This window comes from Entelurus aequoreus, linkage group LG12 (genome assembly GCF_033978785.1).
Source record: "Entelurus aequoreus isolate RoL-2023_Sb linkage group LG12, RoL_Eaeq_v1.1, whole genome shotgun sequence".
Taxonomy (NCBI): domain Eukaryota; kingdom Metazoa; phylum Chordata; class Actinopteri; order Syngnathiformes; family Syngnathidae; genus Entelurus; species Entelurus aequoreus.
Genome location: NC_084742.1, coordinates 14250700 through 14394878, shown reverse-complemented (window position 1 = coordinate 14394878; position 144179 = coordinate 14250700). Strand labels below are relative to the sequence as shown.

The following is a 144179-nucleotide window of genomic DNA, read 5'->3' as shown; positions in this document are numbered from 1 at the left end:
TGCCACTTTGTATTAGAAATGGCAACGGCGGAGGATGCATGTGCATGTACGAGCCAGTCTGCCCCACAACAAGAAGATAAAGAAAATGAAGGAACTTATGACTACAACGCCGGACTAGGCTGTCCTGGTAAAGCTATACCATGTATGGAGATATCCGCTGACGTCACCAATTGAAAAAATGCCAAAAATTCCAAACGGCTCGTTTGGAGGAAGTATGAAGGAAAGCAATGGGTTATACTTGTATAGCGCTTTTCTACCTACAAGGTACTTAAAAGCGCTTTGACCCTATTTCCACATTCACCCATTGACACACACATTTACATGCTGATGGCGGACGCTGCAAGGCCCTAACCATGACCCATCAAGAACAAGGGTGAAGTGTCTTGCTCATGGACACAACAGACGTGACTAAGATGGCGGGAGCCAGGGATCAAACCAACCAAGTCCCGACCGAGCACCGCTGTCGGGACTTATGCAGATCCTAAATACAGAAAAACAGATACCATGGGTAAGAAAATTTGTTTTGCGTAATAGGTCCCCTTTAAGTGAAGCAACTACTCAAGTACTAAGTAACTTCTGATTTTTTAGTAGTTATGTTTTAATGGTACTTGTACTGCAACTGTTTGTGTGCTTAACATGTACCACAAAAGATGCACATTTTACAGTCACTTATGATATTGTAACAGGGTTAATGTTAGCATGTGCACAGCTAAAACAATAAAACATGTACAACTCACTGGAACAAGTTTTCTCTAGTTGAAAGTGGAATTCTTGTAGGCTGAAATTGTCATGTCTGTGATCATGTTTTGTTTAGTTATGTTCTGCTTGGTTTTTGGACACTTTTTAGTTCCTGTTTTCACTCCCTTGCCTTGTCACCATGACGACCATTAGTTTCACCTGTCTCACGTTTTGCACTCGCGCACCTGTCACAAATCATGTCTGTATAATTTAAGCCCATCGTTGCCGGGAAGTCAGCCTGGCGACATTAACTCTGTTATCCCTGTTACTCCATTGATTACGTGTTCCATGCCATAGATTCCTGCTCTGCCAAGTAAGTTTTTGTTATTAATGCCACAGTTAGTGACTTTAGTTTCATGTTCATAGTTTCTGCCTTTGTGCTAGATTTGTTTTCATTAGTCAAGTTTGTTCTCCGCCTTTGTGCGCGCCTTTAGTTTTGTACCCCTTTTGTAGTTTAGAGTTAAAAAGTAAATGATGTCCTTACCTTCAGGCCTTGCCCGCTCCAACTTTCCTTTGCATTCCGGGAAAACAAACCCTCACAGTCCATGCTTTGACAGAAATGTAAACATTTCTACCGACACAGATGACAGCGCCTGATTAAATTGTATTTTTCCTAGTCATTAAGTAAACATTGATTGCTGCCTCTTCTGAGTGGCTTTGTTTGATTGGTAAAATGGAGTCCAAGGTCATAGTGCTTTATTTGGATTGGTGAAACAGAGTCATGTGACAATGCCTGCTTTAAGAAGTCTCTCAGACAAGTCTAAATAGGCTATTCGTATTTGCAAGCAGTAATCAATAAATTTAAATAAATGTAGCGATCATAATGAAACTCAATCCAACAAAGTAAAAGTAGTGTTACTTCTTCACAAAAAAACTCAAGTAAAAGTAAAAAGCGTGTTGCATTAAAACTACACAGAAATGTACAATGTATCCAAAAAAGTTACTTAAGTCAATGTAATGGAGTAAATGTAGCGCATTAATACCCACCTCTGATAAGAACATTAGAAAGAAAGTAAGAATAGCCTTGAAGGTAGAAGTTTTTGTGCATATTTATCAATAAATATGTTTTCATTTATCAAACAAAAACACATTTTAAATCAATAGCTGCAGTATTTGATATAAATATCGATATTGAACACGAGTGTATGCACTGTATCACAATGCACAAATGATATGCATATTCTGTCCCTAGAAAGCATGACACCTAATCTTATAGTTACTAGGCTGAAGATTTTGTTTTTGTGCTAGAAGTCCAACATAAATGAATGCAACAATTTTCAAATGCTCCCTTTTGGCTATCTTTGGCTCTACAATGCTGCATACGGTGAGTTCCTCACCCGGCACGTTTGTGTTATAAAAAAGGTTGCGCACACTAAGCGCCTGGTTCCAACGTGTTGCAGCCCTAATAATGTTTTAGGTCGAACGCCTTTGTTTTACAATGCCGGCGAGCCGTACGGGAGAGCTCATACGCTCATATTATTTCCTGCGCAGCTACAATCTCTGCCCATGGCGTCCCATGTGACCTTGCCTGGCGCAGCTGAGTAAGAGAATTAGACGAGGGGGTGAGGATTTACAGTCTTGAAAAAAAGCTACAGTTTTACACGAGTATTTAAAGAGCCAGGATGAAGCACCTGCGGGTAGAAGAGAGAGAAGGGGAGGTATTTCCCCACTCGGCCAACATGTTCATTAATCCACTAATTGGCCTTCATTAGCAGACGGCTCATTAGGGGTCCTCGAGAGTGTGAGGGCCAGCCCACCTGGTAGCGAGAAGCCTACTCGGATGAGCGGCGAAATGTTTTCCAAGTCAAACTAAGCAGTCCATTTTCTGTTTTGCCTTTCATCTTCTTTGCTCATTTTTGGTTTCCCACACCGTCCATAAAAATGATGTTCGCATGCACTAAAGGGACAAGCGGTAGAAAATGGATGGATGGATGGACAATGATGTCATACTCCCCACCCCTAAAAAATCCCTACCACCACAAATAGATTGCATTCTGGTTCTGATGGGAAACATTGAAATGCATTGATGTGGTCTTACATAGATAAAAGACCATGAAATAACAACAGAGGCAGGAAAGGCAAGATGAAGTCCTAAGGGTGAACATATGTTGACCTTTTTTCCAAAACCTCTTCTCCTCCCTTCGCTGTTTTTTCCTCGTCATTCCGTCTTCTAATAACAGCGAGGGGCTGACAAGGCGGCGGGGCCTGCTCTGTTAACGGGCTTATGTAAGCGTGCCCCGGCGGCTCAGAGGATGTGCTGACAGCATGCTTCCCCGCCGTCATTAGCACAGCATCACAGCTGGCCAACCCCAAAACGGGGGGAGGGGTAAAACGAGCGGAGACCAGATATCGTAGGAATGGAGCCCAACTTTCCCCACATGACTTACACTCATTTCATCTCGCTCACTTTCCTCGGAAGCTTTGCTGTGTTTGATCCGACCGCCGTTTCCGGCCTCAAAGGACAACCAAAAAAACTGAATTGCTTTCCTTCGTCTCCTACATCAGAGGCAGCAGAAAAAAACAAACTCAATTGACATGCAAATAGCAATCTCCCTGTGTACTGACTGAGTGCAGATTAGAAAAGCAGCAACCTTGCATCAGGGGGCCCAAACCAAAGTCGGGAAGACAAGCCTAATAAAGATGTAACGCTGTCCAGCGGACACGGCGCCGCAGAGGAAACAGTGGCTTCAAATGGGGCTGGAAGATATATCAATATATCGAGTTTGAAAGATGTATCTATATATTTTTAAACAAGATATGAATTAAGAAAATATAATATAGATATAATTTATTTCACCTTAAAAGTGTGTGTGTGACAATCATTGGTACTTTAATCTTTAATTAAATTAATTACCAAACGCTGCTTATTTGTTGTGTTCCTTGTTCTCCCCCGCTCCCCCTCCATGGGCTACTAAACCCCTCCCCTTCCGCCTTCCAAGACATGCTTGCACATATAAGAACATCTAAATGATTGGTTGGTTGTTTACTATGATGAGTCACGATTGGTTAGGGACAGGCCAATCAGAGGCAAGATAGGGTGGGTCATCAAACCAGGAAGGGAAATCACAAAGTGCCTGCCTGCAAATGTATTGTTTTATCTGAGTTTGATACATTTTGTATTATTTGCACAGCTATGCTATTTATTTTAGGTAGAAATAATAGTTTTCTATTCTATTTATGTTATGTAATTCTGTACTAGTTAAACAGTTTATTTTATGTGCTGTTAATCAGAGGTGTGGACTCGAGTCACATGACTTGGACTCGAGTCAGACTCGAGTCATGAATTTGATGACTTTAGACTTGACTTGACAAAATGTAAAAAGACTTGCAACTCGACTTAGACTTTAACATCATTGACTTGTGACTTCACTTGGACTTGAGCTTTTTGACTTGACATGACTTGACATGACTTGCTACTTTCCCCAAAACCCAAAGATTAAAAAGTTATTCGGGAGCGCTTCATATTTTTCATTGTGTACTTGTCTATCAGCGTTGCGTGTGTCAGCGTGTGTGCTGCGTGTCAAGCGTGTGTGCTCTCAGTACAATAGCCAATCAAATTTGATCTACGTTGTTTTCGTCCCACAGCATTCATCCAATCAAATTGCAGGAAAACCGATGAAGAAGAAATGTCCAAACCACACGCCAGTGAACAAAAAATGATACCTAAAATAATTTCGTTTGGGTATAAAAATTACGAGGTGGTCAACACAAAACGGTTTGCAGTATGCAACACATGCGGTTCGAAAATTACTGATGGACAGGCAACAACTTCCAACTTCGTCCGACATTTGAAGTTGCACAAAGAACGGTAAGTTTTGAATGTAAGCTAACGTTCATTGGCTAAGTAACGTGACTTTTATTTGCTGTGTAGTTAAATCAGTGAGGCTGTAAACTCACTGCTAACGTTATAACGTTATTGCAAACACGGGAATCTGTTGTAGTTCACTACCTTATTCATACTTTTTGTTCAGTGAATTTTTTAAGCAGGGTTACGTTAGTCAATATATCACACAAAGTAACGTAACGTTAGACGGCGGTCAGCAGCACCGCGTATTTTAGCCACCTAAAAAAAGTCAAAAATAGTAAAATAAAGGTCAGTTAAAATGTATACTATATTATGAATATGTGTACCGTTTTAGCTAGCTTTCCGACATACTGCTGGTTGTTTACCTCAGTGGTCCCCAACTACCGGGCCGCGTTTAAAAAAAAAAAAAATCAAATCAACATAAAAAAAAAACCCAAGATACACTTACAATTAGTGCACCAACCCAAAAAACCTCCCTCCCCCATTTACACTCATTGGCACAATCATTCACACTCATTCGCACAAAAGGGTTGTTTATTTCTGTTATTAATATTTCTGGTTCCTACATTTTACATCAATATAGATCAATACAGTCTGCAGGGATACAGTCCGTAAGCACACATGATTGTATTTTTTAATGACAAAAAAATAAAAATAAAATACAAATTTACATAATGTAAATAATTCAATGTATATACTCCAATTATTAACTTGTGTGATGACTGTATTATGCTGATAGTATATATTTGTACCATGAATTGATTAACGTGGACCCCGACTTAACCAGTTGAAAAACGTATTCGGGTGTTACCATTTAGTGGTCAATTGTACGGAATATGTACTGTACTGTGCAATCTACTAATAAAAGTTTCAATCAATCAATAGCTGCTGACCCCATCCACAGCACTGTAAAGCCTAAGTCGTGTGCTGGTAGCCTGTCTACTTCTCTCTATTGTGAGTGGGTTGCCCGCCATTTTCCGTGTAGTCCCTCATACAACCCCACTTCACAAATCCCGAACTATCCCTTCAACTCGAAATAAGTTTTAAAATACATGACTAGTGCAGTAACTGTAACCTAATGTTTACCACACACACACACTGTTAAGATTGATATTAATAATATGAGTAATAAAGAGTAGTTTCAGTACTTTTCATATGTGGCTATAAGGGATTTTCTGACATCTGTTTAATATGCTTACAGATTTCAAGAATACCTGATGAACAAAAGCATCACAAATGGACCACAACAGCCTTCAATCTCGCAGTTCCTGGACAATCGTGTCGGGCATTACAGTATGACTCATCCACAGCAGAAAGCTATCACCAATGCAATACTGTCTGACTTGATTATTGATTGCAACTTGCCCCTGTCTATTGTGGAAAACAAGAGTTTTCGCCACTTTCTGACAGTACTTGACAGCAAGTACACCCCAGTGTGTCGCAGAACACTGACATCAAAAACAGAGAACCTCACTGAAGAAAGACGATCAAAATTAAAAACTCAATTGAGCCACACTGACCATGTTTCAGTGACTGTCGACATTTGGTCTGACCGAAAGATGAGGGGATTCCTCGGTGTCACTGTGCACTGGATGGACAAAGAGGCAGAGAGGATACAGCTCAAGTCCAATCTCTTGGCTTGTGAGCGCTTCAAAGGCTCACATACAGCTGAACGAATCTGTGACAAATTTGAGGCAATATGTGATGAATACAACATTAAAGCTAAACTGGACTACATTATTAGTGACAATGCTGCTAACATGCGAAAAGCATTCACTGTGTGCTTCCCCAGTGAACAAGAGGATGACGATGATGGAGATCATCTGGATGACCCTGAGCTCTGGTGTGATTTAACCGTGGAAGATCAGCAAACGGTAGATGTTGCTATGGCAAAGAAAAAGCGCTTGCAGTGTTTTGCACACACTCTTCAGCTGGTGGTGGGAGATGGTTTGAAAGAAACAAAAGTGGTATCTCCTTCTCTTTCGAAGTTATCTAAACTCAGCTCACTGCTGCACACAAGCACAACATTCAAAGATGTGTTTGATGCTGAATTTGGGGAACAGAAAGGCATCCCTGCTGCAGTCAACACAAGATGGAACTCAACACTGAGGCAAGCGAAGGCTGTTCTCCAGTGCAATCATGTAAGGCTCTGTGCTGTTCTAGAAAAGGCTGGGCACAGGGAGTTGTCATTCACAGCACGGGAGTGGAATCTGTTGAAAGATTTGGTGGACATCTTGAAGCCATTTGGAGAAGCAACTGATTTGACACAGGGGGAGAAGGTCATCACAATCAGTGCTGTTGTTCCATCCATCTTGTCCCTCAACCACCACCTTGAGAAACTGAAGCCTCAGGTCTGTTTTCTGAGCGGCCTGGTCAGAAGTCTCCAGACATCCCTGAACAAAAGATTTCTTGGAATCTTCATCAATGTGAAAATGGCCAGGACACAAGATGGGATCACTGCTCCCTTTTCAGATCCAGTCTACCTCAAAGCAGCTGTCTTGGATCCAGCCTTTTCTCTGTTGTGGGTGGAGCCCCATGTGCTGGTCAGTCGTGACGTCAAGGCAGAGGTGGCACAACAGGTTAAAGGTAAATGTAACTGAGTCTAATGTAACTTTTTCCCTCATAATCTGATCTAACTGACTGCAGCAATAACTAAGTATTTCAGTCTAGCACACTGCATCACCAACACAAATGGTAATGATAAGGTCTCTTGTTTCTGCTATTGTTTTTACATGTTTACCAGAATTGATCCTGCAAGATGCTGCAGAGACTGAGCAACCTGCGCCTCTTGTTGATGAAAAAGAGCAAGGGGACCTTGGAGAAGGAGAAGGGCTGTTTGCTGCTTACCACAAGAGACAGAAGAAGGATGTTGGGACTACTCCAGCACTACAGCTAAGTCACTACCTTGACATAGCTGAAGGACAGAATGCCCTTTTGTTCTGGGCATTGAACATGAAGACTCTTCCTTCACTGTTCCGAGTGGCCATGAGAGTCTTGGCAGTGCCTGCCTCCAGTGCTCCAGTGGAGCGAGTTTTCAGCCATGGTGGCATCATACTACGCCCCCATCGTGCACAAATGACTGACAGACTCTTGGCCAATTTGGTCTTTTGCAAATGCAATGCAGCATATGGCCCTGACATATAAAAAGTACAACCTTTTTGTTATGTTATATGTCATGTTTTTTCAATGTTAACACTTTTGTACAAATAAGTACAGTTGCACTTTATTTTTAAAATGTGTTTATTCTGTAAAGGAATGAGTCAAATGTTTAAAATGACTGGTTAATAGTGCTATTATAAAGTGCAATGTCAGCACAATTTTCTTTCCTGCAATTTAAAATGCACTTGTTTTAATAAATAAATACAGCGTTTGAAAAGCATACACAATCTGTGTTAATATATTAGTCTGTGGTTAAAAGGACTTGAAAGGACTCGAAACTCAAAATGCAGGACTTGGGACTTGACTTGAGACTTTCCAGTCTTGACTTTGGACTTGACTCGGGACTTGCCTGTCTTGACTCGAGACTTGACTCGGACTTGAGGGCAAAGACTTGAGACTTACTTGTGACTTGCAAAACAATGACTTGGTCCCACCTCTGCTGTTAATACCCATCTTGACTAACTGGGTTAATAAAAGTGCCACTGACTGTTTACAGTACAGTTGTCATTCACTTCAATTTCACTGAATATCGCTCAAAAATGTATATCTTTATATGTATACTTTCACCGAAAAATATATTGAGATATATATCGAATATCGAGTTTAAGTAAAAATATATCGAGATATATATCGAATATCGAGTCCATATCGCCCAGCCCTAGCTTCAAATATTATTCAAGAGTTTGGGTTCAATTCATAAAGATTAGGCATTAGGACACCACATAGTGGACTGGACTAACTCGTACGCAAATGTTCACTTTTTGTACTTCAGGAGAAGAGTTCAACTATAGGGTGTCCGGTTTTTTCACATGACTTACTAACTTTGTCCTTTTCTCCTCGGTTGTGGTTTAGCACAAGCAGCTTGGCAGCAGCTGCGTGTTTGCATGCTGCAATTCCAGTGGTGGAAGAACTCGGTCTACCAAGCAAGCGCTCCCAGCTCAAGGTAAACAACCGCTAGGCGGGAGACTGGAGGCAGAGGATGGACACAATCCCCTTTCACTTCAAACTTTGATGCTGAGGAAAATTGGCAGAGTAACAGGAAGGAGCGAAGAAATTATGAAGGCAAAGAAAGAGACACTAGAGGTTCTGTGCAAACTCCTTAGAACTTATTTTCACGAGGACACACAAGACAAACTCTTGCTTCCCATTTTCTATTTACCATTGCTGCCATCTCTGTGTCTTCTATCTCTCTCCAGAGAGGGCACACTCAGGGACGAGTTGTGGTTATGCAACCCCTGTTTGCTTTGCAGTGTGAGTATGGAAAGCCTCATTCTGATAAGCCACGCCCATATTTGGCATCTCCAAAGTGACACAAATCTACCACCACGGACGGAGCAATGGATAAGAGTCCTCTTAAGACGAGCCAAAACTTGCCGTTCTCCTGCCACCCAAAGAACATCTCAGACGGCGACGAAGGGATGATGGAGAAATGACAGTGACTCCATGCGCACTAAACAATTTGAAAAGGAGCGCATTCCTGAGGCAGGGGGTGGAGCTTAAAGGTGGCAGAGAGAAGAGGCTGGCTGGCCCTGTGCTTAGAGGGGAACCCCACTTTTTTTTTGGTCTTGGCCTATAATTCACAACAATTTAAGAGACAAAAACACATGTCTTTTGAATGCATTCTAACTCTGTAAACAAAAGTCCACTTACAATAGAGCTAATGGGAGCCATGGTGTCATTGCGTCTATTTCAACCATAAAAGCCAAAAAATAACCATCCAAAAAGCGCCAGCAATACTCAATTTACATTTCGTGACTTGAATATTAACGAAGTTGTCACGGCCCTGGTGCATGTCAGAGCGCAGCTTCGAGAGCGCGCAAAACACGTGCCAGACCGGCGGCAACGAGCAGCTGCAATAAATCGCCGGCAATCAGCACACCTGGAGCTGATGATCAGACCTTCCTTCATAAGACTGCTCAAACTGCTATCCCGCCCTGGAACGTAACCTTCTGTTCGCGTACAGTAAGCCACGTCATGCTTGATGCAATCCTGCTCTCTCTCTGTGTTTCTCCCCCCATGTTTCATTGTGCGTTTTTCTGTGTCGTTCCCGCAGTATCCTCCGTGCCTTGGAAGTGAGCTGTGCGTCTCACTTTCCCTGGATCTCCCTCTGCACTCTGACTGCCTCCCTCGATCCTCGACTTCCTGCCGGCTCACGGACCTTCCGAGCTCTGCCTTTCTCCCCCTGATCTTCCGCCTCTCGCCCAACACTACGGTAACACTCAGCAGCTAATCTACACACTTAGTCTCACACATATACACACTTTTGGCTCAGTCACACTCCATACCCTAGTTTATTATATTTATTATTTGTTATATATATATAGAATATATATTCTATATATATATATACAAACCCCGTTTCCATATGAGTTGGGAAATTGTGTTAGATGTAAATACAAACGGAATACAATGATTTGCAAATCATTTTCAACCCATATTCAATTGAATGCACTACAAAGACAAGATATTTGATGTTCAAACTCATAAACTTTTTTTTTTTTTTTGCAAATAATAATTAACTTAGAATTTCATGGCTGCAACACGTGCCAAAGTAGTTGGAAAAGGGCATGTTCACCACTGTGTTACATGGCCTTTCCTTTTAACAACACTCAGTAAACGTTTGGGAACTTAGGAGACACATTTTTTAAGCTTCTCAGGTGGAATTCTTTCCCATTCTTGCTTGATGTACAGCTTAAGTTGTTCAACAGTCCGGGGGTCTTTGTTGTGGTATTTTAGGCTTCATAATGTGCCACACATTTTCAATGGGAGACAGGTCTGAACTACCGGCAGGCCAGTCTAGTACCCGCACTCTTTTACAATGAACCCACGTTGATGTAACACGTGGCTTGGCATTGTCTTGCTGAAATCAGCAGGGGCGTCCATGGTAACGTTGCTTGGATGGCAACATATGTTGCTCCAAAACCTGTATGTACCTTTCAGCATTAATGGCACCTTCACAGATGTGTAAGTTACCCATGTCTTAGGCACTAATACACCCCCATACCATCACAGATACTGGCTTTTCAACTTTGCGCCTATAACAACCCGGATGGTTCTTTTCCTATTTTCTCCGGAGGACACGACGTCCACAGTTTCCAAAAACAATTTGAAATGTGGACTCGTCAGACCACAGAACACTTTTCCACTTTGTATCGTATCAGTCCATCTTAGATGAGCTCAGCCCCAGCGAAGCCGACAGCGTTTCTGGGTGTTGTTGATAAACGGTTTTCGCCTTGCATAAGAGAGTTTTAACTTGCACTTACAGATGTAGCGACCAACTGTAGTTACTGTGGGTTTCTGAAGTGTTCCTGAGCCCATGTGGTGATATCCTTTACACATTGATGTCACTTGTTGATGCAGTACAGCCTGAGGGATCGAAGGTCACGGGCTTAGCTGCTTACTTGCAGTGATTTCTCCAGATTCTCTGAACCCTTTGATGATATTACGGACCGTAGATGGTGAAATCCCTAAATTCCTTGCAATAGCTGGCTGAGAAAGGTTTTTCTTAAACTGTTCAACAATTTGCTCACGCATTTGTTGACAAAGTGGTGACCCTCGCCCCATCCTTGTTTGTGAATGACTGAGCATTTCATGGAATCTACTTTTATACCCAATCATGGCACCCACCTGTTCCCAATTTGCCTGTTCACCTGTGGGATGTTCCAAATAAGTGTTTGATGAGCATTCCTCAACTTTATCAGTATTTATTGCCACCTTTCCCAACTTCTTTGTCACGTGTTGCTGGTATCAAATTCTAAAGTTAATGATTATTTGCACAAAAAAAAAATGTTTATCAGCTTGAACATCAAATATGTTGTCTTTGTAGCATATTCAACTGAATATGGGTTGAAAATGATTTGCAAATCATTGTATTCCGTTTATATTTACATCTAACACAATTTCCCAACTCATATGGAAACGGAGTTTGTATATATCTATATATATACACATACATATATATATATATACACATACATATATATATATATATATATATATATATATATATATATATATATATATATATATATATATATATATATATATATATATACACACACATATATATATATATATATATATATATATATATATATATATATATATATATATATATACACACATATATATACACACACACACACACACACACACACACACACACACACACACACATATATATATACATATATATATATATACACACACCATATTTTTATTATAAGTCGCTTCGGAGTATAAGTCGCACCGGCCGAAAATGCATAATAGAGAAGGAAAAAAACATATATAAGTTGCAATGGAGTATAAGTCGCATTTTTTGGGGAAATTTGTTTGATAAAACCCAACACCAAGAATAGACATTTGAAAGGCAATTTAAAATAAATAAAGAATAGTGAACAACAGGCTGAATAAGTGCACGTTATATGACGCATAAATAACCAACTGAGAACGTGCCTGGTATGTTAACGTAACATATTATGGTAAGAGTCATCCAAATAACTATAACATATAGAACATGCTATACGTTTACCAAACAATCTGTCACTCCTAATCGCTAAATCCGATGAAATCTTATACGTCTAGTCTCTTACATGAATGAGCTAAATAATATTATTTGATATTTTACGATAATGTGTTAATAATTTCACACATAAGTCGCTCCTGAGTAAAAGTCGCACCCCTGGCCAAAGCTGAAAAAAACTGACTTATAGTCCGAAAAATACGGTATATATATATATATATATATATATATATATATATATATATATATATATATATATATATATATATATATATATATATATATATATATTATATATATGTTGACACACTTTGACAGCAAATTTAGACCCGGATATGGTGAAAAAGACCCGAAAAGACGTTTCGTTCCACCCCACTTTTTTCTTCACAAAGATTATGAGTCATTCTTCATGTAAACAGGAATACATCAACATCCTAACAGTCGGAATCCTAGTGAGAGCAGACATTGTACAGTGAGTGATGTTTAATTATTATTGATTGCTCTCATTAAGTCTGCAGTGAGTAGAAATCAGTGATGTTGTCGAAGGAAAAGGCAAACGTTGTGATGTGTTTGTAGAATTAATGTGCGGCCGTATGCTTATGAGTAACTACATAAATATTACAAGTTATTGCGAATCTGCCTGTTACTACATTACATATATACTTACAGTGTGTATATAAAACGTTGATGGAAGTGTTTCGATGTTTTTTAAGTGCTTTATTGTTGTATTGTAAGCTGACGTTTGCTTGAATTTATTTACTAGTTAGAATGCATAAAAAAATGAAAAACGTGTGCTTGTCTTACATAAGGATTGTGAATGATAGGCAAAATCCACAAAAAAGTGCAGTTCGCCTTTAAATGTTGTTGGTCAAATGTCAGCAGTACACAACCAGTCTTCATTTACAGTGTCAGATTGTGTGTATTTAAAACCTTACCGTCATGACGTTGGATTCAACATGGCCGACGTCAGATACGCCATTAAAATGCAAGTTACGAAAGAAATACCATAACTTTATATACAAGTGTGACATTCACTATTTTCCTAAAATCCCCACTGTTATTTTTGAATCTTTTCCCAAACAACTTTCTTTTGATCGGCTAAAATAGTCTGTACATTTCTTCTTTTTTGATGCCTTAGTGTGCGGGAAGAAGTGATTTTAAAACATGGTTCTTGTGCTACATCTTCTCCCAAAACAGAAGTGTTACGAAGGACACTTTAAGTGCTTGCGTGCGAGTGTGCTTGTTTGTATGTTTGTTCACACACACTTATCTAAATCAATTTGGATTAAATTGGACCTCTTAACGCCATAAAGTAAGCTCAGTGGGACAGAATGGTGCTTGCGATGGAATTGTTTGAGCAGTTGGTCTGAGCTCAGCTGTGTCTGACAAGGATTTTCTGTAAAATGAGCAGCAAAAAGCAGCCACACTCAGCCAAGTCTTAAAACTGACAAACATTTATCTGTTGTCAACACCACTTCAAATTACACAACACAGTATGACACTTGTCCAAAATATGGCGAGAACAGTCACAAATCATAGAAGGATCTTCCTGGTAAACAGAGATGTTGCTATATCACTTCTTATATGCTGGGTATGTAACAATTAACAGTTTTAAAGATAAACAGCGGTAAAACTACTGACAGTGAGTATTACAGTTTAAAATTAAAATTAGCGTAAAACCATGAGTGATAAAAGCACTTTGATAAACTCACGAGCAGTGATTGGCAGTAACAAGCTACATGTAGCCAAGCTCCGTAGCTTAACTACATTTTCCAGTAGCTTGGCTACTTTTTTAACAAGTAGGTATTCCTGTAGCATGTAACAAGGTAACTTACATCAAAGCTACAAGCTACCAAGAGAGAAAATTTACTGCAAATTCAGTCTCCAAAAAATATGGACAAAATACAATGACCTGGATAAATGTGAACATCCATACATAAGGAGAAAATCCATGATGATTGGTTGATTTTCGTATAAGTCACAATTGGCTAAGGTTAGGGCCAAACATTACGGACTGGCCAATCAGAGGCAAGATAAGGCGGGTCATCGAAACCAGGAAGCAAAATCATAACAGACGCACTCATATCACATGACGACGAGGGACACTTCAAGCTGACGACTCAAAAAAAAATAAACATACTTGAAAGTGGCAAATGGATTCTCTCCCGCAGATTAAATTGTTCCTTTACTGATGAAGATGACGTGCAGGAAACCCAAAATAATGCATGTCTTTGGCCATATTTTGACAAATGTATGCGTTTAGAGAAAACAATGCCCAAATCTTTAATTTGTTGTTGTTTACTCTTTAAGACAAAACCATAACTGCTCTCTTCATCTCAGACGTCCAATACAAATTTAGGAACACACATTAAGGTGAAACTAGTTCAGGAAAAGTTTTACTGCACATAACCGTTACCAACTGTTCCCAAACAACACACAAGTCATAGTTTTTTTGTCAAGATACAGATAGATGCTGTTTTTGCTGTAGGTAGAGAAAATGAATAACACTATAGGAGTGGGCCAAAGAAAAGGCAAACTAAATACATACATAAAGTGGGTTGCGGTAGAGGTAGTTGAAGGGTGTTCCCAGCTAAATGACAGATAGTTAATAGTAATTGACCCTGATTGGTCATTTGTACACTCTCATTTACATTAACATTGATATTATACATGTGAGCCCATTGATAGAAATGCCGTTAAATGTAGCTTTGACGTAGCAAGCTACTTCTGCCGTGCAGCTTGTAGTGTAGCTTGCTACATTTCTTCGGGAATAGCGTCCCCTGTAGCTACATTTAATCGAGAGTAACTCGTATCTTAGCTTACTACATTTTCCAAGTAGCTTGCCCATCACTACTCACGGGCCAGTGATAGTGCCCATTAACTGGGGAACTTGTAAGCAAACAAACAAGCGTGCTAATGGATCGCTAGCTAGCTTGAATGCTAACATAACTGTAAGTGAAAATAACATCTTTCCCCATCACAAACATCATAGCATTAATGTATATGGAATCGACATCGAGGTTTTAATTAGTGCGATTACATAACCGCAAAAGGCTGAGGTTTTTTTTTTCTCCGCCGTCACCGACATTTGAGTGACAGACCTGTTTGCCAATCAGAATTGTTGAGCCTCGCATTTCTACTTTTGCTCACTTCAAACGGGAAGAAAGTGGTCTCACTCCGTGCATCGCTCTCAGCACCTGAGCACGTTTATTAAACAGTAGAATTAACTGAATACAGTAGGGGTGTAACGGTACGTGTATTTGTATTGAACTGTTTCGGTACGGGGGTTTCGGTTCGGGGGTGTACCGAACGAGTAAAGCTAAAGTCTTAACAAGCTGCTCCGCTCCGTTCTGCCTGTCTCTGTCAGTACACAACACCCAGCACTGTCCCACCCTCACAATCTTACACACAGAGCGGTAACAGCCAATCAGCAGTGCGTATTCAGAGCGGTAACAACCAATCAGCAGTGCGTTTTCAGAGCGCATGGAGTCAGAGCGCCAGCGTCATCATGAGCAGGTAGGTGTTTAGCAGGTAAGCATAATGCTGCGGACTCTCCCCAAATTTCAATAAACACCTCCCAGTCAACTGCTCGTAACATCACTATGAGCCCGTTGACGTTCTACAAACTTAAATGGCAGCTCAGCTCGCTCGCAGTCATGGCTTGAGGTGAAGGCTAATTAGCTTTTAGCGTAACGTTAGCTCATTTTGAGGTGTGTGTGTGTGTGTGTGTGTGTGTGTGTGTGTGGACTTGAAACTGTTTAATGTTGCACTTTTTATATGTAGAAGAAAAGTTTTGTCATTTTATTTAATCTGAGCAACAACTGGAGGCAGTTTAATGTTGATTAACGTGGGCAGAATTATTATAGTGTTCCCAATGTTAAAAGGATAAAGCCATTGTTTACAAATTTGGTAAATAAATAACCAAAAAATTTATATTTGGTTGTTTTCTTACTGTACCGAAAATGAACCGAACCGTGACCTCTAAACCGAGGTATGTACCGAACCGAAATTTTTGTGTACCGTTACACCCGTAGAATACAGTGATCCCTCTTTTAGTTTTTTTACAATCTTTGTCTCGGTGGGTGGAGAGCAACTCCGCGAGACCGTACACACAGGAAGAACAGACAGAAAGTTGTGTGACTCGCCAGTGAGAAAATTCCACAAAATAACAAAAATTAGGAGGACAAAAATATGATTACAGAGGCAATTGTCCCGTATTGGAAATATTTCAGCTTCAAATCGAATGGCAATGAGCCCATCAACAAAGACAAACAAGTGAAAATGCCGTGATCACATGATGGCAACAAAACAAAAAAGACAACGTCCGTCCTCAATTTTCAAAATTGGAAAAAAATGCACTTCAAGATGTTCAATATTTAAGTAAATATTTTGCTTACAGAAATTAAAGGCTAATTAAAGGGTAACTGCACTATTTTTGGTATGTTGCTTATCGTTCACAATCATTATGAAAGACACGACGATGGATAAAAAATGTTTTTAATGCATTCTAAATATTAAATAAATGTAAGTTAAAGTCCGCTTACAGCAGAGCCACTATTCCGCCTATAAAATCTGATAAATAACCATTCAAAAAGCGTCAACAATACTCCATTTACAGTTTGTGACTTGAATATTAACCAAGTATTAATGATATTGTTATAATAAGCGCTAACGCAGGCAATCTATTTATAGCGGTAACATAATCACTTCCGTTTGTCCCTATGTTTACATCATCGAGTGGTCTGCGATTCCTCGCTTCCTTGCTCCCTGTAAATTTATTGTAGATCATAAATCATGCATCTCACCTGGAAAGTAGATGGCTCATAATATAATACAACAAGTTGGGACACCTTTGACAGACATTTAGGACCTGGAAATGGTGAGAACGATACGAAATGCGCTTGTTCCCACCGGCCCCCCACCCCGAGATGTCTCACGAGAACTACGAGACATTTTTCATCTAAATGGGAACATATGATCATCCCAGCAGTCGGCATCCTAATGACAGTTGACCTTATACAGTAAGTGATGTTTTGTTATGTTTGTTGGCTCTCATAAAGTCTGCAGTGAGCAAAAATCAGTGATGATGAAAAAAAATAAAAATAAACAATGTGATGCGTTTTTTAAATTAATGTGCCGCGTATGCTAAAATGATCAAACGTAAATATTAAATGTTGTTATAAATGTGCCCGTTACTACATTACAAATATACTTACATCGTGTATGTAAAACCCTAATGGAGGTGTTTGGATGTTTTTTTAGGGGATCTATAGGCAGAATTAAACTGCTCCCATAGGTTCTATTGTCAGGGGACTTTTGATCAAATGTATTTAATATTTAGAATGCATTAAAAAAAGATAAAGTTATTGACCTTCCAATTGCAGTACAATGGTAAATAATTCTACAGTAATGAGAAATAAAAGTGCATACCCTTGTAAATGAATACTTGCATTAATAATATATAATATGATTACATTACGTTACAAACACTGTATAGATTTCTGTCAATTATTTGTTCTGTTTAAGAGCATGATGTAGAAAAAAGCTTTGAGTCTGTCTGCATAAAGCCAAATATTTTCCAAAGTAAATTATTGCATATTGTTCCACTGTGTGGCACCTCGAGACAAGAATATGTTGCTTGACAGTCTAAAAGTAACTTGTCTTCCTTCACTTGTTATTTTCACAGTTTTATGTATAAATTTTTTTAAAAAAAATCGCAAATAGAATCAATTCGATATTCAGAGGGGTCTACAACAGGAAGTGAAGTCGTGCGACGTCACAACATTTTGGTCACAATAATTACGATATGAAATGTACATCCCTACTACACGCTGAACTGTGCAGCATATCCTCTGATCTACACCAATAAAAAGGCAATTTCCAAGTTAGACAGCAAGAGCATTGATCCGGCGTTGTGAAATATCGGCGGTGTACCACAGTCGGCCGAGCCCAGTCGATCGAAGTTTGGCACAACACCAGACGCATCCTTAAGTGTGTTTGTGTTAGAGACGGGGAGTAGCTGCGATGTGTCCCTTTGATACAGCAAGGTAATAATCAGTCATTTTGGGATAAATATGCCGAATTAAAGAAGATTAAAACATGCAAGTCAAGGTTAAGGTCAGGCAAGTACAGTTGAAAATAAGTGTTGTGACAGCCTAAATAAGCTCCACGAGGTGAAAGTGGAGTGGACAGAAGACAAGGCAGAGAGCAGAGGGGCTGAGGGAAGACAACACGGTCAAGGTCAGGAGAGATGGAGTTGACACACTCGCATGTCAACTCAATTAAAATAAAGTACAGAAGACAGAAAAAGGACAGTGCAGACACAAAGGAGTCAATGAGGGAGAAAATGCTTGGTATTGATTCGACTGTTGGCACAAAAACCAGTAAGATGATCACTTCACTTACAGAGCAGCTTGGAGTGCCTAACAGGTCTCATATTCTATTATCTTTCACCTGTTTCAAATGATGATACTATTCTTAGTAGAGAGTTGAAGTATTATTTCTGAGCAAATTTAGTGTCTATGAGCAGGCACTAATTCAGCAACGCTTTGATGGAGCACAAGGACAACAAGAAAGTTCTTCAAGGGTAGGGGGGTCTTGAGCAGGAGTGTTCAACTAAAGTTTCAAAAGGTGACATGAAATAACACCCACTTTTACACTTCTTAAATACAATATAGTAATTTGGCCTGAGGCTAGCCGAATCAGTGGCCACAATACTAAACAGCTAGCGCTGATAGGTTTAGTCTTAACTAGTGGCCAAAACTACTGTAATGACATCTCTGCGCTGCTGACTTGTCTCTAGGGATGATGCTCGAAACCGGTTTTCCCGGTTGTTCGATAAGAAAAGAACCGAGTCCTCGGACTCGAATCCCTTTTTGAGAACCGGTACTAAGGCTGAAACGACGCGTCGACGTAGTCGACGTCATCGGTTACGTAAATACGTCGACGCCGTTTTTGTGCGTCGACGCGTCGCATATTTACGTCACACTACCGTCATGGCGGAGCGCAAAGCAGACTGTGCGAGCGAGGGGGAAAAAATCACGCCAAAAGTGATCAAAAGTGTGGGAGTATTTCAATACACGGCCTAATAATGTTGTTGTATGCACACTGTGTCGAGCGGAAATGGCCTATCATAGCAGCACAACGGCTATGAACGAACATTTGAAAAGAAAACCATCAACTAGTCAATCGTCCGCGCGAGTATACGTTGTCATCATTACACAAAAACATGAATGTGTCATTTGTATCTGCTAGGGGTGTAACGGTACGTGTTTTGTATTGAACCGTTTCGGTACGGAGCTTTCGGTTCGGTACGGGGGTGTACCGAACGAGTTTCTAAGCTAAAGCTAACTTTAGCAGCTAAAGTGTTAACAAGCTGCTTCGCTCCTTCTGCGGCTGCCTCTGTCTCAGCACGCAGCATTGTCCCACCCACACAACCATCTGATTGGTACACACAAAGCGTTATACAAAGCGTTATCAGCCAATCAGCAGTGCATATTCAGAGCGCATGTAGTCAGCGCTTCAGCGTGGAGCAGATAGGTGTTTAGCAGGTGAGCATCGGGCAGCGGACTCTCCCCAAATGATAATAAACACATCCCAGTCAACTACTAGTAACATCACTATGAGCCCGTTGACCTTCTAGGAATATAAACTGGAGCTCAGCTCACTCGCAGTCCTGGCTTGAGGTGAAGGCTACCGGTAATTAGCTCTCAGTTCCAGCCACATCGACCCCTTCTGAGCGCCTATTTTCAGCTGCTGGGAATATTGTAAACAAGAAAAGAAGCAGAGCATGTAGACATGCTAGCCTTTCTTCATTACAACTGTTAGTCACTCACTGGAATGAGTAGAATTGGTTATTGTGTACTGTGTTGGACTGGATGTTTATTTTGCACATTTTAAAAGCAATACTTAATGTTTACAGTGCTCCAGAATATTTAGATTGGCACTTTTTTGTATTAGATGTTTATCTTTATTTTTGCACATTTTAGCAAATAAGCAATACTTTCACTTTTGTTGAAATGTTTACACTGTTGTTACAGAATATTTCGTTTTGCACTTTTTTGTATTGGATGTTTATCTTTATTTTTGCACATTTTAAAGCAAAATAAGCAATACTTTTACTTTTGAAATGCTTATACTATTGCAGAATATTAAGATTTGCACTGGATGTTTACTTTTATATTTGCACATTAAAAAGCAAATAAGCTACTTTTAATTTTGTTAAATGTTAAGTTTTAAATGTTTACATTGTTACAGAATATTTTGTCATGTTGTTGTCAATGTTGACTGAGTGGCCATACTTCTTTTTTTTGTAAATAAAAGCCATGCCTTTTGAAAAAGCAGGCCTACATTTATTTTTTCATCTTCGTTTTAAATAAAAAAATAATCGGTAAAAGGAAAAATAATCTATAGATGAATCGAAAAAATAATCTATAGATTAACCGATTAATCGAAAAAAATAATCTATAGATTAATCGATAGAAAAATAATCGTTAGCTGCAGCCTTAACCGGTACCCGTTATCGATTTGTCACGGTGAGGTGCAGCGTGCTGCGGTTAGTTCCTGGGACGCAAAACTGACGGCTCCGGACGAAAGCGTGCAGGTAACCGTAGGAGATGATTTATTTCTCATAAATCATACACATTACAACAGACAGGAACGAAACAAAAGGAAAGCGTGCCGTTCGCACGAGAAGCTAAAGCAAAAACTTACTTAGCACAGGAATACTATAGAAGCTAAGGTAACTTTAGCACAGGAATACTAGAAGCTAAGGTAACTTTAGCACAGGAATCATGAGCTCGGAAACCAGAATGCCAACGTAACTGTTGCAAATGCAAACAATGAAGCCACGACGAGTGACCGGAAAAGGCAGGCTTAAATAGAGTCTCTGATGAGCAACAGGTGCGCGTACAAGGCAGGTGAAAATCATAAGTAACCATGGTGACTAAAACAAACCCCCGAAGTGCACAAAACAACTAAGGAAGTCCAAAACTAACAGAACATAACTAAACAAAACATGATCCGACCACATCATAATACATCACAGTTTCATATCATTTCACTTCACAGGAGTAGGAAGAAGTAAAGCTTATTTAATCCTACCACTTTCCCACTTCAGAGACTTTACAAAAATATACATCATTTACTGACCTTGTTATAATAAAATATCTGGGAATTAGTATATACAACAGTTTTGTAATATGTAATTAATTAATTCAGTCATTATTAATATACTGAGATGAAGAATATCTTATTTTCAATAAGGTTGAAAGTATTTCTCATAATAAATAAATGATAAATGGGTTATACTTGTATAGCGCTTTTCTACCTTCAAGGTACTCAAAGCGCTTTGACACTATTTCCACATTCACCCATTCACACACACATTCACACACTGATGGCAGGAGCTGCCATGCAAGGCGCTAACCAGCACCCATCAGGAGCAAGGGTGAAGTGTCTTGCCCAAGGACACAACGGACGTGACTAGGATGGTAGAAGGTGGGGATTGAACCCCAGTAACCAGCAATCCTCCGATTGCTGGCACGGCCACTCTACCAACTTCGCCACGCCGTCCCTAATTTCTTCTTCTTTGTACTTTGTAAGCACTATTAATTTGAACAACCTCTTAAACTGGATCATATCAGTACAATGTTTAACTTCTTTACTTAATCCATTCCAACATTTAATTCCACATCATTTTAGCTGTTTGCAATTTTACCAAATCCTCCAACTTTAATATTTTTGACTCAATAAATAAAGTGTTTGTATGTTCTCTATATCCAACATTATGTATCAGTCTAATTTATTTTTTTTGTAACACGGTTAACGAATGTAGCGCACATTTGTAGTTATTTCTCCACATTTCTGCACAATAACTCAGATATGGTAATACTATAGTAGCGAGCAGTAGAAAATGTGAAGTGATTTGTTAAACGAAATATTGTGTTTTTTTCCATGTACAACAATCTATCTGGACTCGATAAGAAAATCGATAAGAAATCGGTTCGATAAGGGGATTCGATAATAGGCTCGAACTCGATAATTTCTTATCAAACATCATCCCTACTTGTCTCCACTCAAGATGATCCCCTGCTGGCCCCACTATGGACTGGACTATCATACTATTAACTAGATCCACTCAACGTCCATTGCACCGGTCGCCCAGGGGGTGGGGGGTGGGGTTCCCACATCTGCGGTCCCCTCCAAGGTTTCTCATTGTATCCCATAGGGTTTAGTTTTTTCTTGCCCTGATGTGGGATCTGAGCCGAGGATGTCGTTGTGGCTTGTGCAGCCCTTTGAGACACTCGTGATTTAGGGCTATATAAGTAAACTTTGATTGATTGATTGATAATATAGATATTTTTTAGTTCTTTAGCCTTTTGTGTGCTTAAATTGTTTAATTTAGGCCACAAATATATGAAATATGTTTAAAAAATTTATAAATACAGTGAAGTCAGAAACTTTGTGCCAAGGGACCTTGCCACAAAGTCCTGGTCTGTGTAGGACGGCGTCTGGGTGAGGACTCGGACCGCAGTCCAACAGTTAGTGAGCCCTGGTCTAAAGTCCTCCTGCAAATGTGTTTTGTTTTCTCTTTGCACATTAAATTAATGCTATTGTGGTCTTTGGAATAACACTCTGCACCGACACTTTGTGCGTACACTTTGGTGTCACTCTTAACTAAGACAACGTGCATCAGCCTGCAGCCAAATGGCCCGCGCCCTGCGTACGCTCACTGCTTCCTGCCCTGGACAGTTCACACGAAGGGGAGACACACAAACACACACACTGTACAAACGCTGTCACAGGAAGTTGTGCTAAAAGTGCATCAGACACATGCCGACTCAGCGGACTTAAGAGCATTAAGGGCAGTTGAGAGACGAGTGAGGACACAGGAAGAAAAAAAAAAACTCGGAGAGCTAATGGTAAACAAATCAAACAACCTTGAGCTTGACTTTTCTGTAAACAACAACGAGGACCAATAAAATGATGTCCAATAGGATACAACCACATACCAATTTCCCTAACCTGGAGCTGCGCACACCAGACGATGATCACTCGTCATTGATTTGTATGTCCGACACACAGCGTGTACACACAAATGAGGAAGATCAATGCCGGGCACCGACAAGGTGGGAGATATCGAGTGCTAGCGGCCTCTGATCCCACCGGAAGAATGGGGTGGGAGAGCAAGAGGCGAAGCAGAAGGGTGGAAGAGCGCCGGCCTGGCAAAAGGTATCAGGAAGGAGAGCCATGATGGGAAAAGGAGGAGACAGGGGAGGGAAAAGGTCTCGCAGGCGAAAGTGTTGGCGGAAGTGGGAGTGGCACTTTGCCTGTGTGCGTGTACTGTATATTCTCTCTCTCTCTCTCTCTCTCTCTCTCTCTCTCTCGTCCACTCCAGCGGCAGGAAAATGCTGCATTCATGCCCATAAAAATAGCATGTAAACCAAATTTAGTAGAGAATCATACTAAAAAATGTACCAATAATTACACAGATTCTGGGAACAAGCTACAAACATTTGTTCCAATTTTTCTTATTTCCAAAATTCTAAAAAAAATAACAGTAAATGCTCCAATTAACCTCTCTATTTACTTAACTGGCGCATTTCCAGTGCTGTTTCTCACTGAGGTGCAAGTAGACAACTGAGTCTTGACCTGAACCTGCACCTCAAGGAGAAACAGGACTCCTTTGAGGACAAAAATGTACTGGTATGAAATGGTTTGAAAAGGGAATGAGGCACGCCATCTACGTCAAGGTTGAAAAATCATCCCTGAACAGAGGAGGTGGTCTACGACACCACCTATCTTCCAATTCAACACTGTCCTTTATGCCATTCCCAAAAGACTCTAAAATTTGGCCTCCAACAAATATGAGTCAGATTTTTTCAGTCACAGATGCTCCTTTTAGGTCAATGTTTACTATTTATGGTACTGCTAACAAGGGTGATTCTAGTCTAATGACTGATTTTAGGCTGGTAGTGGTCGTTCCACAGCGATCGTTTTGCCACACTAAACCCATGTGCTAACAAGGGGAAATTCCATTTTGGCAATGAGAGAAGAGTTCCTGTTTTGCGTCTCAACAGTTGTTTTTTGGGGGGGTGTGGGGTTCACTACACTAGGGCGGAACCATCCTTGCCTTGGCACTCGGTCCTTGAGATGGAGGATAAAAAAGTTGGGGTTTTGGCACCAGCAGCAGAAACTAGACCTGACTAATCTAAATCTACGAGCATGAACTGATGAAACTTACTTGAATGTAAGGACGAGATTCTCACATCGACTGTCAACACTTTAGTACTGGTCAAGAAGGCCCAGTACAAACTCAACTTCCTTCATGTATTGCTGAGGAATCAACTTGAGGAGTAACTGCAGGTATCTTTTTTATCGGGCCACCATAGAGCCAATGCTGATGTACTGCGTGACTTTGTGGTTTGCTGCCTGCTTTGCAGACAGAAAGACCCTGCAGAGGGTGACCAGAGGAGAAGATTATCAGCCGCCCTCTGCCCTCTCTAGAGGACATTACTCGATCTTCGGCAGAGCAACGAAAATCCTGGCAGACAGCTCTCACCCTGGTCAGCACTTGTTCAACCTGCTGCCATCAGGGAAGAGATTTTGACCGCACAAGCAGGACAAACAGAGTTAAAAATAGTTTTTACCCATAGGCCATTAGGATATTGACTCTGTCCCAATAGCTTAAACTTTTTTTCCACTGTTGCACTGCTGGAATTTTTATTTTTATTTTTAACATGTTATTTATTGTTTGTCTTTTTTTTAACTGCACCTAACAGATAAGCCACCTGTATTTTTGTCATGCTCTCATGTTTGATGACAATTAAGCATTCTATTCTATTCTAAGCAAAACGTCTTCTAAGACAAACTGAACAATCCAGTTGCGATCGATTGAATGCCCGGAGAATAGTGAAGTGAATTACATTTATATAGCGCTTTTTCTCAAGTGACTCAAAGCGCTTTACATTGTGAAACCCAATATCTAAGTTACATTTAAACCAGTGTGGGTGGCACTGGGAGCAGGTGGGTAAAGTGTCTTGCCCAAGGACACAACGGCAGTGACTAGGATGGCGGAAGCGGGGATCGAACCTGCAACCCTCAAGTTGCTGGCACGGCCGCTCTACCAACCGAGCTATACCGCCCCCGTAATACAGTGACCTGAATGAATGAGAGCATCCAAAGACATTGGACAATGTTGCCCAGTTTTTCAAGTTGTCCATAACAAACACCATATTCAAAGATAAGTGTGCCCACAAGTGCACGAGGCACCAGGACACACTAGGTCGCAGGTCGATGTTTGACTTTGTAGTCGTTTCATCAGGTATGCGACCACATGTCTTGGACACTGTCAGGCTTGGGCGAATGAAGGGACTCAGATGCAGAGAGGGGAGGTTCTAAATAAGGCTTTTATTTTGAAAATAACTCTTAACCTCCAGAGCAGAAAATATACAATCACTATGAGGTTTTACTATATCAAAAAACGTTTCCAAAAAGGGAAAGAACCAAAAATCACTCCAACGGAGGAATAGACAAAAATAACTTGCAACGAATCTGCTATAAAAAACTTTAACAAAAAGCGCTCCCAAACGGAGGAAGAAATAAAGGACTATCAAAACTTACTACTCTCACAATTATTCTAACATTTATATAAACAAAAATCACTCAAACTTTGAGGAAGGAAATATTTAAAGAAAAATCATAACTCACCACTGCGGTTAAAAAAGGTTAAATAACAAAGGTCGCTCTAAGGGAGGAAAAGGTTAACTCAAAATTACAGCTTGAAAAACGCTGGATAAACATACGTGGTCGTGGGACGAGGCAAGACAAGAACATGAACTAGGATGCAAGACAGGCACGAAGGATCGAGACAATCTGGCACAGAACAAGGAGAGGGATGGGCTTATATGGAACATGAGGGTAATATATACTTTATGGAAGTCCTCAATGAGGGTGGAGTCCACAATGTGCTGAGAAGGCACCCACTGTCTCTCTTCCGGTCCATACCCTTCCCAGTCCACCAGATACTGTCTGCCCCGGCCCCTGCTGCGAACTGCTAACAACTTCTTTACTTTGTAAACAGGACCGCCCTCAATCATCTCGGGTGGCGGAGGGGACGTGGTGGCTGGAACCAACGGGCTTACTTTAACCGGTTTCACTCGGCTGACGTGGAAGGTTGGGTATACTCGTAGAGACCGGGGCAGACGGAGTCGTACAGCAGAGGGTCCGATGACTCTGGTGATAGGGTATGGACCTATGAATCGGGGTGCTAACTTCTTGGAGGGTACCTTGAGTCGCATGTCCTTGGTCGAGAGCCAAACTCTATGCCATGGCTGATATGCCGGAGCGGGTCTCCTCTTTCGATCTGCAGTCTTCTTCATCCGGTCTCTCTGTCGGATCAGCACCAGACGAGCTGCTGCCCAGATGCGTCGGCAACGTCGGACCAGGGCATGTGCCGAGGGGACCGATACTTCCGGCTCATTGTCTGGAAAGACTGGAGGTTGGAAACCATAAGCACTTTTGAACGGAGAGAACCCTGTGGCCGATGTAGGTAATGAATTGTGCGCATACTCAACCCAGACCAGGTGTTTGCTCCATGTAGAGGGATTCTGGGACACCAGGCACCGGAGGTTGGTTTCCAGTATCTGGTTGAGGCGTTCGGTCTGGCCGTTGGCCTCCGGGTGATAGCCTGAGGTCAGGCTGGCCTTAGCTCCTATGAGTCTGCAGAAATCCCTCCAAAACCGTGATACAAACTGGGACCCCGGTCAGAGACAATGTCTTTCGGGAAGCCATGAATCTTGAACACATTGTCCATCATGATTTCTGCCGTCTCCTTGGCGGAAGGCAGCTTAGGCAAGGCAATGAATCTCACCATTTTGGTGAAACGGTCTACCACTGTTAGGATAGTGGTGTTACCTTGAGAGACCGGGAGCCCTGTGACGAAGTGAATGGATATGTCGGACCACGGTCTGGAGGGAATAGGTAGGGGCTGCAGTAGACCCATACGAGACCCGGATGATGTTTTGTTCCGGGCACAGACCGAACATGCCTCCACGTACTCCCGAACCTCCGGCTCCATGGATGGCCACCAAAATCGCCGGGAGATGGCGAACATCGTTCTCCGAACTCCCGGGTGGCATGAAAGCAGGGAAGTGTGAGCCCAATGGATCACCTGTGAGCGCAACCCAGTCGGAACAAACAAGCGATTACCTGGGCACCCACTAGGTGGCGGGGTTCCACCATTTGCCTGCTTCACCTCATCTTCTATTTGCCAGGTAACCACTCCAACCACACGGGACAGTGGAAGGATAGATTCTGGTTCCTTGGCAACAAGCTCGGGGTCGAAGCGTCTAGACAGGATGTCTGGCTTGACGTTTTGGGACCCCGGCCTGTAAGATAGAGAGAAAGAGAAGCGGTTAAAAAACAGTGCCCACCTGGCCTGGTGAGAGTTAAGTCTTTTAGCTTTCTTTATGTATTCTAGATTTTTATGGTCTGTCCAGACAATGAACGGAAGATCGGCCCCCTCAAGCCAGTGTCTCCACTCTTCAAGGGCAAGTTTGACGGCCAACAACTCACGGTTGCCGACGTCATAGTTCCTCTCAGCTTTGGATAAACGTTTGGATAAGAAGGCACAGGGGTGTATCTTGCCATTTTTCTCAGCTCGTTGGGATAGGAAGGCCCCGACTCCTTCGTTGCAGGCATCCACCTCTACCACGAACTGGCGTTGTGGGTCTGGCATGGTGAGAATCGGGGCCGACGTAAAACGCTGCTTGAGGTTCTGGAATGCACTTTCAGCTTCTGGAGTCCATCAAAATTGTACCTGAGTGGAAGTGAGGGCATGGAGAGGGGCCGCTATAGCACTAAAACCCCTTATAAAACACCTATAGAAATGAGCAAATCCTAAGAATTGCTGAACCCTTTTGCGACTATCGGGAGTAGGCCAGTCGGTGACAGCACTTATCTTAGCCGGATCCATCTGGACCTTTCCTGGAGCTACTATAAAACCCAAGAAAGAAATAGTGTTAACACGAAATTCACTTTTCTTTGCTTTGACATATAACTGGTTTTCCAATAGTCTTTTAAGGACCCTAGTCACGTGCACTTGGTGAGTATCAATGTCTGGTGAATAAATTAAAATATCATCCAGGTATACATACACAAATTGATCAAGGAAGTCTCTGAGCACATCATTAATCATAGTTTGAAAAATAGCGGGTGCGTTGGTGAGTCCAAATGGCATAACAAGGTATTCATAGTGTCCACTGGGAGTATTAAAACCAGTCTTCCACTCATCCCCTTCCCTTACACGGATCAGGTGATAGGCATTACGAAGGTCGAGTTTTGTAAATACCTTAGATTGTTGAAGTTGGTCGAATACTGAAGACATGAGAGGAAGGGGGTACCGGTTCTTTATAGTGATGTCGTTGAGTGAACTGTAATCGATGCATGGTCTCAAGGATCCATCCTTTTTGCCCACAAAGAAGAATCCAGCACCCGCTGGTGATGAGGAGGGGCGGATCAGCCCCGCTTTTAATGAGGCTGTGAGGTAATCCTTCATGGCCGCTTTCTCTGGACCGGAAACAGAATACAAGCGACCTTTGGGTATGGTGGACCCTGAGATCAAGTCAATGGTGCAGTCGTATGGACGGTGCGGAGGAAGAGACATGGCTTTGGTTTTACTGAAAACCTCTCGTAGCTGGTGGTAGCATGGGGGTACCGAGTTCAGGTCCGGGTACTCGAATTCTGTGGTGGGGTTTGCAGAGAACAGATTAAGTTGCGCTACACTTTTCTTTTGGGTATCGCCGATAAAACAGTCATTATTACAGTCCTTCCCCCATGCTTTAATTTCTCCTGTTCTCCATCTCTACAGTCTATCTGGGGGTTATGTTGAATCAGCCATAGTAGTCCCAAAATCAATGTGTGTGAGGCGGCTTTGAATAGATACAAGCGAATCTTTTCCTCATGGTTTTCTATGGATATGCAGATTGGTTCTGTGGCGTGGAAAATCATAAACAATTCCTTCCCATCAAGAGCTTTTGCTCTAATGGGTCGAGCTAACGGTTCGGATCTGATCCCTAATTTTGCACCTAAAGACCAGTCCATCAAACTCTCGTCTGCCCCTGAGTCAATAAGCGCCCCAATGTTTGTGACTGTGTGATGTTTTACCTGGATCCTGGTGAGGGTACGCTTAATGGGAGTAGTAGAAATATGTTGACTCACTCCGATGGGTCGTTTCTTAGGGCAGGTGGCGACGAGGTGGCCCGGCTCTCCGCAGTAGAAGCACTTTCCTTCCAGCTGTCGTCTCTGACGTTCCTCCGGTGTCAGCCGCGCTCTCCCCAGCTGCATTGGATCCTCACCTTCCGCCTGGGGGTTTAGGTGACTTGACTCCGATGAAGCGATGTAAGGATCCGGACCGTGATGCGTCTGATATTGTGCCGCTCCTCCCGCAGTGGTGGTTCGTGCGCCCCAATGTCGTCTGAGCTGCGTCAGTCGGTTGTCGGTACGAATGGCGAGCGCAATGAGCTCGTCCAACCCAGCTGTTAAGTCTAGTGGTACAAGTAGATCTTGAATATGTATGGCCAAGCCTTTCAAAAAAGTATCATAAAGAGCAGTGGAGTTCCATCCGCTCTCAGCCGCTAGCGTGCGGAATCGAATGGCATAGTCACAAACCGAGTCTCGACCTTGCCTCAGTCTGCTCAACTCCTGTGCCTTCTCTCGGTTATCTGTGACAGGATCAAATGTCATTCGAAGTGCCGTCTGGAAATCTGTGAGGGAGTTGCAGATGGCTGAACTTCGGTCCCATTCGACGGAAGCCCATGCCTTGGCTCTACCCTTCAAGTGGGAGATCATAAAAGCGATCTTCGCTCGTTCAGTGGGGAAGGCGTGAGGATTAAATTCAAAATGGATAGAACAATCTATCATGAATGTTTTGCTTTGTCCGGTTTCACCTGAATAGGATGCTGGAGGTGCCAGTTTACTTCCGGCTCCGGCGAATGACGTAGGCGGTAGGTGGGCAGATACGGGTGCCGATGCGGCGGTTGGAGGAAGTTGCCGGGCCATCTCCTGCAGCTGGGTGGTTAGTCGGGCCATGTGTTCGGCCATCGCCGTCTGGAAATCCTCTTGGCGTGAGAGACGGGTTGCCTGATCCTGGAGGGCGGCGGAAATTTGTCCTTTCTCTGCTGAGTCCATACTGGCCAGATTGTAATGTCAGGCTTGGGCGAATGAAGGGACTCAGATGCAGAGAGGGGAGGTTCTAAATAAGGCTTTTATTTTGAAAATAACTCTTAACCTCCAGAGCAGAAAATATAAAATCAATAGTTCGATATGTCTGGGAACGCGAACGACGCGTAATCCTTGATATCACGCAACACATTTTTGTTTTTTTATAAAGTATAGGGATCTATTCCATTGCATAGTTTATATTCCTTTTTTTGTTCGGATCTGCTTTTTGCAGAAATATTTAAGCCTCTTTTGTACTTTTGTAGTCTGCGCTGCTTGCTGCACAACAGCCATATTGGCTTGGTTGACCACCGCAGTTTTTCCACTTCCGGAAATAAGTCACATCACGGAATACTGTCCAATACATCCATCCATCCATTTTCTACCGCTTATTCCCTTCGGGGTTGCGGGGGGCGCTGGAGCCTATCTCAATACACTGGTTCTCAAACATTTTTCACCAAATACCAACTCAGAAAACACTTGGCTCTCAAAGTACCACCATAATGACCAACATTAAAATACAGTAGCATAGCAGGCCTAAGTATTCATTAAAAACTAGGCAGACGTGTTATTTAACAAGTATAATTAATATTGTAAAGTGTAAAGTAACATAACACACAATTTGAAAAGGACGACTGTGTTTAAAAATATGAAAATAAAACGATCAGTAAATGAAATGCTTAGTTTGCGTACCACTAAATGGATCGGCGTACCACTACAGTTTGAGAATTACTGGTCTAATCCAAACTTATGTTTGCTTCTTATGTAGACGAAGCAGGAACAACAACATGTAACAATGTAACAACTCTTTATTGCTCAAGCGGCACAATTGTCGTCCTCCCGCACAGCTTTGACCCACTTCCTGTTCCTGTGTACAGCGATTAGCCTTTTTATTTCGGTTAAGGCAATTATGAACATATTGTCATTTGCAATGCTGATCTAGCAAAGTGGCTGCATTGACATGACAGAGATGTTGATGTGTGATGATATTCTCTAATCGTCTCTCATTTACCAACCAAAACGGTGGTGTTTCTTTCTGTAATTATTAATGAATATCACTATCATTAGTTATAATCAATTAAAACAGTACAGTAATTTCACATTGAACTCTGAGTATGTGCTTTTACTGCCATCTTTTGTCTACTTTTATGTACTGTATGTGTGGTATAAAACAAGCAAAACAGTATTTGTTCTCCATTTTGTGTTGAAATCCTGTGCCGTTTGTGGTCAAGGTTACAAACGCTTGAAACATTGATAACAAATTCATAAAATTACAACAATTCAATATTATTGAAAAAAAAAAAAAAGTTTAAATACAAATTTTGCAGAAAAATGTAGCCAATTTAGGCCGCAAACATCACAAAAAAAGCTTTCAAATTCCATGATGGACTTAATTTACAGTAATTTAATAAGGTATATGCTAAGTAAATTAAGTACTATTTGCATTGTATGTTTGTAAAAACTATATTATGTGCCTCCCACGTTATATTGTATAAAAATAGTATAATAGTATGACAATTATTTTAACGAAGTGTGTAGCAACCCTTTGATGGATGGTTCTATTGTAATTCAGGCACACTGTTCTGTGCATTCCACTGCATCTTCACTGGCAATGCACAGTATCTATACTAGATTGCTTACCCGCTAAGATGCTGCAATGCAGACTATTCCCCCCTCCCAAGAATCTCTCTCCTCCTCCCTGCAGGAAGGCATTAAAAATGGACGTGTTGATGTAGCAGAACCTCCTCTACGTTGTGACCTGTACAAACGACAATGACATCAGGCATCCTACTTGTAAAGCTTTGACCACAACTTGTAGCAAGTTGTTCAGCAAGTTGCATCCATTATATTCTATGATATTATATGCGATTCCAACTACAGTTGTGTGCACACTGCATGCATTTAATATTTGCCCTTGTGAAAGTAAATATGAGAGTGTGTGTGTTGGATTAAGAGCCAGGCGGCGAGAGAGTGCAAGAGGGATGAAAACAAACGTCTCCAACCCTGTGAAGATGACGGGTGTGCGTCTGTCAGAGTGAATTTATTTATCAGGGTAAAATTAGCATGGAAATTATTCCTGTGACAGTATCTCTGACAGCATGCATCTAAAATGTTTGCGTTTACAGAACTCAAGGAGAAATAGGTTAAGAGACTCAAATGAAATAGTATGTTTGTAATAAAACACATATTCCTTGATGCAACTAGGTTGATTTACTTGCATATCAGTGTCCATAAAGATGCCTGACTGTAAATGACAAGTCAGACACCAAGGAGCTATACATCAATTACATAGACGAGGATATTTGGGTAAATGTACATCATAACCCCTCATTACCAAGATGAACAATCTATTACATAGCTTTTGACAAGCTTGAACCCCGGGAAAAGGATCAATGCAATCCTCTGGACCTCCTCCAAGGATGACTGCATTGATGAGAATGTTTCGCCATCACTTCAGCACGCAGTGTTATCATAAATGGCAACCTCATTAAACGCCTCTCCGCAGAAAGCGATGTACGCCGAGGGGGATGCATCATGCTGCCCATTATCCAGTTGACTGCTATTGACGGAAACACACCAGATACCACCTTGGACGAGTTGCCCAGTCAGATAACGGTGATTACAATGACAACGTCGTAAAATCCTGGAGGGACTGAATAAAGCATATTTTGTTAGACTGGTTAAAATCCGGTGCTTTTTGGGTTTATGGTTGCTTAAAACACAGATCAATTTATAAAATCACAGGCGGATGTAATGTTATTGGAAAAAACAAGAATTAAACTATTGCAACTTTTGCTGCAACTTTTTGAAAAAGCTGCTGCGACAATAGCAAAAAAAAGCCCACAAAATCCTGAAGGCACTATTACATTAGCTTGTGTCCTCGCAGGTTGTCAGCATGCTAGCATTGTCAGGATTGCTGTTTCACTGGAAGCCCCCAAACCCCAAGGCAGTCTTAAACAACAGGGGCCTCATCTATAAAAGTTGCTGCGCACAAAAAGTTGCGTCAACAGGGGTAAAGTGTACATACGTAACTTTCACCGCAGACGTTTGTATTTATAGAAAAATTTGGATGCGGAAAAGGGTGCATATTGCGACACACCCTTTCGACCATGTGTGGAGCTCAGGCAAAGTTATTCTGACACATGAATCAACGACACCCGATGGTGTCACCACAAAATAAAGCTTACACAATTAGGGATGGCCGATATGGCCTAAAATTTATATCGCGATATATTGCAGCCTCCTGGAAGAACGATATATATCACCATATATTACTCGGCACTGTAAATAAATGATAATAGAACAATTTTCAAAACAGGTTTAAAAAGTTTTTTTGCGCACAATTTACTGCAGGTGGGATTTGTAATGAGAAAATTGCAAGTGTACGCAGTATGCTTTTATAAATCAGAATTTTTATGGCGTACATACATTTTGAGGTTTGTGCTTACACAATGTTTAACATTGGAACCCACGCTTACTTCTATAAATGAAGCACAAGGTTAGAGGTTAGACACAGGCGGTAATTGTATTTTGTAGTTTTTGATTAAATATATTAAACAGCTTTTTATGTCTTAACCTACACTGTGGTGTTGTAGAAAAAAATTAAAAATTAGGGTTGGTATCTAAATGGTATCTAAAATTGGTGTAGCTCCTCCTCTGAGTGCAAGTCCTCCTACAGCAGGAATACAAATTCTGTATTCTTACAAAATACAAAATCAGGCAAGACACCAACGCACTTGAGGTCATTTTTGTTATTGTCATTAAAGGCAAGGTTATGTCCTTTTCGTGTGGAGCTGTTTAAAAACGCAAAATGTTTAAAAAAAAAACCATTTAATTAAAAGAAACTAACTGTACAGTCATGGTATTAAAAACTTGAAAATTAGCTGTCTATGGTACACCTATTAATGATGAAAAATTATATCTCCATCGAACCGCGATTAATTTTGACTTACTATGAAAAAATGTGATTGATTGCGATTAAATGTTTTAATCGTTTGACAGCCCTATTAAAAATACATGAAACTTAAGTAAAAATGTAAAAGTACATCCTTTAAATCTTCTGTAAGATTCAGAAGCAAAGGTTTGGACACCCCCGCTTTGCCAGTAGTGGAGTTACCCAAGAACCAACAGATTGTACAAAGAGGAAGTTGTCGGCACTATGACATAAAGACAACATGCTGCCCATCGATGACAGGAATCATGAGCACAGGGAACATCACTGCCTTTATGTTACGGGTAAAAAGCAAATGGGACATCACAGAGTAATACATGTTTTATTAAGACAGGAAGACATGACAAAGTACGATAGAGAATAGACAGAGAGTAAAGTACTGAAGGAAGGAAGATTGCAGAATTAGGAAGAGCAGCAGCTGTCGGCGTGAAATCCACACATTTCACCAAGCTTGAGAAATTACATGCCCATCTTTTTAAAAGGGGGGTGGGTGTTTTAGGTATCATTCATAATTTATTCCCAGCAGCCATGATGTGGCAAGCAAAGAAAGATATTAGAGCAGAGTCAGAAAGATATGCTGTCACACACCAACAGAGATACCTCAATGAGCTTGTAATAACTGCTGTCAAATCATTTTTGGACCGGAGTAACTTTTTCTTCCCGTTTGGCTCCAAGCGCGCACAATGCCCATTATGATTATTCCAAGAATATAATGTTAGAGATAGCGCATTGAGGCAGAGGAAATCAAAAGACGAGGAATCCAGATATCAGTGGCAGAGCAAAGCTAAAGATTAATTTGAGATGTGGATCGTTTTTACTTATTTCATCAATTTGCTTGATGAGATAGTCTGCTGCTTTGTGTGAGGTATTCAAATGCACCCCTTTTCCATTTCAGAGCTCTAATGCTATTTTGATGATTAATTTAATGACATTTTTAGCTCTCAGCTTCTTTGGCTGCATAATGCATAGTCTATCACTGTGTCCGATGTCATAGTCGGTATCCTCCAAAGGACGCAGCCCACGCGGTCCACGGAGGTCATACCTTCCGCAGCCATGACCAGCATTAACGCAGTAACTTTTACAGATTTTTCACCATAAACATCCGATGTAAATAAAGTTCCACCAGAAACCTTTTATTTCTTATTCGCCACTAGGTACTTTGGAAAGTTCCCCTGGAACCTTTGAGATGCGGGCTGTGCTGTCGAATGCTGATTGGTTGAACACAGTTGGGCCCCTTTTCAAAATGTTCTATTTGCACACAAAATCTGCTATTAGGGTATGCGGGGACAACTAGTTTTTTTCAGATTTCTTCTGTATTTCTATTACAAGTTACTTGACAAAGTAAAGAAAGAGGAACAATAGAAACTTTTGGGTTGTAGGTTTTTTTTTGTGGCATCTATGTGCTAAAGAACGCTGATTAGTGGAACTATCTTGCTGTGTTTTTCTCAGCTGTAGACTTAAAACGAGTATGCAGTTTAATGCTGTTTATTAATTTTTACAAGCTTTCATTTGCGAATCTACGAGAAGTGGACGGACTCTTTTAAACGTGTTTACAGAGAAATATAAAGTATTCAGACAGACTTTGAAGAGGCGACTCCAGCTGCTTACTAGAGTCTGCGGTTGGACTATGTTGTTTGCTGATAAAATCAAAATAGAGGACGCAGTAAACAAGTGGAACAAAGGTAAATCCCCTCAAATAGTCACTATTCAGTTTGTTACGTGCTGTGATAGTAGTCAACAACACGTAATTTGTAGTTATTGGCTTATGCTAATGCTAACAGGCTAATTCTAAATCTGATGTGTTCGTGTTGTCGTTGTGAGATAAACACTGACATGTATTCTTTGTGTATTGTTATTTACAGCAGAAATGGACCATAAGGACTCCGCTGACCCTCATGAATTCATCATTTGTTAAGGGAAGTGCTTTTTGACAGTGTTGGAACTTGGAAGTAGACACTGACTTTGTATGTAAAAGTACACTTTGGGCCTGATCTTCAAGATCCAAATAATAAGTGCTAGATAGCGTGGGCATAGTTAGCGTGTTGCAGGTGATCTACTAAGACGGCGTGTGCAATTGATATCAAGCTCAAAAGCGGTGAAGACCGCCATATTTAGATAAGGTTTTTGCGTGTACATTCATGACATCATATGCTCAAACGGTCCAAACTGTGCCATTTGATATGTTGTTATGTGTTATGCTATGTTTATGTTTGTTATATATCAGACAAATATAATATGAGCCACCTTTCCTAAGTGATATAGAAGTGTGATCTATAAAACAGAATCTAGTCTTAGCCCGCTGAAAGTGCACTATGGGATGTGCCGATGTTGTGATGGTGCATTTGGAATGATTAAGATACAAGAATATACACATTTTTTTTCCTAATAGCAGATATATTAATAATATATTTCCTACATGAAAAAAAGAACGCCATTAAAAATGCCTGCAGACGGTAAATTTAATCTAATGAATTTGTTTAATCCATGGTCTAAAGTCATTAAGAAGTAACTAAATGGCACGGCTGGACGGACAATATGCCTACTATTTTTATATTAATTTTTATATTTGACAATTAAAATATGTTGACATGAACCCAGACAGCATATCCTCTCTCCATCATTTGTCTTTGCTTTTTTACAGCTATTTGTGCGTAACTGTGCCAACTTGCAAATACATTTCAAACGTGCAAGACATAAGACACAAAACAGTGGCCAGTTTCAAGTTTGATAAGGCACATTGTGAGCGCTAAATGATTTATAATTGCATTTCCTCCTCTCAGTATTGTAGGTGTTCTGATCATCAGCATTTGCATGAAGACAAACACGCTAAATAGATTGTGTTCTCTATTTTGCTCTTTTAAGAGACGCAAACCTCTACACACAAGCTTAGTAGATTAGCTCTGTCTGCCTGTGCTATTAAGTTTGAACTTTTTAATTCACGCACACGTAAATCTAAATCATATATTTTTCTATTTTATTGCTTTGCAGTTTATTTACATGGCATCAACATACAAATATACTGTACCACTTCCCCATACACCATCAGCCTGATTTCAATAAACTACCCTGAACTGTGAAATGTCATGGAAACGCAAACCACACAGATCCACAGGAACCTATAGTTCCATGGACTAAGAGGTTCAAGTAACTTAAATTTCCCGAACTTTTGGTAGAACAGGGCCTAGAGTGAATTTTGACGGTCTAGCCTTTGGAACACTTCCTGGTTGTGTTGTCATCTTTACTCCCACCAATTATTTTTGACATGTGTTTATATCCTCCTGAGAACTAGTGGACTTTTTATTTATGGTATATTGCTTTGGCATTTCCAGATTTCTGGAAAAAAAAATTGCCTTGTTATGCAAAACACACGTCCACCCTGATCATGATCATCATTAGTAGTTTTAAGCTATTCAGGTCACACAAACTTCAAAGGGGTCTTAAAACTAGTTCAGCCTTGAGAATTACTCAAATGGTGCAAGTACAAACTTATGAATAAAATGATGTGATTGAAATAGACTAACTACTTTCTGGAGGGATCGAATGAGAACATTGCTGTGAACTTTGCCATGCCGCTACGGACTCATCACCGGAGACTGAAAGGCAATGAGGCCATGATTCACAGCACCGACAAACACAAAACAGAAATGCGATGCGCCACGAGACCTTTATTTTATTAACAGCTATGCTTCAGCGCCCTGCAACCAATCCTTGTAAACAAAGTACACACTTATGTCCTGACCTAAAAACGTCTGTCTCAAAGGAGAATTTACCCAAAGCAATCTTTCATTCTCCTTTTCCCAGCAGCTTTCATAAACCACTTTGGATATGAAACTACAAAAACAAGTACAACAATGCTCTGAAATCTATTTCGATCACTGGGCTAACTTTGACCATGAAACTAAGCTAAAAACGACCATATCGACCCTTCACTGTGTGGCTTCACAGGTGGCGAGGGTGATATGCCGCAACTGCATTTGTTCTTGAATAATTTATGATAATGACAAGTCAACCAAAGAAACAAAGCCGAGTTGGACCGATCCTCTCTTGTTGGATTACTTGGATAGTCTGCCGAGGGTCCAAAGTTGCTACTCCTTATCCCACAGGTTTCAGAAAAAAAACCCTCCACTATAACAATTCTATAGGTTCTCTCTACATCCTTACAAAAAAATCACTCAGAGAACCAAATTGGTCTTCGAAGGGGTGTTAAACCTACAATCATCCGGTCCTTTCAACAAAAACGTGTAAGCTAAGGACTTTCCCCTTACAACATTCATGCTCCCAAGAAAGTGAGTGTGTGCAGCACTTTAATAGTATTTCAGAAAGTTGACAATCACCTCTGGTGCTAACCATTGTACAAGGGCGTCGCTGGGGTATGACTGATTTTATTTTATTTTTTCAAAATATAATGGAAATAGTCGTACGGTCCAACAAGCACAATCAAGCCACGACAGCCTTGCAGAGCGCCAACGCTCAATTTGTGCTTCCGCTAATATACAGGAAGGCCAGGAGTGAGCGGGTAACGCACACACTCGTTTGTTTAAGACCCCAGAGACCACCTTGCACCACCACCTCCTTTTCTAATCCAGGCAATTAGCGTGAAATAATTAACGATTTAAAAAAAAAAAAAAGTTGAGGGCAGACAGCCTTGAAGATAGAGTTGTGCACTGTAAGCATTCAATTCTTCAGCTCAAGGTCCTTAAAGTGCACAGCTCTGATCCTGGAGCGCAGGAAAGGTTAGACAAAGACTTGTTTTTGCATGTTTCTCCCAGAAAAAAACACATTACAGTTTGAGAAGTAGCTGTGAGGTGACAACCGCAAGATCATTACGGGAGAAACAGTGATGTAACGTAGAATCATGTCTATCGCCCCCAAGGAAATCATCATTCACATGTGCTGTCATGTCCTGCATGTTTCCAAGCAGACAGTAGCAGCACTCCTGAGCACTCCTGCCCCCTGGTGGCCACTACATGTAGTAACTGTGCAGAATGCAGCATGAAGAGTCTTCCATGCAGGCAAAGGCGGGGTTGTTTCTGCTTATTGCACCACCTTTGCCTTCTCAGATCTTTGTCCTCATTTCAATTCCAAAGGAGAGCAAGCAAGGAGAGGAAAGGAAAGGGGAGATTGTTTATTCATAAATGCAAAAAAAAAACAGCAGTCTGAGAAGAGGAACTATTGCAGCAAGGATTTAGTCAAAAGTCCAAAGCGTGAACTAGAAACTTGAAATTACTTATGTTCTTATTTTATTGTGTCAAAGGGATGTTGCTGCTGCGGGGCAAATAAAAAAGCAATGTGTAAATCTCACAGTTGGCCAGCAGATGGGGTAAGCAGTTAGTGCAGTGCAACAATCCTCTTCCTCCTCAAGGCTATTGGAGGTTTGTGTCTCTCCAAAGTATTGTGTTTAAAACACAAAGAAATTTCCACATTTGGTCTAAAGGTGCAGAGGGATGCGTTACTAAAAAATTATGAGCGTGCAGAAACTTGTCTGGGGAAATCGATAGGAGAATCAGAAAGGATGAAAGAGGAGATAAGGTATCAACAGAGGTTACGACTATGATGGTATTTTGCAAATTGGTGCTTTTGTCTCCTTAAGTTTTTAATTAGGACATTTAGAGTAAAATGTAAATAAGTAAAAATACATATTTGTGTTCATATAACACATTATGAACATAACAGTTGCAGCCTCTATAAATACAGAAATAAACAAACGCTAAACAACGCTCATGGAGTGTAATAAAAAAACAGCAATGGTGAAAAAAAACAAGTTAGAAACTGCTATTACCTACCTGCACACATCTGCTCAATTTTGCCTAGACTAATAAAGAAAAAACTGTATTATTTTTGATACTCAATAATGGCGCTTAACAGCCACTATAATGCACATTCCCCAACCATAGCATCATTATGAGCACAATGGACCATGCTTGCAGCTTTATGAGACATATCATATAGTATATATATTTTAACAATCTCATTAATTAAAAAAGTAAAATGCATCATTATGCTCGACTACCATGAAAGAGATTCAATTATTGTGCTTAATGCGTTTTGGCACCCCATACCTTCAAAATGGCCAGAAGAGTTACAATTACAAGTGCTGTTTAAGTATGACAAAAATGACAAAGTTGTGTGCGATGTCTTAAATATGATCATTTACTCGCAAAAACTTTAAAAAGGTCGTAAATACTCACAAATGTTTGTTGTGCGTAACTGATGGACGAACATACGGGTTATGTTTAATTCGGAACATAGACGCCTTCTTCCGGGAAAATTATGATGCAGTAGCGGTAGTAACAAATAAGCAATAAGATAACTGAGATGCTGATTGAAAATGGCAATACTGTACACCTGGGGTGTCAAACTTGTTTTCATTGAGAGCCACATCGTAGTTATGGCTGCTCTCAGAGAGCCGCTTGCTTCAGTGAATATATATGAACTGGACTGAACTCATTATATTATTACACAATTCCCTATGGATGTGATTATTCCCTTTTTACGTACAAATTGATAGACAAAATACTTACTTTTGAAATCATAAGTATGGGCGATAAGCATGTTATTCAAAAACATAATGTTCGGAATATATGTTAATAATACAGGGGTGTAAAAACTTTTACCAAAAAGGGCCACATACTAAAAGTCAAACTATGCAGGAACCATTTGAATATATTTTATGCTAAAAAATGCTAAAAACCGACATTACATACTGTATGTTTAAAGACAAAACTTAGCGTGAACGTTGTATTATAAGTGACAAAGTGTACTAATATCAATTATTACGTCTTAAAAGTCCTAAAAGAACATAAGTAAAAAAATTTAAAGAGCAAAAAAGTAATCTAATGAGAAAAAGCTGGAATTTTGATACTAATTACTAATAATAATAGTACACTAACTTAGAACACAAAGCTGATCTAATTTTTGTATTTAAATACTAAATATATAATGTCCTTTGTTATGTTTTATTTTTTTTACAGATTAAAAAAAATACATCAAAATTGCCCCTGCATACTTTCACTTTTCAGTATGAGACCCTTGGGGGAAGAAGTCTGTACATACCGGTGTTATTATTATCCGATTGTTCGCTTCTTCTTTTTTGCATTACATCACAAATGTTTGCTCTTTTTCATTTAATTTTTTTACATTTTTACTGTTATTTTTTTTGTTTAACAATATGCTTCGAGCCAAGAAAACTGAATCTGCGGGCCGCACATAGGGCACCCCTTTGTTAATATAATGTATGCAGTACGTGCATTGTCAAATTTGAAAGAACGAATATGTTTAGGAAGAGAGATGAGGTGCTTTATTAATGCGTATTATTTCTAGGCTTTCGCGGGCCACATAAAACAATGCAGCGGCCTCGATCTGGCCCCCGGGCCTTGAGTTTGACACAGGTGCTGCACACGAGCAAGCTGTATTATTTTTGAATAAGGACATTCGTGAAAAATATTAAACAATTCACTAAAGTATATGTAAAATATTCTAATAAGAACGTTTATAAAAGTGAAGACAAATTCGCTAAAGTAAACATACAAAGAAAGAACACGTTTTCAACAGGTAAAATCCATCATCACCATCCACTACAATGGAAAATAACTTATCTTTGGCACGATATACGTTAATATGGCCGGAGGAGTCACAAGTTCCAGTTTTAAAGTTGTCTTAAAAAATTGTATTTCCTCGCAAAAACTTTTGAAAAGGCCGTTATGTTCCACACGTTTGTTGGTACTTACCGACGAAGACTCGGGTTACGTTCAATTAGAATGCATTCCGTCCTCTTCCGGGAAGATTGATGAGGTAGCAGAGCTGTAAACAAATCAACATTGAGATTACTGAGACGCTGATAGAAATTGACAGTACGGTACACTTTTGTGCCATTATTTATTCTGATTTTAATTATAATAAGAACCTTTATTAAAAAAAAATTCAGATGAATTCATAAACATAAAAACAAGAAACATACGTTTTCAATAGGTAAACTCCATCATCACCGTCCACTACGATGAAAAAGATACAATTACTATGCTAATTTTTTGGCACGATAAATACACGTCAATATGGTCAGAGGAGTCACCATTTTCAGTTTTAATAAGAGAATGGGGACAATTAAAGTTGTTTTGAGAATGTTTACTTACTCGCAAAAACGTTTAAAAAGGCTGTGAAGTTTCGCAAATGTTTGTAGGCTACTTACTGACGAACATCCGGGTTACATTCAATTATAATGTACACGCCTATTTCCGGGGGAAATTGATGACGTACATCCGGTGCTGTAACAAATCAATAAGATAACTGACGCTGAATAAAAACGTGGCAGTTTACACTTTTGTGGCCCCCGAGAGAACTTTATGTTTTTCTAATGACTTATTAGGGACATTTCTGAAAAATGAATAATTTTTCACTAAAGTGAATGTATAAAAAAACAACTTAGGAAGTGAAATACTTTTGTACCTCTCAAGAGAGCTTAGGTATTGTTTGTGTACACTAACTTTAAATAAGAACATTTGTGGGAAATTAAGAATACATCACAAATCCATCACATTAAATTGAATGTTTAACAATGTGAAGAATACAAAAAATATACACTAATTTGTCTCAAAATGTGTGTTAAATACCGTAGAATGATCACAAACAATGCTAATATCATCATTAGCCTATAATAATAGTAACAGAAGAACAGTGGAATTTTGCATTTTTATTGCTCAGAAAAGGCTAGGTGTTGTGAATGTAACATAAATAGTAACTAGATGAGGCAATTCCTGAAGGAGTTACGTGTGAATGCTCCAATGCTGAAGTTAAACTGAAATCCTGGAGAAAAAAATGTAATTGTTGAAATAGAGCACAAAATTCCCAAACAGGCTGAATATTTTGAAGTTGGGACAGATTCAATCAGATGTAAAAAGGGGAAGTTGTGGATCTTTGAAGAATGTCCCATTGTTTTCAATGGGAATTTCCCCCCAAAAATTGGGAATTTCAGGAAAAGCGGGAATTTGAAAATGGTAAAAAACTCGAATGGTCTGAATGAGTTGAAATGGTTGGTGTTGAAATTTTCAAATTGGTCAAGAAATGTTGACGTAGTAACATGTTGAATTGAGTAATGGTATTACAGAACTCCTGGAATTTTTGGACATTTTTTCTAGTTCACAAAACAACTTCGTTTTTTTGTCCTAATTAAGAAGAATGTTTAGACGGTGGAACGGTTGAAGTGGGTTGAAAAGTGTGGGAGGAGTAGTCGCCAGAAAAAAGGGTGGAAATAGGGCTTTGGAAAACCCGGAATTCCGGAAAATCCTGGAATTTTTTGGAACTAGGAAAAACAGTCGATTTAATTTCCAGGACGGTGGAATGTGTTGAAGTTAGAACGGTTTGAATAGTTTGAAAAATGGACAATTCATTTTGAACGGGAAAAATTCTGCAATTCTGGGAAATCTGGGAATTTTTCGAATTTGTCAAGGGAAAGCTCGCGATTCCCGAATAGGCTGAACAGTTTGAAGTTGAAACGGTTTGAGTCGGGTGAAAAATGTGGAAGGCAGAGCGCGCCAAAATCTGGAGAAGAAGAAGAAGAAGTCGAATAATAAATAGATTAATTTTGGTGTAGAAAATGATATGTGTGAATGCTTTGGAGCATTCACACATATAATGATCATAATAACAAATAAATAGCCTCCAAAAGAGACCCCCACCCTAACTCTCCCTCTCTCTCTCTCAGCCTGGGGTTTGAATTAATGTGCAGCTATTTTTAGCTCTCCCGTGTTTCCAGGGGAAACCTAATGACGCAATGACGTCAATGCAGGTCACCAGCAAGAAGAAGAAGAAGAAGAAGAAGAAGAAGAAGAAGAAGAAGAAGAAGAAGAAGAAGAAGAAGAAGAAGAAGAAGAAGCAGACCGGAGGAATTGAGTGGCTTTTACCTATCGGGAGCTTTCTGGCATTTTGTTTTGGTGTCTTTCGTGGACGCTGATAATGAGGATGGTGGAGGAGGAGGAGGAGGAGAATGAAGAAAGAGGAGGTTGCAGCGTCAAGCAGGCTGACGTGTCTGGGAGGAGGGACGTGTCGTGGATGGAAGGATGAATGATGGATGGATGATGGATGGATGCACCCTCCTGCTGCATGTCAATCCTGCTTTTTGGGGGAATGACGCCGCATCGCTGCATGCACGCTGGCTGCAAGGTGAGCGTGATTTTATTCCTTCTTTACCCTGTCACGCATTGAGGAGGAGTGTGCGTGTGTGCGTGCGTGTGCGTGTGCGTGTGCGTGTGTGTGTGTGCGTGGCAGAAAGGGAAAATAAGTTGTCCTGTGCGTGGATGCTGTGTATGCGACGTGTCGGTGCAAACATTCCACGAGCACGGGGGCGCGCATAAGGGCAACAAGTGCGGCTTCACGTGTCGCGTGGCGGGGCGTTCACCGCACACGGAGCTCGCGGGCGTTCAGCACCGTGGACAGCGCACGTCACAACTTGTCAAAAGAGCACAGAATAGCCAAGCACTGTTATTGTTGACGTTAGTAATATTAGTATGATGATGATATTTGCATTATTAAGCGACATGGTGGGCTGTAACCCCCCTCCCCCCCCCTATGACGCAGGAGGTGAGGTAAGTGTGGCGTGTGCAGATGGTCCGCTCTGCTGCCTCTGCGTGACGTCACGGCCCCCTGCCGCCCTCGCGTAACCTAATACAGGGGCCGTGCCTATTGATTTGACCCTGTTAAATGTACCTTTTTATGAAGATATTGATGCACGTTTTACACCTCAGACACACTGAACGTCTATTTAAGCCAGGGGTGTCAAAGTCATGTTAGATCGGGGCCCACATGGAGAAAAATCCACTCCCAAGTGGGCCGGACTGGTAAAATCACGGCACGATAACTTAAAAATAAAGACAACTTCAGATTGTTTTCTTTGTTTAAAAATAGAAGAAGCGCATTCTGAAAATGCACAAATCATAATGTTGTTGTTGTTTTTTACACATACATGTTGGCAACACTAAATTGGCCCTAGTGTGTGAATGTGAGTGTGAATGTTGTCTGATTATCTGTGTTGGCCCTGCGATGAGGTGGCGACTTGTCCAGGGTGTACCCCGCCTTCCGCCCGATTGTAGCTGAGATAGGCTCCAGCGCCCCCCGCGACCCCGAAGGGAATAAGCGGTAGAAAATGGGTGGATGGATGTTGCGGTTAATCATTTATTTGTCATTATTTATACTTTCGGAATAAATGATGTAATGATATTCATCAGTCAACTCATTGGTGTTGATTTTCAATCTATCAAGATAAAAAAAAAAATGTAAAAATCAAATTACAGGATGTTATTTATGTAGTTTGATTATTTTCCTCAACTGATGTACTAACATCATGTGAATTATTTTGTACATATGCAGCATAATCTACAACAGTGGTTCTTAACCTTGTTAGAGGTACCGAACCCCACCAGTTTTATATGCGCATTCACCGAACCCTTCTTTAGTGAAAAATAAAATGTTTTTTTCAAATTTAAGACAAAGTTATATGTTGTTGGTAACACTTTAATATGGGGAACATATTCTAATTAACAAAGACTTCACTTAGAGTTATTTGGTTAGGGTTAGGGTTAGGGTTAGAGGGTTAGGGTTATAATAAGGCCATGCCGAATAAGGTATTAATACGTTTTTAATAATGACTAGTTAGGAGCCAATATGTTACTAATTTGCATGTTAATAAGCAACTAATTAATGGTGAATATGTTCCCCATACTAAAGTGTTACCATGTTTTTTTTACTGGTGCACAAGATGAACCGTACATGAACATCACCTTGTTTAAAGAACAAAACCAACACAGTGCATAAACTCACAACAAATTACACACCTGCAAATCAGCCTGACTTCTGCTGTTGCCGTATCCGTAATACGCCGATAGGGAAAAGTTTTTATTTACACGATGAGTCGGGTGTGTTTTGACCTCCGCCGAACCCCTGAGGCCGACCCACCGAACCCCTAGGGTTCGATCGAACCCAGGTTAAGAACCACTGCTCTACAAAGATACAAAGAATTGCTATTGCGACATCTAGTGGACACATTTAGAACAGCTGTTTCTTTCATTCAAAAATTTCAGGTTAATTTTTATTAGCAAACTCATCCCCACGGGGCAGGTAAAACCTGTTATACGTGTGACACCCTTGATGTAAGCCTTTCAAAAGTAATAATAATGATAATGGAAATATTTCATGCACAAGTGCAAAATCAAGCACTTTAATTGTATTAAATAACTAAGATTGAGTGCACAATTCTTGAAAATGAGCTTTAAGGCTAATGTGGGCTGACGGTAAACATGATGATCACTGTATAAAATACTATCTTGTTGTAGTTAATTTTGTGGCGAGTTTGGTCCGTTTTACAAAAGAATAAAGCCACAAATCATATGGAATATTAACTTGTGATCATTTGTGATATTAATTTGTGATTATATGTGATATTAACTTGTGATCATATGTGATATTAACTTGTGATCATATGTGATATTACTGACAAAAAGATCCGAGTTGACATAACTCTTATCTCAACTTGTAAATCTTAGTTAAGTCAACAATAGTAGTCAAAAGTTGAGAAAACTCAAAAATGTTGTTGCATCATGTTGCCTTGAAAATTTGCGTTTTCTCAACTTTTTTTTTTTTACAGTGTGTGTACAACTGGGATAAAGTGAAGAGGACTCGTTTGATTTGTAGTCCTATGATGCCATCAGCAGCAGTCATTGATCGTGACATCACAACTGTGTCGTGTCTAAAAAATTTAAGAATTGCCCATTTTTATGGTATTAATGAGATTGCAAAGAACTGTTGTTGATCCAATGTTGTTGTGCTGAAACCTATTTATTGTTTAGGAGCTACATAAAATATTAACGGTTTTTGTTCATGCACATAATCAAATGTTTGCATGTATTCATTAAATCAATGTATTTGTGTTTTCCAAAAAGGGATTCAATGTAATACTTTGATATTGACACATCTTATCTGTGTATACATTATTAGATTATACTCATAAGAGAGTTACATATATGATAATAGAGTACATACTGTACTGTTTACGTGTTAAAGTAGTCTTTAAAAGCTGAAATCTACCCCAAACAACTTAATGGTTCAAAATACTCTTTTGATATTGACACATCTCATATGTACATCTCCTAAGGTTATTCTAGTAATGTATGCACAGATAAGATGTGTCAATATCAAAGTATTACATTGAATCCCTTTTTGGCAACCAAGAATACTTTGATTTAATTAATGCATCCAAACACTTTATTATTATTTATTATGTGCATTAATATTTCATGTAGCTTTTAAACAAGAAAGAGGTTTTTGGATGGGATATACAACAGTCCTTTACAATTAATACCATAAAAATGGCCAACGCTTTCATTTTTCGGACACGATAAAGGCTTAAATAATTCCAAACACATATTGTTACAATAGCCATGAGTATAAGTGTTTGTATTACATGTAGTAATCAGTTGTGGACAGACAAAGTACCAACAGGGCAGCTTCAGCACGTGTAGGGAATACATTTTTGGAAGGTGCCCCCCTGAAAAAATGGAATGCCCCCCCCCCCCCCCCCAAATGTTTTTCTACCTCTAGGGTTGTATGGTATAATATTGATAAAGCACCGCGGTACTAATGAATTAAAAAAAGTACTATACTGCTTTTGAAAAATACAGATTATTGTATTTATCATCGACACAATTTGGGCTACGGTGACAATGCTGGCATACGACGCACGGTAGTCAACACACACAGCACTTACAAGCAGAACCAGGTTAAAGACATTTGGACGTAGTTTGGTTTTAAACCGACCAATAAAGATGGAGCTATAAACACTGAAGTGCTGCTCTAAAACATAGCTAGCGAATAGCTAGCTAGCGGTAAAGTGAGTTTCTTACAAGTATCATCCCTGCAGGACGAGGAATAGCTAAAAATGCTTCACTCCACACAGTAGGATACAATAGCACCCCGCTAACATCAAGCTAGCGCTCCTGAATGTAAACAAAAGGGTGGGTCTACACAGATATTAGTTGTAACAATATCAAGTACAAGAACCGTATCAAGTAGATACTACAATGATTATATCGATTATCATCACAAAATCTTTTTTCCTTTTTATTATGTTTATAAACTCAGGAAATATGTGCCTGGACACATGAGGACTTTGAATATGACCAAAGTATGATCCTGTAACGACTTGGTATCCGATTGATACCCAAATTTGTAGTATCACCCAAAACTAATGTAAAGTATCAAACAACAGAAGAATACGTGATTTTTACATTTTAACAGAAGGGTAGATAGAACATGTTAAAACAGAGAGTAAGCAGATATTAACAGTAAATGAAAAAGTACATTAATAATTCATTTTCTACCGCTTGTCCCTCATAATTTTGACAAAATAATAGAATGATAAATGACAATATGCTACTGCATGCGTCAGCAGCTAAATTAGGAGCCTTTGTTTGCTTACTTACTAATAAAAGTGAAGTTTTTAGTATGTTTACCATCTTATTTAATGCCAAAATTGTTCTTTTGATTGTAATAAGAAATATGTTTCATGTATCATAAGATTGTTCTTAAATTAAAGCCAATAATGCCATTTTTTGTGGTCCCCTTTATTTAAAAACAAAATACATTTTGGTATTTACCAAAATATTGATATCGGGACCAACATAGTCTCTTCTTATGCCGTATATTTGGTTATTATTTATTTTTCTATTTTGCTTGACCTAAGATCAAGATTGATGTGTTGAATAAATAATACCATTTGTGATTTACACATGCTTTCATGTCATTTGACAAGGTTGTAAACTGTAAGAAGGTTAGATATAATTATTGAATATGATTCAAATCAAGAGTAAGATGACTATTTCAGGGTTAATATGTGAGTGGGCCCCGAGGTCAAAAAGGTTAAGAACCCCTGGTGTGGAGTGATGAACACCTGCTAGTTTATTTATGAATGATGTGGTCCTGGTGACCCACACGGCCTAAAATGGCACCAATGTATCGCTCTCAAGCCTGCTTGTTACTGTAGCCTCTTCATGACAGGACATTTTGCTGAAAACTGGGACATTTGAACTTTTATTTGAGAGATTGTTGAGGAAAACAGGCTCGCTGTGCACTCAGGTTAACAATATATCCCCCATAAGAACCAGCGTCCTCTGCAGTGGACGTTTGTTTTTATGTCTTTGGTCGGTTACACATTTTGGGAGGGAAACAATCGTCCACTGCAGAGGACACTGGCTCTAAGAAGGAAATACACGTTGGCGTAAAAAAGTTGATACATTTTATGGTGAAAAAAAAGTGCCAGAATTTTACCATAAAAAATGAGAATGGTAGTTTTTTCCCCCACTAATAATGCACTTTAAGAACAACGATCGTAGGATTTTATGTTAAGAAACTGTCAGTTCAGTAGCCAGAATTATGTCGTAGAAATAAAAGCGGTACAGTTTTTCCATTGACAGTAATTCACAGTAAGAAAATACTGTAAAATTCCAATGAACAGAGATTTGTTTTAGTGTTGGTCCATGTCCGATAAAGATGTCACCAAATGTGCTACTGTGCCCAAATTCAGAGATGAATGCCCACTTTCCTCAGCAGATGACCTTAAATAACCCTCTCAGGATAAAAACTTTGGATTATTATTATTATAGAGGTTTATTTGAAATAGGGACAGATACAAAAACATAGACATCTGAAACAGTTATCCAATGTATGCATCATAGTGTTTGTAGCCAAAGCTAATTTACAACACTTGTCCCCAACAACAACAACAACAACAACAACAACACAGATCCAACGTCATTAAAATAGGAAAATAAAAAATAGAATGAGTCGATAATAATGATAATATTAATAATACAGACAAAGTGCAAACTAGATAAAAGCCAATAATAATAATAACACAGACAAAGTGCAGACTAGATAAAAACCAATTAGTAAAAATTTGTAAAAACTTAACATGGGAACATGATTGTTGCTCAACTAGCCATAATTTTGTTTGTTTTTTAAAAGTGACAAGTGCAGGTATACTTTTCAAAGTGTCCGGTAAAGAGTTCCATTGGTCCTTTTATTGAAAAGGCAGTCTGGGATCCTTAGACTTAGTCAAACTTTATTGATCCACAAGGGAAATCGTTCCACACAGTAGCTCAGTTACAAAGGATGGAAAGAGTAAGGATGGAAAGGATAATGCAGGTATAAAGTAGACTAAAAATGTACCATAGTAGCAATATAAAATATAACATATATGTAATATTTACATATTATATATACTCATATATTATATTATTATATTATATTATGCACCAGCCTCTCAGACCAGATCTGTCCGATGAGTCTGAGAGTGTGACATGATGAAGCCTGCTTGGCTGAGAGGTCAAAGGTCTTCCAAGACAACCGGAACAATCCAGTTTGGATCCGTTCACCCACTCGGATGAATGACAACAGTCACAGGCGCTAGGTTAGCACATTTGATCTCGTTTGCTCATCCAATCAAAATGTATGACATCAAGTATGAAGCCTTGCCTCAAATTATGATGTCCTGTACGTGTCCTTCTCGCCAAAATGAGACTTTGCCCAAGAAGGTATTTAACGAGAGCGTGGTTCTTCGTGCTTACATTTCCAAATATTGGTGCTCCTCTTGAAAATACAGTCATGTTACCAAATAGAATATTTACAGTGCAAACAGGATTCCTTGACCCAAAAAGAGTTGGGTTACCAAACATGTTTGTTCCTCGCCCAATAAAGTGTCATGTTACACGTGTGGGCCCTCATTAGTAGGAGTGTCCTGATACAAATGTCTCACTTCCGATACGATACCGATATTGGGGCGTTGAGTATCGGCCAACACCCATACTAATCTTTTAATACATACTTTTATTATTTTGCAGTGTGGAATGCTAGAAAAGATAGGGCAGCACGATGGAGGTGGGGTTAGTGCATCTGCCTCACAATACGAAGGTCCGGGTTTGATCCTGCGCTCGGGATCTTTCTGTGTGGAGTTTGCATGTTCTCCCCGTGACTGCGTGGGTTCCCTCCGGGTACTCCGGCTTCCTCCCACCTCCAAAGACATGCACCTGGGGATAGGTTGATTGGCAACACTAAATTGGCCCTAGTGTGTGAATGTTGTCTGTCTATCTGTGTTGGCCCTGTGATGAGGTGGCGACTTGTCCAGGGTGTACCCCGCCTTCCGCCCAAATGCAGCTGAGATAGGCTCCAGCGACCCCCCGCAACCCCAATAGGGACAAGCGGTAGAAATGGATGGATGGATGGATGGAATGCTAGAAAAGGCTTGAAGTGAAATGAGTCCGACAGAACAACAATAGGTATGAAAAACACTAACCTTGTGATAGACTTATCTTTAAGTTGACGTGGAGTGGTAAGTTGTTTTTTGGCGACACTTGGAGGCTACAATAGTTCATAAAGTTAAACTCATTACGCAGTAAGTTGAATGATGCAGACACGTTTGTTACTGGACACTTTCTATACGTTTCTGCCTTGGGTACTTTGTATGTGAAAGTATTATTATTTGTAACTTGTTTATATTGACTAATGTGTTGTTTTAGACCAGTGGTTCTCAACCTTTTTTCAGTGATGTACCCCCTGTGAACATTTTTGTAATTCAAGTACCCCCTAATCAGAGCTAAGCATTTTTGGTTAAAAAAAAAGAGATAAAGAAGTAAAATACAGCACTATGTCATCAGTTTCTGATTTATTAAATTGTATAACGGTGCAAAATATTGCTCATTTGTCGTGGTCTTTCTTGAACTATTTGGAAAAAAAATAATTAAAATAACTAAAAACTTAAAAAATAAACAAGTGATTCAATTATAAATAAAGATTTCTACACATAGAAGTAATCATCAACTTAAAGTGCCCTCTTTGGGGATTGTAATAGAGAGCCATCTGGATTCATGAACTTAATTTGAAACATTTCTTCACAAAAAAAGAAATCTTTAACATCAATATTTATGGAACATGTCCACAAAAAATCTAGCTGTCAACACTGAATATTGCATTGTTGCATTTCTTTTCACAGTTCTTTTTGACAGACATTTAAAAAAAAATCTCACGTACCCCTTGGCATACCTTCAAGTACCCCCAGGGGTACGCGTACCCCCATTTGAGAACCACTGTTTTAGACTGCAATATTGTTCAATTAAAGACACCTATTACATACGTCTAGCTTGTGCGCTATTGTGTGCTTAGCTGTTGTAAACACGTTGCATGTAAAGCAGGTATTGGAGATTTTACATGCCAGTCGATATCGTCCATTAATTGTTTTTTTTAATTTGTTATCATGACAATACTGGGACACCCCCACTTGTTAGCATCTTAGTTGGTCCTCTCTATGAGTACTTTAGTGTAACACCAAAAAAGGCACCGTTTTTATTTCTACAGTAAAATTCTGGCAACTGAGCTGCCAGTTTGTTTGTTGTTGTTTTTTTTACTGTAAAAATCTATTGAATTTATTTTGCACACTGCAAAAAGTCAGTGTTCAAAAACAAGAAAACAAAAAACAAAAATTAGGGGTATTTTACTTGAACTAAGCAAAATCATCTGCCAATGGAACAAGCAAATTCAGCTTGTCAAGACTTTCCAAAACAAGTAAAATTAGCTAACCTCAATGAACCCAAAAATACCTTAAAATAAGTATATTCTCACTAATAACAAATGCACTTTTCTTGGTAGAAAAACAATTGAGACCTTTTTGCTCAATATGTTGAAAAATATTCTTAAATTAAGTAAATGCTAGTGCCATTATCTTGACATAATGATATGCGCCCGGCATCATGATTTTTTTTTTTCATGCTTGAAGTAAGAAATTATTACTTTAAAGAAGTATTTTCATACTTGTGAGTGTTAATGACACAGCTTTGCAACAGTTGATATTCTAGTTTCAAGCATGTTTTACTCAATATAGGTCATCAAATCTCAGCAACAAGCTGTAATATCTTACTGAGATCATTTAGGACCAAAACACTTAAAACAAGTAAAACACTCTAACATAAAATCTGCTTAGTGAGAAGAATTATCTTATCAGACAGAAAATAAGCAAATATCACCCTTATTTGAGATATTTCATCTTACTTAGATTTCAGTTTTTGCAGCGCAGTGTGGTTGCTTGTGCAAATTACTCGTCAAAAATTGGCTCCTCCTCCAAATGTGTTGCACATGACCAAAGTTAGCCAAATAAACTGCTTCCAAATTGAAGATTATTGTTGCCAAATAATGATTCCTACTATAAAGGAGCTATGTGACCAAACAGAAATATAGAACATGTGACCAAAGGGCATGATGGGACTTTACTGTTAACATGTGGTGATTATGTATTTATTCATTGACTTACATGTCTGACCTTTGCTGAGTGGTGTTTAACTCTCCAGGTGGGGCCAAAAGACGATTGCAGAGACCTCCACCAAGTCTGTCCTGCGTGGGTCTTTTTGCGGTCTGGGCTTGCTGTTTCTAAGACAGTAGCCAGGAAGCCCTTACCCCAAAAAGTATCTGTGCTGGACTCTGGCATCTGGAACCTTCCTTTGATATGGAAGACATGACGGCATCAGTAACACTCTTAACATTAATCATCAGCACCAATCATAGTATATATAGAGTGTGAAATTAGTTAGACGGAGAACAATGGTAGGTATGAAAAAACTATTTATTATTAACTGTCTGGAATTGACTTATACTGTCTTTAAGTTGAAGTGGAGTGGTAATTTGATTCTGTAACACCAAATGGCCACAATAGTTTGTGAAGTTAAGCTCATGACACAGTAGGTTGAATGATGCGGACACGTTTGTTACTGGATACTTTCTAATACACTTCTGCCTTGAAGACTTTGTATGTGTAAGTAATATGTAACTATAATTATTTGATAGTTGTTTTATATTGACAAATGAGTTGTTTTAGACTGCAGTGTCTAGCTTGTGTGCTTAGCTGTTGTGTAGCTGCTAGTTTCTAGTAGCCTATAGCCTACCATGTTTACCTTTTGTAAATGACTTGACTAAAATAAAATAAAAGACCAATCTTGTGTGCTTATTGGAGGACATTTAGATGTTAACTGGCTGTCCATCTTAGTACAAGTAAAGCCTCTGCAGGACTGCTTGTATCGCACATTACGTCACACATTTTACATGCAAACCAATATCCGATACTTTTTTTGTTGTTGCCGTTATTGTACCAATATCAGTATCAGATCAGAACACCCGAAATGCTATGCTATTAAAAATTAAAAATTTCTTTGAAGTCAAGATGAAATCATGATCATAAAACATGTTCATCAATGTGTGCGGTGAGATTAAAGTATATGCTGAGTGTGTGAAGACTTTATACTTTGCAGTGAAGTCCACACAAAGTTGTTGTGAACGTTTGTGAGTGCTGCCCTCTAGTGGACACTTTAAGAACTGCAACCATGTTACATAGGAATACTCTCAAAAAAGTATCAGGGATTTTTACTCGAATATGTGACAGCTAATTTTAGACTTTATTCTGTAATTGGTACACCTTAGAGCAGGGGTCACCAACGCGGTGCCCGCGGGCACCAGGTAGCCCGTAAGGACCAGATGAGTAGCCCGCTAGCCTGTTCTAAAAATAGCTCAAATAGCAGCACTTACCAGTGAGCTGCCTCTATTTTTTTAAATTTTATTTATTTACTAGCAAGCTGGTCTCGCTTTGCCCGACATTTTTAATTCTAAGAGAGACAAAATTCAAATAGAATTTGAAAATCCAAGAAAATATTTTAAAGACTTGGTCTTCACTTGTTTAAATAAAGTCATTATTTTTTTTACTTTGCTTCTTATAACTTTCAGAAAGACACTTTTAGAGAAAAAATCCAACCTTAAAAATGATTTTAGGATTTTTAAACACATATAACTATTTACCTTTTAATTTCCTTCCTCTTCTTTCCTGACAATTTAAATCAAAGTTCAAGTTAATTTATTTTTTTTATTGTAAAGAATAATAAATACATTTTAATTTAATTCTTCATTTTAGCTTCAGTTTTTTCGACGAAGAATATTTGTGAAATATTTCTTCAAACTTATTATGATTAAAATTCCAAAAAAATATTCTGGCAAATCTAGAAAATCTGTAGAATCAAATTTAAATCTTATTTCAAAGTCTTCTGAATTTCTTTTAAAATTTTTGTTCTGGAAAATCTAGAAGAAATAATGATTTGTCTTTGTTAGAAATATAGCTTGGTCCAATTTGTTATATATTCTAACAAAGTGCAGATTGGATTTTAACCTATTTAAAACATGTCATCAAAATTGTAAAATTAATCTTAATCAGGAAAAATTACTAATGATGTTCCATAAATTATTTTTTTAATTTTTTCAAAAAGATTCGAATTAGCTAGTTTTTCTCTTCTTTTTCTCGGTTGTATTTTGAATTTTAGAGAGTCGAAATTGAAGATAAACTATGTTTCAAAATTTAATTGTCATTTTTTTTCGTGTTTTCTCCTCTTTTAAACCGTTCAATTAAGTGTAAATATAATTAATGATTAATAATAACATAGAGTTAAAGGTAAATTGAGCAAATTGGCTATTTCTGGCAATTTATTTAAGTGTGTATCAAACTGGTAGCCCTTCGCATTAATCAGTACCCAAGAAGTAGCTCTTGCTTTCAAAAAGGTTGGTGACCCCTGCCTTAGAGTCATATAACTTGGTATGTGACACTTGCCAACTGTTAGCATGGTAAAATTAACATGCTAACATTTAGTGCTATTTTCACAAGTTTTCCCCAGAGTCATATAGCTTGGTATATGGCACTCGTTAACTGCATTTTAACATTAGCATGCTAACTTTTTCAGCTAATTTCACACTTTTTTCCCTCTAACTCTGCAGCCATACACCTTAGACTAGAGTCATATAACTTGGTATATGACACATGCTAACTGATAGCATGCTAACATTAACATGCTAACTTTTTCAGCTAATTTTACACTTTATTCTCTAATTGGTACACGTTAGAGTCATATAACTTGGTATGTGACACTTGCCAACTGTTAGCATGCTAAAATTAACATGCTAACAATTAGCGCTATTTTTGCAAGTTTTCCCCAGAGTCATATAGCTTGGTATATGGCACTTGTTAACTGCATTTTAACATTAACATGCTAACTTTTTCAGCTAATTTCACACTCTGTCTCACTTCCTGTCAATGAGAGAGGACGCAAAGAAAAAGGCTCCGTTTCTGCTACTGGAGTTTTGTTAAGTCTGAAGATTTTGACCACTGATTTGCGATGATTTGGGATCACAGCCACAGGAGAGTCACCTGGCATCTTCGATCTGATTTTGGTCAGTTGAGAGGCACTGATACGCTGAAATAAGGCGAGTTGGAAGAGCCGTTAGCCTAGCTGAGAGAGCACAGACACAGAGCAGGAATGTCATTGTTTTGACTGCTCGAAGAAAAACAACATCTTAATCTACGATTTGACTCCCTTGAATGGCCTTGATACAACCAAAACCATTATACTCAATGGTTAACTGGACATCTTTATGTGCTCGACGCCTCAATCATTGGTATGTTTTCATCTACAAAACCATTCTGGGTATCACTCCATCTTATCTGTCTTGTCTTTTAACAAAGAAACAAGGAAGTCACAATCTTCGTTCAATGAATGTTCTGCAATTTGTCGTCCCCAAAGTAAGAACTGAACTGGGCAAGAAAGCATTTCGGTTTTCAGCAGCGAAGGCTTGGAATAACCTACAATCGAATATTAAACTTCAAACCCTTGTTACGTTGAATGAGTTTAAAGCTTCTGTGAAAGGACTGCAGTCTACCTTGTCTGTATGCACATGTGTTATGTGAGCAAGTTTTAATGTCGTAAATGTGATGTTTTATGTATTTGTTTACTGTTTTTAATGTAACCTTGCTGCTGCCCTCTTGGCCAGGTCTCCCTTGGAAAAGAGATCTTTGATCTCAATGGGATTTTACCTGGTTAAATAAAGGCTAATAATAATAATAATAAAAGCTACGGCGAGTTTACAGCTGTTTTAAAGTGATTCTGACGTCGCAGAGTGATATAAGTTGACAGGCTGACACCTCAAATTGATCTCTGAACGGCGCAAGAGGCACTGACGTCAGTGACTGCCGCGATGCGAAAAGGCAAAGGAAAGACTGAAACCCCGAAACCTTCGGGGTCAACTGACACAGGACACAAATGGGAACAAGATTTGAGGCTGGACACAGGACATGATGGGAATCAAGAAGGGATACTACAAAAACTATTCCATGAATTTAAAGAAGAAATTATAGAAAAATGGAAAGAAATGATATGTGGGCTTGTATTAAGCCTCAGGGAGTTGAACGCCCCTGCCTTACATAGTTCCGGGTCACCCTTGGGCAAGGTGTAGCACCCGAATGCCCCCCCCCCCATCAGGGTTACGATACCCCCCATGAAATACACTAAAAGAGGATGCGTTACCCGGCCCGGAGGAAGCCCGGGGCCCTCCTCCGGAGCTAGGCCCGGAGGTAGGGCTCGTCAGCGAGCGCCTGGTGGCCGGGCTTGCCACGGAGCCCGGCCGGGCACAGCCCGAAGAAGCTACGTGGACACGCCATCTTCTCTGCCACGTGGGCCCACCACCCGCGGTCGGAACCAGTGGGGTCGGGTGCGCTGCCAAGTGGATGGCGGTGAAAGTGGAGGCTCCGGACGGACCAATTCGGGGCAGCAGAGGCTGACTTTCGGGACGTGGAACGTCTCTACGCTGGTGGGGAAGGAGCCTGAGCTGGTGCGAGAGGTGGAGCGCTACCGGTTGGATCTGGTGGGGCTTACCTCTACGCATAGCAAGGGCTCTGAAACCACACTCCTGGACAAGGGATGGACCTTGTTCACTTCTGGAGTTGCTCAGGGTGTGAGGGCACAGGCGGGTGTGGGGATACTCACGAGTCCCCGGCTGAGTGCCTGTACGGTGGAGTTCACCCCAGTAGACAAGAGGGTCGCCTCCCTTCGCCTTAGGGTTGGAGGGGGGAAAACTCTGACTGTTGTTTGTGCATACGCACCAAACAGGAGTTCAGAGTATTCAGCCTTCTTGGATACCTTGCATGGGGTCCTGTATGGGGCGCCGGCAGGGGATTCCATAGTCTTGCTGGGGGACTTCAACGCGCACGTGGGCAATGACAGTGATACTTGGACTGGCGTGATTGGGAGGAACGGTCTCCCTGATCTGAACCTGAGTGGTGGATTGTTATTGGACTTCTGTGCTAGCCACGGACTTGCGATAACAAACACCATGTTCAAGCATAAGGATGCTCATAGGTGTACCTGGTACCAGAGCACCCTAGGCCAAAGATCAATGATCGATTTTGTAATCGTATCAGCTGATCTGAGGCCGTATGTTTTGGACACTCGGGTGAAGAGAGGGGCTGAACTGTCAACTGATCACCATCTGGTGGTGAGTTGGGTTAGATGGCGGGGGAAACCTCTGGACAGACCTGGCAAACCCAAGCGTGTAGTGCGGGTGAACTGGGAACGTTTGGAGGAGTCCTCTGTCCGGAAGGACTTCAACTCCCACCTCCGGCGGGACTTCTCTGCCATCCCTGTGGAGGTTGGGGACATTGAACAGGAATGGGCAATGTTCAAAGCCTCTATTGCTAAAGCTGCAGATGCGAGCTGTGGCCAGAAGGTCTTAGGTGCCTCAAGGGGCGGTAACCCTCGAACACCCTGGTGGACAGTGGTGGTCAGGGAAGCCGTCCGACTGAAGAAGGAGTCCTACCGGGGTATGTTATCCCAGGGGACTCCGGAGGCAGTTGCAAGGTACCGGCGGGCCCGAAGGGCAGCGGCCGTGGCTGTGGACGAGGCTAAGCAGAGGGTGTGGGAGCAGTTCGGGGAATCCATGGAGAAGGACTATCGGGCGGCACCAAAGCTGTTCTGGAGGACCATACGGCACCTCAGGAGGGGGAAGCAGGGAACCATCCAAGCTGTGTACGGCAAGGATGGGACTTTGCTGACTTCAAGTGAGGAAGTCGTGGGGCGTTGGAAAGAGCACTTTGAGGAACTCCTGAACCCAAATACATCAGACACACCCTCCCTGATAGGAGCAGGGCCTGAGGATGATGGGGGATCGACGTTGATCTCTCGGAGTGAAGTCACTGAGGTAGTTAGACAACTCCACAGTGGCAAAGCTCCGGGGGTTGACGAGATCCGTCCAGAAATGCTGAAGGCTCTGGGTGTTGATGGGCTGTCTTGGTTGATACGCCTTTTCAACATTGCGTGGAAGTCTGGGACAGTGCCGAGGGAGTGGCAGACTGGGGTGGTGGTTCCCCTTTTCAAAAAGGGGGACCAGAGGGTGTGTGCTAATTACAGGGGTATCACACTACTCAGCCTCCCTGGGAAAGTTTACGCCAAGGTACTGGAAAGGAGGGTCCGGCCGATAGTCGAACCTCAGATTCAAGAGGAGCAATGTGGATTCCGTCCTGGTCGTGGAACAACTGACCAACTCTTTACGCTTGCGGGAATCCTGGAGAGGGCCTGGGAGTATGCCTATCCAGTCTACATGTGTTTTGTGGATTTGGAGAAGGCGTATGACCGCGTCCCTCGGGAGATCTTGTGGGAGGTGCTGAGGGAGTACGGAGTGAGGGGAACCCTGTTGAGGGCCATCCAATCTCTGTACAACCAAAGCGAGAGTTGTGTCCGGGTGCTTGGATGTAAGTCGGATCCGTTTCCAGTGGGGGTTGGTCTCCGCCAGGGCTGCGCTCTGTCACCTATCCTGTTTGTGATTTTCATGGACAGGATTTCTAGGCGGAGTCGTGGCCATGGCGGAGAGGGTATACGTCTCGGGGGGCTAAAGGTTGCGTCACTGCTGTTTGCAGATGATGTGGTCCTGATGGCACCTTCGGTTCGTGACCTTCAGCTCTCACTGGATCGGTTCGCAGCCGAGTGTTCAGCGGCTGGAATGAGGATCAGCATCTCCAAATCTGAGGCCATGGTTCTCAGCAGGAAACCGATGGTTTGTACAGTCCGGGTAGGGGACAGGACTCTGTCCCAGGTGGAGGAGTTTAAGTATCTCGGGGTCTTGTTCACGAGTGAGGGAAAGATGGAGAAGGAAATCAGCCGGAGAATCGGAGCAGCTGGGGCAGTATTGCAGTCTCTCTGCCGCACTGTTGTGACGAAACGGGAGCTGAGCCAGAAGGCAAAGCTCTCGGTCTACCGAGCTATCTACATTCCTACTCTCACCTATGGTCATGAAGTGTGGGTAATGACCGAAAGAATAAGATCGCGGATACAAGCGGCCGAAATGAGTTTCCTCAGAAGGGTGGCTGGCATCTCCCTTAGAGATAGGGTGAGAAGTGCAGTCACCCGAGAGAGACTCGGAGTAGAGCCGCTGCTCCTTCGCTTGGAAAGGAGCCAGCTTAGGTGGTTCGGGCATCTCGTGCGGATGCCTCACGAGCGTCTCCCTAGGGAGGTCCTCGTTGCACGTCCCACTGGGAGGAGGCCCCGCGGCAGACCAAGGACCAGATGGGGGGATTACATCTCCTCTCTGGCCTGGGAACGCTTCGGGATTCCCCAGGAGGAAGTCGCAAATGTTGCTCTGGAGAGGGAAGTCTGGGGGTCTTTGCTGGAGCTGCTGTCCCCGCGACCCGATTCCGGATAAGCGGTTGAAGATGGATGGATGGATGGATGGAAAGAAATGATGGATGGATGGAAAGATGATATGAAAGAAATTAAAGAAGAAATTAAAGAAATGAAAACAGATCTGAGAAAAGCAACAACAGAACACAAACAAGATGTGAAAAGTCTGCAGCTAAATATAGAAAGTTTGCAAACTCAGAACAACTCCAGAAATAATGAAGCCACTGAAATGAGCAAACAAATGAAGACCCTTCAAGAAGACAACAACATACTGAGGAATATCATAGATGAAATGGATCAGGATAAACGAATGAATGCTATCATCGTGACAGGGCACCGAATTAAACCAAGATCCTATGCGAAAGCTGTGAATAATGAAGGTGAACCAGGTGAAATGGATATGGTCCCAGCAGAACAGCAAGTGGTCAACTTTCTGCAATCAAAAGAAATTGAAATTGACATTAATACCATCGAAACATGCATCCCACTGAACGGAAGAAACAACAACGCCACTCCAGTCGTGCTCGTGAAACTCGTAAACAGAAAATCTAAAATGGCATTGCTGAGACAGGGAAAGAAGCTGAAGGGAACAAATGTGTACATGAATGAGCATCTCACAAAACGTAACGCTGGAATCGCCAAGAAAGCACGCGACTTGAGGAAGCAGGGAAAAAATCCAGGGAACTTGGAGCGCCAACTGTAATATCTACATCAAGCTGAATGGAGGTCCAGAAGCAAGAGTACTTGCTGTCCATGACATCAAGGACCTGGACAATTTTTAAAGTTTACACAGCTACCACAACAACGATGATAATGGACTCTGACAGAAAACAAGCACCTAAATTCAGTATCGACACTACTATGTTCCAAGGGACTCCCACATTAGTAATAATTGTTTTTATTATACAGATGATCAATATAATAGCAATATTAAATGTGAGAACAAATTGTCAATTATTCCTTTTAATAGCAGAAGCTTGTATGCAAACTACAACAACATTAAGAACTTTTTGGAACACATCAACGAACCCTTCAAAGTGATTGCTGTCACAGAAACATGCACTGATGATAAAAAAGGAATAGATTTTGATCTGGAAGGATATGAACTAAACTAAATGATAAATGGGTTGTACTTGTATAGCGCTTTTCTACCTTCAAGGTACTCAAAGCGCTTTGACAGTAATCCCACATTTACCCATTCACACACTGATGGCGGGAGCAGCCATGCAAGGCACTACCAGCAGCCATCAGAGGCAAAGGGTGAAGTGTCTTGCCCAAGGACACAACTAGGAAGGTAGAAGGTGGGAATTGAACCCCAGTAACCAGCAACACTCCGATTGCTGGCACAGCCACTCTACCAACTTCGCCACGACGTCCCATCAACAGAACCAACAAAAATGGAGGAGGAGTAGCTGTGTACGTGATGGAGAACCTGAACTACAAAGTGGTAAAAAACATGTCATTTGCTATAGATAATATCTTAGAATGTATAACCATTGAAATATGTCAGGAAAAAAGCAAAAACATATTTATCAGTTGTATAGATAGATCACCTAAGTCAAGTATAGAAACATTATTGTGATTACTTATGGAGTATATTGTGAATAAATTGAGAACAGGAAGTGAACAAAAGTTTTAGCAACTGTTATGTAAAGGAAAAGGGGTAGGATTAAATAAGCTCTGCTTCTTCCTACTCCTTTTCGAACATGTTGAAAAGAGAAACTGGAAATTGTGATGTATCATGTTGTATGCTTGCATGTTCCAAATAAACTCAAACTCAACTCACTTTTTTTCCTCTAACTCTGCAACCATACACCTTAGAGTCATATAACTTGGTATATGACACATGCTAACTATTAGCATGCTAACATTAACATGCTAACTTTTTCAGCTAATTTTACAATTTAATCTCTAATTGGTACACCTTAGAGTTATATAACTTGGCATGTGACACATGCTAACTGTTAGCATGCTAAAATTAACATGCTAATGTTTAGCTCCAGTTTTGCAACAGTTTTCCCCAGAGTCATATGTCTTGGTATATGACACATGCTAACTGTTAGCATGCTAACATTAACATGCTAACTTTTTCAGTTACTTTAACACTTTATTCTCTAAGTGGTACAGCTTGGAGTCAACTTCGTATGTGACACTTGCTGTTAGCATGCTAACATTTAGCGCTAGTTTTGCAACAGTTTTCCCCAGAGTCATATAGCTTGGTACATGCCACTCGTTAACTGCATTTTAACATTAGCATGCAAACTTTTTCAGCTAATTTCACACTTTTTTTTCTCCAACTCTGCAGCCATACACCTTAGTCATATAACTTAGTATATGACACATGCTAACTGTTAGCATGCTAATGTTAACATGCTAACTTTTTCAGATAATTATACACTTTTTTTCTCTAATTCCACTGCCATAAACAGAGTCATTTAACTTGGTTTCTGACATATGCTAACTGTTAGCATGCTAAATTTTTCAGCTAATTTCACACTTTTTTTCCCGCCCTGTAACTCTGCAACCATACACCTTAAAATCATATAACTTGGTAAATGACACATGCTAACTGTTAGCCTGATCAGTGTCAGAGCTTGGTCCGCATTGCCGGCAGTAAGTCGGACACGTTTCCAGTGAGGGTTGGACTCCGCCAAGGCTGCCCTTTGTCACAGATTCTGTTCATAACTTTTATGGACAGAACTTCTAGGCGCAGTCAAGGCGTTGAGGGGATCCGGTTTGGTGGCTGCAGGATTAGGTCTCTGCTTTTTGCAGATGATGTGGTCCTGATGGCTTCATCTGGCCAGGATCTTCAGCTCTCACTGGATCGGTTCGCAGCTGAGTGTGAAGCGACTGGGATGAGAATCAGCACCTCCAAGTCCGAGTCCATGGTTCTCGCCCGGAAAAGGGTGGAGTGCCATCTCCGGGTTGGGGAGGAGATCTTGCCCCAAGTGGAGGAGTTCAAGTACCTCGGAGTCTTGTTCACGAGTGAGGGAAGAGTGGATCGTGAGATCGACAGGCGGATTCGGTGCGGCGTCTTCAGTAATGCGGACGCTGTATCGATCCGTTGTGGTGAAGAAGGAGCTGAGCCGCAAGGCAAAGCTCTCAATCTACCGGTCGATCTACGTTCCCATCCGCACCTATGGTCATGAGCTTTGGGTTATGACCGAAAGGACAAGATCACGGGTACAAGCGGCCGAAATGAGTTTCCTCCGCCGGGTGGCGGGTCTTTCCCTTAGAGATAGGGTGAGAAGCTCTGTCATCCGGGAGGAGCTCAAAGTAAAGCCACTGCTCCTCCACATGGAGAGGAGCCAGATGAGGTGGTTCGGGCATCTGCTCAGGATGCCACCCGAACGCCTCCCTAGGGAGGTGTTTAGGGCACGCCCGACCGGTAAGAGGCCACGGGGAAGACCCAGGACACGTTGGGAAGACTATGTCTCCCGGCTGGCCTGGGAACGCCTCGGGATCCCCCGGGAGGAGCTGGACGAAGTGGCTGGGGAGATGGAAATACTGACAACACATGGAAACTAACGGAAAGGTCATGATAGGTTGCAACAAATCATAAATGGCCTTATGAACCAGATCTTTGTATTCGAAACAAAACCATTTCAATAATACAAACCATATAACAGCATAGTATTTACCAGGAAAAAAAGCACATATTAAAGCTTGTAAATAGTGTTTTGAGTTCTTTCTGCATATAGATTAAGGCAGACCTGGCAAATTAAGGCTGCCATTATGATGTGCAGTGATGTTTTCAAAATTAGTCTTGAACTATACAAAGTATTTCAATGGTTGAAATCTGCACTTTTGAATGATATACTAGTTACTATGGTAATCTAATTAGTTACTATGTTAATCTAAGTCACAGCAGCTCGGACGAGGTACCAAGCAGTGAGGGTGGGGAGCGTTTCCACAGAGTGTTTCCAGAGCGGCCAGCCTGAAATGCGGGTGTCAGGGACGGACGCGGAAGGAGATTTTTACAACAAAGTTCTAAAGCTTAGTGATACATCAGATATATCAGACTGTAGGTAGGTTTTTTTTTTAACGTTGCATTTTTGTTGCGTTTTGCTTGATTGTAAAATATGTCGATCGAGAGGTCAATATTCAGTGTTTTATCGTTCATAGTTAATATTGTAAATCCCACATTTTGTATTTTCATGTACATTATGGGTTTCTCATTCAGTAAAAAAAATTTAAAATTCCATTCCGTTTTTTAAGGCTGTCTGTCGTATTGTTTTTAGCATTCAATCAGATATTATACATATACATATACATACATACATGCATATCTATATATCTATATCTATATATATATATATATATATATATATATATATATATATATATATATATATATATATATATATATATATATATATATATGCTGTATATATATATATACATATATCTATATGTATATATGTATCTATATATATATACAGTTTATATATATAGACATCCCACTGGGGTGAGTTTTTCCTTGCCCGTATGTGGGCTCTGTACCGAGGATGTCGTTGTGCCTTGTGCAGCCCTTTGAGACACTTGTGATTTAGGGCTATATAAATAAACATTGATTGAAGTCTGGGCTTCCCTGCTTAGGCTGCTGCCCCCGCGACCCGACCTCGGATAAGCGGAGGAAGATGGATGGATGGAACTGTTAGCCTGCTAATGTTAACATGCTAACTTTTTCAGATAATTTTACACTTTTTTTTCTCTAATTCCACTGCCATAAACCTTGGAGTCATTTAACTTGGTATCTGACATATGCTAACTTTTTCAGCTAACGTTACGCTTTGTTTTCTCCAATTCCAAAGCGATACATTTTTTAATCTAAATGTCGATTTTGGATTAATTTGAGATTGCATGAGCGCTGAAAAGTGTGCATATTACAAGGGACATTTCATTAGGCACACGGGGTGAGTGATATTGCAGCGAGTGTACCTAATGTTGTGGCCAGTATAAAAAGGATGCGAATAAAGCAGATATGTTAATAATGTCAGGCATGTTAATATTTAAATTAGTGCACCAATGGGTGTCAAAGGCAGCGAGTTCAAAAAGCTCTCCAGCGTTGAGCGGTACTCTTCCGGGTGGCATCGCATGTGCGCGGCGTGCTTGGAGCGCACCCACTTCCGGCTCCGCACGGCCACGCCCCTCCGCCGCCATCGCGCCACAGTCCTCTCCAGCGCGGCCGTGTCGCACAGGGCGTCGTCCTCGCTGAAGAAGAAGAGCGCCGGCGCCGTGACGGGGCTGCTGTCGAACACCTGCATGGCGCGCAGGTAGACGTCGGCCGTGCTGCTCTTGAAAAGCCAGAAGTAGAACATGGCGGTGCTCTTCACCACGCGCTCCAGGCGCGGCGCCAGCGTCTTGCCCAGGCCTGAGAACACACACCACACACGTGACCTTTGACCCCATTCTAAAGTCATACTGCTAGAACAGGGGTCGGCAACCCGCGGCTCTAGAGCCGCATGCGGCTCTTTAGCGCCGCCCTAGTGGCTCTCTGAAGCTTTTTCAAAAATGTATGAAAAATGGAAAAAGATGAGGGGAAAAATATATATATTTTTTGTTTTAATATGGTTACTGCAGGAGGACAAACATGACACAAACCTCCCTAATTGTTATAAAGCACACTGTTTGTATTAAACATGCTTCACTGATTCGAGTATTTGGCGAGCGCCGTTTTGTCCTACTAATTTTGGCGGTCCTTGAACTCACCTTAGTTTGTTTACAATGTATAACTTTCTCCGACTTTCTAGGACGTGTCTTATACCACTTCTTTTTCTGTCTCATTTTGTCCGCCAAACTTTTAACGTTGTGCATGAATACACAAAGGTGAGTTTTGTTGATGTTATTGACTTGTGTGGAGTGCTAATCAGACATATTTGGTCACTGCATGACTGCAAGCTAATCGATGCTAACATGCTATTTAGGCTAGCTATATGTACATATTGCATCATTATGCCTCATTTGTAGCTATATTTGAGCTCATTTAGTTTCCTTTAAGTCATCTTAATTCAATGTATATATCATGACACACTATCTGTTTGTAATATGGCTTCTAATTTGTTGCGGCTCCAGACAGATTTGTTTTTGTATTTTTGGTCCAATGTGGCTCTTTCAACATTTTGGGTTGCCGACCCCTGTGCTAGAAGAACAAACACAATCAACACTTCCCCTGGCAAAAGTCAATAGGGTTCTTGCTCAGGAAGATCAACAGCTAGGTCACCATGGAGCAGTGATTCTGAAACTGTATGTACACCAGCTCCATCTAGTGGTACGTCAAAGAATCACTTAATTAAATATTCAAACACAGTGTTACTGTTCAAACAGTGTGTAATGTTACAGCAGGGGTGGGCAATTAATTTTTACCGGGGGCCGCATGAGCAACCCGAGCTCTGCTGGAGGGCCACATCGACAATATTTCAATTAAATTTCGCTCAATATTATTTTTGATGTATTTTTGATAGTAAGATAAATAATAATAATAATAATAATAATTAATAATAATAGTAATACTTCAACATAGTGTGTGTAACAGCATTCCATGACTAATATAAATAAATTAACATTAATAATAAATGACAGTAAAATAAGCACACGTATGACTGAGGAGTCATAGTGTAACTTTGTGTGGTGTTTGAGTTGTCCGACTTTTTGTGTGGCCATAAACGCACCAGTGGTTTAGTGCTATGCGTGTTGGTGACAGATGACAAGTTGGTTTTGGCCTGGTTTGTACGGCAGAAAATGACTAGTTTTTTCGAGATAGAATTGTTTTACTCATGTTTTTGGTGTGGTTATGTCCGAATATAAACAGTTTTGCTCAATAAAGTGATCGATATAATTCCTGTCCTCGAAGCATCTCGATAGACGTTACAATAATTGAACGGTGTTCAATTGAACGGTGTTGACGAACACCGTTAGGGCCGCAAAATTACATAGAATAACTATGTTTATTTTGTTTAGAATTCAGATGGGATTTGATTTGGCATATATTTGCTGCGCGCAGCGGACGCTTGAGCAGTGCGCAATTGCGCAGGCGCGCACCTTAGAGGGAACGTTGCTTTGCAGTCCATGTCTTGTTGGAAACACGCCATTCTTCATCAACTTTTCTCTTTTTAGCGTCTCGGGTGTAAACCGTGCATCACTTGTCGCTGCATGTGCACCTTCACTCGCAGGTTACACACGGACACACGCCCATAAATAATACCTTTCAAAATAAAAGCAGCACAGTTGTATTGCGCGCACGACATAGATGTTTTTTCAACTTTACAGCAGCTGTTCACATTCACTCACAATCACGCACACGCGTACGTCCACACGGAAGTAATACAAATAACGATTTTCAAAACAAAAGCAGCACCGTTGTATTGCACACTCGACATAGATACTTTTTTAAATTTATTTTGTAATTTATAATTGGCCTATCCGGCCCGCGGGCCGCAGAATGCCCAGGTCTGTGTTACAGTGACCAAAAATATGAAATATAGTTGTTAAATAAAACTTCTAACCTTGTTTTTAACGAATATTTAGGCCTACTACGCTACTGTATTTTAATGTTGGTCATTATGTTGGTATTTGGAGAGCCAAGTGTTTTCTGAGGTGGTACTTGGTGAAAAAAGTTGGAGAACCACAGTAGAGAAAACAAGAGGTCAAAGGTAGGGATGTATATCGTTCGGATTTACCTGTACAGATATTGATATTCCTTAATGAAACAGGTATTCCATGCATCTATCCATTTCTACCGCTTGTCCCTTTCATGGTCGCGGGGGGTGCTGGAGCCTGATAAAGGTATTCATCGGTGCTATATCTAATTGGTGCAAATAAAGATGTGAAAAATGCATTTTTATTAGCATGATAAGTTGTACACCATCAACATGATGTAACACACGTTACAAACTTTTGTGTGGCGTAGCTTCCTTATTTGTGATTACTCCAAGCTGATTGTCAGATCCTAGGGCTGGGCGATACAACAACAACAACAAAAAGTCAACATTTTTTTAATTTTATTATCATTATAATAATTTTTTACATTGTTTTTAACCCGAGTTTTAAAGCATCTGTACCGAAAACCAAATAAACTAGGGATTAGTTCAACATTTGATTAACGTTAAAAGTAAACAAAAAGGAGTTAAATAAGAAAACGCACAATAATATGATATAATTCAGGGATTTTGGGCACACTAGTGTGCTGTGAGATATTGTCTGGTGTGTCGTGGGAAATTATGCAACTTCACCTAATTCAGGGGTGTCCAAAGTGCGGCCCGGGGGCCATTTGCGGCCCGCAGCTAATTGTTTACCGGCCCGCCACACATTCTGGAAATACTATTGTAAAAATAAAAAAGAACATTAAAAAAAGTTGAATGAGGTGAAATCTAACGAGAAAAAGTTGCAATGTTGACACAAAAGCTGCCATGCAGGCTGTTTTTTTTTCTTTTGTCCTTCTTCATTTTTCACTGCACGTAAGCAGCAATGCTGAAAACCAACATTGAATGCCAGTGACCTTCGATCCCTCAGGCGGTAATGCGTCAAAAACCGACATCACTGTGAAAAGGATATACCACTGTCAGTAACTACAGTTTGTCGCTACATCTGTAAGTGCAAGTTAAAACTACTATGCAAAACCAAAGCCATTTATCAACAACACCCAGAAACGGTGCCGGCTTTACTGGTCCCGAGCTCATCTAAGAGGGACTGATGCAAAGTGCAAAAGTGTTCTGTGGTCTGACGAGTCCACATTTCAAATTGCTTTTGGAAACTGTGGACGTTGTGTCCTCGATAGCAGTATCATTAGTTCTTGGTCTGACCCAATTAGGAACTGGTACCATAAAATAGTGGTACTCTGTGGGGCTGTGAATCTTTGGGCATCACATGATTCGGTTTTTGAGGCTAACGATTCGATTCAGAATCGATTCTTGATTCAAAACGACTCTCGATTCACATTAAAAAAAATGTTTTAATACCATTGGGTGCCAGTTCTATGATTAACTACATTCCTCCATAAAATAGATAAACAGCTCTGATCAATTTTTATATTACTTAAAAGAAAACTGGTTTTGTTTAATAAAACTATACCCAAACATTTACTAAAGTGGCTGGACAGGACAGATTTCTGGAAATACAAAAAAATTACATTTTTATATTAAAAAAAAAAAATAATCGATTAAGAATTGTTACAAATAAGAATCATGATTCTTTTTTTTTTCACCCCTAGTACTCAGTACTAAAAACAACAGCATTGGAAGCATAATATGACTACATCATTACTTTCATCTTTAATTATGATCATGATTTCTGGTTATGTTAGGCCAGACGGCACACCACTGCCTCTACTAGCTTTGACTGCTGTCAGGTGACTTAGCAGAGGTTAAAGGTCAGATTAGACCTTTTAGAAAATCAAAGGACAGCAGCAAGAACCCTAAAGCTAACTTTTGGAATGCTACTGATTTTCTATTCTTTGCTTACTTGAGTTAGCTACCAGTTGGACAGTCAAAGATAGAGTTTCTGCTGAAGGTGTCATGATCTGTGGTCTGGATCATGTTTTTTGTTATTTTCGGTTTAAGACTCCAAAAGTTCCTGTTTACACTCCCTTGTTTGTTTTAGTTTCCATGATGACTAACTAGTTTCACCTGTGTAATGTGTTTGACTCATGCACCTGCTTTAAACAGAGACTATTATTTAAGCCTGTTTTGCCAGTTAGTCGGCGTCGGCGTCATTACTCTGTTCATGCCATAGATTCATGCTCTGCCAAGTAAGTTTTGTTTCATGTTCATAGTTTCTGCCTATGTGTTAGTTTTTGTATCATACGCTAAGTTGTGCCTTCGCCTTGAGCGCCCTTTTGTTTTGTACATATTGATAGCGAACAATTAAAAATGTTCCTACCTTCAAGCTCCCCGTCATGACAGAAGGAAAGTTAACAAGAGTGCAGTAGGGAATAATTCAAGGTAACCCGAGCACCAGCGGGCCCTCGCTCACCTGTGGCCATGTGCTCCAAGGTGCCCACCACCAGGCTGTCGTAGATGTGACCTACGACCCTGCGGGCCAGCGCGTCATGTTCACCCCGCCTGTGGGCCACGTGGGTGAGCACCTGTGTGAAGGTGTAGCCCCCGATGGACGAGGCATAGATGAGCAGGGGCCGCCCGCTGAACTCGGGCCCCTCCAGCACTCGGAGGACCTCCCCGCCGTAGTCCAGCCCCCAGCAAGGCCAGAGGAAGTGCAGCACGCTGCTCTGCACCAGCAGGACGTCCATGCCGCGCTCCAAGTACGTGTGGAAGTACTTGGACGCCGCCGCCGGATGGGCGCCCAGCCAGGACAGGAAGAGGAGGAGAGGGCGGGAGGACGAGGAGGGCTGTGATTGGACGTGGCTCGGGGAGGACGCAGGAAGCGGGTCAGAGGTCGGAGGAGAAGACTGGAAGTAAATGATGCCTTTGCTGATGGTCCTGCTGCTGAACCTGCTGTCAGGCTTGGGGGAGTCTGCTGCGAACAGGCTGGGAGTAAAAACAACAGGAATTTAAAATAGGGAATAATTACAATAGGAATTAAAAATAGGGAATAAAAACAACAGGAATTAAAATTAGGAATTAAAAACAACAGGAATTAAAAGTGGGAATAAAAGCAATAGTGGATGCATATGCAAAAGAGCAATATATTTATATGTACAGTAATCTATTTATTTATATCTGCACCTTATTGCTTTTTTATCCTGCACTACCATGAGCTAATGCAACGAAATTTCGTTCTTATCTGTACTGCAAAGTTCAAATTTGAATGAAAATAAAAAGGAATTCTAAGTCCAAGTCTAATAGGAATTAAAAATAGTGAATAAAAACAACAGGAATTAAATGTAGGAATAAAAACATTAGGAATTAAAAATAGTGAATAAAAACAACAGGAATTAAATGTAGGAATAAAAACATTAGGAATTAAATGTAGGAATAAAAACATTAGACATTAAAAATAGGGAATAAAAACAACAGGAATTAAAAGTAGTAATAAAAACATTAGGAATTAAAAATAGGGAATAAAAACAACAGGAATTAAATGTAGGAATGAAAACATTAGGAATTAAATGTAGGAATAAAAACATTAGCAATTAAAAATAGGGAATAAAAACAACAGGAATTAAATGTAGGAATAAAAACAATAGGAATTCAAAATAGTAAATAAAAACAACAGGAATTAAAAGTAGGAATAAAAACAGGAATTAAAAGTAGGAATAAAAACAATAGGAATTAAAAATAGGGAATAAAAACAACAGGATTTAAATGTAGGAATACAAATATTAGGAATTAAAAATAGGGAATAAAAACAGGAATTAAATGTAGGAATAAAACATTAGGAATTAAATGTAGGAATAAAAAAATTAGAAATAAAAAATAGGGAATAAAAACAACAGAAAATAAAAGTAGGAATTAAAACAATAGGAATTAAATGTAGGAATAAAATCATTAGGGATTAAAAATAGGGAATAAAAACAACAGGAATTAAATGTAGGATTAAAAATAGGAATTAAAAACAGGAAATAAAAACAACAGGAATTAAAAGTAGGAATAAACAATAGAAAGTAAAAGTAGGAATAAAAACAATAAGAATTGCAAATATGAAAAGAAATGGAATTTTAAAACAAAATATAAAAACAATAGGATTAAAATACAGTATAGGGAACAGAACAATAAAAATGGAGAAATATGAAAACGATGAGTTTAAAACAAAATGTAAATCAAAACAATAGGTTTAAAATATAGGGAACAAAACTATAACAATTAAAAAATTAGAAAATTGGAGTTTAAAGCAAATATGAATAAAAAAAAACCCAAATATGAATAAAAACAAATAGGGAATAAAACCACAGCTAACTTTGCTGCATTCTTTAGCCCCGCGTGACCTATATTCCACCGGCAACACGCAAGCAAAGATAAACAAACAAACAAACAAACAGAATCCACAACAAGCATCTATTTATTACCCGCTGAAGAGTGGCAGGTTGCCCATCGTGTCCCCGCTGTAGAGGCACACACGGCCGGCGTGTCGTCGTCGCGTGCAGCAGGTGGAAGTGCGGTGGTTCCGGTTCAGAAGCTGCGAAGGATGGAAACTGTGTCGCCCCTCCCCCCCCCCCCCCCCTCCAACTTCTGCATTGTGCCTTCGTCAGAGGACGCGCGATGGGTCAGCTATGACGCATTCTAATATAAAACTAGCACGTTTGTTATCAGTGGACTCCTTTGGTGTATTTATAGCTCGCTGCGGCCAATGGAACAACTTGTGAGTCGCGTCTAATGAAGACTTTACACTTCTAAATATGGAAACATTTAAAGGTCAAAACAGGTTTATTCTGGAAGCACAACTGCTTCCAATAACCGCACTACATCCTACGGCCATAGGGTGGAGCCAGAGAGCAACACAGTGCTCGACACAGTAATCACGGTGTATATATTATCGTTTTTTAAAACACTAAAGTACAAAAATAAATATATTAGGTACGTACAAGTAAAAATAAGCATTTAACATTTTCATATACATTTAAAACTAATATTTAAAAAAAAAAATTTAAAGAACCGCAATGACGTACGACAGCTACACTACATCATAGGGCCACATGGTGGAGCCAGAGAGCAACATAGTGCCTTACACGGGGACGCCTACCTGCATTAACAGGTCAATCAAATAGTCATTGACTCATTACTATGATAATGATTAACATTGTTATAAAGTTATGATACTGTGAGTAAATGAGAAAGTAAATATCTAAATCTAATTTACATTTATAGCAATTTAAAAATGTTTGTAGTCTTAAAACATTCTACAGTATTGTGTATTTGTCTTTATATTTCATGTATTGTAGCTTGTTGCGTAAAATGTCTTAAAACCTGTAAAAAAAAATTAAACATTACTATCTATAATAACTGTTTCATGTATTAATGTGGAACATGATACTAAAAGCTACTAAATATTGTTTTCTTTTTTGTAAATATGTGCAAGAAGAAACAATAATAAACATTTAAAAATATGTATTTTACCTGTAAAACAGATATTTTAATGTTAAACACTTTTTCTAATCCAGGAGCTGCAAAGACGTGCAATAACTACGCTACACGGTAATCGCTGCAAAATATAATACAACACGAAGAAGAAAAAAAAAACGTTTTTTGATAATGTAAGAAAATATTCTAAATGTATTAACAGTTACTATAGTCCACAATATTTCCACCCAATAAGTGTATAATAATTGTGAGCTGTTTGTTCTACAATATTTTTGTGTATGACTAAGAAGTTAAAAAGTATTAATATGGTAAATAATATTTTTAAAAAGGAGAAAAATACTTAATTTGCTCTTCTATAAGGATTTGCAAGTAAAATACAATTTTACTTCGTTTTTCCCCCAAGTTAGGAAGAGCAATTACTTCCTATGACGCCACCACATCAAATGGCCACATGGGAGCGCCAGAGAGCAACTCAGCGCTATGCACACAATAGCTGCTGATAATAGAACCTTTAAAACACCTCTGAATGTGAAAGTTGTGTTGCCGTCCATCTTTCTTTTTAGACCCCATCCTGTGCAGCAAGGACCCTCCCCCTATTAAGACCCCAGTCCAACTCCACCCTGCAGAGACTTTCCTTTGCCATTGTTTGTCCCGAGGCCCAATTGTCCCAGTGAAGAGGGAAAAGAGTTATTGGGAGGGACGGAAGGCGGAGATGAGGGGGGAAAAAAGAAATGGTTGACCGAACTACTAGAAACATCTTTATAAGGATGCAACAACAACTACACAAATAGACTGGAGGAAGACAACAATGTTGTCTATAAAAAGATTTCACTTTGTACGGCAGGAGCAACAAACTATTGTTCAAGTCACACAAAGAACAACATTCTGCACACACACTCACACAGTTACAGATACACACATACAGATACACAACGGACTTTGACCTGCTCTGTCGTGTCTTAAGGTCGTCTGGCAGCCTCGAGAGGACAAAAAGTCCCAAAACATAAAAAGACAGGAATATGTGTCAGGGTGCAAAAACATAACGAAAACAACATTTGATACGGTTACACTGACAGAAAGGCATATTTAATCATGCTTGGCTTGATATATGTATGTACATCAAAAGTAACAAATACATGCAAAATTCTTATATATACTTCATTAATTTGCTTGATATATATACAGTATATACATCAAAAGTAACAAATACATGCAAAATTCATTACATTGAAGCTTTTTGAGATGTTTTACAACCTAAACTTAGCAAGTTATTAGTGGGACGCCTGTCATGACACTTTTATCCGCAAGAGGCCACCTGAGCTGAGCCATCTATAATGATACAGGCTTTATTACCTGAAGAATATTCTTCCCATCCATCCATCCATTGTCTACCGCTTGTCCCTCTCGAGGTCGCGGGGTGCTGGAGCCTATCCCAGCTGCACTTGAGCAGAAGTGAAGTGAATTATATTTATATAGCGCTTTTCTCTAGTGACTCAAAGCGCTTTACATAGTGGGTGGCACTGGGAGCAGGTGGGTAAAGTGTCTTGCCCAAGGACACAACGGCAGTGACTAGGATGGCAGAAGCTGGGATCGAACCTGGAACCCTCAAGTTGCTGGCACGGTCACTCTACCGACCGAGCTATACCGCCCCAGAAGGCAGGGTCGACCCTGGACAAGTCGCCACCTCATCACAGGGCCAACACAGATAGACAGACAACATTCACACTCACATTCACACACTAGTGCCAATTTAGTGTTGCCAATCAACCTATCCCCAGGTGCATGTCTTTGGAGGTGGGAGGAAGCCGGAGTACCCGGAGGGAACCCACGCAGTCACGGGGAGAACATGCAAACTCCTTGCACTGAGCCTAGTCTATAAAATCCGCTACACCTCCCTGATACCGAAGTACATGTCAAACTACTTCCTTAACGTAAATGACCGCCATAACCACAACACCAGGGGGAGCTCCACTAACCACGTTAAACCTAGATTCCGAACTAACAAAGGTCTTAACTCATTCTCTTTCTATGCCACATCAATGTGGAATGTGCTCCCAACAGGTATAAAAGAAAGGGCATCTCTATCCTCCTTCAAAACCGCAATAAAAGTTCACCTCCAGGCAGCTACAACCCTAAACTAACACCCTCCCCGGATTGCTAATAATCAAATGTAAACAATCAAATGCAGATTCTTTTTCTTATGCCTTCTGATCTCTCTCTCTCTCTCTCTCTCTCTCTATGTCCACTACTTGATGTCCATATCCCCCCCCCCCCCCACCCACCCCCTCCCTCCACACCCCTGATTGTAAATAATGTAAATAATTCAATGTGATTATCTTGTGTGATGACTGTATTATGATGATAGTATATATGATAGTATATATCTGTATCATGAATCAATTTAAGTGGACCCCGACTTAAACAAGTTGAAAATCTTATTCGGGTGTTACCATTTAGTGGTCAATTGTACGGAATATGTACTTCACTGTGCAACCTACTAATAAAAGTCTCAATCCACACAGCATTGTTCGAATTTGAAACTGCCCTTTATATTTCAGCTTTGACTCCAAGTGCCGACATTGACGAAACTAAACAAGCTTGTATTTCACTCTAATAACTTACGTGATACATTCATCAAAAATGATTTTCACTCATCAAAACATTTTAAAAGCATTTACGTTATTTTTGTAGTATCATGAAATGTCCTAAAACTGTATGGCATGAAGTTGTTATGTATGCGCTGCTTTTGCGACACGCATGCACAAACGGATCGGGCAGTTCAGTAAACCAGGCAGTGACAGTAGCCACCAGCGGGATAGCCCTTTGCTAGCGGCCAGCCAGCATGTGTTCGCTAGCGACCAGCAATAAAGTTGTTTGCTACAGGCCGACAAGCAGGTCGTTCGCTAGCAACCAGCACTCTCGCTGTTCGCTAGTGGTTAGCGTGTTAGCTAGTGACCAGCTAGCTAGTCGTTTGTTAGCGACCAGCGAGCTAGTCTTTCGCTAGCGGTTAGCACGTTAGCTAGTGACCAGCGAGCTAGTCGTTTGCTTAGCAAACCAGCGGGCTAGTCGTTTGCTGGCGACAAGCAGACTAGTCGTTTGCTAGCGACCAGCGGGCTAGTCGTTTGCTTAGCAAACCAACGGGCTAGTCGTTTGCTAAGCAAACCAACGGGCTAGTCGTTTGCTAGCTACCAGCGGGCTAGTCGTTTGCTTAGCAAACCAACGGGCTAGTCGTTTGCTAAGCAAACCAACGGGCTAGTCGTTTGCTGGTGACCAGCGGGCTAGTCTTTTGCCGGCAAACCAGCGGGCTAGTCGTTTGCTAGCAACCAGCGGGCTAGTCGTTTGCTTAGCAAACCAACGGGCTAGTCGTTTGCTAGCAACCAGCGGGCTAGTCATTTGCTAGCAACCAGCAAGCTAGTCGTTCGCTAGCGGTTAGCATATTAGCTAGTGACCAGCGGAATAGTCGTTTGCTAGCGAACAGCGGGCTAGTCGTTTGCTAGCGACCAGCGGGCTAGTCGTTTGCTAGCGGCAAGCGGGCTAGTCGTTTGCTAGCGACCAGCGGGCTAGTCGTTTGCTAGCAACCAGCGCGCTAAACGTTAGCCGGCGACCAGCGCGCTAGTCGTTAGCTAGTTATTAGCAAGCTAGCTGTTTCTCCAGGAAATGAGCTGTACCACCATGCTATGACTATCAAACTGCATTAATCAATCACAGTTTTACAATAATTACATTTTAAAACCAAATACTGTCTGGAATTTTACCGCGGTTAATCAATAACACCAGTAATCATAACATTTTTACTAAACACTGTCAATACAATAAAAAATATGATTATGTGTGAATTTTATCAATGCAAGCCATAATTTAAAAAATATATTTTAGGGAGAAAAAAAAACGAACAAAGTATTTATTTTTTCTCCATAGTTTTTTTTGTAGGTTAATTTTGTGGAATTTGTTAAATGTTTTATTCATGATATTCCGGTGACCATAAGGCATTTGAGAAAAACCTCGACAATCTGCCTAGCAACAGTAGAAAAAGTGACCCACATCTGGATTTGTAGAAAAATTTACTGTTTTTTTGTGGCATAATTCATCCTTTTTGATAACAAAACAGTTGTTTAACCATCCATAACAACATTATTAGCATCGCTCAAACCAAGATTTATCATTATTATTAATACTAAACAAATATATATATGTATTTTTTAGGTTCATTAGAATATCTCACATTTAATAAAATAATTGAAAATGTTTTTATTGAAATTCAATTTTCAAACATGTTTTTGTGAAACAAGTGAGACACTGTGCGTGTCATTTATGGACACCTAGATCAAAATGTAAACGTTCACTCCAACGAGAGTGTAGCAGTCGCCATAGCAACCAAAATGTCTATCCAAGGGTAAAAGCGCAGCAAGGAGAGAGAAGGTCAAAGATGACATTAAGACGATACTGCTTGTGTTGCAATGATGGGGTGCATTACAGGAAACGATACTTCCCAGGTCTGCGATTGTTTGAGATTTGGGACATTCCTCAGGATGTCGAGCGTGACCTCTGCTACGATTGAGACGACGACGCCCAAAGGTGAGTCTTTAGAATAGAACGCTTTGTTTTAAGTTCAGACACCTTAAAAAGTGGGTATAAGGCCACTAAAAATAGGGAAAGTTAAATTTAGGTTAAGGTTGATATATTTAGCACCATTTAAAAAACAGCCACTTTGCAGTGCTGTACAAATTAAAAGAAAAATGTGCAAACATTGAATTAAAAATATCCCAATAAGAACAAACAAAGCTTTGAATACGCAGCTCAATTTAAACAAATGTAAAAATACTATGTATATTTTATATCCATATGTGCAAACTCAGCTGGGAAGGCGGCGTACACCATAGGCTCCAGCACCCCCCAACCCCCGTGACCCCGAAAGGGACAAGCGGTAAAAAATGGTTGGATGGATGTGCAAACTTTTATCTATCATAAATATCTCAAAAGTTAGGATAACATGTTGAAAGTTAAAACAAATATTACGTGTAATTTTGTATACTGCGTTTGTACATTTTTGTATGAATACAAAAAAAAAATTCATAATAGTAAAAATAAAGGTTACAAAATGACAAAAATGTCTGTTTTTCATTTACGTCCACCCCGGGTCCAGAGTCGGGACCCGGGGTGGACCGCTCGCCTGTGCATCGGTTGGGGACATCTCTGCCCTGCTGACCTGTCTCCACTCGGGATGGTCCCCTGCTGGCCCCACTATGGACTGGACTCTCACTATTATGTTAGATCCACTATGGACTGGACTCTATTACGTTAGATCCACTATGGACTGGACTCTCACTATTATGTTAGATCCACTATGGACTGGACTCTCACTATTATGTTAGATCCACTATGGACTGGACTCTCACTATTATGTTAGATCTGCTATGGACTGGACTCTCACTATTATGTTAGATCCACTATGGACTGGACTCTCACTATTATGTTAGATCCACTATGGACTGGACTCTCACTATTATGTTAGATCCACTATGGACTGGACTCTCACTATTATGTTAGATCCACTATGGACTGGACTCTCACTATTATGTTAGATCCACTATGGACTGGACTCTCACTATTATGTTAGATCCGCTATGGACTGGACTCTCACTATTATGTTAGATCCACTATGGACTGGACTCTCACTATTATGTTAGATCCGCTATGGACTGGACTCTCAGTATTATGTTAGATCCACTATGGACTGGACTCTATTACGTTAGATCCACTATGGACTGGACTCTCACTATTATGTTAGATCCACTATGGACTGGACTCTCACTATTATGTTAGATCCACTATGGACTGGACTCTCACTATTATGTTAGATCTGCTATGGACTGGACTCTCAGTATTATGTTAGATCCACTATGGACTGGACTCTATTACGTTAGATCCACTATGGACTGGACTCTCACTATTATGTTAGATCCACTATGGACTGGACTCTCACTATTATGTTAGATCCACTATGGACTGGACTCTCACTATTATGTTAGATCCACTATGGACTGGACTCTCACTATTATGTTAGATCCACTATGGACTGGACTCTCACTATTATGTTAGATCCACTATGGACTGGACTCTCACTATTACGTTAGATCCACTATGGACTGGACTCTCACTATTATGTTAGATCCACTATGGACTGGACTCTCACTATTATGTTAGATCCACTATGGACTGGACTCTCACTATTATGTTAGATCCACTATGGACTGGACTCTCACTATTATGTTAGATCCACTATGGACTGGACTCTCACTATTATGTTAGATCCGCTATGGACTGGACTCTCAGTATTATGTTAGATCCACTATGGACTGGACTCTATTACGTTAGATCCACTATGGACTGGACTCTCACTATTATGTTAGATCCACTATGGACTGGACTCTCACTATTATGTTAGATCCACTATGGACTGGACTCTCACTATTATGTTAGATCCGCTATGGACCGGACTCTCAGTATTATGTTAGATCCACTATGGACTGGACTCTCACTATTATGTTAGATCCACTATGGACTGGACTCTCACTATTATGTTAGATCCACTATGGACTGGACTCTCACTATTATGTTAGATCCGCTATGGACCGGACTCTCAGTATTATGTTAGATCCACTATGGACTGGACTCTCACTATTATGTTAGATCCACTATGGACTGGACTCTCACTATTATGTTAGATCCACTATGGACTGGACTCTCACTATTATGTTAGATCCGCTATGGACCGGACTCTCAGTATTATGTTAGATCCACTATGGACTGGACTCTATTACGTTAGATCCACTATGGACTGGACACTCACTATTATGTTAGATCCACTATGGACTGGACTCTCACTATTATGTTAGATCCACTATGGACTGGACTCTCACTATTATGTTAGATCCACTATGGACTGGACTCTATCACGTTAGATCCACTATGGACTGGACTCTCACTATTATGTTAGATCCACTATGGACTGGACTCTCACTATTATGTTAGATCCACTATGGACTGGACTCTCACAATATTATGCTAGATCCACTCGACGTCCATTGCACCAGTCACCCTAGGGGTCCTCTCCAAGGTTTCTCATTGTCATTCACGTTGACATCCCACTGGGTTGTGAGTTTTTCCTTGCCCTTATGTGGGCTCTGAACCGAGGGTGTCGTTGTGGCTTGTGCAGCCCTTTGAGACACTTGTGATTTAGGGCTATATAAATAAACATTGATTGATTGATTGATTGATTGATCTATCATAAATATCTCAAAAGATAGGATAACATGTTGAAAGTTAAAACAAATATTACGTGTAATTTTGTAACTGCGTTTGTAAATTTTTGTATGAATAAAAAAAAAAAAAATTCATAATAGTAAAAATAAAGGTTACAAAATGACAAAAATGTCTGTTTTTGATTTAGGTATTTTAATACATTCCTGATAAAGGGATGGAGCAATGTACCGTATTTTTCGGACTATAAATCACAGTTTTTTTCATAGTTTGGCCGGGGGTGCGACTTATATACTCAGGAGCGACTTATGTGTGAAATTATTAACACATTACCGTAAAATATCAAATAATATTATTTAGCTCATTCACGTAAGAGACTAGACGTATAAGATTTCATGGGATTTAGCGATTAGGAGTGACAGATTGTTGGGTAAACGTATAGCATGTTCTATATGTTATAGTTATTTGAATGACTCTTACCATAATACGTTACGTTAACATACCAGGCACGTTCTCAGTTGGTTATTTATGCGTCATATAACGTATTGTTCACTATTCTTTATTTATGTTAAATTGCCTTTCAAATGTATATTCTTGGTGTTGGGTTTTATCAGATACATTTCCCCAAAAAATGTGACTTATATATGTTTTTTTCCTTCTTTATTATGCATTTTCAGCCGGTGCGATTTATACTCCGAAAAATACGGTACAAAAACACATAAAAATACTACAATAAAATGATTGCAATTGTTAAATATCTATAATAAATGTAAATATACGGTAATTACTTAAAATGTTTTACTAATTTAAGAATAATATTATTTTTCTATTATTTTATCTTGTTTTCCCCAAATGGTTTTTGTTGTTTTTCCAGCAGCTGATGATAAAATAGCTCAGTGAGGGACGAGCGAGCGAGAGCAAGGACGGAGAGAGAGAAAAAGAGAGAGAGAGTGTGTGTGAGAGAGATAGATAGAGAATAAGGGAGGCTACAAGTCCATGCAGAGGATTCACGCTGACACACAACACAACAACAGTCTCTCCTGCAGAGCACACACACACACACACACACACACACACGCACACACACACGCACACACACACACATCATCACTGTGTGAGGATTCTGCTTCCTATCAACATCTTCTGCACAGGTAAGCTTGGCACGTCACCCATCTAACATGATGAATGTGTGTGTGTGTGTGTGTGTGTGTGTGTGTGTGGTAGACACAACAGCAGAAATGCGACCGGCAAGGCTTGGTCAAGGTGTGCTAATCCCGGGATTAGCGTGGCTTCTCCAGCTGTCAGCACAGCAGGTGTGAGAGCACCTCCAGTGCATTCATCAAGTCAGACGGATGGATAGGTTTCATGTTTATGAGGGGGGGTGGGGGGGCCATCAACAGGTTATAGCGTGAAGAAAGCGGTGACTAAAAACTAGTCGGCATGCGGAGGAAACGGCGCAGATTAGAACACGTCAGCGATTAATCTGCTGTAAAGCCTGTGAGCGACATGACAACACTATTGGCTGTTTAAGGACCAGCGGATGTGTCATAATCGATAACATCCAGGAACTATTGACTAATGTGAGCATACACGTCACTGAAGATAACTAGCATCACTATTTGGCCCGTCACACAGCCTGGAAACTACACGCTAGTCAAAGATCCGCTATGTGACAAGAGCAATATGCTGTTTTGGAGGATTTAATTCCAAAAAAAATAAAAAAAAGCCAGTCAAAGATCCTCTATTATATGACAGAATCATCCTGCCGTTTTCGAAGATCTACTGCAAAAAAAAAAAACGCTAGACAAAGATTGTCTGTGTAACAGGATAATATTGCGTTTTTTGCAATAAAATGCTGGTAAAGTTGGAGCGCTCTGCTGTTTTTAAGGATCCCCTGTAAAACACCTAATTCAAAGATCCTGTAGGTCAGTGTTTTTCAACCTTTGGTTAAGGCCAAAGCACATTTTTTTCATTGAAAAAATGCGGAGGCACACCACCAGCAGAAATCATTAAAAACTGAAACTCTGCAGCCGATATTGACAGTAAAAAGTCGTTGTCGCAATTGTTGGATATGACTTTAAACCATAATAATGCATCACTATAGCTCTTGTCTCAAAGTAGGTGTACTGTCACGACCTGTCACATCACACCGTGATTTATTTTGAGTTTTTTGCTGTTTTCCTGTGTGTCGTGTTTTAGTTTTTGTCTCGCGCTCCTATTTTGGTGGCTTTTTCTCTTTTTTTGGTATTTTCCTGGAGCAGGTTCATGTCTTCCTTGACCGCTATTCCCCACACCTGCTTTGTTTTAGCAATCAAGAATATTTCAATTGTTTTTATCCTTCTTTGTGGGGACATTGTTGATTGTCATGTCATGTTCGGATGTACATTGTGGATGCCGTCTTTGCTGCACAGTAAGTCTTTGCTGTCGTCCAGCATTCTGTTTGTGTTTACTTTGTAGCCAGTTCAGTTGTAGTTTCATTCTGCATAGCCACCCCTAAGCTTTAATGCCTTTTCTTAGGGGCACTCGCCTTATTTTTGGTTTAAGCATTAGATACCTTTTTACCTGCACAATGTCTCCCGCTGTCGCCTGCATATTGTGATCACGCCAAACCACGACGTGTTCCCGACATCTAAAAAGCAATTAGCTACCGGCTTCCACCCACTGATATGGTATGGTCCTGTATGACATGGTTACTCTGCCGATCTCTAGACAGCACCAACACACTATTTGCAGATTATAATAACAGGTTTGCAAAAAATATTTTTAACCCAAATAGGTGAAACTGCATAATCTCCCACGGCACACCAGACTGTATCTGACGGCACACTAATGGTTGAAAAACACTGATCTAGATGACGACAGGAGTGATCTGCTGTTTTCAAGGACCTACTGCAAAAAACACAAGTCAAAGATGTTCTTTAACAGAGGAACACTTTGCCGTTTTTAAGAAGTGAGTGCAAAAATGCTAGTCCAAGATGCTTTATAAGGACCATTGGTATGTCTCCCAGCAGTGTGGGAACACTTCAAGGAAGTTTTTGTCTCACTCGACTTGAGCCCTGACCTCAATCCCATCAAACACTTTTAGGATGCACTGAGATGACAAAAAAAAGTCCAGAAAAAGCAGCACCGAGCAGGTGCAGCCGATGTTGTGCTGATTCATTCATCGAGACGCTAAGAAGCTGATTGGAGGTCATTTTGCGCACCTCATGAAAGTGTCAGCAAAGTGCAGATGACAAGCACGCCGACTGACTGCTGCTCTGTTGACTTTTTAGAGCTGTTGAATGCGACGACTGCACGTCAAGGTCTGGGTTTTTTTTGTTTATAGCCCTGCTTGGTTGGAGGGAATTGTAAATTCTTCTGCTCCCTGTCACAGCACACAATGAGCCTTATATATAGGCTGGAACTTGATGATGTGGAAAGTTTAAAAGGCCCAATAAAAAAAAAAGAGTAGGGTGTTGTTGTTGTTTGGGGGTCCGAGAAGCTGGTCGCTAACCAGTTAGCTTAGCTGGAGTTTAGACTGAGATACCACGAAAGTGGAGCAGATTCATTGGATGGACATTAACTTTTTAATTTTCCTGAGGCAACTCTCCTGAAGGAATCAATAAAGTACTATCTATCTACGTATATATCTATCTATCTATCTATCGATTGTATGGGATATTTGCATTGTTTTTTGTTAGGCGTGGCCCGATACTACTTTTTCACTTCCGATATGATATCGATTTTAGTAATGACTGATAGCGGTATTGATCTGGTCAGATATCAGCAGGAATCGTAGTACATACTTGTATTATTTCATAGTACGGAATGTTAGAAAAGGTATGATCAAATCAATGTATGAAAAACACTAACCTATTTATTAATAACCGTCTGGAATGGACTTATTAAAGTAAAGTACCACTGATAGTCACACACACACACACACACGCACTAGGTCTGATTGATTGATTGATTGAAATCTTAAAGAATTGAATCCATGTAATGCTTTAAAAAGGCAAATGGATGGCACAAAAAGCCAAAAGGGTTGTTTTCATTGTGGTCCATTACATATTTATCACATTTGATACATTCAATAATAAAATATATATAACCTGTAACATGTATATAAACAATTACATAAAAGGAAAAATGATGTACATATTTATACACAGTATACATGTCAGGTGATTTGAAAAACAACATATACCAAAAAATGGGGGCGGGGGGGGGGGGGGGGGGGTATATACACTATGTACAGTACATGACTATGCACATGTTGACTCCAAGAGTGTGCAAAACAGAATGAGAAAATATATACAGTATACACTATAACCACATATAAACCTGTTTGATGCTTCGAAGAGTTGCTGGGGATCAATTTTGGTTTAGATCAGGTAGAGGTTACTCTCTGCGTTTGACCCATCACCTTGTTCCACCGCCTGGGAGGTGAGGGGAGCAGTGAGCAGCAGCGGTGGCCGCGCTCGGGAATCATTTTTGGTGATTTAACCCCCAATTCCAACCCTTGATGCTGAGTGCCAAGCAGGGAGGTAATGGGTCCCATATTTATAGTTTGAACTCACGACCTACCGATCTCAGTGTGGAGACTCTAACCCCAAGGCCTATGTTGTCTTAAGTTGAACTGGAGTGGTAATTGTTTTTTTGGGAGGCTTTTTTGGCGACACATAGTGGTCCCAGTAATTCATTAAGTTAAAATCCTCCAGCCCCTGGGACCCCAAGAGGGACAAGCGGTAGGTAATGGATGGATGGAAGATCATGTTGCAGTTAGTTGAATGATGCGGACACATTTGTTGGATACTTTCTAATACGCTTCTGCCTTGGAAACTTTGTATGTGTAAGTAATATGCAACTATGATTATTTGATACTTGTTTATATTGACAAATGTGCTGTTTTAGACTGCAGTATTGTTCAATGAAGGACACTTACGTTTACATACGGTATGTCCAGCTTGTGTGCTTTTAACATGAATTGATTAATGTGGACCCCGACTTAAACAAGTTGAAAAACTTATTCGGGTGTTACCATTGCGTGGTCAATTGTACGGAATATGTACTGTACTGTGCATTCTACTAATAAAAGTTTAAATCAATCAATCAAAGATGTTGTGTAGCTGCTACCTTCCAGTAGAGGTGTACTGATATGACTTTACCTCCAATACGTTACCAATATTGGAGCCTTTCGTGTTGGCTGAAAGCAATAATGATCCGATATGATATCAGCAGGAATCATATTACATAGTTTTATTATTTTGTAGTGTGGAATGTTAGAAAAAGTTTGATCAAGGGAAATTACTCGGAGATTCATGGCAGATTTATGCTTTTGAAATTAGGTGTTACGTTTTGGTGACACCTTGTGAATAGAAAATTCCTTATGTTAACTTGTTTTTATTGACCAAAAGGTGCAGTTCTACACTGCTATATTGTTCAATTAATGACACTTATTGCGGAAGTCTACCTTGTGGGCTATTGTGTGCTTAGCTGCTGTGTAGCTGATAGCTCATAGTAGCCTATAACCTACCATGTTTACCTTTTGTAAAGGACTTGACTAAAATAGAAGAAAGGACCAACCTATTGTGCTTATTGGAGGACATTTAGATGTTAACTGGCTGTCTGGCTTTGCACAATTAAACACGCTGCAGGACTGCTTGTATCAGAGATTACAGATGCAAGGCGATATCGGATTTTCTTTCCTGATAACGGACCAATATCAATATTGGATTGGGACGCTCTTAAGTTTTTGCTGATCTTTCTGCAATGGAAATGAAAACCGAGGTACCACTGCAAACAAAAACAACGGTGCTAATAATGCGAATAGATAAGACCAGGCAGGAAATGAAGCGTTGGAAGAAAAATAAAAAGTGAAGTAGACGCATGTGGGAAATAAAATCATTTTGCTGATGCCGAGTCAAGGGGACACAAACGTGAGAAAAACAAATAATGACTGGCAATGAGAGAAAATCATTCAAGGCATCTTTCTAGAAATGTAGAACGTGTTTGTGGGTGTGTGTGTGTGTGTGTGTGTGTGTGTGTGTGTGTGTGTGTGTGTGTGCGTGCGTGCGTGGGCCCACAAGTGCAAGACTGCCCTCACGTTCAGCCGTACGAGTAGGTGGACCGCTTGTGCTCGGAACTAAAAACATCTCCATTGTGCTGGCTTTCATGCTGTACTGATACAAGTCTAAAACTAGGGATTGTGTGGGCTAAGCTGGGAGAGTTTTAGATAAAATAACGGGGAGTAAACGTCGGACAAGGTCTCTGAATAGTCGCCTCCCACACGTTAGAGATTGAGAAGCAGCAGGGAAAGGCTGGGCGGGGGGGGGGGGGGCTGGGGGTCTTTAGGGGGATACAGGTTGTTGTTCTCCCAGGGGGACATTCCATTGGTGCCCCGGTCTTTTCACTCAGGCAACAGTCGAGTGACTTTGAACCACAAAAGAGAGAAAACGAGGTGCCTCTGTTTTTCTACAGCCTCCTGCCTTCACTATATTTATTTCCTGACCGCTTCTTGGACGGAGAACTAACGTCTCTAATTGGTCGGGTCTGAAACGTACACAGTGACCAGAAAAGGAAACCACTAACTGAGGGCGTCAGTCATACTTAAGGGCCTGCAGCGAGGTGGCAAACAGAGCCATGTGAAATGTTCAAATGTCCTGTTTGTCTTCTAGGTCATTCCGCCGTAAAAAGGGTGCCGAAGCAGCCACGAGGGAACAACATGTGAGCGACTCGCCAAGCACTGACGACAGCATGCCTCGCCTGCGCCGGACCTTAGCTGTGTGCTGCTGGTGTCTCCTCCTACTGCACCAGCAGGCCTTTGCGGACGAAGAGGCTCCTTGGGGATCAACGCCTTCGACAAGAGAGAAGAAGAAGTCTTACTGGTGGACCCCGACGCTGCCCAAGCTGCCGTTCCGTTTCCCTTTTTATCCTTCAGACGGTAACACCAAGGCTGAGTTGACAACAAGCTCTAAAGATCTGTTGGAACCAATGGATAGCTTGCAGGAACACTCGGGATCGGGAGATGGGAGCCTTTACGAAGCCCGTGACCCTCCCACAGAATCCACTCAAGGGTTCCTGACCAGCGTGACAAAGATAAGAACTGAAATGCTCCCGACAGGAACGTCACATCTTCCAGACAAGGACCCTCTTGTTGCAGACTCAGACTCTCCCACACAGATCACAAACGCTCCCTACACCGAAAGTCCCACCAGCACAAGCACGCCAGAACAAAATGAGACACGCACTACCGAAATTGTCAGACAGATCTCGGCGACATTAGCGCCAGAAACCACGGTTTTTACTGTTATGACTTCTAAAGAGGTCCAAACAACAACAATAAACCCAGGAAGAGGAATCACTTTAAGACTCCTCAAGACAGACCCAACAGAAAGTCATCTCAGTCAGAGCGTGACGGTTTCACCAGAGGAACCACCGGGGGTGATCACCATTGACGTCTCCCCAACTGCGGCTGACTACCAAAGGGTGACAAGTGAAAAGGTTGACGCCCCGACAACAGGAGGTGAGCAAAAGTCAAAGCAATCAATAACGACTGAAAAGAGATGATCGATCATACGCGGACAAGAGGTCAATAGGCTGATCAATAGGTGTTTCTGAAAAAGATCTTGTTAAAAAATTGCTAGCAGCTTTAGCGATTTTTTTGAACCCTTGTGATTGCGCCAATTGACGCGTATTTAACCAACCCCTGCAAATTGTGCATGGCCTCGAAACTTTCCCGCATATTTTAGCTAATCAAAGTTATTTTCGCCAATTGAATTTGTCTCTGAGCAGAGCTCCAAACCACATGTCAACTGTCTAATCCAGTGGTCCCCAACCACTACCGATTGGTACCGGGCCGCACAAGAAATAAAAAAAAAAATAAAAATATATTTTTTTTTAAAATTAAATCAACATAAAAAACACAATATATACAATATATATCAATATAGATCAATACAGTCTGCAGGGATACAGTCCGTAAGCACACATGATTGTATTTATTTAAGAAAAAATAAAAACATTTAAAAAATCCCCCCCCGGTCCGCGGGACAAATTTTCAAGCGTTGACCGGTCCGCAGCTACAAAAAGGAAAAAGGTTGGGGACCACTGGTCTAATCAATACTTGTTTCTTGTTTGACAGACTTTAAAGTAGACACTAGATGGCAACATTACTGTACTGTTTTAATTCATTATAACTAATAGTAATAAATAATTATAATTACAGAAAGAAACCACCAAAAGCTTCCTTAATGTTCGCTATTTGCTATCTCGTCCACAATTTGCAGACATTCTCCTTTTATGTTCCATAACGTTTTTTGTTCATCTTCAACATGTATTAAAAAAACGAGTAAAACATCAACACAGTATTTTTCCCCAATTGTTGTTGCAATTATGTACTTTTTAAGATTCAAATGACAAAGACCACTTCAAACACTGATAACAAATTCATGAAATCACAGGTTGGTTCAACATTATTGAGAAAAAAAAACTAGCCTCAAAACATCGCAACTTTCTGAAAAAGCGTCTGCAAAATAAAAGGCATTTTAGGCCGCGACAATCGTAAAAAAGGCCAGCGAAATCCTGCAACGCACTGCTCATTGAAGAAATGTGTCCCCGCTGTGTCTGTGCATCATACGGGTCCAAGAGAAGACCCTGTTATTCACGTTGGGTCAGAGATTGGTCTTCAAAACTGCAAAGCTGATGAGTCTATGAATTCAAGATGGAGGGGGTTGCTAACCATCTGATGATACAAGCACTCAGTGGGAGGTATAACCTGCTATGTCCCTGCCTGTGTTCCATGTGGTGACACACGGCAGAAAAGGGTGCAGGGAGGATGGGGATCAAGGGGGGGCTGGGGGGTGGCTGCTTTGGATCAGTATTCCAAGCGCACACTCAGCGAAACCAGCCGTTACTCCGCTGGGACCGTGCGCTCGCCAGCCGCTGTTCACCAATGCTGAACATGCTCCCGTTGTTTCCCTCGCCTTTTTGTCAGCTTTGTGCAAAACATAAATCCCGACAATGATGCTTTGAAGGCTGAGGTGTTTGGACAAGGAGGAGCTTTGAATTGAAGGGAAAAGGTTGTACCACAGTGTTTCAAACGACCTTCATCACCGGCATTCTAATTGATCTGTGTCCTTGAAGGCTGAGGAACACTGACAACATCCAGTGGGAGGCGGGGTTAGAATCAGCCCAACTCATTTTTGTTTGTTTAGATATTCCTCCCGAAAACCAACGTCTGGTCATGGGCCAAATGGTACATTGGTACATTACGAAACACTGGGTCCCTCAATGTGTGTCACTTGAAGAAAAAAAATGTCACAGATTTGACTGCCGTGCGCCAAACTGGGTTCATCAGAAAGCGCTCGTTTTGACTCAGGAGTGACAGTTGCAATTTCAAGAAGTCAGATGAGAGGTGTGCCGGTTTTCATCATTATCATCTGTCTAAAACAGGGGTGTCCAAAGTGCGGCCCGGGGGCCATTTGCGGCGCGCAGCTAATTGTTTACCGGCCCGCCACACATTCTGGAAATACTATTGTAAAAATAAAAGAACATTAAAAAAAGTGGAATGAGGTGAAATCTAACGAGAAAAAGTTGCAATGTTGACAGAAAAGCTGCCATGCCGGCTGTTTTTTTTTCTTTTGTCTTTCTTTATTTTTCTTTTTTTGCCATTGCTCAAAAAAAAAAAAAAAGACAAAAAAATCCATGTTATAATGAATTATTTTCAGAGCTCCAATTACTTCAAATATTTCACTTTAAAATGTTTTATGTAATATTACATATATTGTGTAGTAGCCATATAAAAATATTAAAGTTTTCTTTGACAAAAGTGCATAAAACAAACAAAATAATAGTTCCAGCATAAAATCGACAGATATATCTGAAGTTGATCTCGTAACTTAAGTGTTGGAAGTAAAAGAAAAACCTAATAAAAATGTATCACTTTATGAGTGGGGCACCTTTTGGATCCCAAATATATTTAGTGATTTTTTATTTATCTTTTCACTGTGATTACTAAAAAATATGAAATAATTAAAATCAATGGTGTCCTGCAATATTGATCTTTTAGGGCTCTAATTACTAAATACTGCATATTTCAGTTTTACTATTAAAAAAACTAAGTTGTTTTTGACAGAAAAGCCATAAAACATTTTTTTTTAATTTGTATTACTTTATATCAACTTGAAGTTGAGATAGAGATTTACTGTAAGCGTTAAATAATTTAAAAAAAATAATAATCTGACTTATTTTTAACATTTTAATGACTGAGACCCTCTATGGTCCCCGGGACCCCTAAAGGTAAAATAAATAAAAAAATCCATATATTTTGTTGTGGTTTGAAAATGAAAAATATCAAAATGGCCCCCTCAGTGGGAAAAGTTTGGACACCCCTGGTCTAAAAGGAACTAAAAAAAAAAAAAAAAAGGGAAAAATTGGGTGATTTTGATCTTTTAGTGTAACATAAGGTAAATATTATTTTCCTGTTTACTTTCTGCACAGCTGTATGTAAAAAAACGATTATATCTGCAGGACTTTTTTAATCCAGCAGATTAAAAACCGCAACAGTGCAGTGTCAATACAGCCAGTGAGTGTGCCACACATTCACTGAAGACACGTTTACCCATCACTACCAGCGTCCTCTGCAGTGGACGTTTGTGTTTTGCATAACAGGACTACCATAATACCCGGACTATAAACCGCTACTTTTTCCCCCACGCTTCGAACCCTGTGCTTTATCCAATGCTGCGGCTAATTTATGGATTTTTTTCGGGTTTACAATACATTTAGCGTCGTCTCACCAGACCAATGAAATTGTTCACATGAAATCAAACGCACTCACACAATCATCCAGCCATTTAGTGCGTTATGCACTCATCCTCACGGAGAAGACACGAGAAATGCACAAGGCGCAGCCCCACACAGCCGAAGACCTGGCCATCAAAAAAGTTAACAGCTGCATGGAACGGAAATCCACCCCCACTAATGGGCCTCAGAAGACAGGACTGCCACACGCCAAAGACGTCAAGAGCCCAGAGCCGATCCAAATCAAGACTAAAGTGAGAGCGAAAACGAGACCTTAAAAAAAAATTGCCAAACGAATCAACCTTGACGACCCCGCTCAATGACTTATCAAGTAGGCTACCTACTGTCTTTTGTTAAATTTGTGCCTGTGTAAATATTTCATGTTTCAATGTGTACACCTGCGGCCTATAGATGTGTGTGGCCAATAAATGTACAACATTTGATTTGTCCAAATATTAGGTGAGTGGGCTTTAAATTTAGGTGTGCTCTAAATCAAAAAACTAGAACAATATGGCATCAGAGGGCTAGTCTTAAACTGTATAAGAAGTTATTTAAAGAACAGGAAACAATACGTGAAGCTGGGCGAACACACATCTACAACGCTACATATATCCTGTGGTGTACCTCAGGGATCAATACTAGGACCAAAATTATTCAATCTCTATATAAATGACATTTGTAAAGTTACAAAAGATTTAAAGTTAGTATTATTTGCGGACGATACAACTGCGTTTTGTTCAGGAGAGAACACACAGAAGATAATACAAATAATAACAGAAGAAATGAACAAATAAAAAAGATGGTTTGACAAAAACAGACTATCTTTGAATCTCAGTAAAACTAAAATAATGCTATTTGGTAACAGTAGAAGAGAAAGTCAAACACAAATAGACGGAATAGAAATTCAAAGAGTGAATTAAACCAAATTTCTAGGTATAATGACTGATGATAAATTGAACTGGAAATCTCATGTAAAAATATACAACCTTAAAAAACATAAATATACGATATACATAAACATAAATATACATAAACATAACATAAACATAAATATACAACCTTAAAACAACATAAAGTAGCAAGAAACACGTCAATAATGAATAAAGCAAAACATGTTCTAGACATAAAAGCACTTCATATTCTCTACTGCTCACTAGTGTTACCATATCTGAGTTATTGTGTAACTAACTACAAAAGTACACTTCATTCATTAACGGTGTTACAAAAAATATCAGTTAGAATAATACATAATGTTGGATATAGAGAACATACAAACACTTTATTGAATCGAAAATACTGAAATTCCACGACATAGTGAATTTGCAAACAGCTAAAATTATACACAAAGCAAACTATAATTTGCTACCCAAGAATATACAACAATTCTTCTCAACAAAAGAGAAATATAATCTTTGTATGCACGTACAACACTTAAGACCTTCAGTATATCTGTATGCGGAATTCAATTATGGAATGGATTAAGCAAAGCAATCAAATGCACTAATATGATCCACTTCAAGAAACTCTTCAAACTTAAAGTGTTTACAAAGTACAAAGAAGAACCATGATAAACATTCTGAATTTATTTCATCCATCCATCCGTTCATTTTCAAAATAATCTTACTCATCTCTCCATATGAAATGTAACTTACTTCACCGAATATTATTTATTTTTATTGTGATTACTTATGGAGTATATTGTGAATAAGTTGAGAACAGGAAGTGAACAAAAGTTTTAGCAACTGTTATGTAAAAGAAAAGGGGTAGGATTAAATAAGCTCTGCTTCTTCCTACTCCTTTTCAAACATGTTGAAAAGAGAACTTGGAAATTATGATGCATCATGTTTTATACTTGCATGTTCGAAATAAACTCAAAACTCAAACTCTCAATAGAAATGACGGTAGTTTGTTCTGAAAGGTGTAACTCTGACAAAAGAAACATTCTCAGGAGGTTTTAAGTAAGAATGACGAGACGTTTACATGACCTCGATACGATCAGGAAATCGGCCGGTCTTGCTTCTCCAACTAGAAGATTCAATAAGTGCACAACCGTCTCTAAATGTCAACGCAATCAGACGGCAGAGACGCAGACCACAGCGCCATGGATGACTCGCTTCAGCTAAGAGGACGATGGCGAGGCCAACCCGTTTGACAGAACTGGGTTAAGATACAGTATATAGTTGCTTCCGCTTTCTCTTTTGCAGCCCTGTGCTGTTGTGTCATTTCGCTTTGAAGCTTACACCGCTTGTGTCTTCACAGCTAAGGCGGATCAGGCGGATGAGGAAGGTGCCGCAAACGCTGATGGCCGCACGGCGGGTGATTCAGCGCCAAAGCTGACAACATCGTCGCCGGTGAATGCAGGTGAGCTAAGTTTCTTCAAAGTCCTGCCCTTTTAACTGCATGAGTCATAACGAGCAACCTCGCCAATTGCTTCCATGATGATTTATAAACGCTCCATCGAATATACAATCAGCGTCAAAGATCCTTTATATGGCAAACTTTATAAAAACCTACCGCAAAAATGCTCGTCTAAGATCCTCTATATGACAGGAGGGCCCCCGTGTTTTTGCAGTAGGTCCATAAAACAGTGAATGTTTTTTACATATACTGTAAAGGATCTTTGACGAGGGCTTTAGCAGTCATAAAAAACACTACAGTAATCCTGTCATATGGAGGATCTTTGACTAGCATTTTTGTAATACGTCCTGAAAAAGCAAGTCATGTTGAAAGTGCTAGTCAAAGATCCTTTATTTGACCGAATCATCTTGTTTTGACCATCATGTTTGCAGTAACAGTAGATGATTTAGTCATATTAAGGATCTTTAAATAAAGTCGTAAAAAACGGTTTGATTTTCACTTTATATTACAAAAAAGAAAAATGAAAATCCTCAGTAAACAGGAACAAAAAAATACGGAACAAAACAGATGTTTTTTTCATTTGCAGACACCGAAAGTTTTATTTTCAAAGTAAAAGAGGGAATGATTACTAAATGCCTGTGTGACTGTGGCTAAAATGTTTATAATATTTTTGGATATGGCACAATGAGCACTGACATCTACAGAAATATCTACGCACATATCAACAGAAACTCAGGATGTGTTCTTATATTCCAACTCCAAAACTGAAAGTAGTGATTTTAAAGACAGGACCACGGACTGGCCTGTAAGAAAATCTGTACTATGATGCGTGATCAAATCCTTTTTGCCTCCACTTTTGTATGTTGTGTGTATAGATATCTGTATATGTCAGTCCTCATTGTGACATGTGTAGAATCATTTCTGTGTGGGGCTCCAAATACATTTTAGCCAGACACACGGGTACTGTAGTCTCCCCGCTTTTACTTTGAAAATAAAAACCTCCGGTGTCAGACTGTAAAACAAAACATCTGTTTTGGTCATATTTCTTCTTCTTTCTGTTCACTGGGGATCTTCATTTATCTTTTATGAATTATAAAATGAAAATCAAAGTTTTTTTGTTTTTTTTTAATAGCTATTGCTTTTTAAAACTAAATTCAAATAAAGCTGTGTTTTTTTGTTTTTCAATTTCCATTTATAAAGAGAAAATTCAATGGCCAAAACATACACTGACCTTTATAGAAGATATTTGAAAAACATTGTTCTAGTGGTTAGAGTGTCCGTCCTGAGATCGGTAGGTTGGAGTTCAAATCCCAGCCGAGTCATACCAAAGACTATAAAAATGGGACCCATTACCTCCCTGCTTGGCACTCATCATCAAGGGTTGGAATTGGGGGTTAAATCACCAAAATGATTCCCGGGCGCGGCGCCGCTGCTGCCCACTGCTCCCCAAGGGGATGGGTCAAATGCAGAGGACAAATTTCACCACACCTAGTGTGTGTGTGACAATCATTGGTACTTTAAGTTTAACTTAACTTTAGTAAACAGTTGATGATTTTATCATATGAAAAATCTTTGACATGCATATTTATTGTTGCTGCTGTGTTATACATTACTTGTGTTTTTAGTCGAACATCCTTTATGTCACAAAATCCTTTCTCGTTTTAGTGCCTACTGCAAATGTGCTTGTCAAAGATCCTCTATATCAGTGGTCCCCAACCTTTTTGTAGCTGCGGACCGGTCAACGCTTGAAAATTTGTCCCACGGACCGGTGGGGGGGGGGTGTATTTAAAAAAAAATAATTTTTTTTTTTTTTTTACATAATTAAATACAATCATGTGTGCTTACGGACTGTATCCCTACAGACTGTATTGGTCTATATTGATATATAATGTATATATTGTGTTTTTTATGTTGATTTCATTAAAAAAATTAAATTTAAAAAAAAAAAAAAAATTATTATTTTTTTTTTTTAATTTCTTGTGCGGCCCGGTACCAATCGGTCCGCGGACCGGTACCAGGCCGCGGCCCGGTGGTTGGGGACCACTGCTCTATATGACGGGAGCGCGTGAGTGATTTGATCATTTAGAGCAGTGTTTTTCAACCTTTTTTGAGGCAAGGCACATTTTTTTCATAAAAAAATCCGGAGGCACACGACCAGCAGGAAACGTTCAAAAATTTAACTCCACCAGGTCGTTGTGCCTTATTCTGAGTTTGTTGGTGTTTTCCTGTGTGTAGCGCTTTAGTTCTTGTCTTGCGCTGTTATTTTGGTGTCCCTTCCTGTTTTGTTGGTGTTTTCCTGTAGCAGTTTCATGTCTTCCTTTGAGCGCTATTCCGCGCACCTGCTTTGTGTTAGCAAGCAAGGCTATTTACGTTGTTGCTATCCTTCTTTGTGTGGACATTGTTGATTGTCATGTCATGTACGGATGTACTTTGTGGACGCCATAAGTTTTTGCTGTCGTCCAGCATTCTGTTTCTGTTTACTTTGTAGCCAGTTCAGTTTTACTTTCGTTTTGCATAGCCATTGCCTTTTCCTTTCCCTATACCTTTTGTTTATTTTTGGTTTAAGCATAACATACCTTTTTACCTGCACGCTGCCTCCCGCTGTGGTCCGCATATTGGGATCACAACAAACCATCCTCGTCTCACCCGACACATTCCGACTACTGTCATGGAGTATTACATGGTTACTCTGCCAAGCTCTACACAGCACAGACACTGAGCAATGACTTCACTGTAAAAGTGGGTGACATTGTTATCACCAGGAAAGATGAGGTCACCTACCTAGGTTCCATTCTAGAGGCTAACCTTTCCTGTGATAAAATGGCAACCAGGGTAATCAAAAAGGTTAACCAACGAACGAGATTTCTCTACAGAATCTCCTCTCTGGTCAACAAAATCACCATGAGGATTCTGGCGGGAACTCTCGTTCAACCCTTTTTCGATTACGCATGCACCTCCTGGTACCCTAGCACCTCCAAAACCCTCAAATCTAAACTCCAAACATCCCGGAACAAGCTAGTCAGGTTACTTCTAGACCTCCACCCCAGATCCCACCTCACTCCTACCCACTTCTCCAAAGTGGGCTGGCTCAAGGTGGAGGACAGAGTTAAACAACTTGCACTGAGCCTAGTCTATAAAATCCACTACACCTCCCTGATACCGAAGTACATGTCAAACTACTTCCTTAACGTAAACGACCGCCATAACCACAACACCAGGGGGAGCTCCACTAACCACGTTAAACCCAGATTCCGAACTAACAAAGGTCTTAACTAATTTTCTTTCTATGCCACATCAATGTGGAATGCGCTCCCAACAGTTATAAAAGAAAGGGCATCTCTATCCTCCTTCAAAACCGCAATAAAAGTTCACCTCCAGGCAGCTACAACCCTAAACTAACACCCTCCCCGGATTGCTAATAATCAAATGTAAACAATCAAATGCAGATACTTTTTCTTATGCCTTCTGATCTCTCTCTCTCTCTCTCTCTCTCTCTCACTCACTGTCCATATCCTACCCCTCCTCACCAGATTGTAAATAATGTAAATAATTCATTGTGATTATCTTGTGTGATGACTGTATTACGATGATAGTATATATCTGATAGTATATATCTGCATCATGAATCAATTTAAGTGGACCCCGACTTAAACAAGTTGAAAAACTTATTCGGGTGTTACCATTTAGTGGTCAATTGTACGGAATATGTACTTCACTGTGCAACCTACTAATAAAAGTCTCAATCAATCAATCAATCAAAACATTATTTGCAGATTATAATTATTGATTTGCAAAAAAATATTTTTGGACCAATTAGGTGAAGTTGCATCATTTTCTATGGCACACCAGGCAATATCTCACGGCACAGTGGTTGGAAAAACACTGATTTAGAGCAGTGGTTACCAAACTTTTTTCACCAAGTACCACCTCAGAAAACACTTGGCTCTCCAAGTACCACCATACTGACCAACATTAAAATATAGTAGCCTAGTAGGCCTAAATATTCATTAAAAACTAGGCAAAGGTTTTATTCAACAAGTATCCATCCATCCATTTTCTACTGTTGTCCCTTTCGGGATCACGGGGGGTGCTGGAGCATATCCCAGCTGCACTCGGGGTACACCCTGGACAAGTTGCCACCTCATCGCAGGGCCAACACAGATAGACAGACAACATTCATACTCACATTCACACACTAGGGCCAATTTAGTGTTGCCAATCAACCTATCCCCAGGTGCATGTCTTTGGAGGTGGGAGGAAGCCGGAGTACCCGGAGGGAACCCACGCAGTCACGGGGAGAACATGCAAACTCCACACAGAAAGACTCCGAGCCCGGGGATCGAACCCAAATCCTTTTTACTGTGAGGAACACGCACTAACCCCTGTTTCACCGTGCTACAGTAGCGTAGTTGGCCTAAATATTAGTTAAAAACAAGGCAGTTAACAAGTATATTAAATATTTTTGGCCACTACAACATTACACACAGTTTGAATAGTAACACTGTGTTTGAATATTTTATTAAGGTATTCTTTGGCGTACCACTAGATGGAACTCATGTACCATTAGACAGTTTGAGAACCACTGATGTAGAGGATCTTTGATGAGTGTTTTTGCATCAGTACAAGAGGCTCTCTGGTGAAATAAGTGGCCCAGTTCACAGGAGCAGCTGTAACCCACATCTCCTTAGCCGGGAATAGAATAAAGTGATTTTTCTAAAATAGATCTTTTAAATGTGTCACTTGCCAGCAGCGAAACTAAAGTCGGAGGTGTGAAGGTGCCCTCGCTGTGGCCACGTAAACAAATGGAGTAAGGATGGCATCATTACCCTGAGGAACCATGGCAGGTGCATTGGGATGACGAAGTCACCTCAAGATTAAAAAAAAACAAGTCAAATGAGACTTTTGTGTGACGAGCTGTGGTACCACAGGATTGTGTTAGGCAGCATGACCTTAATTCCCAAATAGTGTCATGGTCCACCAAAACCCGGTCCAGACAGGGGTGGAAAATAACTTGACCGTCCCAGGGTGGCATCGCTATCGCCCTGGAAAGCAAACAAACGGACGGACGCTGTCCAAGAGCCGCACCCGCTCTGCTTGTTTGTTTTACACTGGAGTCGCACCTCCCCTACTGTCAATGCCTCGTTTGGCAGGATGACATCATCACGGCAGCAATAACATGTTTTCAATCTCATAAACTGCTGAGATGCTGCTTGGTTCGGGTGTCATATTTACTCCCACTGTCATTGCAGCCCGCTGCAATAATCCAGAGGCTTAGAGGGAGCGACACTAACTCCATGTGAAAGTGCTCGGTCATCGTGGACCAGTAAGCAGCAGGCATGGCACTTCTCCTGCCCAGGGCTAAACATGGCGGGCAGGGCAGTTCTCATTTGTAGGAGATAGGTTACGGCTTGGAAAGATAAAAAATATACATACTTAATGGCATAAAAAACAAAAAAAGGGGACTAAGGGACCAGGAAAGGGTGGGTTGTGGGGAAAATTCAAATACAAGCCATCCATAAAGAGGTGTGAAACCACATGCTTAAAAACATCAGACAACCAGCACCAATCAATTTGCAGGTCAGTCTGGGGCGTACTAATGTATTCTCCATGCGTTTCCTGTCTGCCTGAAGCTCTTCTTTTTTTTTTTTAGAAACATTTTACACGGAAAACAACACTAAACCAGCAGAGTGGGAGGGTTGTTATTCTGTTCTTCTGGAGACCATTACCAAGTCTGTTCTTTTTTACTGCAGTCTGGGGTTAGCCGGCAGCGGAAAGACTGATGAGTTTGCGCACGTGCGACACAATTAGGCTACCTCGTATACGTTGAGGGGCGTAGAGATCCCAGAAATACTCTCGTAGTGGTCCGACTATATCACATTATCGAGTGAAGCACATTTCCATCACAGAACTAGAACATGTGCAACAAAATCCGAATCACATTCAATTCAAACAAGCTTTGTCACAATTAGTGCCGAGCATCGTTCGAAATTGGACAATTCCTGTTTCTCGTTTGGGTTACTGTTCCCAATGATCTTCCATTCCATTTTTTTTTAAGAGGCCAGCTCAAAAACATTACTATGACTTTCTCACAGGGCTATTTTCAAGCAGTATATAAATATCAATCCTTTGAACTTTAATGTAAATGTTATTACGTTTATTTCCACAGGGGTACACTTTCATAAAAGTGACACAACATTCTGTTGTTTATGTAGTGATGTTCCGATCAGGATTTTGTCCTGCAAATTCCGATCATCCATGAGTGAATTGAACCGATGTCAATCACATTTATAACTGTAAATGTTTTCAGTTATCCATTTATTGATAGATTCTGTAACAATATCAACACAAAATTCCAACATAGTTCCTTTAATTATTTTATTACATACAATTGAGAAAAACAAAGTCAATAGTACACAATAACTACACAAAAACTATGATCTATTACTCATTGAAATTTGGCGACAAATGTTCTCATTCATCCAGGTTATTGTCATCTCAGGGCATTCAAATCGATCGCAACTGGACTGTTTGGTTTGTCCTAGAAGATGTTTCGCCTCTCATCATAGATTGGTCAGAACTGGTCTAGCTAGTCTAAACTAGATTAGATTTGACCAGTCTAAGTCTACAAGCACGAACTGATGAAGCCCACATGGATGAGGCGAAATGTCTTCTTGGACAAGCCAAACAGTCCAGTTGCGATCTATTGAATGACTTGAGAGAACTCATTGAAATCCTTTGGATTTGACCATGAAAGTCCTCTTGGTGCCCTAAATTTGTAAATATCAAAAACGATTTAATTAAAAGATTCTGGGAAAATAATATAATTCACTCTAATCACTCTTGTATAGATCATATACTGATACTACCCTTGGTATCAACACTACTGATTTATGGATTGATTCTTATTCCACTTCCTTGTATGCCTGGCAGTGGCTGCTAAACAGCTGTTATATTATCCTCCTTCTGATCACCACCTCAGAACACACTTGGATCTTCAAGTACTAACGTATTTCTTGTTGTATTAAGCGAGTTTAGCGGCTAGCTTAGCAATTGGCTTGCCCGCTCCTGCTTTCTTTTCCTGTGTGTACATGTTTAGCCTTGTCCTACAGTCCTGTCGCAATAATATTACTTTAAAAAAAAATTGTTTATTTGCCGCAATGGAGGATTACAGAGTTAGGGGAGCGGTAACACATGTGTATGGAGATAGTGCTAGCTGGCCTCTCCGCCTGTGACAGCGGTTTCTTCCAATCGGCGGACTAAGCATCGGAAATAGGAACCAACGTTTAAAAATTTGGGAGAATCGGAATGCAAGACCCTTCCCATCGATGCCCAACTTAAGTCACAACGCTTTCACTGGTTCACAAGTCCTTCTGTTCTCTGCTTTTCAGGCACAGCAACACAAAGTCCACAAAATCTCCAGACAACAGCAGACTGGATGTCAACCCTACAAGGAACTTTACTTCCAGACTGCAACAAAGAACAATCTGAGGCCTGCAACATCTCTGACGACTGGACACCTACATCATTGTCGGTCATGAAGGCCGAAAACAGCACAGCCAAAAACCAGTCAAACAGCCCTTCGGTGTTCTCGCCTCCTCTCATGTTGGTTCCGCTGTACACGGACTGGAACAGTGCCATGGCAGCTTGGGGCCTGGCCTGGGAGGCGCACGTTTATGGCGCCGGCTGCGTCTTTGCGATGCTAACGCTGGCCTCAGCGCTAAACTTGCTCTGCCTGCCTTTGCGCTGTCCCTCTGGCTGTGGCTACTTTGCTCTAATTAGCCTGTTTCTACTTGCCGCAGGGTGTACTAGATCTTTCACACTCCTATACGACGCGTATGGCCACCAGGACCGCTTGCCCTCCGGCAAAGCCTTACTGATGCTCTACGAGGCGCCTTTTCCCTGCCTGACGGCAGCTTTCGGCTTGGTTTTCCTTCTGCTCTCCATGCGCTCTAGGATGCAGCTGTCCTACTCGGCCTTCCAGAGACCATGTTTCCTGGCCTGCTTGGTCGCCCTGCACTTTGCTGCTGCATTCGGTCCAGTGACTTTACAAAAATTCTACCAGCAGAAACCTCCACTCTGCCTCTTCCTTGCACTCATCTCCCGTGGAGCGTTCGTTTTTCTCGCCACTTTCCTATCCGCTGCCTATTTCGTGTTCTACGTCTACGTGCGAGCAGATTCCAAGCACATCTACCACCTGAACAACACATCTCCAACACCTGCTGAGAGATACAACCGATGTCCCTTTGCAGAGAGCCGAGACTGGGATCGTGCGGCCGTAACAGTGTGTCTTTCAGCACTGTTTTGTTTAGCCTGCGCAGGCCTACAGCTGTATGCGATGCTCAACGCTCTAGGTGTCGCCGGGGGAGAAAAAGTCTTCCACCCGTGGTGCTGGTGGGCTTTTCAGTTTAGCTGCAGACTCTGTGAACTGGGTGTCTGCCTTACCTTGGCTCTGGTGGTGGCACAACCAGTCTACTGCTCTGACCAGCTCCCGTCTGCCGGAAGCTGTTGGACAGAACTTCTGGCATCTAAAGCGCCTATCCTGCCTGGGAGCTACCAGTGGAGCTTGAGTCACCAGGAAAAGCTTGCCATTGTTGATGTCGGTCTTGGGGAGACAGAAAGCCTCCCTCTTTATACGCTAATGGATGACAGGCTTACTAGCAGTCTGAACGGGCTAGACTTCCTGTACCACAGCAACCGGGCTTTGGCCTACAGAGATCTCGATGTAGATTTGGACCTGAAGGGCTCACACAAACTTGCCAATGGAGGTGGTGGTGATCCTTCAGGTGCATCGTCCTTCACAAGCGATTCCACCACAGACCTGAGGCCACCGTCACCCATCAACCTACGCCGCAGCATAGATGAAGCCCTCTTCAGCGAAGCTCTCTTTCCCATGAGCCTCTTTAGCACTGCAAGGCCTAATGAGAGCAGCGACCTATCCAACAACAGCTGTGCTCCTCCTAGCCTCTGCGATCCTGGTCTTTATCGGACTTCATCTTGCACTGACATAACCTCCAAAGTGCACAATAAATCTCAAGACGTTGTAGTCGGCGCACCTCCATCTCCATCTCCGTCTTCTTCTAGCTGCTCATCTCCAGAGCACTGGAGGGGGAGCTCTTCCTCCAGCTCCCCGTACCGAGCGTCCATCGGGGACTCATCACTGGTGCTCTGTCCGAGCCCAAAGACTCATGCTCGTCAGCTCCTCCAGCAGGGGGACCCACAGAGGCATTATCAAACACTGGGCGCCGCCTCACAGGAGAGCCTGGACCTCGACATGTCGTCTGAGGCGGACCGATCGGTGCAGGAGGAGTTCATGAGTGTTTGCAGACAGATTGACGCGCACAGTATCTGCAGCGAGACCATCGATTTGTAATGGTCTCTTCTTAAGCAAAGACAGGACGGCAGCTTCACAGGTGCCTGGTGGCAAAAGCCGCCCAAACAAGGTTATTAGTCATTGGTGAATGTCTATGACTGTTTGAAGTGCCAATAATGTACAGTAATGAAATCTGTAAATTTGACAAATTTTCTTCCTGTAATGTGTGTTAGTTAAAATTTTAATCGCACAGCTCATTTATATACAGTATTTATATGAAGTAAATATTTTGAATGCATTCAAACACAAATTCATATTACTTCTGCACTTATACAATACTACTGAAGCTCATTTTAACCTCAGCATAACCTCTGGAGCAAGACTTTGTGCAGCAGCAGCAGCACCCTCTGCTGTCAACTTCCTGCAAGTCTTAAATGTTTATATATGAACTGCTGCTTACAAACTTATACTCAATGATATACATACATACCTTAGATTCACACAAATCGTTTATTAATAAAGTTGATTTGATAACAAGTGGTTTTTTATCATCATAGTATTTTGGAGTATGTTGAATAATATGACAGCAGACCACTGTATATTTTGAGTTCTTTATTCAAGATTCACTAAACTGAACAGGAAAATAAATTTCTCCTTGCAGAGTAAACGTGTATTGTCAAGATATTCTCCCAAAAAATACTGGATTATAAAGATAGTCTCAGTTCTGGGCTCAACAGCTGATGCTTAAAAATTCTCTATAAGTGGGTAAGTCTTCACATGTGAACAGAAGCACATTGTTTTCCCGTGTTAATCGAGCAGAAGTACTTTAGCAAGGTCGCGAAGTGAGCCTTACAAAAAGGCGACATCCAGTACGAAACCGGTGGAATGTTGGCTAAACGCAAAACAACAGCGACTAGTCGTTTTTTTGTAACCAAGACGAAGAGCAAAAGTTCACCCGTCCACTTGTCAAGGCATTTATCAGGTAAAAGCAATTTACTAAAAAGAACAACCAAGCTAAAGGCGGTAATGAGCGGAATACAAGGTAGGTGACAGCCGCTAAATTTGGTATTGAGGTTACAAAAAGAAGAGTATAAATACACTTGGCAGTACGTATGCATTCACAACAAAGCCGAATAAAAATACAGCCGTGTTTGGCCCGTGAAAAAAAAAACATGCATATCAAAACCCTTCAAGCTCAATGCAAAGCATCCCTCGCTTAAGACTATATACTTTTTTCATATAAAGAAGTCGCCACTTGTGGAAACATACCTGATTTTCAGTTTTTGGTGCTATCGATGTGTTAAAGTGAGTTGGGACGCTGATTGTAGGCGGCGTCAGGGAGGCTGGGGTCCAAAGTAAACAAGATGTCGTACCTCAAGAGTCACAATATGACACACTAATGTGCACCGCTACGTTTGTGTCAAAAAGTAGCTTGTGTGTGCGTGCGTTTGATTGGGAAACCCTGATGCTCCGCTTCTCAAATGCAAAGTGCCCAAACATTGAGTGTAGTCTGAAGCCCGTAGGGAGCGTCTGTCGAACTTGGTGAATGCACAGGTGTGTGGTTGCAGATGTAGCGGGTAAATGTTTGGTCACTTTTAAATAGGGTCAAGTCGAGCGCTGATCCTCAGTAAAGACGCTTCTCGTAGCTGTCGAGGTGAGATGCAAGGGAAGACAATTAGGGTTGCAGTTTATTGTATTTGATAGTTAGCTATCATGCAGAATTTGGGTTGCAGTGTATTGTGTTTAACAGTTAGCTTACTATAGTGCACGCAGTTTCGCAATTACACACTGTTAAAAGCCCCCTTTCCATCGCAGGAACTATTCTCATTTACCTGGATTTTTAATCTGCCAAAATTACCCATGTAAAAAAATAAAAAAGCCCAAACTTTCCCTAAGGTGGATTTAAGGAAAACACTTGTGTTTCTATTCAGACCTGGGATTTATTCAGATTACCAAGAATTATTTCAGATGGGTACAAAAGTTATGGATTTTCCGATCAGCCAATTCTGATACTGATTATCCAGGAGTAAGATCTGCCGATACAAATATCGACCATATGTATTAACTGCATTTTTTCTATTTATTTATGGTGAATGCTAAGGACAGCTGTATAATATAAACACATTATTTAAAACTCCTCCCTTATTTTCTTTCATTACATACTATTGTTTAATCAAGACTACACAATAACAAAACAATGGTAAAAACTACTCTCTACTAATTTAAACCCTTTGGTTTTTTCCTTTAAAGTCTTTCTGTGTGGAGCTAAATCAGGGTCAAAAGTTTTGTACTAGAAAAAAACTTTGAAAGAGAAGGCTCAAGTTTCGATGTTGAATTTTGAAAAACACACCAGTGTATTCCAAATAAATACAAGTGAACAAAAATGTTTTTCTGGTCGAATATAATTTTGATTGCCCCAAAATTGTTTTGCATGAATTTTCTTTTCATGGGTTTCACTATATATATATATATATATATATATATATATATATATATATATATATATATATATATATATATATATATATATATATATTGGTTTGTCATGATGCCACGCCCCTCGCACACGCTCTATGTAAAGAAAGGGTCAAATTTCTGAAGTTGAAAAAACAAGATTTGAAACTGAAAAAAAAGGATTTGAATCTAAAAAAAAAAATTAAAATCTGATTTTGAAAAAAATACAAGCTCAAATATCAAAATATATGAAAGTGACAAATTAAAATAAACACTTTGTTCAATAGAATTTTAAGTGTGAATCAAAATTATATAAAAACTAAAAAAAAAGTGTTCACCTCTTTTTATTTGGAAAACACTGATGTATTTTTCAAAATTCAACACCAAATCCTGAACGGCGTGGCGTGGCAAAGTTGGTAGAGTGGCTGTGCCAGCAATCGGAGTGTTGCTGGTTACTGGGGTTCAATCCCCACCTTCTACCTTCCTAGTCACGTCCGTTGTGTCCTTGGGCAAGACACTTCACCCTTTGCCTCTGATGGCTGCTGGTTAGCGCCTTGCATGGCAGCTCCCGCCATCAGTGTGTGAATGTGTGTGTGAGAATGGGTAAATGTGGAAATACTGTCAAAGCGCTTTGAGTACCTTGAAGGTAGAAAAGCGCTATACAAGTATAACCCATTTATCATTTATCATAACTTTCGGTTTCAAAATAATTTTTTTCAATACAAACTTTTTTACTCTGATTTAGCTTCATATTCCTGTGCCTAGGGAATTATTCTCTGAATTTGAAAACATTAACAAAAAAAAGGAAAGATTTTGAGAAAATTAAAATATTGTATTAATCACTCTAGTATCGATCATATATTACCGTTGGTATTGACACCACCAATTAATGGATCGATCCTGCCTTTTTACATGTCGTGTACTGACTGTGACAATGCTGACACACCAACAAATTTTGTTGTATTATCTTCTCTTTAACCCTTATTAATCTACTTGTTAATTTAATGTTATTATCTGCTTACTTTCTGCTGTAATGTGCTTCCATTTACACTCCTTAAACTTTACTAAGCACTTATTTGTTCTGTTGTTTAAAGCTAGCTTAGCGGTTATCTTAGCTATTACCATGCCTGCCCCTGGCTCTGTCTCAGTATGTAATATGTTTAGCCTCATCTTCCATTGATGATGATAATGATCCTTAGATACTAAGAAATGCAGTTCATTTGCCGTAATGGAGGTGAAAATTACTATCCTAGGGAAGTGGCTCCACACTGTATGGAAAAACATAGCTGCTGGCCCGCTAGTCCAAAAAAAGCATTAGCCAGAGAAGATTGATGTTTGTGATTGGCATTAAAATACATTAATCTCCAATGGCAATTATATACCTATTTACGAAAATCGGCTGATACTGATCAGTGGCCGATCGATCGGCACATCTCTTAGTTCTTGGTCATTAAAGTTCCTGGACATGTTGGTGGAAAAGGGGCTATTGTGTTAGTTTGCTGTCAGTCTAATAAGGATGCCATAGATTATTTGTTAGAGCAGTGGTTCTCAACCATTTTTCAGGGTAGTCGTCCATCGCCACTTTGTGCTTCAAGTTTTGCGGCTTCACTTAATCCCGGTTTTTCTAAATATATTTAAACCCAACCATGATTCCTCTGTGTTTCACATTTTACTATGGCCTATTATTAGTGAAAAAATATGAATATTTTACCAAATTTCAAGGGTTAAATTAAGCATTTTCAAGCATAAATTAGCTTAAAATAACAGACCTAATTTGCTGTACTGTATTGATTGACCATCACCATCGAACAAGTTGCAAGTTTTTTGCAGCTACAAAAAAAGTGCCTTCGATTACCCCATTTGAGAACCACTGTATCAGAGAAAATATTTAGTTTCATAGTAGATAAATATAATACCATTAATAATTGATAAATTTTTGATAACAGCAACAACAAGCATAGGGAAAATAAAGTGTAAACTTACGAGTGGAGTCCGTGAACGCCTCCCTCCACTTGTGCAGACGTAGTTCGCTTCTCAAACTTGAGCTCGCCAGAGTACATCATGGAACTGACAACAAAACGTATCAATCTAAAAACGTTGTCGCATTTATCGCTTAAAAAAAGCGTTTGGTTCTCCTTACCGCAGGACAGACAGACTCTTGGCTCCGATGTCTTGGCAGCCATGTTGAATGCCAGCTATGAGGTACGGTACAAACTTGTGGATGGAGCCCTTGTCCTGCACCGAGCCCGATACCCCCTGGGCCACCTTCACCTTGTCACCCTCGCTGTAGGAGAGACACACCGGTCACAACTACGTTTACAAAAACGGCGGTGCTTGAAATGTATCCTTTTCGCACCTAAAGTAGCGTTTCTGGCTGCTGGTGCTCTTCTCCATAGCATCCAGGGAGCCCATGCCACGGTATTTCTTTAGCCGCACACCGTCAGAGAAGAAGTACTCGCCGGGAGCCTCGGTGGTCGCCGCCAATAACGAGCCCATCATCACTACAACGCCAGATGAGATAATCAGCTCAACATTTGGTGAAGAATAAATGAAGGTCTTACCAGTGGACGCTCCAAGCGACAGCGCCTTCACTACGTGACCCACTGTCTGAATGCCGCCATCTGCGATGACAGGTACACCGAAGCGCCTGGCGTACTCGGCCACTTTGTAAACAGAAGTCCCCTGGGGCCTCCCGCACGCCATGACTGCAAATGTCCAGAACGTCAAACGGTTCACCGAGATCATTACAAGATCAGTTCAATTCTTGATTCAAGTCTCCATGGTAACCCAGAACACGAGGAGGCCGTGTAGGATCACCATGGCAACCAGGAGCGATCTGTTATTATTGGCAACCATCAGTGTAATAAAGATCAAGTACGTTCCCAATCAGGCCTTTTTTATGTTTGTCAGCTTTATTGGCCATTCTTGGTGTTGCCATGGCTACGTGCTATCGCGGCAAAGCTGTTGAGTACCTTCCTGCGTGATGCAGATGGAGCCGCAGCCCATGCCGACCCGCAGAGCATCTACACCGGCATCAATCAAATTCTTAGCTTGAGCCGCCGTCACCACTGCAAACAAAAACTGTTAGACGCTCGTAGACTCAGTACTTCATCTGCTAGAGTTGTATTTTTACCATTTCCTCCTACCACCTGCAATTCAGGATGTTTCTGCTTGATGTAATTGATCATGTTGATTTGAAACACAGAGTTGCCTTGTGACGAGTCCTGGGTGAGGGGGGAAAAAAGTCAACGTGTTAAAAAACACATGAGCGTTAAAGACCGTTATAGACTTAAAGCAGGCATATTCAACTAAATAGTTCAGGGGGGCCATATTTTCAAAAAACAAAAGTAAATTCTAAATTTGTTTATAATATCAAAGCAATGCTCTGACATACTTTCACATTTTTACCACACTGTTATCTCATATAGTTATAAAGTCATAATGAAAACACAAGCAATGTGTTTTGTCAAAGATCAGATAAGCCTCTTTTTGCAATTTGCTCATTTTGTCTGATTGGGAAAAAATTCCCTGAGTTACTGCAAATAACAGATCTCTGTTGAGTGCTTGTGGCTGCAATGGAGTGATAGGCGGAGCAACTAAATACTCTTCCACTAGATGGCAGCAATTATTATTCACACAATGGAATTAGCACATGGAGAGAGACAACAGTGACAAAGAAAGATATCTGAAAAAGCCAAATAAAAACTGAGTCTGCTAAAAAGTTATCTACATATCCAAGTGAGTAAATGGGAGCAGATCATAAAATCTTCTTGCTCCATACAGAGGTCCGCTGGTTATCGTGTGGCAAAGTAATGGCTTCTGAATAAAATACCTTTTTGAATAATGAAATGTGTTCAGCAAAACTGTTTCAAGTTTCACACTGAGAAAATATTAATACATTGAGAGAAATGTGTAATTATATAAACTCTTAGAAGCCTCAGTGTGTTATTTTTAGGATGTCCAACAACCAACCATATTGGAGCATTGAGTATTGGCCGATACCAATATTGATCTGACACGATAGGAATAATACATACTTGTATTATCATGTAGTCTGGAATTAGTCAAACAGGGAATAATGGCAGGTATAAAAAACACTAACCTACTTATTATTAACCATCTGGAATGGACTTATGCTGTCTTTAAGTTGAAGAGGACTGGTAATCGTTTTTTTGAATACCTACTGGCCACAATAATTGCTTAAGTAAAGCTCATGACACAGTAAGTTGAATGATGCGGACACGTTTGTTACTGGATACATTCTAATACACAAAATGTAAGTAACATGCAACTATAATTATTTGAGACTACACAAATGTCGTCTTTGAGACTGCAATATTTTTCAATTACGTATGTCTAGCTTATGTGCTATTGTGTGCTGACCTGCTGTGTAGCAGCTAGTTCCTAGTAGCCTATATACTACCATGTAAATGGCTTGAGAAAAATACAAGAAAAGACCAACCTTGGTGCTTACTCGATGAAATACAGATGTTAACTAGCAAAGGATTCAACGATATGAAAGTTTCATATCACGGTTATCGTGACCAAAATTTTCGTGGGTATCATTATTATTGTGATAGTGTTGAATGTGCTCAAAAAGTACTACTAATACTTGCACTGAAATCTTTTTACCAAATATTTTTTAAATAAGTAAAAGAAATAGACACACTGTTAAAAAAAAAAGCCAATATTTTGCTAATTTTGTGTTTCTTATGCTTCACTGGTAAGAGTTTTAGTGCTAGTATTTTATCTGTTTAAATCCCTCCATCCATTTTCTACCGCTTATTCCCTTCGGGGTTTAAATGACTTGGCTTTTGTTGTTTTAAATATTGGTTTGTACTGGAGCACTTTAGGATTTATCTTAATGAAAAATGCGTAACGAATAAAATATATTATTATTATTATCTATTATTTCTGTCAGGCGTTGTGTGCTACTTTGTTTAGCGGTCCTTGAATGCACCGTAAAAACAGCTGTCCTTTTTTCTCTGAGTATACAAAACCTAAAACCAGTGAAGTTGGCAGGTTGTGTAAATCCTAAATAAAAACCGAATACAATGATTTGCAAATCCTTTTCAACTTATATTCAATTGAATAGACTGCAAAGACAAGATATTTAATGTTCAAACTGAGAAACTAAATTATATTTTTTGTAAATAATCATTAACTTAGAATTTAATGGCAGTAACACATTGCAAACCAGTAGGCACAGAGGCAATTTTACCACAGTGTTACATGGCCTTTCCTTTTAACAACACTAAGTAAACGTTTGGGAACTGAGGAAACCAATTTTTGAAGCTTTTCAGGCGGAATTATTTCCCATTCTTGCTTGATGTACAGCTTAAGTTGTTCAACAGTCCGGGGTCTCAGTTGTCGCATTTTACGCTTCATATTGCGCCACACATTTTCAATGGGAGAGAGGTCTGGACTACAGGCAGGCCAGTCTAATACCCACACTCTTTTACTATGAAGCCACGCTGTTGTAACACTTGCAGAATGTGGCTTGGCATTGTCTTGCTGAAATAAGCAGCGGTGTCCATGAAAAAGACGTCGCTTGGATGGCAACATATGTTGCTCCAAAACCTCTATGTACCTTTCAGCATTAATGGTGCCTTCACAGATGTGTAAGTTACCCATGCTTTGGGCACTAATACACCCCCATGTCATCGCAGATGCTGGCTTTTGAACTTTGGGGATGGTACTTTTCGTCTTTGGTCCGAGGACACGACGTCCACTGTTTCCAAAAACTGTTTGAAATGTGGACTCGTCAGACCACAGAAAACTTTTCCACTTTGCAACAGTCCTTCTTAGATGAGCTCGGGCCCAGTGAAGCCGGCGGGGTTTCTGGGTGTTGTTGATAAATGGCTTTCGCTTTGCATAGTAGAGTTTTAACTTGCACTTACAGATGTAGCGACAAACTGTAGTTGCTGACAGTGGTTTTCTGTAGTGTTCCTGAGTCCATGTGGTGATATGTTTTACACAGTGATGTTTTTGATGCAGCACCGCCTGAGGGATCGAAGGTCACGGGCATTCAATGTTGATTTTTGGCCTTGTCGCTTACGTGCAGTGATTTCTCCAGATTTCCTGAACCTTTTGATGATATTACGGACAGTAGATGGTGAAATCCCTAAATTCCTTGCAATAGCTCGTTGAGAACTGTTGTTCTTTAACTGTTCAACAATTTTCTCCTGCATTTGTTCACAAAGTGGTGACCCTCGCCCCATCCTTGTTTGTGAATGACTGAGCATTTCATGGAAGCTGCTTTTATACCCAACCATGGCACCTACCTGTTCCCAACTAGCCTGTTCACCTGTGGGATGTTCAAAATAAGTGTTTGATGAGCACTCCTCAACATTCTCAGTCTTTTTTGCCACTTTTTTTAAACATGTTGCAAGCATCAAATACCAAATGAGCCATTATTTTATATAGTTTACCAGTTCGAACATTAAATATCTTGTCTTTGCAGTGTACTCAATTAAATATATGTTGAAAAGGGTTTGCAAATCATTGTATTCTGTTTTCATTTACGATTTACACAACGTGCCAACTTCACTGGTTTTGGGTTTTGTAGAACGATCACTCAGAGACACTAAGAGAGAGCAGAGCTTGTGTGTTCAATGCTGCTCAGACATCATTGTGTTTATATAAGTTTGGATTGGGGTATGTTGTTTCTTAATGGGGAAATATGTTAATGTCTCCTGTTTTCATGTTAGCATTTAAGCTAGTGAGCTGGCGCCAGTCAGTCCGTGAGTTTATCAAAGTACAGTCGTTAATCTCGTTTTTTCGATCATTTTCATTTATTACGGTAATACTAACCGTCGGGAGTTTTACCGTAGTTTTCATTTTCACCGTTTATCGTTACATCACTATAACAAGCTGACCAGCTTTGCTCAAGTAAACATGCTGTACTGCTTTTATGCAAACCAATATAATCCGATTTATGAGATATCAATATCAGATAGGGTACACCGCTAGTTAGTTTACAACATTTTCGTTGGGTGGTGTGCCATTGCAAATTGTGTGTGCGCCATACTTCCAAAAAGTTTAACAAGGCACTGCTCTGATGTTTTTAAGGACCTACTGTTAATAAGCTAGTCAAAGATCCTCAGTATAAATGACAAGAATACACTGTTATTTTTAGACATCTGTAGTCACTCCCAGGTTTTGAATTGATCTTGCATGCCGGCCTTGACTTACAAAGTGTCGTCAGCACTTACCAGGACCACCACATCCACACCTGCCTGCACCAGGAGGTCAAGCCTATACTTGTCGTCGTCCCGGGTGCCGATGGCGGCGCCGCACAGCAGCTGTTTGCGGGAGTCTTTGGAGGCCAGCGGGTAGTCCCTGTTTTTCTTCAGGTCCGTCCTTGCAATGATGGCTACCAGCTCGTCGTCGTCGTTCACGATGGGAAGCTTGCCTGAATTTAAGGAGAACGTCAGGTTGTGAAAACCAAGATATATTTCCTTATTTTACCTTTTTTGCTGCGCTGCAGAATGTCATTAGCTTCTTTCAGGGTGACGCCAGCTCGAGCGACGACCAGCTCTTCTCTCTTTGTCATTGCCTGAAAGAGCACAATCTGAACATCACATCATAAACTCCTCCAAGGCTGTAATACATGGGTGTCATAAAAATAGAAGGATAAGGGGGCACTTTAAAACATTTTATACATTTAAGATGCTAAAATCAATTCAGTGTATTTGAACAAGTTATTTTTAACATAAGCTTTATGTTAAAGGAAACAACACTATTTAGTGTCACATTCACTTATTTGTCTCATTATTAATGAATTCCTTCAAATTCATTCTATTTTTAGAATATGCAGAAAGCCAGTAAAAAACGAACACGCACCTCCGCTAGCGGTTTGATGTGGTCCTTTTCAGACAGGAAGTCTATGTCCCTGGAGGTGACAATGCCCACTAGCTTGCCGCCCATCTTGCCTGTCTCGGTGACCGGGATGCCCGAGAAGCCATGTCGCACTTTGGCCTCGAGCACATCGCCCACTGTTTGGCGTGGGCTCATCACCACCGGGTCTGTGATGAAACCTTGCTCGAACCTCTAAATGTTTGACAGTTGACCTAAATAGTGAGCTATTTAATCATAACAATTTAAAAAAGACAATACAGAGTGGACGATGGCGACTTACCTTGACCTTGCGGACCTCGTCGGCTTGGAATTCAGGCGTGCAGTTGTGGTGGATGAAGCCGATGCCTCCCATTAGCTAAAAAAAAAAATTCTCAAAAGGATGCTCTAAAAATGGTATGTTAATATTATTATTAATCACTTTTTAGTGCCCTACCGCCATTGCTATGGCCATTGCAGACTCTGTGACGGTGTCCATTGGCGAAGAGATGAGGGGAGTCTTCAACGTGATCTTCCTGGTCAGTGCAGATGTTAGGTCCTGACAGAAACAAAAAAACACAAATAGTTACCATCCCAGCTGCTCTCAAAATAGAAAAAATATTTGTTTCAATGTTTACATGTTATGCATGGCAGTCACCAGGGGGCAGCCTTACTTCTTAAAACTTAAAGTCACAACATGAATGAGAAGAAAAACAACGTTTTGTGACTTAAATCATACATTTTATACCAGATAACTAAACGCCTGGAGGTGATATAAGGATCGTCACGCTTCCCAACAGCGACGTGTCCCGTGCAAAAAAAAAAAGCATGTGGGAAAAGGGGCCAATTAATTATTTGCTTTTGAACCGTTATCAGGGACAGACGTAACTCGCCAGTTTTCTCACAGCAGCTCACGTGTGGGGGGAAAAAAAGGAAATAAATCAACTGACAAAGTCGATTCAGACTGAAATAAGCTGTGAAATGCCAGCCACAGGGTGGGAATGTGTGACGCACGCACACACTCAGTAACACCTAACCTCAGGCTCACACCAGCAGGACCATAAAGTCATCCACTGAACGCCAAATGTGGAATTGTTTTTAGTCCCGATACATGACTGGACAACTTATGCAGTCTGTCTAGCTTCGCCCTTTACAGTGGTATACTTGTGCAATGACAATAAAGATCCATCTATCCGTCTACTATGTATATACGCTTTACAACTTATAACAATGGAAACTATTTCAACTGTGAAGGGCTAAAGGAACGAGATTTTAAATGCCAATTAACAAGATCAGGGGTCAGCAACCTGCCACTCTTCAGGTGCCTTGTTGTGGCTCCTTTTGTACTTTGCTGCAATATAAAGTTTACAAACCGTGTTATGTTTCGAGACTATTTTTCTTAAGTATTAGAGGTGGTAAAATGGCTCTCCATAACTATCAGCCTGTGAACAAGATGAATAAAGTAGAAAGGGGCAAGGGATTTGCTCTATGGGATTATCTCCTCCACCATCAACCAGCTGGCAGACGTAAACACCGGCGTGAGTGAGCAGCAGAAATAGCTCAGACTATTTTTGTTGTGCAACCATCTCTGAGGTTTGCCGTGGAAATGCTCCCCAAAGGACAATGGAAGACTCACCACTTCGTCTGAGGTGAAGTCAATGAAGCCAGGTAAGATCAGGAAGTCACTGAAAGACACAAGAAGAATAAAAGTTAGAGACAAGATGTGAAAATGAATAAAACACGAAAAAACAAATCAATCGGAAAAAAAAAATATATATATATATATACAAATACAGCCCACGGGCCAAGTGCGGCCCGCGAGACCACACGTTTCACATAAAAAGTGTGTTCTCTCCCTAATTTAGTCCATTGTGATTTTAATCAAATTGATCCTGCCTACCTCTTGTGGCAAAGATAGAATTGATGGTCAAGGACCATGAGTTTCATTGGGAAGAAGCGTGAGCACAGCATCAATTCATATGACCAAATAAATCCACACAACGCGTCCCACTCGTGGTATAAACTAACTATAACCAACAAATAAAGTCAACACATAGCACACCTTCCGCTCATTCATCTTTGTGGACATTATAAAACACATTCAAGCACTATTATGTAATTAAAAACTAGACATATATGCATTTACTGAAGTGCATGATGGGTAATATGGGGACGTCGTGGCGAGGTTGGGAGAGTGGCCGTGCCAGCAACCTGAGGGTTCCTGGTTCGATCCCCACCTACTACCAACCTCGTCACGTCCGTTGTGTCCTTGAGCAAGACATTTCATTCACCCTTGCTCCTGATGGGTCGTGGTTAGGGCCTTTCATGGCAGCTCCCGCCATCAGTGTGTGAATGGGTCAATGTGCTAATAGTGTCAAAGCGCTTTGAGTACCTTGAAGGTAGAAAAGCGATAAACATGTATAACCCATTTACCATTTACCACATGAAAAACACTCTCCAGACTTCTCCATGGTTGGTGCATTTTAGCGACTTGATATTTCTGATTGATTACAAAACCTTAGGGAGGTTATCTGGGGAAGTAAACTAGTAAACTTTTAATATTTAATGTTTTTATCGTTTAAACTTCATGTTGCATTGTCATCACAACCGGATGTGTGGAGGTGGGGTTGTTGAAGCAGTTGAAGTTATGTGTTGTTGTTCAGTCTGTCACAGCTTCTTTAATCAATGCAAACTGAAGTGTTGATTTTGTAAAAATTACAGTTGTTACGTCACGATCAACGCTCTGCTGTGTGGTGAAAAAAAGCTTTGTGGGTATTTTTGTATGCGTGTCTACGGGTGTGTGTGTGTGCGCGCACGCCCACAAGCATCCATATTCCAGCGTATTGGCAATTACCCTCAAATATATGGCTTTACCGCAGGTTGTACTGTATTCTTACATGCTGAGCAAACTTTCCTCTTCAATTTAGTGTGAAATTAATACCGTATTTCCTTGAATAGCCGCGGGGGCGCTAATTAATTTAAAACCCTCTTCTCACCCCTGCGTTTACCAAAAGCAGGCGAGATTGCCATGCATGCGGTAATTATTTTAAAACCTCTTCTCACTCCGGCGCTTACCTTATCATGAAAAGCACATTTAATAAAAAAAACGTTATTATGGTCTTACCTTTCGGTATAAATGAGTCCATGCCAGCTCCTTTTGAAGAAAAGTATCGATATAGAAGTCTTCCTTCAGTTTTAAAAGTCTCTCTGTCTCGATGGAGATCTTCTTTTTAAGTATTACCTCCTGCTTCCATTGAAAGTCCACTTTAGAAAACTGTTTTATTTTAGATATGTAATCCTCCATGGTAAAACAATGGCTGCGCACTCTTGCTGCTGTTGTCTTCTTCTGCAGTACCGGTCTCCTGCAGTACCGGTAGTCGCAAGAAGGATCACTAGCGCCCTCTACCACCAGGAGGCGGGAGTCATTTAATGACTCTTGTTTGACCCGGCGGAAGTGCCAAGCATGCGCTAATTATTTGGCGAAACGAGTTTGACCCGGCTGTAATTCGAGGCATGCGAATACCATATTCCCGACGCCAATTCAAGGAAATACGGTATGCAGACTTAAAACATTGCGATCGGAGATTAAGTGTAAAAACAGCAGTGTAGACGTGATCACAGCTCACTCTGAGACAGCACACATAGTTGTAACAAATAATTTAAAAAAACAAAAAGTTAATGTAGTAATTTTGATATCAAATGTATTTAGATGGTTATTCAATTACATTACAAATATACTTAATATCTATATAGGAACACCAACTTCAGAACTGTGTACACACACACGCACACACACAGGAAATATGAGGAAAGTGAAAAAATACTTGTTAAATCCTCAATCCATCTGTTTATTTTTCTACCGTTTGTTTCTCTCAAGCGGTGGAACTGGAGCCTTTCAAGAAGCATTCGGGCAAAAGGCAGCGTACTTCTTGGACAAGTCGTCCACTCATAAACTATCATCCAGAAAATATATTTGAAGCCAGCAAAGTCAAACATCAGTTTGTGAGGTATCTACATTATTAAAAGTTAATTTGTTAGTTAACTTTTCTGAGAAACAGCATTTTCTAGACTGATACAAACATGTTCACTGTGGAGAACACTGCTTCTTATTCCATTTTAATGTCCTATGAGTGTGTGTGTGTGATGCTTTTATCTAATGATAAATTACATAAAATAGCATTAAGACAATAATCTCACTGAGGGATCTTCTTCATAAATAAAGCACAATTTGAATGTTGCCAGTCATATTAGTGAAACAAATATCTCACCCCTCTTTTTGTCACAGTAGTTTTCATAGTAATGAAAGTTGGAGACCTGCTCTATTATAAAGATGCACATTGAATTTATTTAAGCAGGACAAACTCCTGTTAAACAAATATGTTTTTTTAATTCTGTTAAGTTAAGCAGGAAATATTTATATTTAAGACAAAAAATAAAAAATGCATACATACATACATACAGACACTTATAATATATATGTACACACACACACATACATATATATATATATATATATATATATATATATATATATATATATATATATATATATACATATATATATATATATATGTATATATATATATATATATATATATATATATATATATATATATATATATATATATATATATATATATATATATATATATATATATATATATATATATATACACATACATATCTATCTACCGTAATTTCCGGACTATAAGCCGCTACTTTTTCCCCTCGTTCTGGTCCCTGCGGCTTATACAAGGGTGCGGCTTATATACGGCCCGTTCTTCTCCGACACCGACGAAGAGGATTCCGGTGGTTTTAGTACACAGGAGGAAGACGATGACACAATGATTAAAGACTGACTTTTCATATACCGGTAGGCTGGTTATTTTGATAACGTACAGGCGAGCACTTTGTATTACTTTGCACCGTTGTATTATTTGTACTCTGCACGAATGCTGTTCGCCATGTCAAAGATGTGAAAGTTTGATTGAATGATTGAAAGATTTATTGTTAATAAATGGGACGCTTTGCGTTCCCAAACAGTCATCTCTGTCCCGACAATCCCCTCCGTGGTAGCAGGAACCCCTAAATACTACGGTAATTACACATCAAAACCCTGCGGCTTATAGTCGGGTGCGGCTTATATATGGAGCAATCTGTATTTTCCCCTAAATTTAGCTGGTGCGGCTTATAGTCAGGTGCGGCTTATAGTCCGGAAATTACGGTATATATACACTACCGTTCAAAAGTTTGGGGTCACCCAAACAATTTTGTGGAATAGCTTTCATTTCTAAGAACAAGAATAGACTGTCGAGTTTCAGATGAAAGTTCTCTTTTTCTGGCCATTTTGAGCGTTTAATTGACCCCACAAATGTGATGCTCCAGAAACTCAATCTGCTCAAAGGAAGGTCAGTTTTGTAGCTTCTGTAACGAGCTAAACTGTTTTCAGATGTGTGAACATGATTGCACAAGGGTTTTCTAATCATCCATTAGCCTTCTGAGCCAATGAGCAAACACATTGCACCATTAGAACACTGGAGTGATAGTTGCTGGAAATGGGCCTCTATACACCTATGTAGATATTGCACCAAAAACCAGACATTTGCAGCTAGAATAGTCATTTACCACATTAGCAATGTATAGAGTGTATTTCTTTAAAGTTAAGACTAGTTTAAAGTTATCTTCATTGAAAAGTACAGTGCTTTTCCTTCAAAAATAAGGACATTTCAATGTGACCCCAAACTTTTGAACGGTAGTGTATATATACACAATATATATATATATATATATATATATATATATATATATACATATATTGTGTGTATATGTATGTATATGTATATATATATATATATATATATACACATATATTGTGTGTATATGTATGTATATATATATATACATACACATAAACTGTATATATAGACTATACATATAGATATATATGTGTGTATATATTTACATGCTTTCGCCCCCCCCGGTAATTTTTTTTTAGCCCAAACTGTCTGACCAACCTGCCAACTCTACGCCTAAATTGGACACCATGCACCACGAAAGAAGTTCTGTCTGCTTTCAAACACCCACAAGCATCCATGGAGAGGAATTCCAGCTAAAACATCTGCTAGTGTTTAGCCGCCGCCGCAAAAACAGCAGCAGCATTTGTGAAGGAGGTGGCAACTTTCGCTCTGACGCCTAACATGCACTTCAAGGAATTTGCCCTCAAGTATTGATTTTTTCTGCACCGTGTGACCCTGAGGGTGACACATAGTTGCCGTGGCGATGAGGCAACAGGGTGGGGTGGGAAGAAGAGATGTCGCAATTTGAACATCTGTTCAGTAGTCGCGTCGAGGGTTACATTTTAGCAGTCGAGAAAAAATTACAAGAGAAATTAGGAAGTAGCTTTCTCGTAGTGCACTTCCTTTAAAAGATCCCCTATTACCGCAATTAGTGACTTTTTGATGATGTGCAAACAGTACAGCTTTTTCCATATATATATTTGTGGCGGGCCGGCTGTTCACCCACACTTATAAAGTACCAATGATTTGTCACACACACACACACACTAGATGTGGCAAAATTATTCTCTGCATTTGACCCATCACCCTTGCTCACCTCCTGGGAGGTGAGGGGAGCAGTGGGCAGCAGCGGTGGCCGCGCCCGGGAATCATTTTTGGTGATTTAACCCCAATTCCAACCCTTGATGCTGAGTGCCAAGCAGGGAGGTAATGGGTCCCATTTTTATAGTCTTTGGCCGGGGTTTGAACTCACAACCTACCGATCTCAGGGCGGACACTCTAACCACTAGGCCACTGATAAGCAAATTATAATGGGACAGACTGGTGCTTTAAATGGGACAATGAAAAAGGAGGATTACCTCCAAATTCTTCAGGACAACTTAAAATCATCAGCCCGGAGGTTGGGTCTTGGGCGCAGTTGGGTGTTCCAACAAGACAATGACCCCAAACACATGTCAAAAGTGGTAAAGGAATGGGTAAATCATGCTGGAATTTAAGTTTTTAGAATGGCTTTCCCAAAGTCCTGACTTAAACGTGTGGACAATACTGAAGAAACAAGTCCATGTCAGAAAACCAACATTTTAGCTGAACTGCACCAATTTTGTCAAGAGGAGTGGTCAACAATTCCACCAGAAGCTTGCCAGAAGCTTGTGGATGGCTACCAAAAGCGCTTTATTGCAGTGAAACTTGCCAAGGGACATGTAACCAAATATTAACATTGCTGTATGTATACTTTTGACCCAGCAAATTTGGTCACATTTTCAGTAGACCCATAATAAATTCATAAAAGAACCAAACTTCCTGAATGTTATTTGTGACCAACAAGTATGTGCTCTAATCACCCTATCACAAAAAATAAGAGTTGTAGAAATTATTGGAAACTCAAGACAGCCATGACATTATGTTCTTTACAAGTGTATGTAAACTTTTGACCACAACTGTACACACACACACACACACACACGAGGGGTTTTTATATACCAAATTATAGGTGCACGACCAGCTGTGTCGCTACTGACAGTCGATTTAGATGCACGTTTTTTGGGTATTGTTTTTTTTTTTTTTTTCAAAATAAAGCAGAGGAACATTTTTATGACATTTGATGGCATTTCAAACTTACTATGGCAAATAGTATGTAAATAACAGACTATTTACAGTATATCCAACCATACAATATATTACTTAAATTTGATTTCATGTGAAAAAGAAATGTTTTCATGTAGAAAAAAAACGTATTTTAAAGGTGTGGCGGCATTTATCTTGCAGTGGCAGTCGCTTTGGTGTAGAACACATTAAAGCCTTCTACAGAAAGCTAGGAGTATCCAACGATGATTTCAAATTAGAAATGGTCACAGCTGATGAGGTGTTTAAAAAATTGAGCGCGCTCCACCCTAACAAGGCCACCAGCCTTGATAATATTCCCTCCAGATTCCTCAGGGACTCTGCCTCCATCATTGCCCCGATCGTCACGCACATAATAAACCTATCAATTACACAAGGCCAAGTACCAAAAGATTTTAAGATAGCAAGAGTAACTCCCCTCTTTAAAAAAGGAAGCAAATTGGGACCTGGCAACTACCGACCTGTTTCTATTCTCAGCTCCATTTCGAAAGTAATGGAGAAAATAGTTTATGAACAGGTCGATAGTTACCTTGCCACTAATAAACTCATGTACAAATTCCAATCCGGCTTCAGAACTAACCACTCCACTGACACATGCCTTCTCTATCTGACCGACCACATCAAACATGAGGTGGACGCGGGCAAATACTGCGGCATGGTCATGCTGGACCTTCAGAAGGCCTTTGACACCGTTAACCACGCTATACTGTTGGATAAGCTCAGAGCAATCGGATTTAACAAAACCTCTTGGAGCTGGATGCAATCTTACTTGGAGGGGAGGGAGCAGGTGGTAGAGGTGAACGGCACCGTGTCCCCCCCCCTCTCGGTGAGCTGTGGAGTCCCCCAAGGCAGTATATTGGGACCTTTACTGTTCCTAATATACATAAACGACATGTCATCGGCATGCGACTGTGAATTCTTTTTGTTTGCGGATGACTCTGCCTTGGTGGTATCCGGCAAGGACAAGTCACAGGTGGAGAAAATCCTCAGTGCTGAGCTCTGTAGAACTTGCACCTGGCTCGCTGACAACAAGCTATCCATCCACTTGGGTAAAACAGAATCCATCCTGTTTGGGTCCCACATCAAACTTAAGAGAGTCAATGACTTCACCATAAAAGTAGGTGACAGTGTCATCACCAGGAAAGATGAGGTCACCTACCTAGGTTCCATTCTAGAGGCTAACCTTTCCTGTGATAAAATGGCAACCAAGGTAATCAAAAAGGTTAACCAACGAACGATATTTCTCTACAGAATTTCCTCTCTGGTCAACAAAAGCACCTTGAGGATTCTGGCGGGAACTCTCGTTCAACCCTTTTTCGATTACGCATGCACCTCCTGGTACCCTAGCACCTCCAAAACCCTCAAATCTAAACTCCAAACATCTCAGAACAAGCTAGTCAGGTTACTTCTAGACCTCCACCCCAGATCCCACCTCACTCCTACCCACTTCTCTAAAGTGGGCTGGCTCAAGGTGGAGGACAGAGTTAAACAACTTGCACTGAGCCTAGTCTATAAAATCCGCTACACCTCCCTGATACCGAAGTACATGTCAAACTACTTCCTTAACGTAAATGACCGCCATAACCACAACACCAGGGGGTGCTCCACTAACCACGTTAAACCCAGATTCCGAACTAACAAAGGTCTTAACTCATTCTCTTTCTATGCCACATCAATGTGGAATGCGCTCCCAACAGGTATAAAAGAAAGGGCATCTCTATCCTCCTTCAAAACCGCAATAAAAGTTCACCTCCAGGCAGCTACAACCCTAAACTAACACCCTCCCCGGATTGCTAATAATCAAATGTAAACAATCAAATGCAGATACTTTTTCCTTTTTCTTATGCCTTCTGATCTCTCTCTCTCTTTCTCTCTCTATGTCCACTACTTGATGTCCATATCCCCCCCCCCTCCACACCCCTGATTGTAAATAATGTAAATAATTCAATGTGATTATCTTGTGTGATGACTGTATTATGATGATAGTATATATGATAGTATATATCTGTATCATGAATCAATTTAAGTGGACCCCGACTTAAACAAGTTGAAAAACTTATTCGGGTGTTACCATTTAGTGGTCAATTGTACGGAATATGTACTTCACTGTGCAACCTACTAATAGAAGTCTCAATCAATCAATCAAAACCACGATCATTTACATGTAGGGTTTTATGAGCGATAAAAAAATTGATGGATGGTTTATTAATCTGCTTGTTCATTTACTGTTAATATGTGATTACTTCCTGTTTTAACATGTTTTATCTACACTCATGTAATAATCACATATTGTATTGTTGTTTGAATGCTTTACATAGGTTTAGAATTACACTACAAATGTGGGTATTGATCCAATACCAAGTAGTTACAGGATCTTACATGGGTCATATTTAAAGTAATCCTGTGTCCAAGGGCATATTTCCAGACTTTATAAACAATTAAAAAAAAAACTCAAGATTTTATTAAGGTAAAAAAATATCGATGTAATCATTGTAGGATCGACTATATATGGCTCTTGTAATTGGTATGGTTACAGGGCACTTATGTTCCAGTTTTATGTGATGTGATTTAATGTAACTGTTTATTACAAATAGATAGTACTTTATTGATTCCTTCAGGAGAGTTCCCTCAGGAAAATTTAAAAGCAAAAGAAATGCACTGTTTTTAAATGTTGCAAGTGATAAACGCTTATTTAGTGAAATGAAAATAATTGTAAAACTGCATTAATATACATAAATTATTGATGTATCAATAATCGAATCATAGCTCCTGAATCTTAATCGTATTGTGAGTCGTTCAAAGATTCTCACCTCTACTAGTAGGAGACTGTATCCTTGACATATAACTGTTTTAGTATGTAATGTTTTAGTTATTGAAATATAAATTATGTTAAAAAAAATAAATAATAATGAGCACCCCCCGTAACTCCGAGAGGGATGAGCGGTAGAAAAAGGAATGGATGGATGGAATTGCGACCAATCTTGTCTTCCAGTGCTGATCATGTAGTAAACAAACTGTCAGCAAATTTCAGCATCAATGTTGGATTTTAACACTACCTTGGTGAAAGACTCTATAATGCGAGACCTTTAAAACGTAGACTAATGCATGTTTACGGTTCTAGAATTTGCTTCCTGCTCTAATGGTTGTGATTTAGGAATTCAAGTCTTAATCTGACTGTTTGTCTTTCCACAGTGAACAAACAAGCGCTCAGTCATTAAAAGTCAAAGAACGCAATGTGCTGTAAATGAGGTAACCCAGTAACTAATACTCAAAATGTATTACATGTTTTTTAGTCGTAGAGCCGGATTTTATCATGGCCACAGGATGTATGCTCTTTAAAGATGACAACACAACAGCTACTTTCTTATTTCTTTCCACTAAAATATGGACTCAAATAGTGCGATTGTGACACCCAGTCGCTATGTGTGAGCGCTGCAGCTTTTTGGAGGCCTTCTTCCTAATGCTCGTCACATGATCTCAATTGGGGCGGTCATGTGAGGAACCTTTAAGGAAAGCGTGATGCGCGTTACTAAGAACTAATTAGGAATAAAGATTCGAATGAGAAAATATCTAAGTGTGATTGTAGAATTATCTTCCTGGTTAAATGATAATTTAGTCATGCATTCCTCATTGGACACCAGGATGCGAAGCAGGCCATGCACATGCACTTTAACAATCAGTGAGAGTTAATAAAGTACTAATGTTCATCTCTTGACAGGGGTCAGGCTCGTTTGAAAGGTGTACCCTCATTGATTTGTCACGCTTTGATTGACCACAGGTAACCTTTGCGAGGACAATCATCACAGTTATCTCAAAGATGACTTGTTCTACTCACTTGCTTGTCAACCCATCTCCTTTAGAGCAAAGCTCTTCAGCCGTTTGACCGTCGGAGACAACGCACTGTTGTTGGTCACATCTGCTGGTTCAGAACGTGTTGGCTATTACAAAGCACTACTTTACACCTAATGCCACCTCAGTAGGAGCCGCCTTCGGAAGCGCTTGGTGGCTCCCAAAAAAGCGTGCAGGAGGATGTCTTACTTGTATGTCAGGCCGTCGCCGATGGAGAAGAGCTGCTGTGCCGAGAGTCCATCTTCGGGGACGTATCCTGTGCCGCCGCTGATTAAGTAATCCGCCATGCTGGGACAAAACAATAGAAGAGGATTGTTCATTAACACACGTTCAGTCCAACACAATTGGGATTTGAGTATGTAAATGATATACAAACTACACTGCTACAGCAACATTTTTGGTAGATTTTTTTATATTTAAACACAGAATTCACACTAAACACAGTTCACTAATCTTGACATTCTAACAGTAAATCTGCTTTATAAAAAAACAAGCTACATATCTTAAAATTTAGAGGTCTGCCAACTACAGACAGAGCTATTATTTTTCTTCACAAATATGCTAACCTATCATGATGCCACTGTTAAAAATGTGTCATATCACTGTAGCTCATGTAGACCTGGGCCGACATTCGATAAGTTACGCCTGGGCCGATATTGGATAAGTCAATTAACCGACAATAAATTAAAATGAAGGTCAGTAAGTTTTCCAGCGTCGATAAATCGACATGTGCATGCTTCAAAAGCATTTACGCTTTTAGCGGCTATGCGCGTTTGTACCATAGCAGAATGAAAAGAAGAGGGTGAATTATGTTGTTCTCATGTTTTTGACTCTTTGTACAGCGACACGGGGCCCCTGGCCTGCTAGAATCACACAGTGCAACCAGTTAGCATGTAGCAGCTCACATGGACAAAATGGTCAAAAAGAACCAAATGTAGTTTAATAATGTTTTAAAACTAGCATTTTTTAAAAGTGCTATCATGTCATGTCAGTTTTCCTTACACAGAATCTGCCAAACTTAATTTTGTTTTGCATATGGCCTGTTAATACATCTGCTTATACTGTACTGTTTATATTGTGACTTTGCACTTTTGTTTAAAAAGGTCCTAACTTGATTGTCAGTTAAGTAATGTTCAACTGTACCTCTGCCTAAATGTTCAATATTGAAATACAACTTTGTTTGTCAATACTTTATTTAGCTATTTCATTAATTGTTATGGTTGTGGGCGGGCATTTGTACTACAAGCACACGGTAATAATGATAAGCGCCGTAAAATTCCCAATTGTTAGGATTACCGTATTAAATTAAAATTACCGAAAAACCATGATTTGATAACTGGACATTAATATAACTACGGACCGACTAGCGTTAACTTGCTAGCTAGCTCAAATGTTAACATGAAAACGAGAGACATTAACATCTTTCCCCATTAAGAAACGGCATTCCCCAATGTAAACTTGTATAAACAGTTTACAATACTGTCTAAACTACTAACATGCAATATTCACATTAAACATAAAAGCTGGGCTGTCTTTACACAAAGTGATCAAACTATACTCGACAGTGTCGAATTGAAATAGACTGTGTCTTCAACAGGACGAGAACTCACATGACGTCACATAAATCGAAGTGAAAAAAAGTGATCAACTTATTTGCATTTAATAAAAAACATTCAAAAATATTTACAAATTATAATGGAAAAAGATGAACATATTTAAACACACAAATAAAAATTATATGAGTCTTATGAAGACAATATTTGAGGAAAAGTTTCCTCTGCCAAGAAAGTAAATTGTGTGGTTATTTATTTTAGTTATTTAAAGAAAAAAACAAATTGGTTAAAATATTTTAGTGTCTCACAGTGTATAAGTACGTTTTGAGCAAATTTAACAATACCTCTGTAGTAATGATAACTGTGACATACGGAGTATATCCTATTTTTATTATTTGTTTGTTTTATTTAACTTGGATATTTAAAAGTTCACATTTCATTTAAAATGTTAAAATTTACAAGAGATACAAGATTATTAGTATGTACTCTCAAATCATCAGTGGTTAATTTGGTCTCAAAATAATGTTGACAATAATATCCTCCATCATCCAGCAAAATGTTGCTAATGTTTGTATCCTCAAGTTACACTTCATATTACTACGTCATATGCTGCATATAATGTCATATATTACAAACCACAGGTGTCAAACTCAGGGGCCAGATCTGGTCCGCCACATCATTTTGAATGGCCTGAAAATAATATGCATCAATAAAGTAGTTTATCTTTCTTTCTTTTTTTATTTTGACAGGAAAAAAAGACATGTACTACATGCAATTATATATCTTTTAAACTTGATCCATCTAATAATGCAACAAATATTATATTATCATACACTCGAAATATTTTTGGGGTAAAAACATATGTGAATATCTATGATTTCAAAAGCAAGTTATCAATCAAACTGTACACTGTAATCATGACAATGTATTTATTTATTTTTTAAACAGTTTTTCTTCAGAATCCTACTGTAAGAAAAAAACTGTGGTATCATTTTTACATTTACAGTAATACACTGTGAAAACAGCAACCGTATTTTTTAAGCAAAAAAAACAAAAAACTAACAAACCTAGCAGTTCAATCACCAGAATTTGACAGTAACAGAGTGTGACCATTATACTGTAAATTTCATGGTAAAATTATATCTTTTTTTTTGTAAGTGAAATATACATTTACTAATCAAATGCATAGGTAATGGTGTGACAATATCATACGGCTAATCCTTATACTGTTAAAGTACCCCCTGATAGTCACACACACACTAGGTGTGGTGAAATTACGCTCTGCATTTGACCCATCCCCTTGCTCCACCCGCTGGGAGGTGAGGGGAGCAGTGAGCAGCAGCGGTGGCCGCGCTCGAGAATTATTTTGGTGATTTAACCACCAATTCCAAACCTTGATGCTGAGTGCCAAGCAGGGAGGTAATGGGTCCCATTTTTATAGTCTTTGGTATGACTCGGCCGGGGTTTGAACTCACAACCTACCAATCTCACTGTACATGTATGTTTCTTTTATTATTATTACAAGCGGCCGGCCCTCTGAGGGCTGCCAAAAGTGCAACGTGGCCCTCAATGAAAACCAGTTTGACACCCCTGATCTAAACAAAACCAAAACGTGTATAAAGTTCAGAATAGAGCTTCTTAAAGACAAACAGGTCATTAGCATTAAAGCTACAAACACACAGATCGACGTGTTCACATTTACTCAAAGCATATTTAAACTTTCTAGAATACCAGCCTATATATTCCCAAACTACTTTCTTCAAGCTTCTGATTGGTTAAAAAAACATGCCAAATACCTTTGCCCTTCTCCCATCTCATTTACAAGCAGATGTCTAGCCATGTTCTCAAAAGATGGTGACCATAGCAACATAGACCGGCCAATCAGGTGTCAAGATGCAACAAGACGGTTCTTCTCTCGTCAAATGTTAACACAAGCAACATCAACACCACGGTACCCCTTTAGGACTTCTTTAGGAAGCCGCATGAACAATTTGCTAACAGTAAAAACACGGCGTGGAAATAAGTGGCGCCCTTAGAAGCCATCATACGTTTAAAGAAAAAAAAATACGTTTATCAGAGGATCAAAGAGGGAAATTTCTAACCAATCAAAACGGGAGTGTCAAAAACATCACAGCCAACACGACAATGCTCCTGGTGTATAAGACGTGTTAAATCATGCGACGACCATTAAAAGTGCGGCACTTTTATTAACCAGCCGGATGACCAACATCAGCGAGACAAATAAAAGGGTAAATAATGACAGACTTCAAATATCGCTGAAATAGTCACGCCGATTGCCAGGTAAGATTGCGTTGATGGATACATGGCGCTGAGGTGGAAATGCGGCTAAATCGCTTAACGTGGGCGACAAGCGACGCTATGTTGGCATACTTCCCAATGGCGTTTCGACGGTAGCATCAAAATACATGCATGGAAGGGTGTTTATATGTCATGTTAATCGCAAAAGTCAACGAGGTGTTAAAACTTTTGAAGTGTAAACAGTTTTAGGATTTCTAATGTAGTAAATGTGACTGTCACAAAACCTTCATGCCGCATGGAGCAGTGAGGAAAAACCGACTGGACTAACTTTGGGCTAATTATTGACAGTGTTTAGCCTAAATTGCAACGTTTACGAGACTCCAACCATTTGCCACTCTGCAATTGTAAAATAAACCGGTTGTTGGCCATTAAAGCTCTCACCCAGCCGGACAAGTTCTTATAGTCGGCGCACGCACAAAAAACATGTGGAGTCTCAGCTAGCTGTTAGCATTAGCATCCTGCCACACTGACATGAGGAGGCGCGCTCTTTTCCTAGCGTGTGTTGGTTTAATGCAATTGTCAAAATAATATGAATAAATATTGTTTTCCGTAACAGCGTCTAGAGTTGACCCAAAAAAGCAGGAGCAAGCTCTCGCTTATGGAACGAAAGGCGGCGACTTGGAGGTGTAGTGAAGATGCTAAAGCTAACATCGGCAAGAGTTGCCTTTACCTGGAAACAAGACCCGACAAGCCGCCAGTGGCTCCAAAGTGAATAAAAATAAAAAAAAAAGTGTAGTGCGTCTGCCACGGAGCGTGTTGGTGTTATGTACCACCGCGAAGGCGTAACATCCCCTTTCTGTGGGGAGGCGTGTTCATCTGAGCTAGCATCCTTCCGACTCTGTTGCCACCCTGACGTCATACAAGACATGCGCAGATAGGATTTCTTCTTTTTTTTTAACACTGTTGCTATGTGGACAGGCTGCTTGGTCACGTGACATTAGGAGCCTCTCAGTCAGAATATAATGCATGTCATTGCATTGACCCTATAAAGCTATTTTTTCATTTGAATATATACATGAAAAAATATAGTCGAGGTTTCTGTGGTCTATCCGATATACAGTGCTCAATACCGGGGTAGAGCGGAATATACGTTAGGTCAGGAAAAAACACAGAGGTGTCTCAAAGGGATGCACAAGCCACAACGACATCCTCGGTTCAGAGCCCGCATAAGGGCAAGGAAAAACTCACAACCCAGTGGGATGTCAATGTGAATGACTATGAGAAACCTTGGAGAGGACCGCAGATGTGGGTGACCCCCCTCTAGAGGAGACCGGATACAATTGACGTCGAGTGGGTCTAGCACAGGGGTCGGCAACCTTTACCACTCAAAGAGCCATTTTGGAAAGTTTCACAAATTAAAGAAAACAATGGGAGCCACAAAAATGTTTTGATAATTTAAAATGAAAAACACCGCATACAAAGCTTAAATTGCTTTGCGCTATGTTAACCAGGGGTCTCTGACACACGCACCGGCACGCATCTTAATATGGAAATTTAATGTTAGTGCGGCCCGCGACTTTTAAGTGAATGGTGCTTGATATCGTCTTTCTTGCCAACCCTCTCAATTTTCCGGGAGACTCCCAAATTTCAGGACGTGCTGGCACTGCTTTTAGTGCCCTCTACAGTCTGCCCAAACAGCGTACCTGCTTGGCCACATGTTGAATGCAGCTTTTGCTTGCTCACGTAAGTGCCAGCAAGGCATACTTGTTCAACAGCCACACAGCTTACACTGACGGTAGCCGTACAAAAACAACTTTAACACTGTTACGTTACAAATATGCGCCACACTGTGAACCCACACCAAAAAAGAATGACAAACACATTTCTGGAGAACATCTGCACTGTAACACAACATCAACACAACACAACAAATACCCAGAATCCCATGCAGCCCTAACTCTTCCGCTCAACCGACGCACGGAGAGGGGGGGGGGGGGGGGGTTGATGTGTGGGGGGGTTTGGTGGTAGCGGGGGTGTATAATGTAGACCGGAAGAGTTAGGGCTGCATGGGATTCTGGGTATTTGTTGTGTTACGGTGCGGATGTTCTCCAGAAATGTGTTTGTCATTCTTTTTTGGTGTGGGTTCACAGTGTGGCGCATATTTGTAACGTAACAGTGTTAAAGTTGTTTTATAAGGCAACCGTCAGTGTAAGCTGTGTGACTGTTGAGCAACTATGCCTTGCTGTCGCCTACGTGTGCAAGTAAAAGCAACATATAACATGTGGCCGGGCTGGCACGCTGTTCGTAAATGCTATACAGGACAATTAATGCAGTGCCATTAGGGCACGCCCTTGATTAAGTAAGTAGAGTGAAAATAGGATAATATTTGTCCTGGGAGATTTCTAGGAGAGGCAGTCTCCTGGGAAAATCGCGGGGGGGGGGTCGTTAAGTATACTGGGAAAACCGGGAGGGTCGGCAAGTATGCAGCTGAGCCGCATCAGAGTGGTCAAAGAGCCGCATGCGGCTCCGGAGCCGCGGGTTGCCGACCCCTGGTCTAGCATAATATTGTATAAGTCCAATCCATAGTGGATCTAACATAATAGTGAGAGCCACTATAGGTATTTCATCCCTACAAGCCTGTTTCGCAGGTTTCCCTGCTCGTCACTCCGCAGGTGTGCTTTGCTTTTTGTTTGGCTTGCATGGTGTATTTTGTGTTGTTACCACTATGCAAAAAAGTGTGATAGCCATAGACTGCGGCAAAGGCGACGCCTGGCTGCTCATGAAGTCGTTATTATAACGTAAATAAATAGACCTAATAAACACGGCACAACAATTACAGCAGTATCTATAACACGCCATTAGGTGACAGTATGGCTGTGTCTTCAAAGGGTATTCCTACCTTATTTTAGTTTTATTACACACACACATAAAACTTAGATCAGTGGTTCTCAAACTTTTTACATCAAGTACCACCTCAGAAAACACTTGGCTCTCCAAGTACCACCATAATGACCAACATTAAAATACAGTAGCGTAGTAGGCCTAAGTATTCGTTAAAAATATGACAGAGATTTTATTTAACAAGTATATTTAATATTTTTGTTGTGTTTTCAGTGTAACATTACACACAGTTTGAACAGTAACACTATTTGAATATAGGAAAATACAACACTGTGATTTAATCAAGTGATTCTTTGGCCTACCACTAGATGGAGCCTGCGTGCCTAAGTTTTGACAATCACTGGCTTCGATAATTTAAACAGGGAATATTTTTTGCATGCTGCCTGATTTGAGCAGCCTATTACCTTTTAGTCGGGAAGGGATTCATACGGCCCCATCCCTGGGTGGATTTTCCAGTGAGAGGAAGGTGGTGGGGGGGTTAATCATTTTGCAAAGCAGTCTGATGAAAATATTGGAAAGCGCCACGCTGCATATTAACTGACGTTGTGGTCAAAGTTGGAGTTTCCACAAAAACATTTTAAGATACTCAACACTCTACTGCCATCTGGCAGCGAAAGTGAATAGTGCAACCCCCCAATTCGTCACGTTTCATGTGTCAGGTAAACCACGATAAAAGGGGCTACTATATAACAAAACGTTTACAGGTGAAATAGTTGCAAATGTGGAATTACTGCACTTTTTGTGTTTGGAGTACTTACTACATAGTAAGTGCACTTCAAAAACACATTATTTTTTTTATAAATGGCTGTGATGATAATGTCAATGACGGATTCCTAATCACTGCTATGTTGGAATTAATATTAATATTGATACTGTTGTTGATATTATTCATTTTGGTTTGACTACTTTTGGATTGTTTTGTGTCATGTTTGTGTGTCCTCTCAATTGCTCTGTTGATTGCCATTCTGAATGTTGCTAGGCCGGGTTTGGTTATGGAATTGGAATTGTATGATTATGGTACTATTGTGTGTTATTTTGTTGTATTGATTAATAAAAATAAAAAAACACCAAAAAAACACATTAGACTCATAGATGACATTTCAAACATGGTAAAAAGTCCTCAATTTATTTGCGCTCATATGGTGAAAGTATGACATTAATGGAGGGTGTCGCACTGCAGCGGCCCAAAGCAGTGTGAGGATTGATGTGTGTTCAGGTGAGATCCCGTGTAAAGTGTGTCTTAAATGTAGCATGTGGAAAAAGTTGCCTTGTAATCTCATAAAGTGGCGGCACTCACTAGATATGGTTCACTGGCCATATGGGTCAGTGGTTCCCTTTTGTGCCGACGCTATTCCCAGCTGTGTCCGCGCTCTCAGCTGCTCGGGATAGCCCCGTGGTGATGGCCACCAGAAGAGTCCTATTTTTAAGACGGAAAGCTGCACTCAGGATTTGTGTTGTTGTTGTGGCAAGCAGGCGACACGGTGATAAACTATGTTTTGTTCACCAGCAAGACAAAAAGTGTGATGATAACCATAGAACAGGAAATGGTCCTAACTTTGGCACAAAAAGGAATCTGGCTATAACTTAATACATCAATTGTGTTCATCATGTCTTCTTAATAAATAGGTACAAGATTCTCATATGCAGACAAATTAAGTATTTGAAGAAGAGATCTCTGACAGTTTCGTCAGAACTGTCGTGTCTAAAAATCAGCTCTGACGAAGGCTGAAGTGTCAGCCGAAACTGTCAGCAGGCATCTCTTACTCAAACACGTTATTAGTCTGCGCACAAGAATCGTGTGCCTACCAAAGTACACTTAGTGCCTGATTTACTAAAGGTTTGCCGTTTACAAACGTTGCAAACCTAATAATAGCACACGCAAAGCAGATCTACTTTGTGTTCAGTGAGCAGAATAAGGCGTGCAATCCATTTTGCGACTCTGTCTTCATGAATATGCAGAACATATGCTGATTCGCAAAACGGCCACAATATCGGGAGGAGAAGTTGCAATTATAATTATGTAGCACGCGCAATGTGATTTATTAACACCGTTTTGCGAGCAATATTTGGTGTTTTTGTTTAGCACGTCTGAAAAGTATGTGCAAACTGACCCAGTTACACACACGGGAAAACTGCAAAGACAGACGGGGAGCAGAGAATCCTCCGTCATACAGTCGTGGTCAAAAGTTTACATACACTTGTAAAGAACATAATGTCATGGCTGTCTTGAGTTTCCAATAATTTCTACAACTCTTATTTTTTTGTGATAAGAGTGATTGGAGCACATACTTGTTGGTCACAAAAAACGTTCATGAAGTTTGGTTCTTTTATGAATTTATTATGGGTCTACTGAAAATGTGACCAAATCTGCTGGGTCAAAAGTATACATACAGCAATGTTAATATTTGGTTACATGTCCCTTGGCAAGTTTTACTGCAATAAGGCGCTTCTGGTAGCCATCCACAAGCTTCTGGTTGAATTTTTAACCACTCATCTTGACAAACTTGGTGCGGTTCAGCTAAATTTGTTGGTTTTCTGACATGGACTTGTTTCTTCAGCATTGTCCACACATTTAAGTCAGGACTTTGGGAAGGCCATTCTAAAACCTTAATTCTAGCCTGATTTAGTCATTCGTCTACCACTTTTCACGTGTGTTTGGGGTCATTGTCCTATTGGAACACCCAACTGCGCCCAAGACCCAACCTCTGGGCTGATGATTTTAGGATGTCCTGAAGAATTTGGAGGTAATCCTCATTTTTCATTGTCCCATTTACTCTCTGTAAATTACCAGTTTCATTGGCAGCAAAACAGGCCCAGAGCATAATACTACCACCACCATGCTTGATGGTAGGAACATGCTTGATGGTAGGAATGGTGTTCCTGGGATTAAAGGCCTCTCAACTGGAGGAGAAATAATGTATACAATACAGCAATATTTAGCTGTATTGTGGACAAACAGCTAAATTTTTGTTTCATCTGACCACAGAACTTTCCTCCAGAAGGTCTTATCTTTATCCATGTGATCAGCAGCAAACTTTAGACGAGCCTTAAGGTGTCGCTTCTGGAGCAAGGGCTTCCTTCTTGCATAGTAGCCTCTCAGTCCATGGCGATGCAAAACACGCTTGACTGTGGACACTGACACCTGTGTTCCAGCAGCTTCCAACTCATTGCAGACCTGCTTTTTGGTGGTTCTCGGTTGACTCTTGATCATCCTGACCAATTTTCTCTCAGCAGCAGGTGATAGCTTGCGTTTTCTTTCTGATCGTGGCAGTGACAAAACTGTGCCATGCACTTTATACTTACGAACAATTGTCTGCACAGTTGCTCTTGGGACCTTAAGCTCTTTGAAATGGCTCCAAGTGACTTTTCTGACTTGTTCAAGTCAATGATTAGTTTTTTCAGATCTGTGCTGAGTTCCTTTGACTTTCCCATTGTCGCGTTTGTAACCGAGTCTAATGACTGCATCACATGAGCCCTATTTAAATGGGCTCAGAGAAGTCAACAGGTGTCATCAATCATAATCACTCACATGAAGTTAAGAGGCCATGCCATGAAACTAATTTGATTTGATTGTAACTTTTCTACATCACCAAAATTGATCATGTATAGTTGCTGTATGTATACTTTTGACCCAGCAGATTTGGTAACATTTTCAGTAGATCCATAATAAATTCATAAAAGAACCAAAATTCATGAATGTTTTTTGTGACCAACAAGTATGTGCTCCAATCACTATCACTAAAAAATAAGAGTTGTAGAAATTATTAGAAACTCAAGTGTCACGGCGCGGGCTCAAACTCGTTTTTCTCCGGCAGCGCGCTCAGACATGCCCCAGCTCGCGCTGAGCGCAGCACGTCCACACAGCGACAAGCCTGCAGACAATCACGAATTAACGCACCTGGACCTGATGAGAGGGAGCGGCATAAAGACCAGCGGACCCGAGGAACCTTTGCCAGAACGTCGCTCATCTTCCCAGTAAGCATCACGTCTGGCATTCCCTCCATTGTGCTTTGCTCGCCTTCTCTGTGCTCTCTCTGTGTCTCCCCTGTTCATGTCCCTTGTGTCTTCCGCAGTGTCTTCCCTGTCATCCGTGATCGTGTTTTGCCTCTCGACATCCATCCGGATCTCTGACTGCCTTCCTCGATCCTCGACCCCTGCTCTGACACGGACTACGCTGCCTCGCTCCTACCCTCGACCCCTTGCCTGTTTACGGACTGCCTTTTTGCCTTGCCTGCTTGATTCGACGGAGGATACATCCAACACTCACAGACAACAACCCCTGGTAACACTTACACAATTAATTCTACACATCGTCTACACCCATTCAATTAGAGTAGCATACACACACACCACATACTCAACAAAGGTTTAAATAAACCTTGTAAACCGCAGTTCTGCCTTGGTTGTCGCCTCCTTCCCTTCTCAGTACACAACATCAAGACAGCCATGACATTATGTTCTTTACAAGTGTATGTAAACTTTCAACCACGACTGTATGTGTGTGTGTCAACATATTTGCATGGTCTGTCAGAAATGAAAAATACTCAACATATCGTCTATTCAGCAACATTCTTTTATAAATGTATAGCTGGTGACTTAAGCGGCTGATTACAAGAAACTCAATTGATGCATTTTGGTGCCTGCTAGTGTTTTTAATGGTGTTCTGTTTTCATTTAGAGTATACATTATTAACATATCTTCTATATAATAAAACTTATTGTAGTAAGCATTCTTTTGTGTCTTGAGCACATGAGTGCAGTATCCAAAAAAACATTTTAAAATCTGGCATTCCAGGCTATAGCTCCCAGACTCTGTAACAACTTGCACCAGGCCCTCCGGGAGATTTACTATGTTGACACTTTTAAGAAACATTTGAAGACTTCTCTTTTTAGAAACACTTTCAGTTCATGAACCTTTAAAAGGCCTACTGAAATGAATTTTTTTTATTTAAACGGGGATAGCAGATCTATTTTATGTGTCATACTTGATCATTTCGCGATATTGCCATATTTTTGCTGAAAGGATTTAGTATAGAACAACGACGATAAAGATTGCAACTTTTGGTATCTGATAAAAAAAAGGCTTGCACCTACCGGAAGTAGCGTGACATAGTCAGTTGAACATATACGCAAAGTTCCTTATTGTTTACAATGATGGCCGCATGAAGTGAGAGAGATTTGGACCGAGAAAGCGACAATTTCCCCATTAATTTGAGCGAGGATGAAAGATTTGTGGATGAGTAAAGTGCAAGTGAAGGACTAGTGGGGAGTTGAAGCTATTCAGATAGGGAAGATGCTGTGAGAGCCGGGGGTGACCTGATATTCAGCTGCGAATGACTACAACAGTAAATAAACACAAGACATATATATACTCTATTAGCCACAACACAACCAGGCTTATATTTAATATGCCACAAATTAATCCTGCATAAAAACACCTGCGTGTTTGTTATGCTAGCTCCTAGCTCCTCTGCTAGCTCCTAGCTCCATAGAACACGCCAATACAATTCAAACACATGATCAACACACACAATCACTCAGCCCAAAAGACCGTTCACCTAACCCAAGGTTCATAAAGCTTATATATTTTAAAAAAGTTACGTACATACGCAAAAAAAAGCCAAAGCTGCATACTCACAGTAGCACGTCTGCGTCTTTGTCATCCAAATCAAAGTAATCCTGGTAAGAGTCTGTGTTGTCCCAGTTCTCTACAGGCGTCTGTGTATCCAAGTCAAATGTCCTCCTGATTAGAGTCTCTGTTATCCGAGTTCTTCCATCTTGACTGCATCTTTCGGGAATGTAAACAAAGAAGCGCCGGCTGTGTACTGTTGTGGCTGACTACGTTCGAAAAATACGTCCATTTCGCACCGACAACTTTCTTCTTTGCTTGCTCAGCTTCCTTCTTCATAATGCAATGAATATGATTGAAACAGATTCACGAACACAGATGTCCAGAATACTGTGGAATTATGAAATGAAAACAGAGATTTTTCGTATTGGCTTCAATGTGGTAGGCATACCCGTGTTCGCCGGGCCACGTCACGCGCATACGTCATCCTCAGAGGCGTTTCGAACCGGAAGTTTAGCGGCAAATTTAAAATGTCACTTTATAAGTTAACCCGGCCGTATTGGCATGTGTTATAATGTTAAGATTTCATCATTGATATATAAACTATCAGACTGCGTGGTCGGTAGTAGTGGGTTTCAGTAGCCCTTTAACTACCATTTCTAATCCACTTTTTTATCATTTTTATGATGTTGCCCCTTTTGTTTTAGTTCAATTGTTTTTTTAATTCACCTATGTTTTGTACAGCGCTCTGTGATTTTATCTGTGAAAAGCGCTTAAAAAATAAAATTTACTTTACTTACTTACTTGAGCGTGACTGCAGTGCACAAAAAAGTGGGTTTAAATGTGGATGCATCCACTGCTTGTAAAATGCCCATAAAAAGTGGTACAGGACTGCTACTTGTTTGATAGCAAAACACCAAAGGGAGGAGCATGATAACATGAATGTGGAGTAAATGATCCAGTATCTCGCAAAACCTCATTTAAATCAGGTTGTTTTCACTAGGTATGAATAGCATGGGCAACATTTGTAGATTGCACGCAGTGATGGGCAAGCTACTTAAAAAAATGTAGTAAACTAAGCTACAAGTTACTCTCAATTAAATGTAGGTAAGCTGCAGGGGAAGCTATCCCCAGGGAATTGTAGCAAGCTACACGGAAAAAGTAGCTTGCTACATCAAAGCTACATTTAATGGCATTTCTATCGATGGGCTCACATGTATAATATCGATCTTAATGTAACTGAGAGTGTACAAACAGACCCAATAAGGGCCCATTACTATTAACTATCTGTCATTTAGCTGGGGACACCCCACAACTACCTCTAGCAGTCCTCGCACCGCACTCTATGTATTTATTTACGTTTGCCTTTTCTTTGGCCCACCCCAATAAGGTTACTCATTTTCTCTACCTACAGTAAAAACAGCATCTATCTATATCTTGACAAAAAACAATGACTTGTGTGTTGTTTGGGAACAGTTAGTAATAGTTAAGTGCAGTAAAAATTTTCATGAACTCATCCTTAATGTATGTTCCTAAATTTGTGTTGGACGTCTGAGATGAAGAGAGCAGTTATGGTTTTGTCTTACAGAGTAAACAACTTAAAACTAAGGTTTTGGGCATTGTTTTCTCTAAAACCATACATTTGTCTTAAATATGACCAAGGACACGCGCTATTGTTGGTTTCCTGCACGTCATCTTCATCAGTAAAGGAAAAATATAATCTACGGGAGAGAATCCTTCTGCCACTTTCAAGTATGTTTTTTTTTTTGAGTCAGCTTGAAGCGTACCTCTGTCTCCAACTCCCTCTTCGTCATGTGACATCAGTGCATGCCTGTTACGATTATGCTTCCTGGTTTCGATGACCCGCCTTATCTTGCCTCTGATTGGCCAGTCCGTAATGTTTGGCCCTAACCTTAGCCAATTGTGACTCATCATATGAACATCAACCAATCATCTTGGATTTTCTATACACTCTCATTTATCCAGGTCATTGTATTTTCTCCATATTTTTGGGGGGCCTGGATTCGAGTCCATGTTCTCTCTTGGTAACTTGGAGCTTTGATGTAAGCTACCTAGCTACAAGGGTCTAAAAGTAGCTAAGTTACAGGAAAAGCTACTTGTTCAAGAAGTAGCTAAGCTCCTGGAAAATGTAGTTAAGCCAAGTAGCTTAGCTACATGTAGCCAAGTAGCTTAGCTACATGTAGCTTGTTACACTAATCGCAGGCAACATGCCCACTAATAGCACACGCTATTTTATAGATTACGCACGCTGTTTAGCTCGTGGTATTTGGATTTTAGTAAATCAGGCCCGATAGTTATACTAACAATAATGCTAAAATGCCACTTTGTGAATTTATCGCTCACCATTACCTGCCTGCCAGGTGTCTTAAAAGGTTATTTTTGCTTTATTTTAGTTTTATTGCGCATGGTATGGATCTCATTGCACCGAGGCTACATTATTATTTTGTATTCACATTTTAGATTTAAATATTTATTAATTAAAAAACTCTAAAAGTGTGTTTTGCTCGGCTTTGGGGTTTTCTTGTGTATTTTGTGACATCGCCAGATAAGGGTTTCAGCAATGTGATGATAATCATAGAACCCGAGATTGATCTTAAAACGGTGTCTGGTTGCAATATAAACAAACATCTAATATTAATAATACACAGAAAATGCTACTGGATTACTTTATCGATCACCATTACGTGCCTGCCAGGTGTTTTAAGAGGCTATTTTAGCTTTATTTTAGTGTTATTGCACATGATATGGATGTTAAATTCAATAAAACAATTCCGTTAAAAAAAAGATTTCTACAACAGTATTTTGCAGTCGCCGTTTTTTTTGTGTGTGTATTTTGTGATATCACCAGATAAGCGTACCAGCAAGTGGAAAAAGAAAAGGTGTGATGATAACCATAGAACCGAAGAAAGCCTACTATAAGGCTACAACATAGATACACTTAGTATTATAGAAATTGTGGCCGTGTCAATGATGTTATTTGATATGAAAACAAAGTATCACTAAGGATGTTTGCTTGGACCCAAAGTGCATCCTCTTTGTTTGTCTCAGGACTCACCTCTCGGGTCCGAGACCAGCCTGGATGCGAGTGGCGCTGTACCTCTGGGCCGCCGTTTCGTGCCCGTGCCCGTGCAGGATCTGCCGCACTAAGTGTTCGTCCTCCCTGTGAGAGACTATACGCAGCGGCTGGGTGTCTCCCACGATCCTCCTGTAGTCCACTTGTTGGTTGTCAAAGGGTTCAGGTCCAAAGTGCTCCATGGCTGCTTCAAGGTCCGCCGTGTTTGACTTCCCCAGATTACACTGAAGGCTACATTGAGGGCCCTCGTGAGAGAACCTTGAATTTCCTTGCAGGAGCAAAACAAAACTATCTGGGAATGTTCTTATCGGGCGTCCAGCGCGGCGTGGATGTTCCCATGCAGGCGCAAGAGCAGGCCACCCCTTGTGAACAGGATGCACCTGCCTTCAGAAGGACAGCGGCCTCATCCAGGCGTGTCAGCGCAGGGCGTCGCCAAGGAGATTCTCCCGCTGAGAGGTTGTCACCGTGGAAATGTTAAACGGGCGGCGTGAGCGTCACCGCCGCTTGTTGTCGCTGCTCAAGTCTTCAGAGAGCGAGCTGTAGGAGACAGACACGGAGTTAATGGAAAGCGGGACAAAGCGGGCTATGGAGCCCCGAGCGTTTCGATGGGCAACGTCTTGGCTAATCCCTCTAAAGAGGATTGCAGGGTGAAGATGAGCAACACCGAGGTCTTATTACTGAGTTTTATTGTGGGTACAATGTGTCTGATGACCCCACGGCTAACCCACTTACACGAAAAGTTGTCAAAGCTGCTGTTGCGTAACACGACACAGGAATAAATAAATTCGGCTTTTTCCTGCTCCTTTTCGGCAGTGTCATCATGTAATGTGCTTCAGTGCAACTTTGTCAGGCCTAAACACTTGAGCCGCGACTTCCCCTCATGAGGGATCACCTCCAGGTGACGGACTGTTTGTGACAGTCAAGATGGAAAATCCTCTTAAATGCTCCCGTCCTGGCGTCCGCTGAGTTCCCACTTGGAATTTCAATGCTTGCTAGCAGGTGATCCCTCCCAGCCCCTCCCCATATACCCTGACCCCTCATGAGTGTCACATGAAAAGTGAATGGAGAACAACCAGGTTTCAATGAAAGCTGCAAATGCCTCCTTAACACGACGTAATGGACGTCATGTGCCGCCGTGGACGCCATGTGACTCGCTGCGACTAATCACCATAGTCACGAGCAAAAAGGGCAGACCACACACTGTCAAGAAAAATCTGTAGATTTTACGGCAAAACGCTGGCAGCTCAGAGGCAAAAAAATGTATCATAAATGGTCAAATTCACGGCATATTTTACATTGCATTACTGTAAACGGAGAAACGGTACCATTTTGTTTTCACTGTAAAATTCTTGTGACTGAGCTGTTTTGGGTTTTTTTAACGGTAAAATCTATGCTTGTTGTTTCTACAGTGTATTATTGTAAATGGAGGATAAACACTACCACTATTATTATGGTAAAATTCTGGTGACTGAGCTGCCAGTTTTTTTTTACTGTAAAATCTACGGTCATTGTTTTTACAGTGTTACTGTAAATGGAAAAACTGTACCTCTTGTATTTTTGTGATAAAATTCTGGCGACTGAGCTGACAGGTTTTTTGTCAATGACATGAGCTGTCAGATCAGGCAATGTCTTTATTTGAGTTTGTTGACGTTTTCTTGTGTTTGGTGTTTTAGTTCCGGTCTTGCGCTCTTATTTTAGTGGTACTTCCTGTCTTGTGTGTGTTCGCCTGCAGTAACTTTACCCCTGCCTCTGAGCGCTGGCTCCACACACACACCTCCCTTTAATGAACAATTAAGTCTATTAAAGTTGAGCCGTGGCTGCTCTCGGTTTTTCGGGTCATTGTGTTTTGTATTCTCCTGCCTTCTGTCAGTCTACTTTGAAACCTGTTCTAGTTATTTTGTCATTGCATAGCCTTTCCTATTCGCCAGTTACACTCAATTGTTGTTTTTTTTAAAGATGAAATACATCTTTACCTGCATGCTGTCTTTTGCTGCGTTGGGCATTGGGATCACAACAACCACCGCAGCAATGTGACCCCACAGTCACAGTCCTAAAGTCTACAGTTGTTGTTTTTTTACAGTGCATTACTGTAAATGGAAAAAGAGCACCAATTTCATTTTTACTGTAAATTCCAGCTGCCAGCTGTTGTACCGTAAAATCTATGGCATTGTTTTTACAGTATATAACTTTAAAATGTAATTGTGGTACGACTGTTATTTTACAGTACAATTTAAGATTGGCCAGTTTTTTTTACCGTTAAATCTTTTTTTCTAGTGCATTACTGTAAATGGTAAAACTGTACCACTGTTATTTTTATAGTAAAATTCTGGCGACTGAGTTGCCAGTTTGTTTTTACTGTAAAATCTATGGTTGTTTTTAACAGTGCATTACTGTTGATTTAAAAAAATAGTACACATTTCATTTTCACGGTAAAATTTAGGCAACTGAGTTGCCAATTTATTTTTACCATAATTTTTTTTTTTTACAGTGCAGTAGCAAAACATAAAAGTACATCCATTCAAAGTAATTAAACGGCCTCTTGTGAGAAAACTGGAGTGTAGAAAGATGGTGGCACTAGATTTAAAGGGGGATTGCACTTTTTATTTGTGATTTTGCCTGTTGTACACAATCATTATGAAAGACATGATGGATGGGGTTTTTTGCATTCTAAGTCAACGGGAGGTCCTCTATTCTGACCATAAAACCCAATAGAAAACCATCCAAAAAGCGGCAACAATACTCCATTTACATTTCGTGACTTGAATATTAACCAAGTATTAGTGGTATTATAAGCGCTAACGCATATAAATTATTTATAGAGGCGCCGCGATCACTAACGTGTGTGCCTATATTGACATTGACTGATCAGCTGCTTCCTCGTTTCCTTGCTCATCAAACTTTATTGTAGATAATAAATGGTGCCTGTCACCTGTAGAGTAACAGAATGAGGACACACTTGTTGGTACACTTCAACAGCCAATTTAGATGCGGTAATGGCGAGAACCACATGAAAAGACATTTGGGTCTGCCCCACTTTTTTTTTGCATGGGAATATATGAACAGCCTAGCAGTCGGCATCCTAATGATCGCAGACATTGTACAGTAATGGATGTTTTAATATGTTTGTCTGCAGTGAGTAATAATCAGTGATAAAGGAAAAAAAAAAAACTTACATAGTGATGCGCTTGTGAAATTAATGCGCCGTGTATGCTATATGATCAAAATACATAAATATTAAATGTTGTCATAAATATGCTATATACTTCATCATGTACAAAACCAGTGTGTAAATCCTAAATAAAAACAGAATACAATGATTTGCAAATCCTTTTCAACTTATATTCAGTTGAATAGACTGCAAAGACAAGATATTTAATGTTCGAACTGAGAA

General features: G+C 40.4%; 5 protein-coding genes across 11 annotated transcripts; 2 read left to right on the top strand and 3 right to left on the bottom strand.

The window, feature by feature from the left end:
- The first annotated feature begins 4110 nt into the window (after positions 1-4110).
- LOC133661569 (zinc finger BED domain-containing protein 4-like) lies at positions 4111-8120 on the top strand. Its single transcript, XM_062064857.1, has 3 exons — positions 4111-4546; positions 5745-7129; positions 7287-8120. Exons 1-3 carry the CDS (start codon positions 4365-4367, stop codon positions 7685-7687), a joined length of 1968 nt encoding a protein of 655 aa, XP_061920841.1. The 5' UTR covers positions 4111-4364; the 3' UTR covers positions 7688-8120.
- A 17867-nt stretch (positions 8121-25987) lies between these two features.
- Positions 25988-26913, bottom strand: LOC133662701 (uncharacterized). The gene is made up of 2 exons (XM_062066824.1): positions 26801-26913; positions 25988-26718 (listed from the first exon to the last, which is right to left on the bottom strand). The coding sequence occupies exons 1-2, from the start codon at positions 26820-26822 to the stop codon at positions 25988-25990; spliced, it is 753 nt and encodes a 250-aa protein (XP_061922808.1). The 5' UTR covers positions 26823-26913.
- A 38485-nt stretch (positions 26914-65398) lies between these two features.
- LOC133662699 (uncharacterized) lies at positions 65399-73061 on the bottom strand. The gene is made up of 3 exons (XM_062066823.1): positions 72916-73061; positions 70926-71437; positions 65399-66330 (listed from the first exon to the last, which is right to left on the bottom strand). The coding sequence occupies exons 1-3, from the start codon at positions 72939-72941 to the stop codon at positions 65969-65971; spliced, it is 900 nt and encodes a 299-aa protein (XP_061922807.1). The 5' UTR covers positions 72942-73061; the 3' UTR covers positions 65399-65968.
- Positions 73062-82209: 9148 nt separating this feature from the next.
- On the top strand, positions 82210-105984 carry prrt4b (proline rich transmembrane protein 4b). The gene is made up of 4 exons (XM_062064831.1): positions 82210-82338; positions 87844-88691; positions 94229-94330; positions 101716-105984. The coding sequence occupies exons 2-4, from the start codon at positions 87923-87925 to the stop codon at positions 103695-103697; spliced, it is 2853 nt and encodes a 950-aa protein (XP_061920815.1). The 5' UTR covers positions 82210-82338; positions 87844-87922; the 3' UTR covers positions 103698-105984.
- impdh1b (IMP (inosine 5'-monophosphate) dehydrogenase 1b) lies at positions 104235-141350 on the bottom strand. 7 transcript variants are annotated; one of them, XM_062064847.1, is made up of 16 exons: positions 140771-141350; positions 125603-125701; positions 125400-125483; positions 115564-115612; positions 114385-114486; positions 114232-114306; positions 113937-114143; positions 113562-113649; positions 113306-113505; positions 109225-109315; positions 109064-109159; positions 108653-108796; positions 108448-108592; positions 108232-108375; positions 108075-108158; positions 104235-105283 (listed from the first exon to the last, which is right to left on the bottom strand). In XM_062064847.1, exons 1-16 carry the CDS (start codon positions 140968-140970, stop codon positions 105262-105264), a joined length of 1830 nt encoding a protein of 609 aa, XP_061920831.1. In that variant the 5' UTR covers positions 140971-141350; the 3' UTR covers positions 104235-105261. The 7 variants fall into 7 exon arrangements, with proteins under 7 accessions (XP_061920831.1, XP_061920832.1, XP_061920836.1 ...); XM_062064848.1 differs by having other exon boundaries at positions 125400-125480; XM_062064852.1 differs by lacking the exon at positions 140771-141350 and adding an exon at positions 129956-130137.
- Positions 141351-144179: the final 2829 nt, after the last annotated feature.

Coding starts and splice junctions, on each gene's coding strand:
- LOC133661569 (XM_062064857.1), top strand. CDS start 4,365: ATGTCCAAACCACACGCCAGTGAACAAAAAATGATACCTAAAATAATT. Junction 4,547..5,744: donor TTGAAGTTGCACAAAGAACG/GTAAGTTTTGAA, acceptor ATATGCTTACAG/ATTTCAAGAATACCTGATGA. Junction 7,130..7,286: donor GGTGGCACAACAGGTTAAAG/GTAAATGTAACT, acceptor CATGTTTACCAG/AATTGATCCTGCAAGATGCT.
- LOC133662701 (XM_062066824.1), bottom strand. CDS start 26,822: ATGGAGCAAACACCTGGTCTGG. Junction 26,719..26,800: donor GGAGCAAACACCTGGTCTGG/GTTGAGTATGCG, acceptor TCCAACCTCCAG/TCTTTCCAGACAATGAGCCG.
- LOC133662699 (XM_062066823.1), bottom strand. CDS start 72,941: ATGGGCAACCTGCCACTCTTCAGCGG. Junction 71,438..72,915: donor AACCTGCCACTCTTCAGCGG/GTAATAAATAGA, acceptor TTTTACTCCCAG/CCTGTTCGCAGCAGACTCCC. Junction 66,331..70,925: donor CTTGGAGCACATGGCCACAG/GTGAGCGAGGGC, acceptor GTGTGTTCTCAG/GCCTGGGCAAGACGCTGGCG.
- prrt4b (XM_062064831.1), top strand. CDS start 87,923: ATGCCTCGCCTGCGCCGGACCTTAGCTGTGTGCTGCTGGTGTCTCCTC. Junction 88,692..94,228: donor TGACGCCCCGACAACAGGAG/GTGAGCAAAAGT, acceptor GTGTCTTCACAG/CTAAGGCGGATCAGGCGGAT. Junction 94,331..101,715: donor ATCGTCGCCGGTGAATGCAG/GTGAGCTAAGTT, acceptor TCTGCTTTTCAG/GCACAGCAACACAAAGTCCA.
- impdh1b (XM_062064847.1), bottom strand. CDS start 140,970: ATGGAGCACTTTGGACCTGAACCCTTTGACAACCAACAAGTGGACTAC. Junction 114,487..115,563: donor ACTTCACCTCAGACGAAGTG/GTGAGTCTTCCA, acceptor TGTTTCTGTCAG/GACCTAACATCTGCACTGAC. Junction 108,376..108,447: donor AGCCAGAAACGCTACTTTAG/GTGCGAAAAGGA, acceptor TCTCTCCTACAG/CGAGGGTGACAAGGTGAAGG.